The sequence below is a fragment of the Malaya genurostris genome, chromosome 3 (genome assembly GCF_030247185.1).
Source record: "Malaya genurostris strain Urasoe2022 chromosome 3, Malgen_1.1, whole genome shotgun sequence".
NCBI lineage: Eukaryota > Metazoa > Arthropoda > Insecta > Diptera > Culicidae > Malaya > Malaya genurostris.
Window position 1 is genome coordinate 10,031,594 of NC_080572.1, and position 125,996 is coordinate 10,157,589.

The 125,996-nt window shown below is 37.3% G+C and overlaps 1 protein-coding gene across 16 annotated transcripts; it reads left to right on the forward strand.

Annotated features, from left to right (window-relative positions):
- The first annotated feature begins 760 nt into the window (after positions 1 to 760).
- On the forward strand, positions 761 to 119,024 carry LOC131434049 (plasma membrane calcium-transporting ATPase 1). 16 transcript variants are annotated; one of them, XM_058600684.1, is made up of 6 exons: positions 906 to 1,044; positions 1,111 to 1,154; positions 2,327 to 3,050; positions 47,057 to 47,100; positions 78,491 to 82,882; positions 109,094 to 119,024. In XM_058600684.1, exons 5-6 carry the CDS (start codon positions 79,318 to 79,320, stop codon positions 109,129 to 109,131), a joined length of 3,603 nt encoding a protein of 1,200 aa, XP_058456667.1. In that variant the 5' UTR covers positions 906 to 1,044; positions 1,111 to 1,154; positions 2,327 to 3,050; positions 47,057 to 47,100; positions 78,491 to 79,317; the 3' UTR covers positions 109,132 to 119,024. The 16 variants fall into 16 exon arrangements, with proteins under 16 accessions (XP_058456670.1, XP_058456676.1, XP_058456669.1 ...); XM_058600689.1 differs by having other exon boundaries at positions 2,542 to 3,050; XM_058600692.1 differs by having other exon boundaries at positions 2,748 to 3,050.
- Positions 119,025 to 125,996: the final 6,972 nt, after the last annotated feature.

Here is a 125,996-nt window from a genome sequence, read left to right on the forward strand (position 1 = left end):
TTTCGGCCCACTTTAGGATTGATTTTATTTTGGCCCACTTTGTAAAATTATCCACCAAATGTTGCAATATCTTTGAAAAACCCTTCCGCAATAGGTAGTTTAATGTGATTACCTTCAAATTGATGCAGCATGAGTTACTTAACATCGATTAAATCCATAAAGTTTATAAGGTGGGCCAAAATGTATGAAGTGGCCAAAATACCTCTGTTACCTTATGTCTGGAAATTCGTTTGTGGCATATATGTATTCCTGTATCGAGTCCAAAAATCGGTATAAATACCGAGAATTCGGTATAGTTGGCAGCGCTGCGTGGGATGGTCGAATTGTATGCAGATGACAATCGTGCCACCGGGGTGATTACCACCATTCGAAGCTGTGGTGCTAGATATATTAATAAAACGAGCCATCGTTCGGACCTTGTGTCGAATTGTTTTGAAGTCTTAAAAGTTTTTCTTCCTCGGTGCCGATGGTATGGAGAAGAATTTATGTAGCTGCATGCACATGTAAAATGGTTTATATTTTAAATAAATCTGTTTAAATGGCATCTCTGTCGTTGACAGCAGCACAGTGAAACGCTGGCTGACGACCATCGATGATAGTTCCACTCACGTCACGAGTCACAACTATCTTTTCATTCGGGAAAGTGAAGTGTTTTTGATCGATTTCTCCTTCTTTGTTGAGTTCCGAGTTCATGCAGTACCCAGGTATTAAATCGGAAAATTCCATCTAAAAAACATCGGTTGCCACGATTGATGTCATTGTATTTTGTTCATTCGACCTGGTGTGGCGTATGTGGGAATTGTATGTACTTATTGACAATAGTAAGTGCATTAAAAACGTATCAAACGAGTTTGTGATAAAAGTTCAATAGCCAAGTTTGCGGATTATGGTGAGCCTCATGTTACTTATATCCATGTGAATTATTTCGAGTTGTTCCCTGTGCTAAATTTTTGTTAGCAGTACTGGCATGCTATGTGTGTATGTGAATAGTTCTGTTCAATAGTGAGTAGTATTTTGTGGCACGGTTTCGTGATTCACGCTTCGGTAAGTTTTTTTTCCAGTACTTGGTACGAATTGAGTGTCGCAATCATTTTTGTGATTATTTTACAGGTGTGTTCGAGCCACATGAACGTTTAGCGACAATCCGTGAAAAGGTGCGATTGAATTACTATTCAGGATTATGGTACATTTAAAGAAACACATTGAAAATCGCAATCTTTTCCTTTGAGTTGTAGCTGACCATGCAAACGATGCTAAACGTGCGTGAATAAGGTGGAGAGGCCACGAAGTGCGTTGTGTTTCCGTCTCGTTTTCACTCATAGATATGACGAAAACAAAGGACTCACACTTAAGCAGAATCTGAGTGATGCTCTCTTTGCATCAGTAACAGATTATGCCGGAGTGAGCGAAGATCATGCGCTGACCGTGCGCCACACTCGGACAGTTTTTGACAGAATTGCTGTCATTTTTGAAGTTGCTGGTGCTCGATATATGTAAACAAAAAAAGGGCAATGGGAACCTTCTATACAGAGGAAAAATAGGACGAGATGATTTTTTTTCCTTTCTGAACTATCAAGAGAGTTTTCATGGGGCAGTGAGAACAACCGAGAACTGGGAAAATTGCGAGAGTCGTTGAGAAAGTTTTTCATCAGCCGTTGAGTATGGGAAATGGGAAAAATCTTTCGCAGTCGAGTTCTGTCCATTGGCTTTGAATGTACGGGAAGGAAAGTTTTTCACCTTTCTCCACTTTGTGGTGCTGACTAATTTTCCAAGAAGAAAAGTGTTGAAAAGTGCTATTCCAAGCGTATTTAAGGTTATCGAGACTGCCTCAGGACATTACGACTAGTCTGATGCGTGAATATCCAGCACAGTTGATGCTAAAATCGAGCAATTTTGTGTGCTAATCCTGCTTTTTAGCTCGATAGAAATTCTCGGGTTTATGTGTATGCAATTTTCCAGTGATCAATAACTGAGTTAATAATTCTCAGATAGTGAAAATTATGGTTGAAAAGCTGGTAGGTCTCACGCTATGGTTAGTGCTGGTGTGTGATATAATGTAATTTTTCTCCTATTTTCTGTTCAAGAGTGGGTCGCGAATTAGGATTGTACTTGGAATTCGAAAGTCGAGCAAAAAGGAGGAGAAAAAGATCGATTGGCTCTGGTTGATGGCCAGTATGTAAGCTTTTCACCGTCAAATGAAAAAAAGTAATAATGACGAACTGCTTGAAAAAAGTAGCTATAAGTGCGATTTTCGACCTAAGGGAAATATAACATGCTTTATGCGCCTTTCCACCTGCACACGTCGGTATTCATCGTGCACAAATAGGGTCTTGCTTTATGAAGAGAGCATACTGTGGTAACCGAATTACTGTGTTAATGGATAGAATTGTTCGACCAAACGAGAAACATCAGGGAAAACTTGCTGTATAGGAGAAGATAGCGAAAAACGTGAAAAACCACAGTGTCTGTGTCAGTGCTAGGAATTCGAAGAAAATTATGTAATAAGTTGGTATATTTTCACTCTCCCATCGTCCTCTACAGAGCGGATTTTCCCTCACAAGTTTAACTTCGGTTGCGCTCCGGATCGAACACATTAACCTCTGAAAAGGTGTATGAAGCCTGTGTTTCTAAAGTTGTAGTTGCTGCAAAAATGGTTAACAATTGACAGTAGATGAATTGTCATTTTTGTGCATTTTGGTAATCAATGAAGCTACTTCTAATGGTAACCACATTGACTTGGACTGCAGCTAACCACCAACAGCATCAACAACGGAAGGAAAAACGGAAAAGTTGATGATTCAACCAAAAAGAAGAAGAAATCACACAGAAAGAGAGTATTGCCCCACCAGAAGAGAATACGAGAGCCTAAAAGTGGAAGTAGTGAGAGCCACTGGTGCTGGTGGAAAAACATGCTTTTTCCCACAACAAGAAGTCAGTGAGCTATGAGCAGAAAAATCGACTGAGTTAAAATAGAACAAAAATCTCTAGTGGATTAGAACACAGTAACAAGTTTACCGAATTTACAAAACTCCGGTTCAGCAGATGTCAAGGTAAGTACTCGATAAAAGATGTTTGTAGGACTTCGAACCCCGTTTTCCTGCAATCATGACGATTGTTCATTGAAGGCCAAGAATCTGTTTTTCAAGTGTTTCAATCCAGCCGTTGTGATATTCTCCAGCGTCTCACTCATCAGCAGGCCTCCTATCAACTGTTCTCTTGCACTCTCACTCAAATAGCCACCCACCCATCAGCAGCAGCAGCGGTACACAATGTGCAGATTTTACATAATTATTGAAAAATCGATTTTCTCCGCACGTTCTCTGTCGCCACACAATAGTAGGGTTTTCTCCGACCCCTCGCTTCTCGGACAAGCAGTCGCCGGGAGTAACAACGTTCCACATCGTTACCATCAGCATGTCTGTTGTGTGCTTCGGATTCGCGCTTCTGACACAATCCGGATTTCTTTAGTCCTACACTGCTTTTTTCCGATGTGCATCTGCATTAACCTACCACTAGCTGCGCAAGGCATTCGACCTCTGCAAGCATTTCGAATCTGCTCGTCGACATCACAAAATGTCTGTTCTGTTTATCTGGGCCTGATTTGCGGTTTCTTAATTTCAGGACGATAAATTTTGCGGTGTGCCCTTATATTTCTTAGATCTTGTTAGTTGCTGACGAAACGAAACGACATGAGCTATCCGCGGTCCCCAACAGTAGTAGCAAAAGACTAAAAAATGACTGGCATTCGTTTCTTTTGTAAAATTTCTTTTTTAACAGACTTCGCAGCCGATTTTCCGATACGATACTACTGACACTAAGAAACCTTCCAGGTCAGGACTCGAACGTACGACAACTTGTTCTTTCAGGATCAGGATCTTTAGGGCTATCTTATATATCTAATGTATAAATGAAATCACAACAGTATTTTTTCGCTATGGGTCTCTTCGGCACCCTTTTCCTTGGGGGAGAGGCAGTCTCTTTACTGTAATATTCTCCCTTTCCACTTTTATCCAACCACCCGTTCGCGGCCTTCACTCAATATTCTATTCTCGTCATCCAGCACTCGTCCAAACAACCTCGCACGGTAACCCAATCATACTCAAACTCATTGTGGCTAGCACATAATTCAGTATACCACATTTACCTTCCAACGAGGCTATAGGTTCACTAAAAGCGGCTACGTCTATTGTTTCGTCGTCACTGCGACTGCTATTGTTGTTGTTGTTGGAAACGTCGTTATAATTAATTTTTAAATTATTTTCGATATTAATTTATTTTTGGTTTTGTTGTCAGCCATGGTAGATGTTCCTTGTTGTAGTATTTTATTGTTGTCAGTTCTTGTCACAGTTTATGGCGTTCCTCACTGAGAATATCTATTACGTACCTTGTCGTCAAGATGTTCGAATCCTCAGGGAGGAAGGCCCCCTTTTATACTAACGAAGTCCCAGGTAAAGACCTAAAACGTTGGATCTCATCCGAGCTCAGATCAACATTGGCCACCGACTGGTGGAATAACAGAACCCTTTCATACGGAAAATCAAAAACGATGTCGAGCGTTGGGAAGACGTCGGTGACAAAAAGCAACAAAAAATCTTATACCGCTTACGAACAGAACACTGTAGAGCATAACACAACATGGGGACTGAGGGTCATTTCCGGAAATCATGCATCGTGTGTAATCAGCATAACTCAGTAGAACACTTTATATGTTACTGTCCACAATATCAAGGAGCCCGAACGCAATGGAACATTTCAGAAAACATCCGAGAAGCTCTGAGTAATGATCCTGCTTCCTTAGCCGCACTTATAAACTTCCTCAAGGATACAAATTTATTCGAACAGATTTGAATTAAGCAGTGACATACTACATTTACTATACACTTCGAATTGTTTATACCACCTAGCTTCTAAGCAGAGAAGAACCAGCCACTGGCTGAAAGTCTCTTTAATAAAAAAAAACTAACTAACTAAGATGTTCGAAGTTTATGCTCGTTTTCTTCGTATTCGGGAAAAAAATCAACAAAAACCTATCAGACAAAAATTTAAGTCTGAGTTCGGAAAAATCATTTTAACAATGTTGCCTGGGTTGGTGGTTCAATGCATAGGGCACTGATCTTACAAGTCAGTTGTCGTATGTTCGAATCCCGACCTGGAAGGATTCTTAGTGTCAGTTAGGGATCAATCGTAGCACCATCCATGTACTGATTCTGTACGCTATAAATCGGCTGCGAAGTCTGTTGAAACAGAATATCAAATTTCACAAAAGGGGAATGTAAAATATTAAGGCTTTTGTTTTGGTTTGGTGTTGATGGTGCCTGTATTATTAACATTTCAAGAGAAATCCATGTAAGTTTCATGTTGAAAATTTTCACAATCTGTTACCAGAACAGGAACCCAAAGACCGTGTGATAGTCGTACACCCAAACCTCCATTTACGAACCTTATATATGTATGTATGTATATTTACACACTCACTCGTTTGCGTATATGTGTATATATTTATACATATAAATGATCGCGTTTACTTCACCAACATTTATATGTATTAGGAAATACAAATATTTGCACACATGCGTACGTATAATAATACATATATACATATATAAGTTACGTAAATGGAGGTTTGGGTGTAGTATGTTTTTTGGCCGTGATATAGACACAGACTAACAGACAGGACACTCAAATTAGATTCTTCAATCATTTTAACTGTCATTTCGAATATTCCTTTATTTGGGACAGTACTCACATGTGTCATGATGGCGCCACGTTACCCTATCAAAAACATCCTGTCTGTCATCTAGACTGTGTTTATTTTTTTCATTTACCAACAGAGTTGCCATTCATACAGAATTACCTGTAATGTATTGATATGTATTTGCATTTGTATGCGAATTTCATGAAGGATACAGATTTAATACATATTGCCAAAACTATATACAAAATTGTGCCTACCTCTCATCCTTCAACGCAATACAAAATCGAACCCGTTTAGTGGCAATATTTACTTGCTTCTGATCTGCCGCCACTTAATTTCGGGTGAAAATTACCAACACAATAAAAAATAGTCTAGATGAACAATGTTGAGAAAAATAAATGGTTACCTTCCAACATCGCTAAAAAGTTTAATATATTATTAACGTAATATAATAATTTACTGTGACGATTCATTTCCAAATATTATGATGAAATCAGGCATCCCTGCAAGCAGCTGATCGGTGTTGACAAACGAGGGGGAACCAACTAGTAAATTAACTTTTACATAACACAAGGGGTGTACCGATAAAAAATAGTTCGCGCAGTACAATATAGGTGGAACTAGTGCACCCCGAAAAATTATTTTTATAAGAATTTACTCATACTGTCATGTCTGTTAGTCTGTGATATAGACATTTTTAATTTTCATCGCCCTGTATTTTCGGAACAGTAAGTAGACTCCGGATAAAATTAAGATATCTATTTGAATCGAGGCTCGATCTGCAAAAATGAATTTGTTTGGCTGTAAACTAATGCGACTTGCATGCTAGAAGAATTTACTATTGTCAAGAAATTTGTTCCATTGTCGATGCCAACATAAGGCTTGCATGCTGACATGCTTTGTTATTGGATTTTTATTACTGCTATTACTATCGTTCTAATTATTTGCTATCACAGCATGTATTATTTTCTGTTTTTAACAATATTACTACACAACCAGCTGTAATATAAATCACGAAGCATGGAATTCCAATGCATGTCTTTTGCAAAACTGTTCAATTCATTTAATTTTTTCTGTCACACTTCCCGAAAAGTGGCTATGATTTTACTCAACACTGTGTTTAACCAAAACCAAACACCAAGATCAAACTTTTGTGTCTGCTCCACAGTTCTAGTTTGTTCAACAAAGTAGCTCCGGAACCGGAAATCAAATCCTGATGGAATTCAGTAGCAACTAGGGATGTCGGAAATTTTGAATTACTCGATTATTCAATAATCGAGTATAATTTTGAAACTAATCGATTGAAATTTATTCGATTATCTGAGTAATTAATCGATTACTCGATTATTCATTCGATTATTACTATGGGATTTTTTTTATTATTCGATTAGCTCAATAATCGAATATTAGTTTTAAGCTATTCGATTAAATATTACTCGATTATCTGGGTTATTAATCGATTACTCGATTAATCGATCGATATTACGACATCCCTAGTAGCAACCTATGGGTCTATAAGACCCTTCATTTGGTTCTAAGTTTGTGTAATTCGGTTCAGCCATCTCTGAGAAAAGTGAAAGCATATCTTTACAATTTATTAGTACATATCAATCTGTAATTCCGGAATCGGAATTCGGATGAGAATGAAGTTCGAGAGCAGGCTATGGGATCATAAGACCTTTCGTTTGAATCTACGTTTGGAAAATTCGATCCAGCCTTCTTCCCTCCCGTGTTTGGTGGGCTTGACGGTATTGCAAACATCATCAGATACAATCATTTAGAACTAGAATTTAATATAGATATATGTTACAGCTTTAGCTTAATTATTCATTTTAATGAATGAAATACGGAACGACTTGAATAAGATGTTGATTGCATTACGCTCCAAACATCCGGGGTTTGGAGAGGCCGCTAGGGCTTAACTGAGCTCTGTTTTATGTTTCACTTTTATACTACCGGCCCTTATTGCCAGTGTGAAGTGGAAATTAAGTGAAGTGAACGTATCCCAATTGGGATTCACACGATGACATCAAACAAACGGTAAATCTAGTCCATCTTTGACGTTTATTGGTGGTTTGTGTATCATGGAGTACTGTGGAATGAGATGGAATATTGTGGAATAGAATAAAATAATACAGTCTGAACAAATGAGCAAACCTCTGATAGCTGTCAATCGATGTTCATCCAGTTCATTTTGTGAGGTTGTGTCGTTTTCAGGTGAGACCTGATGAGTGAGATGATCTGTGAGTGAAGTGTAAGAGGAAATGTATGCAAGAACGGTAATAAAGGCCACCGTTTCAGCTCAGTACTAACGATCGACCAATAGTAGAGTTAAAAGTAGGGTAACGGTACCCTCATTTATTTCAGCTCCATTAGTCATCTCACATACGGAAACCGTTACTTAGAGTGAGATCTGTTGTCTCTGTTCGATACATTGACTTCAAAAGTAAGATGAAATAATGTGCATTCGCTTCAAGTTTTCACGTCGCTATAACAACAGTATTGAATAATTTTCGAACTACTTTTTCTGTGGTAGTGCTTCACAAATCCGAAGCAAAGATATTATATTCGATTTGATCACAATGCATTAAGCGCTATTCACACCAGGTCGTGACGTATCCGGAACAGGACTGAAACGTGCCGGGATTTATTAGTAAAATATTCTCATCATACCGTGCACTTTCCGTGTCGCTGCCGTTGCTATTAGTAACATACACAGTCGTTGCATTTGATGTTTTTCTGTTCCTTACAAGAATGTCACATTTTTTCAACGACAAATTGGCCGTAATTGCAATTGCTCTGAATGGCGAAGATAATCAGCAGTTTAAAAACAAAAAAGAAAGAAGATTTAGATGCACGAACTTTTGCGAAAAAGAGCGGTTGAAGGTGAATTCACCAACTTATATAAGCAGCTTGTTAACGACGAGATCAAGGTATATTTCCGGATGTCAGCACACGGAACGACCGAAATTAGCTCTGCGCCTAATTCGTATTACTGTTTTTGAATTAGTTGATTCTAACAACAAAATTTCCAAAATAACTATAAAATTAGTTAAAATGTAGAATTTACTGTGCTGAAAAAAACTCTTATTTTTAGAGAATGTGTTTAGTTGGCGAATATTCTGGACACAAACCAGCAATATTTCAATCCAACACGAAATTCTCATTGACAACTAATTTCGTTATTAAAATCAGAAACTTTGATTCTATTTATCTATCACCGTCATTACTGAAGGACAGCAGTGTCAAAGCAAAACAATCCATTAAAAAGCTAAAAGGGACAGTCTTGTTGAAACTGCTCGCAAATTGTTTAGATGTTTTTCGCATGTGTTACGTAAACTGTTAGTGGAAAGTGTATTTATTCAGAATTTGTGCGCACTTGAAGCGATTGTGCGTAATAATGTTTTTACGCGGAACAGTGATGTGAATTTCGAATGTTTCACTCTAATTGTGATGAAGGTTTTTTGTATCTTCAAACCTTCCGAGCTGCGCCGTCCGGTGTACTATTTGTATTCGGTTTTTGTTTTCCGAGTGCTCAAAGTTTTCAGTGAGAATGAAGAAACAGTGATTTAGAAGAAAAAAAATTCAAAAAGATGTTTACGTTTCGTTTATGTCTTTTTCTCCAACACAACATCGTATTTATACCTGCCAATATAGAAAAGACAACCGCGTCTGAATTTTTTTCGGCAGTAGTGTGCCATCTAGTGGCTAGTAGTCATTAAGGTGTTACCGTTTCGGTGACAGGGCGCCATATAGCTGCAGATTGCAGAAGCCAATTCAACCATTCATATTGGTTGAAAACAACATTATATTTCTTTAATTCAACTAAAAAATTAGTTGACTGGATATGAAGTGTGCCTTAGCTAAGAAATGACAGTACGTTTAATTTGTGAATTCAACTAAAAAAAATAGTCATTTCAACAAATATTTTATTATTATTAAGGGAATGAGAATAAAAAATCTAAATCAGCAAAAGTAAGATTTTTTTAGTTGTCTCAAAAAATAACTAACTAAAATCAGCAAATCAACTAAATTTTTCGCGAAAATGCTGATTTCGGTCGTTCCGTGCAGCCTGTTTCAACTCACTGTTGAGTAAAATTCATCCGTGTCTTAAAAAGCATGATACTACATTCCGATTAGCAGTGACTCCTCGAGAGAGGCTGGCAGTTTGTTTAAAAGATATTTTCATTGATTTCTTAACAAGATTTACCGAAGAATTAATCGACGATGCAATTCCGAAACCAACAGAAGATATGTGGAAGAAGATTGCTAACGATTTTTGTGGAGTTTTCCACTGTGTCTTGGAGCCTTGGATGGAAAGCATGTGACAATTCAAGTACCTGCCAATAGTAACTTTGATTCAACGCACGCTTTGACCGTGCTTCGGACGTGTACAGAAACGGGTACGACACGGTCTAGGGAGAATATTCATATGGAGCTGCATTAAACAAAAATTTGAAGCGTAACCCGGATGGGATCTGGTCCAGTCCTTTCCGGATACGTCACGGCCTAGTGTGAATAGCGCTTTAATTGAAAGTCGAGTAATCGCCAAAATAACATAGTGGCTATACAAACGAGATGATTATTGGTACATTAAATAGATCAATGTTACGATGTTTGCTTGTGGAGTACATGTATGTATGTATGTATGTATGTATGTATGTATGTGTAAATTGCATGTGTAAATAATTACTAACTTAACATTTCTATTCCATATGAATTGAATTCGCACTGAGAAAACTGGAAAATCGAAGTAAGAGAAGTTCTTAAACTTGGAAAAGAAGAATTATGCAGAATACCAGAAATATAAAAAAAGAAACGAATGAATAACGGAGATGTATAGCAAATAAGATAAGTATGCAAAAAAAACATCAAGTATCCAACAGCAGGGTGGCAAGTGACCGGGAAAATCGGGAAAACCGGGAAAAAGTCGGGAATTTTAGTGCAAATCCAGGAAAAAAATTACTAGTCCTAATCTTAGTAAAGATTTTCAGCATCATGATTTTCCTGATTAAAGAAATGAAAAGTTGAAGACAATACTCCATTTTGTGTTTGAGTGAGAAGTTCAATAAAAGTTTTGAAACATCGTATTGTCCCACACAGGTTTTATGGTACACAACTCATTGGAGATGAGGCCAAAATCCCATGTTTCGTTCAACAATTTTTGTAAGGGTTTGGCAGCAATTTTTAATGGATCAGAAAGCATTAGAGCTTTCTTAGTTGTTATCAACAACAGCACATCGAACGGATGCTTTTGCTGGATTTCTATTAAATTTCAGAATAAGTTTACATAATATGATTGCAAAGGAAATATCAGGTAATGATTGTCCTAATTTCATCATAATTTGTCTCAGTAATGTCATCTTGAGACAATACTTGTGTTGTAATCTTGATATTGATTTCAATAGGATTCACAAAATTAAAAAAGTTGTCGACTTTGACCTTGTCCACCGTTTGCAATGAGTATTTGGTTCGATTCTTTGAAAGCTGAAATTGGTTCCTGAGAGTTTGTGAAAAACTTTAGAAAGGTTTAGAAGATGGTTTGATTTGTTCAGTGAGTGTTTAATTTATATTAAAGATGGATTTCATAGTAGGATCACAAGAATGCGGGTGTTGATGTCGACGAAGAATCAAACTTAGATCATCTCAGTCACTAGAGGCATAGACTGTTGTTGGTTTTCCAAAGCGACAAGAGTCCATTTCAAGAATTTTAGAAGGACTTTGTTCTGTTTCGTCAAAACTCAATTTTGAAAGAATATCGCATATGTTGTTAGATGGAATCGGGAGGAGAATTGTTTCTTGTTCATTTTCAACCTTAGGTTTTCTTTTTTTAGACTATACTAGACTAATATAGTATTGGAATACACTAGAGATGGGCAATCCGTTCACGAACAGTTCAACGAGTTATATCTCCTCGAAAAGTGAGTGAATTGGAGTTCTTTATTTAAGAATAATAGCTCTCTATATAGAAATGAAAGTAATCGAATTCTTTGAGGATGTATACAAGTTAGTTGCGTTTTTAGGAATGTTTTCTGATCCGAGAAATCTGGTAGAAGTTACACACATTCGTGACCTTTGATAACGTATGAAAAGAGAATGATTGTTGGTAGAAATACATGCAAAAAGTACTCCGGTCAAAATTGCGGTAAAATTTTATTTTCAATCGAATATAATATAAGATGAAAATGAAATTTATGGCCCCTGACCTGTCAGCATATTCCTACTAATGCATTTTGCTGCCACTTTCAAGTAAAGCTAACAGAATTAATCGTCAGCTGAATAATCGCACCTAGTCATTTGAAGTTTTCCTGGTCAGTGCCAAGTAGTCTAGCTGCTTCATTGTCTTCGCTGTTGGTAGTGAGCAAGTGCGAATGAATAGAATTATAAATGGAGTAATGCATTAAAAATGAAAACTAAGAGAGGAAACTATTAATTTATGTGTATGCTGCAATTGATATTTCAGCTATCTAATTTGTCTTTCATCTATTCTGCCTATACTTTCATATCCCATATGAAAAATCGGCATGTCGAGAAAAAGACGATTAAAATTTTATTTTCGAATTTTTTGATTTATTGTTATACCTAATGCTAAATTATGGTATTATTACATGAAATATCGGTAATATACCTTTGCTATTCCAATATTGCAACAAATGAAATTATTGAAATTTACACTGAATGGGACTGATACGCGGGTACTTCACATATGGGACAGACATGAGTTGATATTTTTTTCACATTTTACTGAACAAACCCTCAACTTTTATTGCAATTCCTGAGAAAATATTGAGGATAGTTTGCATTCCTCAAGCTAACTAAATATTGGCGAAAATCGTTATGGGACTGATATGCGAGTATGGGCAGTATTGTCTTGAACCAATTCGAATGTTTACATAAACCTCATTTGAAGGCAGCTCTTACACTATTGAAAGAGATATTTTGTTACTTCGAGAGATCAACTGACGGTGGTGAAACTGATTGGAAGTGTGAAGAGTGAAGAACTGAATGCTGCTCGTTAGGTACGCCAAGGAACGTTGTGTGTGTTAGAGTGTGAAGTTTACTGCAGTAGGGTGATCGTCAATGTGTTCCACATTCAGTTTCAATTGAATTGAATTAATTTTTACTGCACTGCTCACTATTATTGAATCTTGAATCTGTATCTCTCATATTATTTTCGAAGAAACATACAAAGTTTCAGAAGAACGAAAACAAAAAGGTTAAAACCGGGATAAAATGAATGATATATAAAAAAGAAAAACGAAAGAATGGTTCAACAGAACTAATTTTTTCGGTAGAACTATCAAGTTTTGAGCGATTCTTTGTAATGAAGGGTTTTGCCCATCTCTAGAATACACTCCTAGTTTAAATCCTAAGAGTCTTAAGAACTACTGATTTTCTAGATAGCCTATTTAAGACTTATTTAGTAGTAGTCTTACAAAAGACTGAATAGTTCGGAAAATCGATTCAGCCTTCTCTGAGAAAATTGATCGCTAAAAAACGTTACATAGATACATACACAATTTCAGATCTTGACGAACTGATTCGAATGGTATATGACACTCAGCCCTCCGGGCCTTGGTTCCAAAATCGGTTTTCACAGTGATTGCATAACTTATCTATATGAGAAAGCCAATAAAGACTTCTTGCCATTGTTATGTGCACTTGGCATAATGAATATTTTCTATTTCTAAATCGAGATACCCAAAAAATACTTTATTTCTCAACTCTCGATTTTCTTTTGGATATGGGATTTCTAAAAATATTAAAAAATATACTGAACATAGGCGATTTGAGGCTGTTAAAAAAACCGGGAATTTTTTGTCTCGCGCACCTTGAAAATTGGGAAATTGAAATCGATAATTCACTTACCACCCTGCAACAGGTAAACCCATTTAGATGATTATTATTGTTGTTATTACTATTACCATTGTTACATTATTACATTACTATTACAATTATTACCGTTACATTCCATACAGACCATTACAAAAACCACATTTGACATTATCACAAAACCAGATCTACGACCATTGTCATTACAAAAACAACAACTAAACTATAAAACACAACCACACATTATAAGGACAATTTTATACAATCTATAGTGACCAAGTGGGCACCATAGCCTAGGAAAGTAGTGTGTTGATTTAAAATAGAAGCTCATAGAAGCAAATCTTAACAAGGGTCCAGTGTAGAACTCTGTTGCTACCGTGAGTTCTTGCAAAAAAAATCCGATCCAGCCATCTCCGAAAAAAGTGAGTGTTTATTTTTTGTTACATATACACACACGCACAGACATTCAACATAAACTGCTAATGCATTGACGATTCGAAGATGAAGAGTAAAAATTAAAAAACTCAAAAAGCTAGTGAAAGAAGATGTTATTATTGGGAAGTCAGAATATGCTAGAGCTGGAATTCAAACTACACAGACAGAATTCAAATAACGTTGATTAAATTTGATTTTTGAAAAAAAAATCATGCGTCTTAGTTTTAAATATCACGCAGAATTCACACGTTTTTTATCTTAAATTTCGCACGTTGCGATAACGATTTGTTTTTCGTGAAAACCTTGGAATTATCTACCGACAGTGAGCTGTCGCGACATAAACATTTTGAACCCTTTATACTCAGTGGCGTATTTTGGGTTGAGAGGGGACACGCAACGTTTTTAGGGAAGCGACAAACCAATCTTTGGAACCTTTTGTTTTGCTCGTCCAAGCAAATTTCTCCGGAGATGGAGTTCAGCCTTTTTTTGATCACTATACCAACGATGGGGGCAAAGCAAAGTCTTGGCATTGCATTCCTTTTGTGGAATTTGGCCTTTCTGTTTCAACAGACTTCGCAGCCGATTCTTAGTGTACAGAATCATTGCATGGCTAGTACTATGGATCCTACTGACGCTAAGAATCCTTCCAGGTCGGGGCTCGAACATACGACAACGATGGGGGCGGTAAATCTTATTTTGCCCCGGACACCAGATTTCCTCGGTACGCCACTGTTTATACTATTAATCGTACTGGGTTGACCTTGATGTTCAACTCGAGAGTGACAGTACATTGTTTCCATTTCTCCGCTATTTGTAAAATGGATCCGTTCCTCGTGCGATATAACACCTAGGTGCGGAATTTCTTCGTTGCTTGCTAAGGGTGGAAAGTTTTCCCAACTTGACCTGAATTATCACACCTTTTGTCGTGATCCTATCAGATAAGAATCATCAACTGGTGAATGCATTCTGGTTCGGACTGGATATTAAAAGTGTTTCATCACGCAAGTCCCAATCCTAAAGCAGCTAAGGTAAACATATTTGTGTGTGTGTGTGTACCAGACGAACGCTTCTTCGAGTAATATTTAGTAGTATTTTTAGTTAACAAATGCCACTATCCCCACGCTCCATTTTGTTCAACGTTTGACATCGCTTCCAAGCAAGTGTCCGTTGGGAACACCTGTTCTTCCTACACTCACGACGTAGAGACAAAATATTCTTATGGGTAACGACCTCGTGAAACTTGACCTTCGTCAATGTAATGTTGTTTTACTTGAATGCTAGCTTTTCGTTTAAAAAATGGGTAATCACTTACTTAACAACAAAACAAATATGATTTGTCGCCTTTCTGTAAGAGCTTGTTCTTTAAATTGTTTATCGAATCGGAACAAATCGAATCAATTTGCAGACGAGCTACGTTAAAGATTTCCATTATAGAAATTTGGACTATACGCCGAACCTTGAATGAAAAAAATGTTATTATGCAATTAACTAAGAACAACGAAATTGGCAAATTCACAACTATTCTGTTCATTCCAACCACCAGGGTGGTCTAGAGTTAACTAAAAACTGGAAGAAATTATTTGTATTCTCGAAAAAAACACTAGAACTAGCATTCCATTCACATGATTCACCAGAATTTGGAGAATCGTTCACACGTGGTTATTCCTACCTAGTAGTATATACGTAGGCAGTTTCACATGAAATAGCGATTGTTGTAGCGTGACGGCAACCAGAGCATTAAATGAAATGTAAATTGATTGAAACCAGCTGATCGTAGAGCATTCACGTTCATCTTTTAATGCTCTTCAGACGAAAAGCTATTTTTCGATTTTTCATTCTTCTGCTAGCCTACAGGCAAATAAACGAACGACTCTTGCTCATGCTTTCGAAACATTCGCGAATATGCCATCACAGATAAACAGAGGTCAATTTTGGTGATAATGCTTCTGTTGAGGTCATATAGAAATTGTTTTGCAAATCATTATATTTTTTTTATTTTGACGGATGACACTTTTATTTTTCATATTTAACAAAATCGATTAAAAGTCACTTTTAGGAGAAAGAAAATGTAAATCCACTTCTATGCAATGTTTTCAGATTAATTGATAGCTTACAGCTCGTCCACAAATTATCGAATTTAAAGCGGCCAAAATTATGAATAACAGTTTTATGTTCGTTTGCTTGTTTGTGATATGACTCATGTTTTATGTGCTAATGCAATGCAACTCTCGTGTGAGTTTTCGTTCCTGATTCCAACTGTCATGTCTCGTGCGTATTGAATTGATATTCAATCGGTGGGATGATGTTGAACATGAAATAGAGATACTTGGTGAGGGCTAAAAAGCTTAACCCAAACCGAAAAATTTTCGTCTGCAAATACTTGCACATGTTTTTGCTTTTTCTACAGAAATCATAATTTTTGCAGCAATATTGATCAGTTCGAATTGATTGTGGGAATTTTGCATTTCCTGAACATTCGAATTTGACAGGATAATTATTCGATCGCGCACGAATAGACGATTGATTGGACATACTTGAACATAGCATAAATGTTTATCAGAAAGAGCGAAGAAAGAACGATAGAAAAACGTTCCATCAATCTGAGATCAAAAACTGATAAAAGAGTAATGTATAAATGAGTACTTAATTTTGGGACATATAATATTACAATCAGGAAAAAAATCATGCATTGGGAATACTAGGTGTGCAATTCTTGGGTGAAATGATTCATGAGATTTACAACACTTCATAAATAACATTTCAATTTGCAACTCATATTCTCTTTATAAGTGAAATCTTTGCATGAGTCACGATTACAGTTCATAAGGTATTAATATTCTTTGAGCGAGCATGGTCAGTTCAGGAGGATTCATTTCAGATTCATCCCAACCGTAGCAAGTTATTTTGAATTGGCAACTAATCCCTTGCATTAGACGGCTGACTTGAAATCACTCAACGACTAATCGTCTATTTTAAGTGGCGCCAGGCCAATGCAACCCACGATCGGTTCGGTATGTATGACGAATTTTATCTTAGCATCAAGTCAAATGCAGTCTGTTGTTGAATCATAGTCCGAATTAAGTCAGAAATTACAGCGAATCACGAATGACAACAAGGTGTGCGATTTTGTGGTTTGCGGCTCTCATCGACAACATATTTCAATTTGATATCAGTTTGAAATTCGCCAATCCGTTTTCTGGCGACAATAAATGAAATTTTGTTTTGAAGGAGATGGCTTGTTCAATAGTTTAGTAGAAATTCTCTAACAGGATATCATCATACAATCAGTAACGTAGAAAAGAGATGATTTGACTAGTAACTCGATCATCATAATAGAGACCTAAGACAATTCTATCTCTTTTTGATACTTGCTAACAGTTTTAGTTGTTTTAATCATTGACGAGATCTGACTCAAATAATTTATCACAAAAATTACTCTCAATAAACTTGTTTTTATCATACTTACTGATCGTGATTCCTTCTATAGATCAGATCAGCGAAATTTTCTATCTGTCATGTTTAAATTGACATGGAACGTGCATATTTGATAGAATACTCAGAATTAGAAACGTGTACATTGTGTTGTGTGTTGTGTATTTTCTATATCTTTTTGTTAAACTCCATAATATAAGGATATAAGGTGTTTAGAGTGTGGATCAAAAAAGGTTGATTCCAACTGCGGGCATCCGACATAAATTCGAGACTCTTTCATAAAAGGTATCTTTTTATCAGTTATATTAAAATTTTCTCAGTGTTATTTCTTCGATTCGTCCGTGCACAGTAGTTTAAATTAAACAGTCTTAGTAGTTCAATTTGAAGTATTATAAACTATTGGAAACGAAGCACAAAGAAATGTTCAAAATTGTCGTAATCCTTTTTACAAAAATAACTGACACTCAACAGTAATTTGTACATGTTCAGAGAATTGTAGTTACATAAATGTATGAAAAAGAAACTATGAAACGTTGGAACGCGATAAACGTTCAACACATGACTAAATGCTGAAAATATTAATATACCATGTCTATTGCAGATACTAATTGTGAATGACAAGGCGAAAATAACGGAATTCGTAAATTTTTATTCGTAAACAACCGTGTATCATTTCCTGTCGATTGCGAAGATCAAGCAACTTCGCTTGTATGAGAAGTTTTCTCAGCTAACTAATTAAAGTTCCTATTTATAAACAGAGTTCGGAGCTACAGTTTGGTCTGAAATGTGTTTCTTCCAAATAATTATTTATCATTAGAATAAGTATCGTTCTGATGTGCACCAACATTGTTGTTTTTCTCGATGCAGATTTGTGTTTCGATATATGAACATTAGGGTGCAAATATTTTGAAGTCATCTCTAATTTCGTAAAGCGGTAGTGCTCAAAAGTTGAAGCACCTCAAAATAAAATGCCCTATAGAAATTTGAACAAAATGGCATATGGGTAAGTCCGACGGTAAAAGTTTGAAAATTATCGGTCTTAGAATTGCATGAAAGGTCGAAATCTAGTGTCATCTCAAATTTTTGTTTTTAATCGTCTCTCTGGGACTTTCCTAAAACGAAATATTTTTTGTGGTGATTTTTCAAGATCGATGTAAATAGTATGTTTTTCCTAAAGAGACAGTGAACTTTTTTAAAACATGATTATATATGTTTTTTTACAAGTGTTTCACTACTATCTTTTCCCGTTTTTCTAGCAATTGGTAGATTTCGGCAAAAACGGCATCGATTGATGTTCTTCGATAACTGACAGTCGGATGGCACCATGTATGAACTAGAAGACGGACAAGATATTCTTCTACTATTACTCAAATAGTTTTTGACTGGAGTCACAACATGTGACCGATCGTTGCAGTGATGAAAAATTACGAACTCGTGTCAGCTCACATATCATGCTTCCTATCTGTGTTCGACTTACCTGTTTTTTCCGACGTAACTTATTTTTCGAGAAATATATAAAATAATTAACCATTATAATAGTATTGAAAGAATTATCTTTGTTGAAGAAAATCTTCAATGTCCGCTTCAAATGACAGGTTGTCGATATTTGAAAAATATACCTGAAAATCACGGAATTTTATTAAACTTGTTCTCAAACTTTTAAATTTGTAGCAGCTTGACTATTTAAAAAAAAATTCTTCTCTAGTTGAATTTTGGATTTGATGAATAGGGTAACAAATTTATTCGATGTTAGGTAACCCATGCTGCATCAATTTGAAGCTAATAACATTAAATTACCTATTGCGGAAGGGGTTTTCAAAGATATTACAACGTTTGGTGGATATTTTTACAAAGTGGGCCAAATCCTAAAGTGGGCCGAAACACCTATGTTACCCTAATAGAGATAACTTCTAGATTATTACCGACAGACACATTCGATGAGTAAGTGAATGTTTGTAGTTCAAAGCTAGTGTCACCTGAAATTTAAAATAATACCAAAGCTTTGAATATGTTGTACGGAGTTATAGAACCGAAACGTCTTCTAACGAAGTTATGTGATTTCTAGGATTTGGTTCAATATGAAATCACCTGTTAGGGATCGACAAATGGCAAATTATCAATATCGACACATTTTGAACAAACGCTATGTTTTGTTCCAAACGAGAGGAGATGGTTTTTAATATACCCAACACGATCACTTATGAAGAAAGTTGCTTGCATACGAATACACAGAGTAACTAATGGCGTTTTTCATTGAAAAACACTGGTGACGTGGAGTGCTCTGGTTTTGCACTTTCGAGCAGAAATGGCAATGAAACACCGTCAGAATATTGCATTTCTGCTTGAAAGTGCAAAACCAGAGCAATCCACGCCACCAGTGTTTTTCAATGAAAGACGGCATAAAAGTGATAGACAACACACCGCGTGGTACCACTAACATCTAGCTAACATGCTAAAGTATTACTTATGAAGAATTGAAATCGCCGTAAGAAAGCTGCAGAATTAGGCGCTGTTCAAGTGTCAAATAAACGACGAAGAAAAGCTATGACAAATAAGATGGAACTTGAGCTGAAATTGCACAAACTTAGATTTAAACAAAAGGTCTGAAAGTCTCATACAAAGTTCCTAAATTTTATCTGGATTCGAATTCCGATTCTGGAATTGCAGAGTGCTATGCACTAAAAATACGAAAATAATAGCATACTGAACCGATTTCAACAAATTTAGACCCAAATGAAAGCTATTATAGTCCCTTTACAATGTTCCTAAATTTCATCTGGATCCATGGATGATTCCGGAATTACGAGGTGATGTGTGTTAAAAATTGAATTTTATGTCATTCAGTTCTCTCGAAGATGACTCAACCGGTTTACACCATCTCAGATTTATCAGAAAGATCTGAAGATGCCATAAGAAATTCCCGATTTTTATTCAGACCCAACTTCATGTTCCGGAGATAAAGGATGCTTAGTATAACAATGTCAATTTCAAGAGCAATTCCAGGAATGAGTAGACGAAAAAGTGACAAAATCAGAATCGACCTTCTCCGATTTGGATGAAACTTTGCACATGGCTTCAGTATGGCAAACCATAAGTTTTGAACCGATGGAGAGGTCAATCCGACTCACGACTGATTTTTAAAAAGGGGGTATGTATTTTTGCATTTCACAAAAATTGCCTTTTTCAAATTGTTGTAACTCGGAAACCGTTAATTGTACAAAAATGGCGTTCAGGAAGAAGTTGTAGGGAATCGATTGGGCACTCTAAAAAAATATACACTGAAAATTTTTTTGATTTTTTTCTCAATATAACAAAATAATCCGAAAAAGGTTAATTTAAAAAAATCTGGGTTTCATTTTTTTTTTATAACTTTTATGTTGAAGCTGTTATTCAAACCTACAGATTGATGGCTATCCCATCCGTGCCTTATAAAAAATGAAGAAGTTACATCTAAAACAGTTGTAATTCGGAAACCGTTCGGCGTACAAAAATGGCGTCTAGGAAGGAGTTGTAGGACATCAATATGGCACTCTAAATATATATATATATATATATATATATATATATATATATATATATATATATATATATATATATATATATATATATATATATATATATATATATATATATATATATATATATATATATATATATATATATATATACACTGAAAAAAAATTTGATTTTTGTTCTCAATAATTTCAAAATGAACCAAAAAAATTAAATTAAAAAAAAATCAGGGTTTTGATTTTTTTTGATAATTTTTTTTAAAGCTCTTATTAAAACCTACAGATTGATGGTTATCCCATCCGTGCCTTTTGAAAAATGAAGAATTTACAGCTAAAACAATTTACAGATATATTCGGAATTTCAATTTCTCGTTGAAAGATAATCACTTAAACAGTAGAACATACATATATATACATACTTTCGAATACATACCAACATTTTCAAACTGTATAGCTAATTCAACATAGAAAGCTTCTTGTTTCACGACTGACTTCACCATTTTGTATCTCCCAAGCCATCAAGTACAACTCCAGCGGGGAGCTCTATATGCCTTCTTGAGCTCAAAATGAAGGGTATATTTAGTTTTTCTCGTTTCCTTAAGTAATTTTACGGATTTTTTCGTCATCTTTAACAACATCGGATACGGCTACCTGTAGACTATGAGCAGCACATCTCACCATACTCTTAATACATCCGAAAAATCTTTCATTAATGCAAATATATCATCTGGCTGTTCTCTGTCGTCATGTGAAAACTATCCGTACAAGATAACTCATTTTTAAGTAACTTAATAGCCGCGATCATGTTTTCTCCATTGTCAGTCGTTGTAGCAAAAACTTGGTTTGATATCAATATTGTACATCTCAAGAATTTGTAATATTTTGTTTTTAAGAAAACTGCCTGTTTGACTCTCTTTCACTTACAACATACCTGTATTGAAAATATCGCACAAATATGTCAATACAGTATAGCATAAAAATCGAGCTAGTGTATAGTACAGACTCTCATACGGACCGACGGATAGTTCTTAGGAAGCCAAACGAACCGTCAAATTCCTATATAGCGTTTGGCTCCCTAAGAAGTATTCGCCGGTCTGTTATTATGGGAGGCTGTGGTGTATAGTTAACTTACCTAGTGTGCGATCAAAACCTCGTTATCTTTTACCAGCTGAATATTGATTCCCAAAATATGTCGGTAATGTATCGATGCAGAATCAAGCTTTAGTGATATCAGCTTACCGTGAGTTTCATTTTGAATTGCTAGACGTACTCGCTCAGCTGCTTAACATAGATGCAACTTTATATTCGTCCGATTAATAGTTGTATGCAAAGATTCGGAAATTGGATCAAGTAACAGTTTGAGTCCCTCCCACTCAAAGCAGTTTAATGGTAGGTTATGAATAGTTACTAATTTCAAGCATGCTTCCAACAAAAGCTGTTCACTCATAGCCACCGGCTGTTTAGCGATCACTTTTGGTTTTTTGATGCAGACCTCTGTAGAACGCATTGAATCGTTTTTTAAAGCGGCTTCCGGGTGTTGTGTGCGAAAATTTCCAGCGTCCCAGGTTTTCTCAAGTTGAGAGTATCGACAACCGCTCATGGAATCAATCGAACAAAATACCCACGGGCTATTTTTGCAAATGATGTATTTCGTTTTGCCGTACTAGCTTTCTTCATTTTATAATCCTTTCTTTTATGTACGCAAACACTGAAAAAAGTTTTCATAGACATACAATTAATATGAACGATATTGACAACTTGTTGAAATCGAGAGTGAACACAAAACGAATATCAGTGTTTTAAAAAGGGGCGAAACTCGCATAAGTAAACAACCTGAACTTTTGTAATTATTGAAAAAAGAATTCAAAGAATGAAATTTTAGTACAAATATCCGGGTTCTTTGAAATTTTTGATTTTTGCGAAACGAAAATATTTATTTTCCTAACCAAGCAGAGCGACAATTCAATCACCATGGAAACAGACCGAATCTTAATTTCGTGAAATTCACGAGGGCGAATCATTATAATTCATCCATGTAGGATTTCATTAAACAAACCGAAAAATGAGAAAATCTTAATTTTGTCGAAACATGCGATTGAAATCGAAGTGAGTTTATAACAATTGCATAATTTGTAAACAGGGTTTAAAATCAAATTTAAAACTTCTGGTGAAGTTTTTCTTTATATAATATTGATAAAAGTTGGTGACTTGCTGAACATATCGTTGTTGCTTCACGGATATAAGAATGCTCTTTACTTTTTTTTCATTTCATCAGGGAATAGAAGAATGAGAGAGAGAGAACAAAATGCGTCACCTGTCTTTGACTAAGTATACTTCCACTTGGTCATAGAACTTGCGAGTATCTCATTTGACAGACACTTTGACCGTGCCGATTACAGTTGACGATGATTCTAGTCAGTCTGTCAAGGTCATTTAACATGACTGACAATTTGCAACTCTGGTCCAAACCATTAAAACGAAACTCACTGAATTTTCCCAAAAATGATTGAGTGGAGATATTATGCAAAAGAGATCTTCAAAATTAAAACCAACTGAAATATGTCGGAGATAATGAATAATATGAGAAAGGCATCATTACACCACTAGGTCGATTGAAACATTTTTTTAATGACATTATTTAGTTTTCGAAATAATCGCTTTTTGAAATATTCGAATTACTCATTACTCAAGCACAGTGATATTGTTTGGATAAAATTATTCTATTCTGTATCCGATAAGTCATACTTCATGAACATTCCCTAGAACCACCACCTCCCTTCCGCATGTTACACACAAAGCACGACTCCATCGCGTGAACCGTTGGCATTTTTTGTTCGAATACAGTACCTGAAACCGAGAGATACGATCTTTCTTTTTTGTTAATTTGAAGCGTTTTATTTTAGAACGAAATTGCTATAAGAATTTATCGACAGTGAAAACAGTGGAAAGAAATTCAAAATGCCCTTGTTTACAAATAATTTCCCGCTTTACTGGCGTTTAGTACACACTCGTGGCAGTGCTCTCCCACTAGCTCGTGTAAGTGCAGATGCACAGCACATCTTTTGACCGGTTAATTTACATACTATTCGAACTCTCTGCTTGTCATTTGATTAAAGTATTGAATAAGAAGTCTCAGGTAAAACAAGTTTACCGTGACCTGTAGAGAAGGATCGTTAGAGTTGTATCACGACATTTGAAACACAAACCAGTTGTTTCAGGGAAAAAGTGACGTTCAAATTAGGCATCCAAACAAGTCACAAGCTACATATGAGATAAACATTTCTCACAACAGCATTCTTTACTCATATGGTTGTTTGTCCAACAACCCCTAAAAATGGATATATTAGTAAAACGATAATATCTATCAACGAATATCTATAAATCACCATTTCAATTCTACGTGAATTATTCTACGAATCTTCTCTGGTGCTAAGCTCTTTTTTCACGTATCGACATCAGTTCGACTCTGGAAATCCTCTGCTTAAAATGCACTCAAGACGTTTATGGCGCTTCCAATCCCGCATTTATCTTCACTGCTTGGAGTAGAGAAAAAATTGAAATGTTGTGCCATATTTTGGAATAAACAATTATTAATCTGTTAGGAGAAACAGTATACATATCATTTATTTATTTATTGGCATCAAAAGTGATTCCGGTCGAAGGATGAAGTAGAATTGGCAATTATTTTTATGTTCCTGTTTTGCCTTTCTCATATAGAAAGGCTATGCAATCACTGTGGAAACCGACTTTACAACCGAGGCCCGGAGGGCTGAGTGTCATATACCATTCGACTCAGTTCGTCGAGATCACGAAATATCTCTCTATCTCTCCATCTCTCTCTCTCTCTCTCTCTCTCTCTCTCTCTCTCTCTCTCTCTCTTGGGACTACTAGTCCCCGGCCGGTTATTACAAGATCACGATAACTAGATTTAGATTAAAACTAATTCGATTTGTAGGCTATATTAGTTACTTACTAAACGAACCGACTTCGGTTATACTGGTTCCTAGTTCCCGGTTCCAGAAGTACCGGAAATAGTGGTCAAAAGTTTAAAACGAAACTCACTCAATGTTCTTAGAGATGATTTGATCGATTTTCTGCTGGTTGCTGTTTAATTTCATCCGGGTCCGACTTTCGGTTCCCGAGCTATAGGATAAAGTGTGTTTAATCATTTATTACGACGATGCAAAATAAAGAAAAAAATCTTATTAACTTGCCATAACTGTTTACAAATTGTGAAGGTTATGTTAGTTTATACCCAAAGAAAGTTTCTTATTTGATTCAAGGTTGAAAAAAAATTGTTCACAGAATCTAGTGATATTTTTAAAAATATAAGTAATATGAGAAAGGCATCATTATACCACTAGATGGATAAAAAAAGGTTTTTTATATGTTTTTACTAGACGCATTAATTTCTTATTAAGCAACCGCGTGCGACTGTTAATAGATATAGGAATTATTATTTCAACCTTTTATTGAGCTGCTTTATGAGCATTTTTGCTTTGAGGAGAAAATATAAACATGAACTCAGTGTTAACATATGATAGCATTCCACTGTTTGCCGACCTCCCATTAATAATCAGTTGAGCTTACGTCATACAGGCACCTTAAAACAGAAATAAAAACTTGCTAAACAGGTCCGCTAAAACAATTCACTCTTCCTACTTGAAACGTCCCCGAACCGCTCTCTGGAATGACACTCCATATCCAATGACGTCTATAAATGACTAAATTTCACACCAGTCAGCTTTTTCCTACAGATGCTATGTGCGCTACAAATTGTGAGTAAGCACTTTAATATTCGCTTGGTTGCACCACGGCCAGAGTGGGAAAGGAACTTGTCTTACGGATAATGACGACAGTGGCAACAATCAGTAGTAAAGCCTTTAGCTGTGATCGTTTTGCGTCATCATATCATAATGCAATGTACTGATTCTGTGTCGGAGTCTGCCATCAGAGCAGAAGTTGATAATGAGTTTCCTTCTGTACATTTTCTCGGCACTTCATTCCGCATCCTCTGTGACTAACTTTGGCGCAATTCGTCCGACGTCGTCTCGCTTGTGATCTTTTTTTTATGCTAAAGCCGTCGTGTTTCGTGATGCTTGAACAATATCTTTGAAATGGCATCTGGATGTTATTTTTTGCTCGTTCTGGTGCTTCTTACCCTACCAACGGTGGTGATCATCTGCGCTATTAATAAAAACATTCCCATGCTACTGTGCCGATTGTGACGTAATCTTCTACGATCACTTCGTTTCACTCTAATCATTTTTTTTCATCTATTCCTTACTGATTGGCATTGTTTTGATTCACTCAATTGAATGGGTAGTTTACGTTATTGCTCGGTCAATAGGTTCCGATAAAAATGATTCATAATTGTATTAAGCCATTGTCAATGACATTTTCAGCATGTAATGTGAAAAAATCAAATTGCTTTAGTAGTAAACCTGTCGATTTCGGTTGTTCGTTTATCTTCATAGGCGTTTCAACTCAATTAATGGAAATGAGTTTGTCATAAACTGACGTTACACTGAATAAAAATAAGAAAAAAAACACACATATATATATATATATATATATATATATATATATATATATATATATATATATATATATATATATATATATATATATATATATATATATATATATATATAATACTGTGGTATACTATTCAAAATATTTCTCTTCGATTTTTGAAAGAAACCAAGGGATTGTTTTTGCGTTAACTAGTATAACATACAGAATGAAAAAGTGCTTTGCTCGCGTAGGTCATCTTTAAGAAAACGAAGTGAGTTCACTATTATATGTACTTATTATGTTATTATATCATATGTACCGGAACCCGAGAACCGGTACAATCAAAGTCGGTTCGTACGGCCACCAACTAACATGACGTACAAGCTCTACTAGTTTTTATTCAAATTTCGAAAATTTTAAAAGATTTTGCCATTGTACTCTACACAACGGTTTACATTTTCGTTGAATCCGAAAATATGCAGTATTTTTTGGTAGGACCATAAGACCGTTCATTTGACCATAAGATTGAAGATCTCGGTGCAAACTCTGAGAAAAGTAAGCGAGATCCATTTTTAAGCATATGACTATTTTCTTCTGTCGTTAATCGAAATCCGGAAACCAGGATAGTCTGAATCGGTTTGTTTAGCTGCCTACTGATAATGGCTATCGATTTGTGTAGTTTTGAGCCCAGTATCGTATTTTGTTTCGCCGGTTTAAGCAAGAGTGTACAATATTCAACACACTTTGCTCTATAACTCCGGAACCGGAAGTCGTATCCGGATAAGATTCAGGAATTCTGTATGGCACCGTGAGAATTTATTTGAATGGCACCGTGAGAATTTTATTTGAATGTATGTTTGTCAAAATCGGTTCAGCCATCTCCGAGAAAAACTAGTAAGATTTCTTGACACATACACACACGCTCGATAAGCTGAGTCGCATGGTATATGACACAAGGCCCTCGAGACCAATTTTTACTAGTCGATTTTTCAAGAGATTGCATAACCTTTCTATATGAGATACGCAAAACACGTCCCTGAAAATAAAATTTTTATACCTATCAGTCTGTAATATCCGGATGAAATTTGGTAGGATTACATGGGGTTATAAGACCTTTCAATTGAAGTTTGTAAAAATTGGATGTGCGGTCTCTGAGAAAATCTATTGCACGTTTTTAGTTCATTTTCCACATTTTACCCCATAACCCCCGAACCGCAAGTGGGATCCAGATGAAATTCTATAGCAAACTATGAGATTACAATTCCTTTAATTCAAATCTTAGTTGAAGAAAATCGGATGAGTGGTCTCTGAGAAAATCGAATGCACTTTTTATTCATTTATTTCACATTTTACCCCGTTATTCCCGAACCGGAAGTCCAATCCGGGAAAAATTCAATATCACCCTATGGGAGTAAGAGACCTTTCATTTGAATCTAAGTTTGTGAAAATCGGTCCAGTCATCTCCAAGAAAATCGAGTACACATTTTTGTTACATATAGACACACACGCCCGCGCCGACATTAGCTCAGTTCGTCGAGCTGAGACGAATTTTGCATAACGACCTTGGTAAGACACCGTACAAAGTTCAATTGGTTCAGAAGTTGGAGCCACGAGACCATCTGATGCGTTATCGCTTCGCCAACTGGGCTTGCGATCAGCTTGAAGAAGACGCCGATTTTTGCCAAAAAATCATCTAATAAAGATACAAAAATTCGTCTAATACTAGATACAAAATAAATAATATCTAATAAATAATAAATAATCTAATAATTTTACTCGGGTCGGACTTCCGGTTCGTGAGTAACGGAGTAAAATGTGCAAAATGAATTAAAAACGTGCAATCGATTTTTTTAGAAACCGCTCATTCAGTTTTTATAAACTTAGATTCAAATGAAAGGTCTCACGGTGCCATACGGAATTCCTTCGGAGTTATAGGGTAAAGTGAGTTAAATATTGCACACCGTCACTTAAACCGGCGAAACAAAAACCACAAAAAAAAATCTAAAATCGACAGCCATTATCAGTAAGCAACTAAACAAACCGATTACGACTATCCTGGTTCCTGGTCTCCGGTTCCGGAAGCACCGAAAATAAAGGTCATATATTCCAAAGTGGATCTTACTCACTTTTCTCATCGATGGTTTGACCCATTTCCACAAACTTAGATTCAAATGAAAGGTCTCACGGTGCCATATGACAATCCTGAATTTCATGCGGATCCGATTTCAGAGTTATAGGGTAAAGAGTGTTAAATATTGTACACCGTCACTTAAACCGGCGAAACAAAAACCGCAAATTTTTTTCTAAACTGGACTCAAAACTCCTCAAATCGATAGCCATTATCAGTAGGTAGGTAAACAAACCGATTCGGGCTTTCCTGGTTTCCGGTTTTCGATTAACGGCGGGAGAAAATAGTCATTTGCTCAAAAGTGGATCTCACTCACTTTTCTAAGAGTTTGCAGAAAAGGTTGTAACTATAAAAACTTCAAAATTTGAATAAAAACTACTAACTAGAGTTTGTACGCCATTTCAAACTCTAGTAGTTTTTATCAACAATAGTACACCACAATATTCGGTTTGTGGCTGCCGCTCTCCATCCTCAATCACGCCCAATGCTCGCCAGATCACGTTCTATCTGGTCCACCCATCTTGCCCTGCCTTCTTGTTCCAAACGGATTTGTGGCAAACACCAGTTTAGCAGGGTTGCTGTCCGGTATTCTTGCAACATGCCCTGCCCACCGTATTCTTCCGGCTTTGGCCATCTTCTGAATGCTGGTATCGCTGTAGAGTGCAGCGAGCTCGTGGTTCATACTTCGCCGCCACACGCCGTTATCCTGTACACCACCGAAGATCGTCCTTAGCACGCGTCGCTCGAAAACTCCAAGTGCTTGCAGGTCCTCCTCGAGCATGATCCATGCTTCGTGTCCGTAGAGGATCATCGGTCTTATAAGCTTTTTGTACAAGGCAGATTCTTTTAGAGCCCGTAGTAGGCACGACTTCCACTGATGATGCGTCTTCGTATTTCACGACGCACATTGTAGTCAGCCAAATTCTTTCACTACCTCGAAGGTATCCTCATCTATCGTGATAATAGTTCCTAGACGAATCCTGTCGTGCTCGGTTCCGCCTACTAGCATGTACTTTGTTTTCGACGCATTCACCATTAGTCCAACCTTTGCTGCCACCGTTCCAAAATTTCTCGCGATAATGTCTATGTCATGCGCAAAGCACACAAATTGACTGGTTTTCGTGAAAACCGTACCCCGGTTGTTAAGCCCGGCTCGTCGCATTACTCCTTCTAAGGCGATGTTGAATAGTAGACATGAGAGTCCGTCACCTTGTCGCAGTCCCCGGCTAGATCCGAATGAACTGGATAGTTCACCCGAGACCCTTACGCAGTTTTGCACTCCGTCTATCGTCGCTTTGATCATTCTAGTCAGCTTCCCAGAGAAGATGTTCTCGTCCATAATTTTCCATAGCTCTATGCGGTCGATACTATCGTATGCCGCCTTGAAGTCGATGAACAGGTGATGCGTTGGGACCTAGTATTCCCGACATTTTTAGAGGATTTGCCGCACGGTGAAGGTCTGGTCCGTTGTCGATCGGCCATCGATGAAGCCGGCTTGATAACTTCCCACGAACTCATTTGTTTTAGGTGACAGACGACGGAAGATGATCTGGGATAGCACTTTGTAGGCGGCATTCAGAATTGTGATCACTCGGAAGTTCTCGCACTCCAAATGGTCGCCTTTCTTGTGAATGAGGCAAATTACCCCTTCCTTCCACTCCTCCGGTAGCTGTTCGGTTTCCCAGATGCTGACTATTAATCGGTGCAAACACGTGGCCAACTTTTCTGGTGCCATCTTGATGAGTTTAGCTGCGATGTCATCCTTACCAGCTGCTTTGTTGGTTTTGAGCTGGTGCATGGCACCCTTAACTTCCCTCAGTGTGGGAGCTGGATCATTTCTGTCTTCGGCTGCACTGACGTAGTCGTTTCCTGCGTTATCTTGAACCCCCATGCTTACGTTTTCCGCGCCGTTTAGGTGCTCATCGAAGTGCTGCTTCCACCTTTTAAACACCTCACGTCCATGTGTTAAGAGGCGTCCTTATCCCTGCACATTTCGGTTCACGACACAGAGCCTCATTTTTTTAAGTTATCAACCATACGCTATGAGAAATCCAGGTATTGTCGTATAAAAGAAACAGTTTTTTAAGTTTTTCTACATAACTGTTCATCTTCTAAAGTAAATCACAAATAGTGGTTAAATACGTATCTGTTAAAGAACATTGTGACTAGTGTCGTGTAAAGCTTGCTTCATTTAGAATTGGAACAAACTTTTGCTCATATTGTGGCGCTCCTGGTGGACGGATTTGGAAATTCTTGGCGCTCACGTGTCGGGAATTTTGTCAGCTTCACGTATGATTTTTGACATTCCGAAAATCGACTGTACTTTGTAAACAATCAACATGGAAGCCGGAAGAAGGGAAAAAATTGTGCACAGTTATTTGGAAAATCCATTGTGGTCTGCATCTAGGTTAGGTAACCAGCTGAAATTGCCCAGAAATACCGTATGGCGCGTTATCAAACGGTATAAGGAAACATTGACGACGATTCGGAAGCCTCAAGCTAATCGTCGGAGTGCAACTGTCGACCGGAAACTACGTGGTAAGATTTTGAAGACGATTAAGAGGAATCCTAATCTGTCGAACCGTGATTTGGTCAGAAAATTCGGTGCTGCCCATAGTATCGTGAGGACAACTCGACTCCGGGAAGGAATCAAGTCGTATTGAGCTAGTAAACAGCCAAATCGGACCATAAAACAGAGTAGTGTGGTCAAAATTCGTGCTCGGAAACTATATAACCAGGTGCTGACCAAGTTCGACGGGTGTCTTCTGATGGACGATGAAACCTTTGTCAAGTCTGACAAATGCGATGGCAGAACCATAAGGAAAACCTACTGTGAGCGAATGAAAATCTTCTGAAAGCTCTCCAATTTAAACTGTGATTAACGATTTGTTTGTGGTGGTGTATGTGGGACTGACGATTATGGTAGAGATAGATGGTAATTTTAGGGCAGCATTTCAATATTCGAAAACATAAACCTAACCGACTGAAATAAACAATCGTGCATACCACACCGGAATAAACAAGTTATATTGGAAATTTGCACACTTCGTGCTCTGCTCATTACGTTACCCGATTAGCGCACGGTACTACATACGCCTTGAAAAATTACTGCAAGCGACAAACGGTTGGTTTTAGTGATCCAAGCAGGATTGGTTTGCCAGAAAATTCATCAGCCGAAACCTGGACTTGCCGGAATGTCAGCAGTTTATAGCGATGGGTGAGACAATGTTTATTCGAATAACCATATTTCACTGTCGATTTCACGACACATTGAGCTGATTCTGACAAATGCTCGGATAGCCTCGACTGTTTCCTCGATCAGCGGATTTCTAATTTAAACAATTAGTCACATAACCTAAACATTGGCACCTCAATCCTTGCGGTTGTTATTTCTTTCCATTATTGTGATTCGCCAGCGCTATGTTTGCACCCACCAATCGGTCAAGGTAATCTTGGCTTGCCAATTTGTGGCGTTGCCTAGTCGCTGCATACTCGGACAGGGTGTCACGTGGCTTGAAACCCTCATAGATTTCAATCGACCGCAGATGGAGCGGCGTGCAGAATATACGCACAGATCTAAAAGTGCCACATAGAGACGAGTTGTGCAGGTGTCCTAGCGGCTGTTGTAGAGAGCGTCTACAGTGACCAAAAGCCAAACCGAAGGAAAATGAATATTGCAAAAAAAAGAACCCGATAAACTTGATTTATCCAATGGTTCACTACTTTGCTGGATTGGCTTCGGGGACTATATGCAACACGTTCTTCTCGCGTGCCTCGCTTATTACTGTTCGACGCCTTGTTCAGTCACCTTTTGGGTGTCCCTCAATGCCGCAAATAAGGACAAACTCATTGACTTCCAACCAGCCGAATACTACCGGCTGTCATCCAGCAAAGGCATCGGGACAAAACATGTCTCACGGAGCGGAGCAGGTTTCAGAAAAACATTTGCTTGCTCATCATTATTTATAATTCAACGCTCGCTCCTTGTCGTGTTGGAGCAATATTTTATCCGTTCCTCTGACCGTAGGGTGGTTTTGTTTCACTTTGGCTCACGTGTTTTGGCAGAAATACACAACCACATTGTCATGCATTTACCAACCGAGTAGACCATCGCACCACCGAGAAGTGCTTGAAAAATATTTTTCAAGTCGTCTAATTCCAATACCGAGGGTAGGGTAGCGGAAGCGAGGAAATACCATGCGATCTAGAGGCAGGTTGAGTGATTTTTCATTGAAAACATACATCCATATTCCAGTCTAAATACCGCGTTCCAATGAAAGAATATATGACTACAACTAAGATAGGAATGGTACCCCTAGGGTAAGAACCAATATTTTCATCATGGTTTATTAAAATCTGATTTGGCCTTGGATTGGGACTGGACTAGGTCAACTAATTAGGTTTGCAGCTCTGTAGGTATGTGTATGTAGTTCTATTACGCCTCTTTGCTTATGACGAAGATGCACTTGACACTGCTAATTTCATGCAATTGGCAGCGTATGGGTTTCTACGTTCTGAAGCTTTCTTGAAATAATTTACATGCATGTGCCAATAATAAACCTTAATTGATTATTTCATCCGAGAAGAGTAGGTACTTCTGTTCGCATGAATAGATATTTTAAGTTCTCTGCACCATTACATTATATACCAGTTTAAAATTTCCAACACTTTTCGCACATAATTCAGGCACCGGAAGTCGGGTTCTAATAAAAATTCGTAACAACCTATGAGACTATATGACCTTTCATTTGAGCCTAAGCTTCTGAAAAATGGTTTAACTGTCCCCGGTAAATCGAGTTGAGTTCCGTTTGTTCTCGAAATTTTAATCTTCTACTTCTGGTACTTCTGGAACCGGAAAACCGAAAAGCGATGAAACAAAAACCAATTTGTTTGTCCATTAGGTAACAAGATCTATAATTTGAAATAGTTTTGGGCACAGTTTCGCAGAAGTTTTACAATCTTTGTATAGTCACTCAAATGATGGTTGAAAATTTTGAATATATTTAAATGTATAATTCTGAAACCGGAGGTCGGATCCGAATAAAATTTCAAATCAACCTGTGGGATCATCTTCTATTTGTATGGTCACATAAAAAATACTTGAAATTCTAAAAGTTGGTAAAAGTCGGTCCAGCCATCTCCAAGAAAAAATAGTGTACATATTCTCATTTTCTTTGCACTAATTATCCTCTATATCTGGAACGGGAAGTCGGAGCCGGGTATAATTCAGGAGCTCTGTATGGGACCACAAGACCTTTCATTTGTAACTAAGATCGTTTATATGGGCCACGCCATCTCCGATGAAAGTGGGAGCGCAATAATGTTACATACACACATACATTTTGCGTTTTCGACGAACTGGTTTGAAAGGTATGTAATAGTCGGCCTTGGTTCAAAATTTGGTATTAACAGTGATTGCATTACTTTTCTATATGAGAAAGGCAAAAAGAGATATAGTAGCTTTCTAGCTCCACTGTTAAGGCTATTCAATATATCCTTCACCTCAGGAACCTTTTCTAATATTGGGATGAAATCGCACATCTTTGAAGTATGATAAAAATGAAACAAATTCATCAATAGTGGAATAGCTGCCTTATGCACAGTGTTCAAATTACTATTCTGCAACAGCCACAATTGTATGATATTGTATGGATCTGCTATATGGTCGTGTAAATGTCTAAGTTATATAGTGTTACAATCACGTATCGATTGTGGCGAACTTCTGCATTTTGATCAATCTCGTAGTATGCGTTCTCATTCCTTTTCAAGATTACCTTGTGTCAGAACTGACTCTGGTTATAATAAACCGTTTATCAGTATGTGCCATTTAATAATTTAGCTTATAGGTCAGAATTCATGGAATTGCCTAGAAAAAACGTGCCTTATCCACCAAGCAGTGAGATGATATCTTTTTTTTATATCAATTAACATATGTTTTTCGCGTGAATATTCTACGTTGTGTTTAATTTTCATGAAATTATTTTATTAACCGTCGTTTTAAATGAGTTGTAATTAAAATTTTGGCACTGCAAGTCGAATCCAAGATAGAAATTGTATAAACCTTGAAATTATTCTTTTCAATCTAAACGTGTGACAATCGATTAAGCATTCCATGAGTTGTAAAAGTGGGTTCCTTTTTAAAGTTTTTGTCATTATTTATGGTACTTCAGAAAGGTATTCAGAGACCAGCATAACCAAAAATAGTCCGTATGTCCATGAATTAGTATGATGAATAAATTGAAATAGTTTTGAGCCCAACTTTGAAGATTTTTTAGTATCGTCATCTTCTATGACGGTTTGAATTTTAAAAACTATTAACCCTATAATTTCAAAATTGAAAGTCGGAACCGGATCAACTTCACCAATTTTGTATGGGACAATAAGTTTATTTAAATTTAAAACTTTCTTCATTAAATTCGTTCTGGCATTCTTTTAGAGGGGCTGGGGTCCACTAGGAGATTGATAGTACCTATTAGCCCTCTCCGGACAGAACCAGCCTAGATGCCGTGTGGAATCCGGCGGAATGAACCAAGAATAGATCCACTGGGTTCCTGCTTCCATGTCTTAAAAGGCGGCAATTGCAGGAGTTTCCTTTTCCTTTCAGGTAGCAGATATTTTCAATGTTTCACTTCTGATTACACTATTTTACTAAATTTCCTCTTCATTCAACCTATCAATTTCCGTCTAGCGCCGGAGAAAAGTTTTATTTGGAACGTTTTCTTCTTCCATGTTATTGATTGTCTTTCAAGATTATGAATTGAATGATTTTGTCTAGATCCTATTCACTCGTTTATTTTGTAGCAGGTAATTCCATTTAAAAAATTGGCAAGTTTATATTCTTTACGCTGAGCTTAGAGCTGTGAATCAAGACTTCCCGGGACTTCAATATAGGATATTGTTGAAACGTTCACTCGAGAAGTCAGTGAGTTTAGTGGTGCATCCGAGCATCTTGAAACCGGAACATACTGAGTCGCGCGCGAATAATACCAATACTGAAATTTTTACTAACAAATATCATTCTCCCGTGACACTTGTGGAGTGCGCAGTAGTATACACGGCCTCTAGTAACAACAAGTGTTAGACTAACATCCCTTCCCATTCCTTAGACGATCTACGTTCGGGCCTGGCCGGCGCCAGTACTGAATCAATGAATTCTGGGGTTACCAGAAGATGTACATTGGAGGATGAGTTACCAGTCCCAGGTCGGATCATCTAGAAACTCCCTGTACAATTTCAGCTAATCCCGATCAGTAACGGAGTAGCAACCAGGGGTGGTCGCTCAAGCTCAAGCTCAAGCTAAATTCGTTATGGCATTCTTTTAGCTTCTCTATTCCAGATACATTCGGAAACGGAAGTTGGAAATCTAGTAGAAATGTAGTTTTGAAACCAGTTTAGAAAATTTCTTACTTTTTTTTGTTTCGCCGGTTTAAGTGACGATGACAGTAATGAACACACTTTACCCTATAACTCCGGAACCGAAAGTCGGATCCGGATGAAATACAGGAATTCCGTATGGGACCGTGAGACCTTTCATTTGAATCTAAGTTTGTGGAAATCGGTCGTACCATGCTTGAGAAAAGTCAGTGAGATCCATTTTGGTATATATGACCACTATTTCCGGTGCTTCCGGAACTGGATACCTGGAACCAGGATAGCCGGAATCGGTTTGTTTAGTTGCCTACTAATAATGACTATCGATTTGTGTAGTTTTGAGTCCAGTTTAGAGAAAAAATTTCGGTTTTTTTTCACCGGTTCAAGTGACGGTGTACAATATTTAACACTCTTTACCCTATAACTCCGAAACCGGAAGTCGGATCCGGATGAAAAGGAATGCCGTATGGGACCGGAACACCTTTCATTTGAATCTAAGTTTGTGGAAATGGGTCAAACCATCGATGAGAAAAGTGAGCAAGATCCACTTTGGAATATATGACCACTGTTTTCGTTTTTTCCGGAACCGGATACCGGGAGCCAGGATAGCCGGAATCGGTTTGTTTAGTTGCTTACTTATAATGACAATCGATATCTGTAGTTTTGAGTCCAGTTTAGAATTTTTTTTACGTTTTTTTGTTTTGCCGGTTTAAGTGACGGTGTACAATATTGAACACACTTTACCCTATCCGGAACCGGATGAAATTCAGGAATTCCGTATGGGACCATGAGACCTTTCATTTGAATCTAAGTTTGTCAAAATCGGTTCAGCCATCTCCGAGAAAACCTAGTGAGATTATTCGACACATACACACACACACACACGCACTCGGCGAGCGTGTCATCATCGATCGTACGATACGCAGCTCCAGCGTGGCATTGACAACAGCAAGGAACCGAGCCCAGTTGAACCGCACTTTCAGACTGATGGCTATGCGCGTGACATGCGCTGTGCACATGATAGCCAGAATGATCCCCATCTGTCTGCTACTGGAAGAGGATAGCTTATGCTACAGGGATCGAGGCACAGGACGAGCCCGGAACAGAGAGAGAGAGCCAACACGCTCACTAAATGGCAACAGCAGTGGGACAACGCGGAGAAGCGAAGGTGGACGCATCGATTAATTCCTAACCTGTCGGTTTGGACAACTCGAGTGGAACGCGGTGAACCGGACAGTTGTTCAGATTATGTCCACACTGCAGAAGAGTTGGCGAGAAGAGCAGCGTCAAATGACCTAGGTCCAAAGACGAAGAATGCCGGACTGTTTTCGGCACCCTAAGAAGACGGACGAAGCGTGTGGAATGCTGCTCGGGTTTCGAGAGAACTTCCAGCGTCGGGGAACTCTCTGTCGCGGTAGGCTAGACCCTTCGGCGGGGACTAGTCGAGTAGCCACCACAACACCGACTTGTGTCGTCGGGGCGCCAGCGAACCAGAAACTATGCTTCAACTAGAATCGCCGGACCGACCTCGGCACTCTCGTGTGTCCCGTGTGGTGCAACAGGGGACTCGGTGTCGGGAGAGCCTCTTTCGCCGGAGAACTCTCCGTCGGTGTAGTCTAGATCTTTCATCGGGGATTAGACGAGTAGATCGTGGCGTAGCACCGTTAAGATAGTCGGGGCACCAGTGAACCGAAAACCATCCTCCAACCGGCATCATTGGATCGACCCAGGCATCCTTACGGTCGGGCCGTGGACGGGTATCGACAACGTCGGTTTCGGGAGAACTTCCATCGTCGGGGAACTCTCTGTCGGTGTAGGCTAGATCCATCACCGGGGACTAGTCGAGTAGACGCCACAACACCGATTCGAGTCGTCGGGGCATCAGCGAACCGGAAGCCATGCTCCAACCGGAATCGCAGAGCAGACCTCGGCACTCCTTCGGGTGTCCCGCGTGGCGTAAAAGGGGAAACTCTCAGTCGGTGTAGGCAGATCCATCGTCGGGGATCAGTCGAGTAGTGTGGCGTGACGTAGCGGCATTGGGTCGTCGAGGCGCTAAAGGTGGATCGAGATGGATAAAGAGAGAAACTCAGTAGCTCATTTTCTCCCAAACGAAGAAGTGCATGAGCACAGCCAAGATGGATAAAGAGAGCAGGAGCTCATTTTCTCCCAAACGAAGAAGTGCATGAGCACAACCTCCCTCGAAGTATTGAGCTAAGCTTAGTTCCGGGGGGATCGAGGCAAGATGTCCAAGGTGTTTTAGTGGGTAAGGTTCAGCCAGTCCCACTCGCTGGTTCACAATAGCGATAGCTTGACAACTACCGAGCGCGTGAGCTGGGAAAGTTCATAAGGTATTTCACCTAGTAAAAAAAAAATCACACACACACTCACGCACACTCACACAAACACACACACACACTCACACACACACACTCACACACACACACACACACACACACACACACACACACACACACACACACACACACACACACACACACACACACACACACACACACACACTCGTTGTCATCCTTTTTCTAGGGGGAGAGGAGCTTCCATTCCCCTCCTGCGAGGATTGAGGGGCAGTTTGTTCGTGGTTCGTCTCGTCATCCATTGCCGTGGTATTGTTGTTGATTTCGTTGCTAGTTGCTGTAGATGCGCCTTGTTATTGTACATTATTTGCAGTTGCTGGTTGGTTGGATGGTAAGCTGTTAACTGCAGCTGGTGTACTTTGTTCTATAGGGGTTACGTTGGATGGTTTCGTTGAAGGGGATACTTGTATTCTTTCGTGTCGGCGGTAGCTTTTGTTCGTTTGGTTCACTTATTTCGTTTTATCGACTGACTTGGATGAGATGTGAAAGCGAACTGAAACATCGATTCATCATCAAGTGCGTCAAAATCCTACTACGTGAATAAGGCGAAAGTCGCTTACACAAAAATAACGATATCTCCGTTAAAAATGGACGGATTTTGAAAATCTATGGCTTGTTGGACAGCTAATACCGTGCAGAATCTAATTCTGAAAATATATTGTTTTCAAGGTCAAGTGTGACAGATACCTTAAAAAGAAAATTTTGACATAAAACTTCGTATAACTCAAAAAGTAAACATCCGATCTCAAAACCATTCAATAGCGTTTAGGGTGACGGGGAGACCATTCATTTGCGACTAATTTGATCAAAATCACACAGTTTGGTAATAAAAAAAGGTACAAATGGGTTGAAAAAGTTTGACCCTTTTCAATAGACAGTCTCGATACATTTTGGAAAAACAACAAAATATGCAAAGTGGCATTTTGTGACAAATTCTTCATGTCCAGAAATTTTCATTCAAATCTGGAAGGGTGTTGCCAACATTTGTTCCATTTGGTGCGAAATTCGTCATTAAGACCAGATTTTTGTGCAAAATAAAGAATAAACAGCGGTTAATATAATCATGTCTTTTTCTCGATCGCATTCCAATATCCAAATAATCGGCCATCGATTTTATGTTATGCACATTGTAAAGTCTAAATTATATTATCTTGTAGCCTTCGTTTATTATCTTTTTGGGTTAGGTGACGCTTTATATGTGTACAATATAGAGTACAAATCCTATTGAACTACACATTTATAGTTTCATTCTATGTCGATATGTGCGTTGCCTCATCATTATGTTAGCATTCATTGAAAAACTTGAGCAGTTTACACCAGTCATATGCGCGGTATAGCAAGCGTTATTCATCGACAGTATTTTACAATCGAATCGAGTGTGGAACTTAAAATTCCACACTCAACCGATGACGTCAGACAACAAACATCGTCATGTGGGAAAAGTAATAGCTCGCGAAACGGTCTGACGAACACTGTCAATGAATGGGGTCGCGTTTTGATTCGTGACGCTGCAAGCAATCGCCGTAGACCGAAAGTAGACGCGAGTGTTCTGATAAGAAGCGATTCATTTTTCGAAATGTTGTGTTTGCTTCTCACGAAGCGAAAATTGACCGGCTTGGTGAGTTTCCCTTTCGGTGCTTTTCTCGTTCATCCAACATCGCTTCACTTAGGAAAGTAATAACGCCTGATAAGCATTGGGTGTCCCTCACGTGCCTGCCCATTTATCGAACGAGCGCCGACCTAGAAACCAAGCGAGAGAGAGCTCAAGTCACCATTCCATTCTCCATCAAACCGTTCCTCCCAGTTTATGAAAATAGTGTTCTGCTTCAGCAAAGGTCCCGAACCTTGCAATGCTGAGTCAGTGGCGATTGGTTTGTTATTATGTGTGTCATCCAATGTTTTTATAAGCTGTTATTGTATCTATGTATAGGTGGACTTATTATGCTCTTTATGTCCCCCAAATGGCACATATCAATCACCGTCGCCAGGCCACAACTTTGCGGACAGGTGAACAGCAACCGAACGGCTAGGTGTGGTCAGACTCGTCGTTGTTCGCGAGTCTACTTCTACGAATGTACAGTTCGAAGTGTGCTTTGCAGAGTCAAGCAAAAAAAAACAATCTAATATGAACACTAATGAGGATTGCTCGATTCGTAACTTGATGGTGAATGTGATTGTGATTTGTACTCAGTGTTACAGTCTATAATGTTGATGAGCTGAAAATGCAATCGAATACCGAGCTACCAACCGAAGTTCCAATGTTGTTGAATAGTGTATAAGCTCTTCTATTATGTATTAGAATTGTGAAGCGTAAATTGGCCCTCATTAGTAACGCCATCTGGTAAACTCACAGCACTAACGTCAATGAAAAATCCGTGCGGTAATGTTTCGTCGTAAGGAATGTGTGTTGAATGTTACTCGATTTTAATGAACATGAACAACTTTGGTGAGAAAAATGAGAGAAATATTTTTTTGAGAAATGTTCCAAACCAATTTGAATAGTTTTGGTACAATAATTTGTCGACAATAACCACTGTCATGCATCTATAAAAGTTCGTCGAACAAAGTATATTTCAGTGAACAAAAGAAAAAAAGTTAACCGAAAGACTGCCAAGATATCTCACTTAAGTTAAAATATATTCTAGTGTTTTAAAGTCGTGATATAATCGAAATGCAGAAGTTGGGGTGGTGAGCTAAATTCGTCCGCGTCCCTTGTCGCCCTTTTTGTTTTCAAGTAGCGATTCGTCAGCAATGGCATCGTTTTCCATCAGCTCATATCTCATTGGAAACTTAAATTGTGTTGTAATCTTATCATCAACTGGTTATTTTATGTCGTATATACGCGAGAGTGATGGCATTGCTAGAGAACACGTATCCACCGGATGACGCCAATCGAGCTCACCCAATGTCTTACTAAACAGGATGTTTAGATGCTTGGTTTAGTGTTTATATGTCCAACTATGGATCATTTCAATGGAATGGAAATGGGAAATGGGGGGACGAATTTTCTATTTGTCTGAGCAGGATATGTGTTCTCTGGTGGGTCGAGAAAGAAAAAAATTTTCACAGGTCGGTTTTTCAAGTGATTGCATAACCTTTCTATATGAGAAAGGCAAAACCTTAATTTCAATAATGATTTTCAAATGATTTCGCTTGATTCAGAGAATTATGTAAGAAGATTCAACGCAGTTTCATACTTCGTACTGCCTCAATTGCATGGATTTCTCTTATTAATTTCGATTACCAGATACTTGTATTGTTTCAATTTTGGTTGTTTTTTTTTTTTACAAAACTATCCTTTCGTGTTCAACATACATATCTAAAAATAAATATCCTTAATTTTCCAAGAGAACTCTTTCCTGTCTATTACTTTTAGTTTCTAAAAATAGTTTTATCTGACTAAATTCGTTTCCTTTTGCCTTTCTCTATAGAAAGGTATTAGAATTGCTGGAAAAACCGACTATCGAACGGAGCCTCGGAGACGCGTAGTGTTATATACCAATCGACTTAGCTTGATGAATTCGAAAAATACCTGTGTGTGCATGAATGTACGTGTGTATGTATGTGCACTTTTTAACGCGCAATTTTCTCACAGATGGCTGAAACCGATTTCAATTAGCTTAGGCTCGTCTGAAAGTAATGAGTAATGAGTTATTGATCAAGTTCTAAGATCAAATGGCTGTGACTTTTGGTTCCAGAGATACGATACTAAAAGTGACGTAACCGACAAAACGCGTTGTTGTTTTTACACGGATGTATCCCTCCTTGATCACAAATGATGTAAGGTGGAATTGCTTTACGTAGATGCATACGTACCACTCGCACGCCATTCCGGATACCCGGGAAAAATTCCGCCATACTGCCCTTTCGTTGGAAAGAACTTCACCGTACTGCGACATACTTTCCCGAACGAACTTATCGCTGGTCTGCGGGGGAAGGTCATGCACGCGTACTTCTATGGCATCGTCCACCATGTAAACAAGGATTTTATATTTCACATTGTCATGATCAACACTGTGCACCTCGTTATTAACCAAAGCGAATGCAATTGCATCTCTTTTACGTTTGAACATAATGTACACACAGCTAGACGCCTTGTTGAATTGAATCTCATTTACATCATTAACGTCTAGATGCATTTGTTCCTTAAGCAAGATTTCAATTTCGGTCGTTGCTGGTCTAACTTTGCAGCACTCGAAATCAATACAAATTGAATTTGGTCTTGTAGGTCAAGTTTCAGGCTTTTTTTCAAAGATATTTTTATTCAGACTTATTGCATTGCGTACAAGCTTTACGTGTCCGATTGAGCCGATTTTTTAAATAATTTTTTTTGAGTTTGATCTCGTTGTCACCCTTTTTCTAGGGGAAGAGGAGCTTCCATTTCCCTCCTGCGAGGATTGAGGGGCACTTCGTTCGTGGTTCGTCTCGTCATCCATTGCCGCATCGATGGTATTATTTACGATTTCCAACTTTTCGTTGCTAGTTGCTGTAGATCCACCTTGTTATACATTGGTTGCAGTTGCTGGTTGGTTGAAAGGTAAGTTGTTAACTGCAGCTGGTGTACTTTGTTCTACAGGGGATGATGATGGATTCGTTGAAGGGGATGCTTCATTGTTGTTGGAGGCTGTCACAGGTGTACTGGGGTTGCTTGGGGTTGGTGTGAAGGAAGCACCGTTGTCCTTTGGTGTAGTTGTCTCCTTGTCCAGTTTATCACATGGCTTACCGTAGTGAACAGATTTTTGGCAATATTGAGATGTGGCCATCTGATTGTCATAGACTCATAGGTAACAAGTGATTTGCACGGAATTCTTGTATCTTGACCGAACATCACATAAGAAGGTATAGCCTTCTTCAAGTGTATGCGTAATAAACGTGCGCCATTTAGAATACCGGGGAAAAAATTCTTTCACTTTTCTTTTTCGATAGAGAGAATCTCTCCGTATTGGGACATAGTTTTGCGAATATAAGGATCGATGACGCTTGAGGGAAGATCATGCACACGCACTTCTATAGCACTATCTTCCATATATACTGGAATGTTGTAATTCATGTTCTCGTGCTCCACATAGTGCACATTGTTATTGTCTTTTGCGAATTAAATTGCATTAACCTCTTTATAAAACTGGATGTAAATTACATTATTTGTCATTATTTTATTATTATTGAAGTAAATGCACACGTTTAATGTCAAGATGCATTTGCTCCTTAAGCAAACCTTCAAGTTCTCGTATCGAAGGTCGAATTTTGCACTGCCTGAAGTAAGCAACAATTGTATTCTTTCGTGGCGGCGGTAGCTTTTGTTTGTTTGGTTCACTCATTTAGAGGTCGTTCTATTGTTCACTACACAATACTATAGTTGGTTTCTTCTGTCCCGAACGTAAGCGGTTTTGTTTTATCGACTGGCTTGGATGAGATGTGAAAGCGAACTGGAGTTTCAAGCTTTGTTAAATCGTATTTACCCATTTCGTACACTCTATTGTTCACTACACTGTATTGTCTTTGTTTCTATCGTCTCGACCGTAAGCAATTTTCGACTGTGTCGTGATTTAGTGTCATCTAGAAAAAATTTTTGTTGAAAAAATCGACTAAGTGGACTAAGAAGGGTTTTTAGATTAGCATCACTCTTCTCATTGATGTCGACTATGTGACCTAAACACTGATGCTTGCTTTTGTAAACTACTTGAATCAATCTGAATCAATTGGTGTCAAAAATGAGCCCAAGTGTCAGAAGTTATTAAATAAAAAGATAAAACATATTTTCATGAGACTATTTTGAAGAAAGAGAAAGGCAATATCACACCACTAGGTGGATTAAGAAGGATTTTTATATTATTTCTAATGTTTAGAACTACAATTTGAGTACATCTCACTCTTGATAACCGAGAGTAGATCTTGTTAGATTACACATCACACTTCAAACTATTACAAGAAAAACCAATAAAATTTCCCGGTTTCCCTGATAAATCTAATCTATTAAAATAGTTTTTTATAAAGGTGTTTATTTATACCCGGTTATAACTTTCCATGGTCTTTCACTATAGTTTCAAAATAGTTTTTTTTTTCAAATAGCACTTGACGTTCATTTTTTGCTCTAAAATAGTTCAATCGGTCGATGTATTATGAATTTCTTGTTCCTCGTGAAGACAAAATGGAAACAATAACTAATGAACACGAACAGAATTCCGATTCAGCATATTAGCAAAATGTGTCATGATTTCAGAAAAAGAGTGTATTTTCATGTTATGATTATGCACCATGATCAAAAGTTCTCGGATCATACACTCTCTGATCATTGTTGGCTAAAATCGAAGCGTAACGCACATTACATTTGTGGATATAACTTCAGGGGCATTGATGTTATTATGATTTTTCTTGCAGTATACATTTAGACGTCATGTCCAAAAATAAGAAATTGAAAATGAACGACTGGTTTTGAACATCCAAACAGCGAGTCTCTTCAAAAGATTAATTTCAATGTATATATGTGGAATCATTTTTAATATTGAAGTATTAAAATATTGTGGTTTTGAATAACGACACAAAAACAGTGTGTTCTCTGAACAGTTAGCTGTTTATTACTCCGGATACGTTTTCATACTTTTTTGCACATATATTTGGGAATCCAGTGAAATGTCACCAGTCAAACATATTTCATATTAAAATCATGTAAATATTTCTGTTGGAAACCGCGGCTGAGCCTATTTTTCGTATAAACCGTTCGTATACTATACCTTTCAAATAAAATTAAATTTAGATGTTCACATATTGCGTACAATCAATACAGTCTGTGATATTTCTTTGAACAACTTAACAGTTAGGCGAGGACATTTTTATGTATTTTCTTAAATGATGTTCTGTTTTAGATAGCTATCAAAATGTTATTCTACCAGTAACAAAAATATCAAAAATGCAAAAATCCTTTCATTTGTAATTATTAAAAATGTTACATGTTTGTCAAATAAAAGATGCAACCGTACTTTAACACCTTAAGGTCATTCGCCTCTTCGGATCAGAAAAATTTTACTGCGGGGTTTGCTGTCAGTCGAATTAACTTGGGTAAAAACCAAGTTGAAATTAGTGCTTTTTTTAATTTTCAAAAAGTGTCCGGCTTGACCCCGGTCTCCCCTATGATTTTACTTTACTGAACAAAACATTGCTACCGAGAATCTCGAATACCCTGGAAGTAGCATTAAGTGAAGTAATTCCGGATAATTTGCTACATATTGCTTAGTTCCTTTCTTGAACATGGAAAGCATGTATGATTTTTACAGTATTGTGGAAATATTCCTTGCGACAGAGACTGATTGAAAATTACTTTCTAAGGAGTATACAATACACTCTCGCATCATTTGAGTATGGTGGCAAGAATATTATCTGGGTCAACTGATGTAAAAGACGGAATAGTTTCGTCAACTGTGCCTTTAAAATAGCACCAATATCGAAATCAATGTGAACATTTAGGGTAAAGTGTTATAATATGCCCCCCTTAAGAAAACATTGAGATATTTCCAAGTGTATTAATATATTTTCCTCGATAATGTAAATATTTCATTGCAATACGGATGAGGAACATAATTTTCAATGACTCCAATAGAAAAGATGAGAATTGATTGATATAAACACATTTTCCAAAACGGCCACATTCTTAGTTTTTTTCGCACGCCTCAGACATAATGCCCCAGCAGCCGTGAAATATGTCTCACAACAAATCAGTGGCATGACACACAACAAAAGACATTTTATCCCACAACAATGATGCATTATGCTTCTTGAAATGTCCATAAAGTTACTGTTTTGAGATAATTAGTATGTCAAAGAAATGGCGGATAAAACATCTATTTAGTCGAAGCAAAACTTTACATCGAAAAGCTGCCAAATGATGTTTTTAGTTTTTTCATACTTTCCTGCAAACAACAACCACCAAACTTGCATAGCAGAAAGATCCTACGAAAAGATAGTGTTAGTGATAAAATTTTGGTCAGAAAAGTCTTCAATGCTTAAGAAAAGAAAGGGGGCATTTTGGCTATCAGGGGCGCTTTATAAGACTTTCCCCTAGGGGTTTTTGGTTTGTACAAAAAGTACATATTTCGATTTTTTCGCGTTTCGCCTTAGACTCATCAACGCTTAAAGCAGCAGTTCAAGCAGTTCACCATCTCCGCCTAACAGTTCAATTTGAACCGCTCAGCAGACTCAAAGTTCATACAATTTATATGACCCTTTAAGGACGTCAGATAGGATATGGCACCTGATGAAATATCCTTAAAGGGTCATATAAATTGTATGAACTTTGCGTCTGCTTAGCTGTTCAAATTGAACTGTTAGGCGGAGATGGCGATTCAATTTAAACTGCTTTAAGCACTGATGAGCCAAAGGCGAAACGCGAAGAAATTGATTCCAAAGTGTTCTGGATGTTCACATAAATAGCCTCTAAACAGTTTCTATACATAATGTATAGTTTGAGATATTTTTCAACATGGATTTACTTAACTTTCAGAACTCACTTATGAAAAGAAATTTAATTTGAAATTGTTTTGCGATTTTCGAATGTATTCAGGTGATGCCGATTTTGCTTAGAATTATTTATGCATTAAAAGTATGTAATGAAGGTAATTTGCGTTTCAAAAAGCTGCTACAGAAAAAAAAATGTTCGACTCGCTCCAAACTTCTTGAATAACTTTATGAATGCTTTAAATATGTACTTCTCAGCATTACCTATGAACTTATCGAATGTATCTAACTTTATTTTCTCTTTCATTTCCAGGTTGTGCATTCCAGCAGCCTTCGATTGAATCATCGATTACTTTTGTGAGTTGTATTTTCCTTCTTTTTACAAATTTTTATCTACGATATTGATTACTTATCGACACCGGCCGTCTCCAAATGCCGATCTAATAGGGAAAGAAAGAAATCCCCAAATAAAACATATTGTTTTTGTATTGTATTTTTCAACTCTTCCCAACTACTCTCAACTGCAATCTTACAAACATTCTTTGCTTTTCCAATTATATAATATTGTTACTGTTGTGTGATTGAAAAACCGCACTTTGCTTGTGCGATGTGCAACTAGATTTTTTTATCTGAGTACGTTACTTATAACAAGGGGCTGGACTACACTAGGATATCGGTAGTACCTATTAACTTTCTCTGGACAGTACTAGTCTAGATGCAATGTGAAATCCGGCGGAAAAAACCTTCACCAAGAATATTTCCACATGGTTTCTATTTCCATGTCGTAAATGGCGACAATTGCAAGAGTTTCTTTTTCCTTTCAGTTATCAGATTTTTTCAACGTTTCACAGCTGATTACTCTATTTTATATCTCTCTGCATCCAATTTCATTCAACTTATCAGTTTCCGGATAGCTTCGGAGAAAAGTTTAATTTGATATTTTTTCTTCTTTTATGTTATTGCTTGCCTTTCAAGATTATAAATTGAATGGTGAAATTCAACTATTGCGCAGATCCGTTAATATTACAGTGTTAATAACAGAGATAATATATCGGTATATTGAATTAATATTAGGAAAATACTTGTTTGTTTGATAAATTAATATTTTTTCTCGGTTGCCGGCTGCCCAGATCAACCAATATAAACAAATAATCACTCGAGAAGTCTGTAAGTTTAGTGGTGCATCCGAGCATCTTTACTATTACTGAAATTTTTACTAACAAATATTCTTCTCCCGAGACACTTGTGGAGTGTGCAGTAGTATGTACGGCCTTTAGTAACAATAAGTGTTGGACTAACATCCCTTCCCAGTCCTTAGACGATCTACGTTCGGGCCTAGCCGGCGCCAGTACTGAATCAATGAATTCTGGGGTTACCAGAAGATGTACATTGGAGGATGAGTTACCAGTCCCAAATCTGATCATCTAGGAATTCTCTGTACAATTTCAGCTAATCCCGATCAGTAATGGAGCTCTGAGTACGTTACTGATAACAACTGTGCAACTTTTCGAAGATCATGGGTAGTTTTTCTCTCAGTTATATTTGTAGTGTGAAAATTAGATGTGATACTACTCGAATGAACATATTGCACAGTCAGTTAGAGAAACCGATTTGAAACATAAGCCATTCAGGTTTTTAGATAGGTCACACAAATCTGTAATATGAACTTCTATGAAATAGTAAGTTCCAACAATCTTGTGCGACTGTGGAACATTCGTTACAATCACATGTGAAATTATCTCTATAATTTATCTGGTGAAATTAACCGTTCAGTAACAATTGTGATACAAATTCATTATTTAAATAGTTCTATAATGAATTCAAATATAAGAGAAGGTTTGTATCTTGAGTCAGAAAAACCGTCTTATTCTTCGTGCGAGGTTTGAAATTAAGGCAACGGCTAATAATCCTAACAATTACGCTATTATGCTTAGATTACAACTAGGAAGCCTCGGGCAACCCAATAACTTTTGACAGAGTTGTCAGATCGACTAATGACATATCGCGTTGGAAGCGTCATTCCAAGACAATTTTACCATGGAACAGTACACGCCAAAAGAACGCGCTAATGTTAAATCTATACACAGCCTCTATACGACAAAAAAGTTACAGTATGGTATGCGGTTTGTGGTGATTGGCCCCTATTTTTTTTTAAAACGATGATGGAGCAACGAAAACTGTTCATGACGATCATTATCGAGCCATAAAAAATGATTTTGTGACGCGTATTGTTCGTGAAAATTATTTGAATGGCTACTGGTATCAACAGGACGGTGCAACATGCCATACAACTCGACTAACAATCGATTGGAAGATTTTTAACATTAAGTTCTATGAACCATAGATATAACCGTATTATATAAGAGAGAACTTCACTTGATAATTCATACTCCGTTCTCAGAATTTATTTTACAGTTTCAATATTGTGGATGACGCACTTTTCTATCAATTTGTTGCGCCTTCTCCACCTTTGGAACCCTTACCTCCCTTGAACCTTCTCCCCCTTTTGAAACCCCTCCTTGTATGACTCCTGCGCACGGGCCTGCTAAAAATAGTGATCAATGTGAAGAAAGGTCTACTGTTGTTCGACTAATAAATTAATTTAATTTCTCCCTATCGTTCGCCCGATAGAGACATTGTTGAGAAATTGTGTGTTTATGTCTTTCTCATATAGAAAAGATATGGAATCATTGTGAAAATCGAACTTTTAACCAAGGTCGAGTGTCATGAACCATTCGAATTAGTTCGTCTTGATCGTAAAATGACTGTGTGTATGTGCTAAACCATGCACTTGATTTTTTCGGCGATGGCTGACCTAATTTTTACAAGTTTAGATTCGTATGAGAGGGCTTACTTTCTCATTGAACGCCATTGAATTTTATCCGGGTTCGACTTCCGGTTCCGGAATTACAGAGTGATATATGCAAAATATTGCGAAAATATTCACTCAATTTCCTCAGAGAATTTGTCTGAACCGTTTTTAACAAAACCACATTCAATTGAAAGGTCTTACTATAAGTGATAAGTAAAAAATGCATTTCGCAAGTATTTTCCTACACATGGCTACGGAAAAACTAATAAAGTACTTTGAATTAACCATATAATTCTCATGCTGTATGTGTATTGTTTGTTGATGACCAAACACTTCGAATTCCAATATGTCGATTTCAATTTCATGGTTCCGGAAGTACCGGAAGTAATGATAAAACACTCTAAAACGGAGCTCACTTCATTATCTCACAGTCACCAGAAACGATTTTCACAAACTTAGGCTCAAATAAAAGGCCTTACGATTGCTTTTGAATTTCATCCGGATCCGACTTTCGGTTCCGGAATCACAGTTATTAAAAATGTATGCTGTAGACAGTTGATTTTAAATATAATTATCTGAACGTACGTAAAAAACGTTATCTGTGATAATTTTGAGAAAAGATAAATCTTTCAATCTGAATAATTTGAACGATAGAGAATTTAGTCAATAATTTACAACTGAGATAAACTCTTGTGCCGCTCCACGCAATCGATGCCACTGCCGAAATATACAATCGACTTGGCGGCGTCTCCAATGCCGCCGTTGTTGGTCGAAAATCATCTTTACGCCATCATCGATCAGGAATATATCGTCGTGCTGAGGCCCAATGTTCATATGCATTTCATGTATGCAAAGTAAATATTGAATATTTATAGAATATTCAATTTATCGATGAATCTCGATCGCTACAAACCAGTTCGGTTTCCGTTAGCGTGCCTTATTTGCAAAGTTAGAATTATTCATCCCGCACGTTCAAGACAGCGATGAAACTCAGTTGCTAATCGATAATACGAAGGTACTGTACTAGATGCTTCACGATCACTTTTACGGTTGTAGTGAGTTACCGTTCGTAAAACCTAATTTGTATGCACTGTGCGCAGTTTTACAAGAAAATGCAGCGTGGGTAGGTCTGTTCGCGATCGTGTATGAAGGTTTCTGCTGCAGCAAGCATACGAATCGGTATTGAAGCATTCGCGCAATCGCATTGGGAGTAATGCTATTTATCGCCGGTCAATGTTTTAAAATAATTGCAAAAATATGTTTTCTTTTATTTCGAAACATTTACTCCGTGAACCTTACGCAATTAAAATGTTGTAGGAAACCTTAGTGTTTTAACATATTCAACAATTACTAGTTTGTGGTTTGGTGTCCGAATATCGAGTTGATGGACTTAATGACCTGAAAATATTAGTAAATGATAAAAGTCCAATACTTATATTGGACTCACCAATCAAACAGCACAGACTATCTATCCGGGAGTTTTCCAATGTTCATGCATGGTGAACTCATTTTGCGGCAATAAATTTGCCCAACCTCCAACCCCATGCCAAACGGAAGCTCGGATTCGTCGGTACAATCAGTTTCTATGCCAACTTCTTGACGCATTCGCTAAAGGCTAGTGGTACAAAACCAAAACGGAAACGGAACACCAATGAAGCGAACGACGACGGACCATCGTAGGGTGGACTAACATGCGAAAGGGAAAATCATCGTCACTCCTTAATGTCTCTGCTAGTCCCAGTTGGAAATGGCAACAGCATAGAATAGGGATTTTTTACACGTTTCTCAAACCAACGGAAACCGGATCACGTTGGCTGGCGACGGTGAGGTCAAAAAGACGTAAGAACGGTATCGCAGATTCATACGTTCTATTTTTAAAACCTGCCGAGTTCATATTGGTCAAACGCGAGAATTTTTCGTGTACGATGACGTAGATGACTGCTGATGACGATGGCGACTAACTAACTAATGGGGAATTCTGATAGAATTGTTAACTGTCGACTGAGAGGGTGGTTGGGTGGCTGTGGATGGAAATCGCTAGCAAAATACGTTGCAAGAATAATGAAAATTGTGAACCAAAGCAGGGCTGGTAGAGATTCACTGACAGGCAATGAACTTCTACAGTTAGATACAGGATTTTCTTTTCACGAGCATGGCTTATATGCATACAAAAGCCAGTTTGAATGTGAAAAAGAAGGACACAACGTAATTTTATTCTTTCGCTTTCTTGTTATTGTCATCTATTTTGCTTTCTTTTTTTTTGTTTGAAGCGAATCGCGGTTCAATGTGGTCTAAGTCGGTTCAGTTTTTGTCAGCACTACTATCTCCCTTGCTCTGGTCTGGTCCGGTCCGATCAGGTTGGATGGTCTTCTGCGTCTACGGGAGAACTCTTCTCACTGACATTTTTTTCGTTCAATAATTTGGCCACAGCGCAACAAGCATTACCGAAAATATATACACATGGAGATATAAACAGGCCGAACAGCACAAACACGACTTGATTTATACTGCACAGCGGTGTTGTTTGACTGGCCGACTTAAGGAATAACTAGCGGACGATCTTAGCTCAGGAGTGCAAAGTTAGGTGACGGTGTCCTTCATAAAATATCACCACATCTTTCAACAATTGGGGTATGAAAAAAACAATTTGGAATGAGCCTGCTCATATCGAGTAAGATCCAATGCCAGTTGCATTATTTCAAAGAAACTGCAGATTCCCCTAAACGAATGAAACGATGAATCGATACATACCATTACATCACAACATGCAGTTATCGGCTTCACTAAAGTCGCTATTTCAAACATACCAATTTAAATTATGATTGCCAGTTTTGAAATTATTTCTCATTGTTTAAACTGATCTAACTAGTCATTACTATTTATTATTCATTCTCTCTGTGACGTGCGAATAGAGTGCACGTATTTGGAGCACCAAATCGAACTTGAAATACAGTTTTATAATTGAAAGTGGAAATGCATTCGAATTTGGTGGTGATTTTCTGTCTAATTTAGGATTTTAGTGATGCTTATTCCACAGTAACATTAATTAACATATCGAGTAAATTTCGTTTGCTATGTATATACTTCTTTCAACTCCCTAATATTTCCTAATACATACCGAGCACTCAAAAATCCGCAGCAGAAAGTAACAACGACTTATATAGAGCGAGTTTTGAACGTATATGCAAATTGCATGATTTCGGTTGACTGCGGAGTCCGTTAAAAGTCCTATCGGTAACCGAAACCCGTCTTTTGTCGTGAATACGACTTACTAAATTGAACTTTATCGCGAATATCTCTTGTTGTATTTAACACAACAAAATTTTTTTCTCCTAATAACTCAAAATTGAAGTTATCTGGTTATTGTTAACAGATGGATGGTTATTTTTCGCAACTGAAAAAAAATCTTTCAAAGAAAATTCTAATATCAGTTCTTTGGTTAAAATTATTTCCAGTGCAAAATAACTTCCCATCTGTCAAACTTTGAAATGGGCCGTAGTTTTAGTTAGATTTAATTATTCGACACTCAAGTGTCAGATTTCTACCAAAAGTTAAAATTAACCGCGAAATGGTTCACAGCCTTAGTCATTCAATTTATAACCAAAATGCTCTTATAATTGATTTTCTCGCCAATTGTGAAATTGTTCATTTTTCGTTACAGATCAAAATCTTTGACATGATGATAATACTTTACCTTGCTGATTCCAACAAGAACTGAATAATAATCAAACAAGTTCTGTTTCATATGGAATTGCAACTGGCTTGTAAAATGTTCACTAAAAATATCTAGTTTGTAAAGAGCATATCCTAACAGTATATAAGTGAATAATATTTTACCATTTTTCATGAATTTTTGAAGGAATTATATATACTTTCTGTCTACGCTTGGAGACTGGATATCAATAATTTATATTTTAGGATTATTTAAGTCGGTTTGTGTATATTCTTTCCAATCGCTATACAATTTATATTTTCGAGACGGGTTTGTAAAAAAAATTTATTGAAATGAATGTCATTTCAATTCCTAATTTAAATTTTGAAATCCTAGATGGCTGAGAACGATATGTTGTGAATTTTTCAATTTATGAATGAATTTTGATTCAATCGGTTGCCAAACGGAAACGCAAATGTGTTTCTGACAGATTTATGTGTGTGTGGCGTGCTTTAACTATCCCTGACCCAACTGTCTGGCAACGGTTTAACGAAAAAAAGGTTTCCATGTGTTCGGTGTTATACAAACAACTAGCTTTAATCCAGGGAGGTGTTAACTCAATCGAATTTCAATAACCCATTTCGTATACAGACCAAGGTCCCCGGTCAATCGACCAGCCCCACCCAATTCCAATGTTTGCATCAAGTGGATTCAAACATCATAGAAAGATTTTCGGTCTCATGCAATTGACAAGCAATAATTTAAATTTACACACATTTTTCCTATAGACTGGCCTACTTAAAACACTAATAATAAGAATAGATTATCTATACGCAAACAGCTATTCATACGGTTTTTGTTTTTGTATTATACGTCGATTTTTTCAAGGACGAGATTGAAAAGGCGAATGTATGAATAATGCAAGGAATGTTACTGACGGTTTTCTATGAAAAGTCAGTCTGGATAATTTAAAGTTAATCTAAACACAATTTAGTAAACCGAAATACTTGACCTATTTGATTGATTCTGCAACTAACGCAGATGGCAATAGTACCTAGACGACGCCGTTCTATTGACTAAATCTCATCGTAGACACACGGGGAGGCATGAGTTAGGAACCTGTGAGCACTTACTTATCTCACCTTTTGACGAACTGTTTCTGATAGATCCATGAACCGATTTTAAGAAACTCTAGTATTCTCTAATCAATGCTACTGCTTAAAACTTAGCTTCCGTGTTTCAGTAGGCTATAGAGTATAATTCAGTGTAATAATTCATAATAATTCAGTGTTTGTAAGTTTGTACTAGGAAAAACGCCTTAACAAGCTTGAAACTTTTATAATTGAAATAAATTACTAAGTTTCAATCATAAGAGAGTGGTAAAGTTGGGCTTAGCACAATGTAAAAAGTATTGCGAATGTATTTTAATACCCGAAATCAAACACCTTCCAATTGAAATTTATTCAATAGGATATACAATCGAACACTTGATTCTAGGAGAACAAATCACTAATAATAATAAATTATCATTATAATACCATGTATCAAATAACATTAGGTGTATTCGCGAATGATATTTTTAGAATGCAAGTAGAATAGTGGTACATCCCCCTTACAGGGGTAGATCACGGTTGTTTGATGTCTTAATACATATTCTATATCTCACTTGTGCACCTTCTGCGATCGTACAGTGCTGTTAGTGCCGTCGTCTCACGAATATGATAGGTAGTAGTAATTAGTAAGCGTTCTCGTGATGATCAATTAGATGCTGCGAATTGTCTCGTTTCTTATGACAACAAAATTCACATTGTTTGTTCGTTTCTGATTGTACAAAACTGAAACCGAATTTTCTCGATTGTGGGACCAGGCCGCAACACGAAAGGTCATCGGAATAAAATTTCTAATTTTAATTCGAACAAAAAAATATATGTCGCCGATTGAGCTAAATCGAGTGAAAACAAGATACATCTGATCTCATTAACCATGTGTTTACTCATTTACGTTTTCACTATGACGTTTGTATTTTAAACACTTGTACTCGCAAGGGTTGTTAAGCGAGCAGAGAAGCGTAAGTAGTCCTAGTGAAAAGTTTAAAAAATGTATCGATAACAATTTCGAAGAGTTGTATAAAACCGGGAACATTCAATTTCAATTCGAGTTCAAATATGTTTGACATAGATTTTGTTTCTTGAAATGATCAATGCAAATGTGAAATGTGTGCTTAAATCATAGTGTGAAAGTTTCTGTAGTGTTGAATTGTGGCACGAAAAGAAGTAAAACAAGTGCAGTGAATTTACCCAATCGAGATCTTTGAATCGAATGTAATATATAAAAAATCAAACATGAATTAACTAGATATTACATCAACAAAATATACTCGCAGTACCTGTTTAGTGCACTTAAAGTTCGCGTTGATAGTAACAATCTACCAAATATTTAATGTGTCTGTGTTTGTTTGCGACGGAAGAAGAAACAACACGAGCAGAAAATATGCTCTTTACAGCTCCCACTGAAAAAAACACGATACGCTCGTAGGCTCACTATTTCGCGGTAGGGGTGAGGATCAGAAGGCTTCTAGTTTAGTAAGAAAAAAGACTTCAGTATATATATATATATATATATATATATATATATATATATATATATATATATATATATATATATATATATATATATATATATATATATATATATATATATATATATATATATATATATATATATATATATATATATATATATATAAATCTTTCAATCGTCACTAACATTCCATCCTTCATTCGCTAACATCAATAATAATACTGAAAACCTCCTTCTAATCCACCTAGTGGTGTGATAATTCTTTCCTCTTGCCATTGAAATGCTCTTATGACAACATGTTTTTCATTGAGCTATTGACAAATAGCAAATAGCAGAAACTTTAAATCTGCTTAGCAATTCATGCTGATATGTCAGCTGTTATAAACTGTTATGAACTGACGAGTCGATGACAAAACGTAAGAAAATTAAAACAGGTTATGTACCCTGTGCTCAAAATTAAACCAACCACTAAATGAGTAATAGTAGCTTTCAAACGTATCTAAGATTTTCGAAATCGGCTTGGATATTTTCGAGAAAACTCAGCGTATTGTAAAAAATCCGATTTGTTGGTTATGTTACCTACACACCTAAAACCAATTCTCGAGCTCGGTAAAGTAGAAGGCCGAGACAGATCGACTACACACAATTTTGCTGATTGCTCAGTAATCAATATTATGTTTTCCGAGATTCGTTTAGTAGATTTACTGAGTTTTCGGCAAAGTGCCTCTTTCGGCCGAGAAGTGGCAACATCTTGTGCTGAACTGATTCATGGATTAACAATTATCACGAAATCAGCAAATGCGTTCACCGATATTTCGAAATATGCGTTAACTTTTACCTGAGTTCGGCTAGACAACTGTCATTTATGTTTTACTTTTTTAAATTGCCGAGTCTCCACAATTTTATCTTTTGCTGAGATAATTACCGAGCACTCGGTGGTGCTCGGTTCAGTGAAAAAAATGTGTTCTATAAGATTACATTCTGCGGAACCGAAAAGCTTAGGTTAGTAGTTTTCTAATAAACATACATTTTTTGAAATTCGTTACGCAGTATACGAGAAAATTGAGCGAAGAGAAAAAGTGCGGTTTGTCGGTTACGTCACTTATACCATTATATCTCCTGAAACAATTTTATATTCTTTCTATAGAGAAAGGCTATAAGTATATAATAATAGTGGAAAAATGTATACGGAAGTTTTTCGTTTTTTTCTTTCGTTAGTTGTCATGGGTTTCCATGCTTCTACCTCCTGATGGTTTGGTAAATTGTAAATGCTGATGGTGTTAGCTCGTAATCACCTAACCAGAATCGCGCTTACCACAGATTCCACGTTCCACCGCTGGTGTCTAGTACTTTTTTCCGATTATGGCCTAGTCTGATGGATGTTTTGTTTTGTTTGTTAATCGTGCCTGAAGAAAACACCTGGCTGGTATGGAATCTTCATCCGGTTTTGATCGGCTTTCGGAAATACTCTGGAAAGATTAAAATATCAAGTATTCACCAGGAATGCCTCAGGCAATCGGATGAAGTGTGTATGTTGAAGTATAGCTGAGCTTCCGAGAATGGAATCAGATCAATCTGTCGGAAGCGCTTTCCGTCAATGTTATTAAAATTCCGTGAATCGTAATGCTATTTTCAATTAGACTTATTATTAAAGACCTGTGACAAAATAATATGTGTTAGTCAAAAGGTGAAACAATTGAATGTTGAATCGTTAACTAATTCTGTTCTACATTGTTTATATTATTCTCAAAGGAAAAGTGTTCAAGGATATAAAAATCACAGACAAAATGATAGATTAGAAATAAAAAGAAGCTTCTGTGACAAAAGTATATATTCTGGATTGGGATGTGCTGATGAAGGTAGTGTTGCCAATTAAACAGGTGTTCAATTCCTTGGGACGATGTGTTCAATCACGGTTAAGTTACATTGCAAGGCGAGAACACAGTCGAATGACTCAGTTCAATATACCGTACGGTCGGTCACGAAACCCGTTTACAGCAACTTGCTCTAGGACTGATTTCGCTTCTTCGTTTGCTCGGTTTTATGATATCATCCACGTCGATTATTTGGCTTGGCTGTTTTTAATGGGAAACACATAGACTGGATTGTTTTGTGCTTGACTATGCACCGTCGATATTAGCGGCTACCATCAGTCAGTGGTTGTGTCGTTTTCAGATTGTGTGGGCGTAAACGTAAAAAAATATACGCTCTATCCGTTTTGGACCGCGTGTTAGAAGCGGTTACCGGAGCGTTGTTGACGGTAGTAACGACACCAGCGATGATGATGATGATGATGGAAATTGCAATGATGATGTCATTATTGTTGTTGTGTGAAGAACTACAGTGTAACCAGGAAATCATCACATCCAAAGCGCGTATTTATTTTGTACAAGCAAAAATGAATGCTGTTAGCAGAAAATAATGGAAATGTTGTATCGCTTACACGTTCATTCGCAAACAACAAGGAAGGAAATGATGACAAGAGTAGTTTGGATTGTTTCATCCAACTCATTTATTTCTATGAGAATGAAAAGTATTCGTCGAGAGGGCTTTCGGTGAAATAACCTTGACTAGATGTGCATTTCTCAATCAATTAAACTGAAATAGGGCTATGGCATCCAAAGATGGCATTTCACTAGAGTGATACACCATGAAGTAAGTTTCATTTCAACACTGGGGAGACCTCTAAACGAACATCGCACAAAAAGGAAATCACACTTCTTCTCAGTGTCGAATAGACAGAATTTGAGTGTGTGCTTGTGGTTAAAGCAGCCTGCGCGAGTGAAACACATTCTCTTTGCACGAATCGCTCTCACGCGTTCTCGCCTAAATACACCCAAGTAACCACTGGTGGTAGCGATGGCCTTGCTACGACAATTTTTTTCGCAGCAAGAAAAAAACTAAATTTTAACAACAAATTGCTTTTGTGGAATATGCGTGCCAAGGAAAGCTAAATTATTGTTGGGTGTCTACTGACAATGACTACCGATTGGAATGTTTTTGAGGCAAGTTTAACAATTATTTTACTTTTTTCCGGTGCTTCCGGAATCAGAAAACGAGAACCAGCATAGCCGGAATCGGGTTGTTTGGTTGTCTATTGACAATGGCTACCGATTGGAATAGTTACGAGGTAAGTTAAGAAAAATGTTTCACTTCAAGTTACGGTATCCAATTTTTAACACACTTCACCATATAATTCCGAAACCGGGAGTCGGATCCGGAAGAAATTTGGAAGTTTTATATGGGACCATAAGACCTTTCATTTGAATCTAACCGATTTGTTGAAATCGGTCACGCAATTTTTGAGAAAAGTAAGGAAGTAGGTTGAAATAAGAATTTGTAACTCCGGAACCAGAAGTCGGATCAAAATAAAATTCAGGAACTTTGTATAGGACAATTGTACCTCTCATTTTGTGAGAATCGGTTCCGCCGTCTCTGGGAAAAGTAAGTGCACTAATTTTCATTTTCTTGCACATATTACCCTGTAACTCCGGAATGCGAAGTCGGATTCGAATAAAATTCAGGAACTTTGTGTCGGGTTACAAGACCTTTCATTTAAATCTAAGTTCATGAAAATCGGTTCAGCCATCTCCGAGAAAAGTGAGTGCAAAAAAATGTTACATACAGACATTTTGCGTACACGACGAACTGAGTCGAATGGTATATGACACTCGGCCCTCCGGCCTCTGTTCAAAAGTCGGTTTTCACAGTGATTACATAACCTTTATGTATGAGGAAGGCAAAAAGCAACTTTCTAACAAATGCGGATACAAGTCTGGTCTCGTTAGTTTATTCTAACAAGTATCAAAAAGATAAACAGTTCACGGAAAGAAATCCGTTACTGCTGTTATGATTAGAAAATCATGAAATCAATCATTTTAACTTATCATGAAATCATGAGCAATAACTCTTCTCCCACGAAAATTCATGGTTCATGGTTCGAAAATGCGTTACTTAAAGAATGCACATGCACATAACGCCTGAATTTATGTTGCAAAAATTACCATCGTAGCAGAAACACGCCTGAAGTTATACCCAACAACTTCAAGTGTTACGTTTAAATTTCATCGAAATCAGTCCGAATGGATCATGATCCGAGAAATTTTAGTCATGGTGTATTAACACATGGATCAATAAGTCCCGAGACTAACAATGGAAACAACATTTTTTTTTGCAAATTTTTTTATTATTCATCAACATAATCACCTTTTAGGGTGATACAATGATTCAAACGTTTTTACAATTTTTCAATACCACGTTTATAAAAAAATTTATTTTTCGCTTCAAAATAATCTTCAGTTTCAGCGATGACCTCCTTATTTGAGCCAAATCTTTTTCCCTGGAGCATTTTTTAAGATCAGCAAAGAGCCAGTAGTCACTGGGGGCTAAATCTGGCGAGTATGGGGGGTGGGGAAGCAGATCAAAGCCCAATTCGTTCAATTTCGCCATCGTTTTCATCGACTTGTGGCAGGCTGTTTTTGTTTCATCGAAAGCAATCGCGGCACCCACTTGGAAAAAACCCTTTTCATGCTCAATTTTTCATGAAGGATAGTAAATACACTTCCATATGCTATCTGTGTCATCTCAGCAATCTCACGGAGCTTCACTTTACGATCTTTCATTATAATTTTTGTCACTTCACTCACATTTTCCGGTGTAACGGCTTCCACAGGTCTTCCCGAGCGTTCCGCGTCATTTGTGTCGGTACGACCACGTTTAAACTCGGCGAACCACCGACAAATCGTTGCTTTTGATGAACAAGAGTCCGGATAACATTTTTCAATCCATTGTTTCGCTTGCACGGTGTTTTTACCCATTAAAAAACAATGTTTTATCAAAACACGAAACTCGGTTTTTTTCCATTTTTTAAACAAACTACAAAACGACTTTACTCCAACCTCGATAACTCAGCTGTTTCTGGTCGGATCGACTTAAAATTTTAACCCGTTTCAAGCAAAGGTTAGTACTCTAGAAAGACGTGGCTACTGGTTTACTACGAGCGCCATATCTGCTTTAGTCTCGGGACTTATTGATCCATGTGTTATCATAACATGAAAATATATTATTTTCTCCAAATCATGACTCGTTTTGCTCATTTCTAGAATCGGAATTTTGCCCGAAGTTCAATTTGTAACGAATTAACTCTTTTTGTAACGAGTTAAACGAATCCAAACACAAGTACAAATCCCTACAGATTATAAGTGGTAACCAATTTTTGCAGCAGTATGATAGAATTTTTATGAAGTTTTCGTTCGATGAAGGTTGGTTATGCGGCAAATATGCCGAACAATAGACATATTTCCGTTCTAAATCAATTCCTCCAATAGTATTTCTAACTGTAACAAGCTCATATATGATAGATACATCCATAGCACTATTTGTGCAAGTATGCATGCTCGAGGCATTTCTCGTGGATTAGTCATACCATTTTTGTTGAAAGCAACGAATAATAATGAGTTTAATAACCCACTGACGAATGAGCTTTCCTTTTGCAGAAGTCTGTATAGATTCATAGTTGTATGTTCATACTGGAGATTGATTATTGAACCATTATCGATCAGAGTAATGTACACTTCATCATCAGTACTATGACTGCTATCAGCTCCTATTCGAGCACCCGAAGCCCGACCCTGGCCCGATTCCAACGGGTATTTATCATCGGGTACGAGTTGGGTACGGGTGACGAATTGTATGGGATATTTCGGAATGGAATACATCCGACTCGGTGGTTCTGAGTATAAGGCACTGGTCATACAAGCGTGCGTATGTTCAAGTCTCAATTTGGAAGGATTGTTTGTGTCACTACAATCGTAGTACTAGCCATGCAATTGCCCTGTACACTTACGAGTCGGCTTCGAAGTCGGTTGAAACCGAAGGCTAAATTCCACATCGGAATGCAATGCCCTGATTTTACTTTTGGAATATCATAGCCCTCGTGCATTAAAAAAAAACCAATTCACATCTGTAACGGAAAAAGATACTCCTTGAATTCTAATTGAAGCATTAGCAATTTTATAGTTGACTTGTTTTGTGCTTGGTGATTTCATTTGATTTGATTCCTGGTTACCATCGACCATCGGCGGCTGTGAAATGTTTGATAATCTACAATTAAAAAATAGTAATTGGATACATTATCTATATTATTAATAAATCAATACAGTAAGGTATAACAAATTCCCGATTGAGCATTGCATTACTCAAAATGTGTTATTTATGTCTTTGAACTGTTTGTAGTTCAAATAAAAAAATCGATATTTCACGGTACATGATTTCACGTTCTTCTCTACTAATTAAGTGTGTACAATCCAGAGTGTCGTTGAATACACGATAAGATTCTGATACCCTGTACAGTGGCGGGGATTGCCCGAGATTAATTGGGTATTGATTGTAGAAGCGTGTTCAAATTTGTCAGCCGGTGGTTGATTTTATTAGCGTTTAGTGGTGGTGAAACGATGACTCGTTTTGCACCGGCTTTGCCATTTTGGTGATCGTACGCAGATACTGCGCCTCAATGCGTTGCAGTTAACACTACTTGGAAGGCATTACTTTGCGAGTTGTTTGCTCGATCGTTTGAAATATGGATTCTAGTCCTCTGTGCGATGGTCGCTCGACTATTTACGAAGTGTTGTTTAAATACTATAGCTCTTCTGTGAATTCCGAGCAGTGAAAATTGCTGACAATCAATCATCATGTGGTAAGCATAGGCTTAGGATATTACCTTCTGGCTCTGTTTTTACAAATCGCTGCAGTCTATTGTTAGTGTACAGGAGAGTTGAATGACTACAAACGGGTGAGTTTTATTCTACAATCTAAAAGGATTGATAAATAACATAATTGCTTTTTTTCGTAAATTCAAGTCACTTGATGTTCAACAGATTTATGATCTAATACAGTGAATGAGTGATTGAATTATTGAACCAAGAAATAATGAACTCAATTCTGAAATGATTATTACCGGTCAACCATCACGAATCCAAGGTTAATGATAAAAATGGTTTTAAAACTCTAAAGTGAGTCGTTTTTCAGCCCCCGACACTAAAAATTGGAAGAAAGAAAAAGAAATAATAAACTTTCCACTCACATGGTGTCTGTTGTCAAGTTCAGCTTTGATTTTGCACCTGCAGTCAACCAACCAGTGTGAGCGTCCGATGTTCGTTCACTCGAGCTAGCGTTACTAATTGATAGATTTTTCATCTAAAAGAAACACAATTGACGCGCATACAAACGAAGGAACCCCAAAATTACCCCGAACTGATGTCACTGTCGCAAAACGTAATTTTGCCGCTTTGGGCTGGTCTAACTCATTCGCACCAGACGATAACAACTTGATTGAAAAACAAACACTTTACTCGTCTGATTCTTTTCGACAGTCGTGTTGTAGTTTTTGTCTCATCCGCAGCTAGAACGATGGACGTAGGTTGTTTCACTTCTTACCGACCAGTGGTCAGCTGCTAGTCTCGAAAGTACAACGCACTGGTGATGGACTTTTTTTCTATATCGAGGACACTGTAGGCTGGGGTGGATTTGAGAAGATCTGCATCAATCGTCTCTCTATAATTGGCAAAAGTAGAATGAGTTTGCTAGGAAAAAAATTTAGAAAAATCATTCATTAGAAACACATTAGAGACAATAATCTCGGCTCTCTATCTGTGCGCTGTATGCAACATACAACGGACCTACTATAGACTTCAGTTTCATAGCACTGAAATGTTCAATACATACAACGACAACAAATTTGTATCTTCGAATAATGAACCAAGAAAATATCTGTTAGTATCGTGAAAAATTAGTTGATTTTTTTCTGAATGAGGACCGATTCCGGTAGAAGTAATAAATCAAACGAAGCTATTTCACGGAATTAAACTTGAACTTCACCATTTTTTCAGTTTCATAGATAATAAGCATTCCCGCGCACCAACTTTTATGATCTCTGAACCGATTCCATTTTTCATAATCCATTGAAACCCATTGACCAAGAACATAGACACCCAACTACAATTTCGGCAATAAATACAATAGTTACACAATACAATAGTTAGTAGTGTTCCATATCCAACATCTTGAACAAAAATTTATAACAAAAAACTTTTTGCACTGCTTCACATATTAAACTTTTAGTGAAGTTTGTCAATACTTACTTTGAATCGCGTACATCCTCCAGGATAAAAACATTTCCACATATGAAATATTCACAAAATCGAATGACCACCAGGGGACGGTATTTGACATCACTAGACACTAACTTTGTTCTCTGGGGGGTGAGGTTACTTGTATTTTTAAACTTCCATTCAGTTGAAAGTAATAATGAAAATGTATTTTCGAGTTAAAAAACAGACTGGAATGTTTGTATCAATGGTAGCAACCTTCAACGTAAACTTTGGTTGCATAATCAAAGCAACTTATCGGACCCTTGTGGCTATCGTAGCGATAGCTCGTTGTGTCAGTTGCCATCAGAAACCTATTCCACCCAACCAGCATTAGGCATAGGCATCTGTCGTTGATCGTTCCACTGCCTTCGGTCTCTGAAGTTAATCTCTATCATAGTCGACTGTTTGGCGTCGCACGTCTTCACTTATCTCGATGCTTTAGTGCTCTTCAGTATGGCAACAGAAGAACTGATATTGTGGTTATCACTGACCATCGGTACTCTCTTTATAAGCCCCCATATAGCTTTGAAGTTTTACTCGTTGAAGCACATTTCGATTCGTCGATATTCGAATAGTGAATTACGTTAAATTTCAGCATCTGTAACATCAGTTCCTTGCGGTAACTTCAGAATACGTCGTCTAATCTTTCGTGTTAAAGTGGTAAGCACGAAATCTTGCTGTTGGCGCATTGCGGCGATTGGAGAGTAAATGAACAACACTACTAAGCTGTTTATCATGATTATTTCTTTTCGTCATTTCGTCTGCATAATTGTAAAGATAATGATGACTAGCAGGCGTTACGACTGTTGACCAATCTAATATCTTAGATCAGACCGGTATTTGCTGAGCATGAAGCAGTTTGTCAACATTTTTATTGTGTGCCGGCTCAGAAAACTCTACGCCTTAGTATGTTTCGCACGACATTGCGCACGTAAGAGTGCAGTAAATTTTCAATGCTCAGTTAGTTGTAGCTACAGTGTCGTTCAAAATTATGCATTCGATGCCGATGATAGTTTTGTAATTCTCGGCTTCTAGATCGTCCATACTTCGTTTTACAAATATTGTATGTCTTTAGAATTTTTTTCAATTTTTTTAATCCGAAATTCGATTGATTTTGTTTTCTGTACCATTCTACTCATTTCCAGAGATCACTTAACCGAGTATTGCAATCTTAGGTTCGAATGTGGTTCCATAACCTGCTACTGAACTTTATTCGGATCTGAAAAAAATAATTAAAAAAAGTTATTTTCAAATGTCCGTAAGAAGCAGATTCTTTAAAATTAGTCAGGATTTTTTCTAGCATACAGGTCTTACTAGTTTATAACCAAACGAGCCCACGCTGGCTATACCTGGCTCCCAATTTCTGGTTTTTCTATGGAAGTAGCAGTCAAAAGTCATCAGAATGGAACTTCCATAGATTTCTCTGAGATGGCTGAACTAATTTTCACGAATTTCTATTCAAATAAGAAGTCTAATGATCCCATCGAATGTTATTGAACTGTATTCAATGCTCTCGATATCTTAGAGTTTAAGCAGTGTGCTTTTGAACTTATATCTATTCTATCTACATATATAAAAATGCAGAGATCATTCTTTGTAATCGCATCACGTAAGAACGGATGGACGGATCTACAAGATTCTTTTTTTGTTTGATCAGTTTTTACCCCCACCGGGTTCGTACATCAAAAAAATTAGGAAAACTTGCCGGAAAAGTGGGAAAAATCCATATTGTTGATTTGCATGGACAATGAAATTTTCCGTTGAAAAAGTTGTCAATAATTGCTAGATCTACGATTGATGTTTGGCGCGCAAATGATTGTTTGTGCGTTAACTAGTATAACATACAGAATGAAAAACTGCTTTGCTCGCGTAGGTCATCTTTAAGAAAACGAAGTGAGTTCACTATTATATGTACTTCCAGCACCGGAACCCAAGAACCGGTAATTTCAAAGTCGGTTCGTACGGCCACCAACTAACATGACGTACAAAATCTACTAGTTTTTATTCAAATTTTGAAGACTTTATACGATTTAGCCATCGTACTCTAAACGACGGTTTAAATTTTTGTTGTATCCGAAAACATGCAGTAATTCGTCGTAGTGGAAATATCGGTTTTGAGTCCAGTTTAAAAATTTGTTTACCGTTTTTTCTTCGTCAGTTTTAGTGACGGTGTGCAATATTTAACACACTTTACCCTACAACTTTTGAACCAGAAGTCAGATCCGGACGAAATTCAGGAATTCTGTATGAGACCATGAGACCTTTCATTTGAATCTAAGTTCGTGGGAATCTGTCAAACCATCACTGATAAAAATGAGTGAGATCCATTTTGGAATATATGACCACTATTTCCGGTGTTTCCGGAACCGGAGATCAGGAACCAGGATAGCCGGAATCGGTTTGTTTAGTTGCCTACTGATAATGACTATCGATTTGTGTAGTTTTGAGACCGGTTTAGAAAATTTTTAACAGTTTTTGTTTCACCAGTTTTATTAACGGTGTACAATATTTAACACCCTATAACTCCGGAACCGGAAGTCGGATCCGAATGAAGTCGGAATTCCGTATGGGACCATGAGACCTTTCATTTGAATCTAGGTTTGTCAAAATCGGTTCAGCCATCTCCTAGAAAACCTAGTGAGATTATTTGGCACATACACACACACACAGACATTGCTCAGCTTGATGAACTGAGTCGAGTGGTATATGACACTTGTCCCTCCCTCTGGTTTCCATATGAGAAAAGCAAAAATGTATTGAAATCCGACGTCCGGTTCCTAAAGTCTAAAGTGAAGAATATTTCACAGTCAATAATCCACACCAAACATTGACTTTTTTAGGATTCATTGGGTGCTCTTGCAATGCTTCTGATTGGTCTTCACTCCAGATACGGCAACTTGGCTTTTTTTTCATAAATACGTTTATTTCATAGGCAATATACATAAGTTTTTCTTCGCCATGGCATCCACAATACATAGTACTTTAAACCTAATACATTTCGAATATCATATTAGTATGTTGGTATTCATTAGTTAATCTAAACACAGTTTTTATCAAGCGAGTTACTATTATAAATTACATTAATTGAAATACATTTATTTTGTACATGATCTTCTAACTATTTCTGGTTTGTTTGTATCAGTTCATCACTTTTATTTAATATAAGATAGCTGGCTATTGGTTGAATTCATGGAAGAGAAAACAGTCTAACATAAAATAAAATTCAAATTGGAACTCCAATGGACTTAATGAAATAATAAAGAAGTTTCATGTAAGGAACGTCACGACAAGCAAGAATGTCGCGAATTTGGATAGTCTACCTTGGGTACGCAAGGAATTTATTAGTTGAGATCTGACATCACGATACTCCACGCATGTCCAAACAACATGGTCAATATCGCGGTAACCTTCGCCACAAGCACAATGATTAGTTTCGGAAAGTCCAATTCGAAGGAGATGTGCATCTAACGTGTAGTGATTGGACATGAGTCTGGACATCACACGAATGAAATCTCTACTCACATCTAGTCCCCTGAACCATGCCTTTGTCGATACTTTAGGAATAATTGAGTGCATCCACCGACCCAGATCATCTTTATCCCAAGAAGCTTGCCAGCTGGCAAGTGTTCTTAGGCGAGACGCGCTATAGAATTCGTTTAAAGCAATCGGTCTCTCATAAATTTCACCCTCAATAGCACCACGTTTGGCTAAAATATCGGCTCTTTCATTCCCTGGAATGGAGTAATGAGCCGGGACCCAAACTATTGTGATTTGATAATTATTGTTCAATATGTCGTTCAGGAATAGTTTTATTTTGCTTAACAAAAACGGTTCAAGTATGGATTTATATGGATCAATTATTCATCAAGCGGATATGGGCATTTTTGGTTTAGTTGGTTAGCTGACGTGCTTTGTGTTTCTAGGTTCAAGTCGGGCTGTTGCTATCGATCTTTTGTTTTTTTATTTCATTTGATTTCAAACTCCTGCAATTTTTCAATCACGATGAAATACGATGCTCCATTTATGTGCATCTTAAAAGATGTAAAATCACAACTGCACTGCACAGATAAAAATATTTTGTGAATTTACATTTATTTTCATGCACATATTTGGAGTAGGCAATTGAATGGAAAGTTACAGTACAAAACTAAGCGGTTTGTAAATACACAGTCTTATTCAATGAAAAACTTAATGTTATTTTACATCAATCATGGTTTTAAATTAGATTTTTGTTTCAACTGATACCTATTTCATAGTACTACCGGTTTACATGCCGTGTAAGTTTCGTCTTTTCTTTCTGTGTGTGTAGCTGTTAAAGTTAACGTAAACAAACTTGTACAAGAGTTTGTTATAAAAATTTATGTCTGTTATAAATTTGTTATTACTTGCTTGCAAGGATACATATCTATTGTCGATACCATGATTAAGAAATCATGAAAATCATGAACTATTACTTCTCATGAGACCAGCAATATAAATTTTCTATGATGATTTCATGAGAAAAAACGTGTTTAATCCACCTAGCAGTGAGATGATACCTTTTTTTACCAATCTGCATGTGTTTTTTTGCATGAATATTCTTCGGTGTTTAAGTTTTCATGACATTATTTTAATGACCGTCGTTTTAAGCGACAGTTTGAGATTTTAATCACTCATTACTCTGTAATGTCGAAACTGCAAATCGGATCGAATTTAAATCTAGAAGTGTGATAATCGATTAAAGATGCCATGATATGTAAGTTCCACTTTAGAGTTTACGGTAATTTAAGGTACTTCCAGAGCCGGTATTCAGGAACCAGCATAACCCAAACCGATTCGTATGGCCATATGACGAATAAATTACAACAGTTTTGAGTCCAACTTTGAAGCTCAATCCCATCTTCTATATCGGTTTGAATTTTAAAAATCATGTAATTCGAGAACCGGAAGTCATAATTGGATAAAATTAATTAATTTTTGTATGTATGTATAAAATTAATTTATTTTGTATATAAGTTTATTTTAATTTGAATTTTTGTTTCTGATATTTGATTAGGTTTTTTTTGAGAAAACGATTGAGCTTTGAGAAACGATTTTATACTGGAACCGGAATTCTAAAATCGGTATGGCCGAAGTCAGATAAATTCACCTGAATAGCTGTATAGTTTACATTTGTTTCAAAATATTTGAAAATCAGTGAAGACATCTTTGAGAAATCATAGCACGAATTAAATTTTTAGGTGCCTTCTGAATCGACAAAAAGTTAATTTTTTTTATCGGCTATCCAAATTTGCTAACCCGATAAACCTGATTAATTTATGTGGAATAGACATTTTTATACCAATCACCCTGTATCCCCGAAACCGGATGTTGGATCTGGCTGAAGAGAACAATGTTTTATAAATCTTGAAACTTTTCATTTGAATCTTAGATGATTCTTAGAATTCATTTGAATCTTAGATCGGTTCAGCCATCTACGAGTAGAATGAGTTACACAATTTTAATTTCGTTTCACATATCATCCTGTAGTTCCGGAACCAGAGGTCGGAACCAAACATAATTCAGGAACTTTGTTTGGGAGCATACGAATTTTCGTATGAATCTGAATTTGTAGAAAAGAAATTTTCCGAGAAAATTGAGTGAAATTATTTGTCACACACGCATTTGCTGATCCCGTCGAACTTATTCGAATGGTATATGGATGTCATGTTCTTTCAGCATTTATTGCTGTAAGTAGTTTGAAACAATATAATTAAAAAAAAAACTGGTTTATATATGTCATATTCGAACGATTATGTTGCCAAAAACGAGCCGTGCTAAAATCGGTCCGAGGCAAATTGTCATAAAAAAGGATGCTGTACACAGTCTTTTTGGTACTTAGAAACAATTGTATGTAACAGAATAAAAAATCGTGTTTTCCGTTGCTCCCAAGCATTGCTTTGTCATACAGCGCTCAAAACTCCTACTGCTGGAATAGGGGGAAAAGTCGTTTACACAAAAATTTCGATATCTCCGTTAAAAATGGACGGATTTTAACAATCTATGGCTTGTTGGATAGGTATTATCGTGCGAAATCTAAATCTGAAAACATATTCTGTTTTCAAGGTCAATTGTGACAGATACTGTCAAAAAACTGAAAATTTTGACATAAAACTTCGCATAACTCAAAAAGTAAACATCCGATCTCAAAACCATTCAATAGCGTTTTGGGTGACGGGGAGACCTTTCATTTGAGACTAGTTTGATCAAAATCGGCCCAGCCATCTCTGAGATCTCGACCTCTTAGTTGACAACACACATACAGACACACACACATACACACACACATACACACAGACATTTGCTCAGTTCGTCGAGCTGAATCGATTGGTATATGACATTCGGCCCTCCGGGCCTCGGAAAATTTTTCGAAAGTTTGAGCGAATTCTATACCTATTTTTTATATATATAAAAAAAGGTAAAACGTTTCATGATTTTCATAATTTCTTAATCATGGTGCCGGCAATGAATTTTTATCCGTGAAGAACTGTAAAGTAACTCTATATTCAATTCTCTGCTTTAAATTCACAAAATATTAATATTCTGTGTACTCTCAAGAGGTGCAAGTTAAAGATTTAGTGTAATTACTTACAAGGCATGTTCACCGTTTTCCATTTGTGCAGGATTACTTAATTCGATCAAGCATCGTCAAATGATTAGGATGCATTGTTTTAATAAGCTATCCCGAAACCGCCAATCTTCGCTGCACGCTTTCTTCGGATACTGGTGGGTACACAGACACGCACCTGAGTTTTCGCACCAGATGAGACACTGCTGCAAATATCTTTATTTCCGTGTAATGACTGACTGACGAAGTAGATGACTAGTATACTATTCTCTCCGGTGTGTTGTGTTCCGACCAGAATATGGCGGTTAAAAATGAGATCGTATATCTTGTATGGCTGTGTGTGTGCTCGTTTTAGTGTTGCACTATTGCGGTTGTCGGCAATGCCGAGTCGGCAGGCAGGAGTGCGATAAGGACTTTTCGATAACACTATCAGCAACCATGGTAATGGAAAGCCAACTGTAATATAGGGTGTACTGTTATATGGCCCTTACGAAACACGATGCAGTACTCTCGCTCCGGTTTATACTACTCCCGGTTTGTAGAGGTTGGGAAAATTGGTGGATAGGGAAAGGAGCTTGTGCTCACTAGCGACGCTGCTTGACATTATAAATAGAACCGGATGAAGATTTTTAGCTTTCATACTAGTGTTTCACAGTTGTGATAAGCAAGTTGTAGGTCGGACAGCTAACGTTTCGTGACGGTATTCCGGTCGATTCTTAGTGGTGACCCCTTCGGCTACCAGCTGTCTATCCAGGGGCGAGCGATAGGTAATTCGAATCAATTCGATAATTTTGTGCTAATTTTGGTTCGATAGGCATGTGCGTATTTGTGTTTGTTCGAGCTGGAAACTATTATTACTAAGTCGAGTGACCGGTGAAAGCTACGGACCAGATGCAGAAATTGGTTGTATTGGTGATTCTCGATCTCCATTGGCGCTGATGTGTTGTGTTTAGCGTTTTTTGTTCGGCATTCGAAGTTTATTAGCTGACTGTCGAAGCTAACATGTGCTGGGAATACTTACTGTATCTCACGGATCACCGTGAATGTTAGAAGTGATGGGTGGTTGCCAGGTGGGAGGTAAAGCCAGTATGTTCAACGCTTGGAAAGAGAGTGAACGACTGTTGGATATTGCAGTGGGCGGTTTTGCGGAGCCCTTCTAGCGTTGCTGGGATTGGGATTGGAAATTCGGAGAATGTTTCCCAGGTGGATGTATTTTAAGATCAAAGGCAGACATACAGAGGCGTCGGGTACGGAAAAAAATAGAAGTTCTCGTTTTCTGTGCGGCAGTGGTTGTTTTGCAGTGAGACGATCGAAATATCAGCAAACATAGAGCAGGAATATAAAACCGTCCACCCACTATGAATGTGTAGTGTAACAAATTGGAAGAATCCAACGAGCCGATTTACGAAGGCAAATAAGTTCATGTGGTTTTTTTTTTCGGATAATGAAATTTGTTCCATTTGAATATTTCAGCACATGTTGTGCAGGGAAAACTGATTCTGTAAATTTCATTAAGCCATTTAATTTAGGATGTTGATCAGCTTGGTAGAATATGACATCCAATGTCATGCTCAGTTCATGACTGGGATTGTAGCCAAGTCGTGATGGTTGACAATTTCCAGCAGAAATTTTGTGCATACATTAAACGACATTTGTAAAATATTTGCATGCTGTCAGCCGGATTTAATTAGAAATATATTAAAACACATTTTCCTCGTTATCTTCTCAAACTAGATTGTGACTAAAGGAACCTTGTTTGTAGCTGAATGAAACACGAAAAAAGGCCACTGGAGTTTAAATTTATTTGGTCTCTATCTTTAACAGGCATAAAACCTTGTCTAGATATCTTACATATTCACTTAGCTAATGCTGATTCCTAAGCTATTATGACGCAATCGATTATTGGAATGGAATGTTCGACACATACTGGAACACGATTTATTATGCCCATAATTTGTTCTTGCAATAGGAAATCTCAAAAAATGATGAAAACGTAGATAACCAATTACAGCTGTTCGGGATAAATGTGATTGTGGTAATTGTAATAAACCAGCAATTAAAATGGCTTTGGAGACATTACTACCAACTGATAGCAGATCCAGGTCCATAAGTGAATGTGTCATCTTTGTCGTAAATAACACTATTGCTTTACACAGTTTTCTTGGTTCTGTGTAGTCAGATGTAGGTTCTCCACCACAAACAACTCGTTTCAGTGGATAATTTGGTGCTGAATTTCCTTGGAACATGATAGAATACATTTCAAAAGAGAACAGATGGAACATTTCTTCTCTTCGACTGCATTTGCCATCTATATGTTGATGGTTTGGGTATCTTCCTCAAAGTTTTGTTTGAACTGCTTACATCTCTTCCTTTGATGGTCTCCTATGTGTCAAAAATTTCAAGCATATGTGGCTTTTCAACCGCTCAGACCTAGACTCGATTGCACTACACCGAAACCTCTATTTACGAATCATACTTTGGCAACTGGAATAAATATTAGAAAATTTGCTACAAATATCTTATGATATAACACTTTTTTCTGTTATCGTTATCTGTAATTCATCATATTTCTTAACTAAGTTACAAAAATTTTTGAACTGATTTACTACAATGTGAAATCTGTTATACTTTACTACTTTCGAATATTGGTTATTACTGGAATAGTACGAATATTTGTGACTTTTATTGGTTGTTTTGTATTTGCTCTAACCGCTCCTTTTCCTTTATAAAAATGCTTAGTATATTGAAAAGTTCAATGATCTGTTGTAATAATTTTTTGTGCCTCCTCCCCCAATATTTCATGGAACTTGCCGCCCCTGAAACCGCGCATCATATGGCTATTTTCGGAACGGATGTGAATAGTAAGTGCAAAAAAATGATGTTTGGACTCGTTCCAAAATCCAAGATGGCGGCTTCCAATTTATTGATATTGCTTAAAATCCCTAACAATATGGGTATCTTCGGAACGGAATTGATGAGTAGCTTTCGGAAAACGATGTTTGAGGTGGTTCTGAAATTTAAGATGGCGACTTCCGGTTTCTGGATATTCCTTGAAAACCCTTACAATATGGGTACTTTCGGAATGGGATTAATGGGTAGATGTCAGAAAACGATGTTTGAGGTGGTTCTGAAATCCAAGATTGCGATTTCCGGTTTGTTGATATTCCTTGAAAACCCTTACAATATGGGTACTTTCGGAACGAGATTGAAAAGTAGATGTTGGAAAACGATATTTGAGATGGTTCCGAAATTCAAAACAGTGACTTCCGGTTTATTAGTATTACTTAAAAATTTTTGCCGTGTTCCTTGAACTTGGCATTTCTTGAAAACACTACACCGGAAGTCACCTCACTGAATTTTGAAACGAGCTCAAACATTGTTTATTGGTATCCAATCTGTTCCAGAAATTTCTTTGTTTGGAGTGTTTTTAAAGCATATCGAAAAACCGGAGGATGTTATATTGGAATTCGAGACTACACCAAACATAGTTTTGCGGTATCTGCTTATTGAATAAAAATACCCATATTGTAAAGGTTTTCGCCATCTTGGAAAGTCGCCATGTTGGATTTCAGAACCACCTCAAACATCGTTTTCCGACATCTACTCATGAATTCGGTTACTAAGATACCCATTTTTAGGGGTTTTCAAGGAATATCAAAAAACCGGAAGTTGCCATCTTGGATTTTAGAACCACCTCAAACATCGTTTTCCGACATCTACTCATCAATCCCGTTCCAAAAATACCCATATTGTAGGAGTTTTCTTGGAATATCAATCAACCGAAAGTCGCCATTTTGGATTTCCAAGATACCTCAAACATCATTTTCCCGGAATCTACTCTTTAAACCCGTTCCAAAAATACCCATATTGTAGTAGTTTCCATGGAATATAAATGAGTCGGAAATCTCTTTCGATGTATTCCAAAACCTCTTTTTACGAAGCAGGTTCGTAAAAAAAGTTTACCGTTTTTGGGATTTGGTTCGTAAAAACAGTTACGTAAAAAGAGGTAACGTATAAAAAGTGTTCGTAAACGGAGGTTTGGGTGTATCAGTCGGATTTCCCCCGCATGCATCGTATCAAACGAGTAATATCTCTCAGGTCTGTCACTTTTGTTGAGCGATTGCCAATCGATTCAAAAGCGGATTTGTTTTCATTAAAAATAGCAAAAAGTACTTCGAGTAAGCATTTAATTTTTATCAAAAACTCGTATTTAAATTAGATTTTTTGAACTTTCAACTTCAAATTCATCGACTTCGAAGATAATCCTGTAATTATAAAAAATAATTGCTATGTTTTGAACGTTCGTTCTGAGAATTACACCATCTTGGTATCATATGCTAAATTTGCAGAATCCAAAATGATATTTTGAACGGTGGTGTACAAATTTTCACGATAACTTTGTATTGTATTCAAATATTCAAATTGTATGCTCGTTCAACTTCTTAAGCGTACGAGATATTAATACCGCTTTTCATTGAAAAACACTGGTGGCGTGGATTGCTCTGGTTTTGCACTTTCGAGCAGAAGGGCAATTTTTCGATGGTGTTTTATTGTCATTTCTGCTCGAAAGTGCAAAACCAAAGCCATCAATGAAAACAGCCAGAAGTAATAACCAGTGCTGTTTGTACTTTCCAAATGATTACAACATTTTCGAACACATATTGCTCCCTAAACAATCTGTACCGTATAAATTTCGATCTTTTCTACTGTCTGTAATGCTCATACTAACAGTCTCATATCGGTTTTCACTGTTCTTGGGTTAGCTTGACGAATTTAGTTTATTCTCTACTTATTCTCAGAAATTTTAATAACACTTGTTGGTTTGTTCAGTAAAATGTAAAACAAAATGTAAATTTGCAACTCTTGTCTGTTCTCATTTGTAAAGCTCATGTACTCCAGTACTATGCAGTCCGCTGCATACATGCAGGGGGGCATATGTTGTGGATGGTAGTGCATTCCCGTCACATTGATGTACGACAATGTTCATGATAAAACTATCGTCTAGTGTGTTTTTACAACAGCTCTATGCAAGTTGCTCGCCTGAAATTTTCTTTGTTCTTTCGGCATGGCCATTTCCACCACATCATAGAACACAGACATTTAACCAATTATCGGAATTTCTTGAAATTATCTGAGAATGAAAAACTACTAATGAAGCTATGATTTACAAAACTTTTTTTTGTTTCATTTTGTCTTCCATATCGTATGGCCGCACTTTTCTTCTCGCGCTATCCATCAAATCTTTTACTGCAGATTTTCCCAGTGTTGTTGTTGCTTTTATCCTAATATTCTTCAACTCCAGTTCAATAGCTTCGAGATGTTCTGTCTTTCAAATTGCTCAGGGCAAAGCTCCGGTGAACTTTAGGCAAATTTTAATTTTAAATTTTATGACGAAATTTTAGCCAAAGCCAATCGTCAACTCGGTTTCATCATGAAGATTGCCTCAGAGTTTCGGGATCCGTTGTGTTTGAGATCTTTGTATTGCTCACTTGTACGCTCTATACTCGAGTCAAACGCTGTGGTGTGGTGTCCTTACCATGCTCTCTGGAAAACTAGGATTGAAGCTGTTCAACGAAAATTTGTGCGATACGCTCTGCGACTGCTACCGTGGCGTGACCCCATGAATTTACCGCCCTATACTGATCGATGTCGTCTATTGAATCTTGAGCCATTGGAAACACGACGAATCATTGCTCAAGCTACATTTGCTGCTAAACTGCTTTTGGGGGATATTGACTGCCCACCTTTGCTAATGCGGTTAAATCTCTACGCACCGGAAAGATCACTTCGTCAACGCAACTTTCTGCTCCTGGAATCAAGGAATACGGTTTATGGACAGCACGAACCTTTTCGCTCTGTCTGTACGAGATTCAACGAGTTTTTCCAGTATTTCGATTTTAATGTGTCGTCCCGTGTGTTTCATCAACGTCTACTTGACCTTTTTCATATTGTGTATCGTGAAAATTAAATTTAGTGTACTTAGTTCATTAATTTTTATTCATTAAGACAAACTATGTCAGATGAATCATAAGAAACAAACAAATAAACAAACAAATAAACAAAACATTGACTCCGTTGGCTCGGTTTAGAGTGCTAATTAAGGCAATCTTCCATGTAAATCGTACCGTTGATTGTTCAGGAAGTGATGAAGGGATTCTTTCACCACATTCGCAGATCGCCTGCTAAAATTCGATAGTTTCTTCTTTCGAACATCCTCCGAAACATCGCAGTTACACTTGGCAACGAAATATACTAGGGCGGGGATTTAGCGGAAGTAGGACTTGGTGTAAGTCTCGTCATCCATCAAGATGCAACACGATTTGGAGTGCAGCTTCGTAAAAAAGTTTCCAGCACGCTACATAGGAAGATGAATTGACTAACTATCCACTCTTGCGGGCTCTTTTCTCTGATGAATAATAAAAACTTAAAAAACGAGCTGTTAATATTTCACGTGAATCGGACATCAGTGACGAATTTTCGTCACGTGCGAGAAAAGCAAAGCATGTTTGGATGGGACGTCCTGCGAGTGTCTTTGCGTTCGTCGATAAAATTATTCCCATACTATCCTGCTCAAAAATTTCCCGGAATCACTACCGTGTGGCGCTCTCAGTCACCCGAATAGGTCCCGAATTTTTAGGTTGCCATATCTGTCGTTGATATTCTATCAAATTTTCAGCTTGATACCTGTACGATTGTCAAAGCTACACTGGGTTGAGTACATCTGCGATTGAGTGTGTCCACGATTTTGTACAATTTTCAAAATGGAATTGAATTTGTAACAACGAGTTTGCATTAAATTTTACGTTAAAAACGGTTTCAATGGTGCAACGACATTGCAAATGTTAGAAGAGTGTTTCGGCAACGATACTCGGAAGAAAACAGTCGTTTAACAGTGGCACAAACGTTTCAAAAGTGGCCGTCGTTTTCAGTCGAAAAAGAAGGCGATGCTCACAGTTTTCATTGATTACAAGGGTGTTGTGTATCATGAATTCCTTCCACAAGGCCAGACAGTCAACAAGGATTATTTGGGCGTTATTCGATGTTTACGTGAAGCAATTCGCCGAAAAAGACCAGATTTGTGGGCAAACAACTCCGGATCGCACCGTCACACAATGCGATCGTAATCCGTGAACATTTGGCTAAAAACGAAACGAATACCATTCAGCCATCACTGAATTCACCAGACTTTTTCCTATTCGGTCGACTCAAGAACGCATTTCAGCACCCAAGATGAGATTATGGAAAATTCGCAGATGGCTCTGATGGCCATATCGAAAACTGAATATAATATAATGTTTCGAGGATTGGATCAATCGCTGGTATAAGTGTGTTGCCGTCGATGAGGAGTACCTTGAAGGGGACAATATCGATGTTGGTGATTAATCTAGTATTTTTAATTTGCTGAATTAATTCCGGGGACTTGTAGGGAAAGGTAGTGTTGGTCTCATATAGTTTCGTAACAAATTCTAAATGCACGGATAATGGAAACTTTCCGTTGAATGTCATGTAGAACGATATGTTCATCATGAAATCATCGGCACTTGTCAGCATGATGATTTTTCAATTTGCAAGGAGCTGTTAAGCCTACTGAATTGAAGATGAAAATGAATGGATAAAATTCAACCATTGAATGAATATAATATGTATGAAAACTTTAAATGAATAGATGCGGTTATTCAGCTGACGATGAATTCTGGAAGCTTTACTCGAGTATGGCAACAAAAGTCTAAAGGATAATAGATATACTGACAGTGAATGGCCATAAATTTCACCTTCATCAAATCATTTTCATTTAAAAATGAAATTTTACCAAATTGCTCAAATTTTTTGAGATCATCTCGGGATACAGCTCTACAAAGATCAAAGAAATGTTTATGACCTCTTCCGTTGTTTTTAAATTCTTCTGACCTGAATTCATTGATCGAATATTCTCTCATGTATTTCTTTTTTTTCTATCTATTCAATTACAGATAAAAACCGAATGATCCATGTTTTATCTGTGAAGCTATGCAACCGAATTACAATTGAGGCACACCTCGAATCTCGACGGTGATTCAACGCGGGATAAATCGGAATACCAACCGCTGCCATCCGCGTGACGACGACTAACAAACGAAACCGAGAAGAAGCTGAACGTGAAATGTTGTTATAGTGTTCCCTAAAGACTCGGGTGTTTTTGGCTCTGTGAGGGGCTTGTTTTGTATCGTTAGAATTCGGTAGCGGAACAATCGCACAGAACAATGGCAGTTAGTTAAAAGTTAGCGGGTTTTTGGTGAGTTAAACCCAAGTAGCAGCAGTAGCAGCAGCAGCAGCAGCAGCAGCAGAGGAAAACCAACGAGATCGGTTACTTTATGCCCTATTGCTGGTGTGCGTGTTCGTGAGTGCGTATCTGCGCGTGTGTGTGTGGGTCAGGAACTACCCACCACTTCAAAGGAAAATTTGCTCCTTTGTCACCAAAGGATCTCTCATCGGCAGACAAGAAGCTAAATTTACACTTCACACTCACTGAGATATATTTTCACTACAACTGTTACTACTAAATCTACTATTACTACTACTGAATACGTTAAAACGAGAAGAGGAAGAGAAAAAACTGTTTAGAAATTCGTAAACAAAAAAAAAAGATCTACTAACATCCCCCACGCTTTAAACAAACAAAAAACAAAATCTATACATATATATAATTAAATAGAAAACGCGGAAAAGTTCTTAAGCAACATAATATAAGTAAGTTAAATCGAAGTTAGTAAATCAAATTAAATTCGTAAACGACACAACCAAACATAAAATAAGCAAAATGGCGACGATAGATGGACGACCAGCGCAGTATCAGATCTCGCTGAAGAATCTGCGCGAGATCATGGAGCACCGGGGCCGAGAGGGTGTGGCCATCGTAAATGAGTATGGCGGCGTGCACGAGATCTGTCGAAAGTTGTACACGTCTCCGAATGAGGGTCTGAGCGGTTCGAAGGCGGACATCGAGCACCGGCGGGAGACGTTCGGGTCAAATATTATTCCTCCGAAGCCACCGAAATCTTTCCTAACACTGGTGTGGGAAGCACTGCAGGATGTGACTCTTATTATTTTGGAAATTGCAGCCATTATCTCGTTGCTGCTATCGTTCTACCAGCCAGCGGACGATGACGAGCCGGTGATCGAGGAAGAAGAAGAGCATTATTCATGGATCGAAGGTTTAGCAATCCTGATATCGGTGTTTGTGGTAGTAATTGTAACGGCCTTCAATGATTACTCGAAGGAAAAACAATTTCGAGGCTTACAATCGAAGATCGAAGGTGAGCATGTGTTTGCGGTTATCCGAGGTGGAGATGCGATACAAATTAACATCGGTGACATCGTGGTAGGTGATATATGTCAAATCAAGTACGGTGATCTGCTGCCAGCAGACGGTATCCTGATTCAGAGCAATGACCTTAAGATTGATGAATCATCGCTGACGGGCGAATCGGATCACGTGAAGAAGAGTGAATCAACAGATCCGATGGTCTTATCCGGAACGCACGTGATGGAAGGCAGTGGGAAGATGGTAGTCACTGCAGTTGGTGTTAATTCACAGGCTGGTATCATTTTCACTCTACTGGGAGCAGCTGTGGATGAACATGAAGCTGCTGCGAAAAAAAAGAAAAAGGATGCTAAGAAAACGAAGAAACTAAAGGATGGCGACGAGATTACGAACAACAGTCATCATCCGTCGTTGAAACCTCAGACTACTGTTGACTCGATCACTTCCGATGATGGAGGAGAAGCCAAGGGAAGTAGTGGTGGAGGTGGAGGCCATGGTGGCAAAGAAAAGTCTGTACTTCAAGCAAAGCTGACCAAATTGGCTATTCAGATTGGTTACGCCGGTTCCACAATTGCTGTACTGACGGTTATCATTCTGATCGTTCAGTTTTGCATTCAAACCTTTGTTATCGAGCAAAAGCCCTGGCGAAATTCGTACGCTAACAATCTTGTAAAACATTTCATCATCGGTGTGACAGTGCTGGTTGTTGCTGTACCCGAAGGTCTCCCATTAGCTGTCACCCTATCCCTTGCATATTCCGTGAAGAAAATGATGAAAGATAACAACTTGGTACGGCATTTGGATGCCTGTGAAACAATGGGAAATGCCACTGCCATTTGTTCGGATAAAACAGGAACATTGACTACCAATCGGATGACCGTGGTTCAGTCCTATATCTGTGAGAAGCTATGCAAAGTAACGCCTAAGTTTAACGACATTCCACGGATAGTCGGAGAATCGATTGCTGAAGGTATTTCGCTCAATTCAGCTTTTACGACATGTCTAATGCCAGGATTGAACCCGGGAGATCCGCTACAACAGGTAGGAAATAAAACCGAATGTGCACTGCTTGGTTTCGTGCAAGGCTTGGGAAAGAGCTATCAAAGTATTCGCGATGCTCACCCGGAGGATTCCTTCACACGAGTATACACTTTCAATTCGGTCCGAAAGTCGATGAGTACGGTTATTCCGAAACCCGGTGGGGGCTACCGTGTATACAGTAAGGGGGCTTCGGAGATGATTCTGAAAAAGAGCGCCTTCATTTATGGACAGGATGGTGTGCTGGAGAAGTTTACACGAGATATGCAGGAGCGTTTACTGCACCAGGTGATTGAACCAATGGCATGCGATGGCCTACGCACGATTTGTATTGCATTCCGAGATTTTGTTCCCGGCAAACCAGAAATTAATCAGGTCCACTACGAAGGAGAACCGAATTGGGACGACGAAGAGAACATTGTGTGCAATTTGACATGTCTCTGTGTGGTTGGAATCGAGGATCCTGTGCGACCGGAAGTTCCTGATGCTATTCGAAAATGTCAGCGGGCCGGAATCACTGTCCGAATGGTAACAGGAGACAATATTAATACGGCTCGATCAATCGCTACAAAGTGTGGCATTATACGGCCTCAAGATGACTTCCTGATTCTCGAGGGAAAGGAGTTCAATCGACGAATCCGGGATAGCAACGGCGATATTCAGCAGCATCTGTTGGATAAAGTCTGGCCCAAACTACGGGTGTTGGCACGATCGTCTCCGACGGATAAGTATAATTTGGTGAAGGGAATCATCGACAGTAAAGTATCGGACAATCGGGAAGTGGTTGCCGTTACCGGCGACGGAACAAACGATGGACCGGCACTGAAGAAAGCAGATGTTGGATTTGCAATGGGAATTGCCGGAACGGATGTCGCCAAGGAAGCCTCCGATATCATATTGACCGATGACAATTTCAGTAGTATCGTTAAGGCCGTCATGTGGGGTCGCAACGTATATGATTCGATAGCCAAATTTTTGCAGTTCCAGTTGACAGTGAATGTTGTGGCGGTTATTGTGGCATTTATCGGTGCTTGTGCGGTTCAGGATTCTCCTCTGAAAGCTGTTCAAATGTTGTGGATGAACTTGATCATGGACACGCTGGCATCGTTGGCACTGGCTACAGAAATGCCAACGACAGAACTACTACTGCGCAAACCGTACGGCCGAACGAAACCACTTATCTCACGTACAATGATGAAGAATATACTTGGACAAGCCGTGTACCAGCTGGTGATTGTTTTCGGTCTCCTGTTTGTTGGCGATAGAATTCTGGACATCGAATCTGGTCGTGGACAGCCACTGAATTCCGAAGCCACTCAGCATTTCACTATTATTTTCAACGTTTTTGTTTTTATGACCCTTTTCAACGAGTTGAATGCACGCAAGATTCACGGGCAACGGAACATTTTTCAGGGTTTATTCACGAATCCAATCTTCTACAGCATCTGGATCATCACGCTAGTATCTCAGGTCTTCATCATCCAGTTCGGAAAGGTTGCCTTCTCGACCAAGGCACTCAACGTGGAACAGTGGCTGTGGAGCGTGTTCCTCGGTTTTGGTACACTGATTTGGGCCCAGCTCGTCACGTCGATCCCGACCCGCAAGATGCCAAAGAAGATGGCGTGGGGACGCGGTGAAGGTGCTGAGTATGCCGAAGCGATTCGGCTTGGCGAGGAGCGCTACGACTCACTGGAAAATGACAAGAAACCCCGTGCAGGTCAGATATTATGGATCCGTGGCCTTACTAGGCTGCAGACCCAGCTTCGTGTTGTACGTGCATTTCGATCCACATTAGAAGATTTAGAAGAACGTCGTTCCATTCATAGCTTGCATAGTCTTAGAAGTTCACGCAGTCATCCCGGAGGCATGAGCACGAGTGGTACAATGACTAGTCAAGGTCTCTCAAATCTCTTATATCCACCAGGTTCCAACATCCCAACCGGCCGGCTAATAGGTACTAATGTTGGCGATCTAAAGTATATTGATGAAGATCAAAGACTTCATAATAATCAGCATATTATAGGTATTAAAAACAAAGTAGAATACAGTATATAAATTTGATTTATATATCTTACCACACACGCATATGTATTCTATTCTATATATATTTGAAACATCGTTTTCGAATCCAAAACCAAACAAACTAAAAAAAAAACAATATAGGAACTTCAAACTTATTACAAAAATGAAAGTTTTGCATACAATCGCAAAGCAACAAGAAAGCAAGCAAAATTTACCAAGTGCATATTACTTTGATTGATTAAAATACATCTATATTTATCGTATATTAATCGATTGAATTCTTTCACACTTCTTTCTCTGTATTTATTTCGTTGTGTAATAATTAGTTCATATTGCTCCTACTAGCTACTTTGGTTATATTGCTGTACAGTTAAACTTTTCCATTACTACTCCCACTACTAGGATTATTATTATTATAGTGATTATTGTTTTTCTCCGTTTAGTTTGTTAACAGCCATCCGTTTGTTTACTACCATTAACAATCATTAATTACTATTTTGATTGATTGTGTGTGAGCGTTTAGTAAGTAAAATAAAAGTTCATTTTTAACCAAGCAAGCCTTTCCCCCCGCCAATGCCGAGAATTATGAATAAAAGAACAAAACGCTTATCTAAGCAGACGTTTGGGTTTAGTCCCAAAAATTGTTGTTTTTTTTTATTAACAATGTTTTATGTTCTCATACAGCAGATAATCTTAGGTAGTGTAACCAAGAATTTCATGATCTAGGGCTAGAACGCGCGAAATAACAACACAAACACAAAAGACTTGCACTCATCATAAACGAACTGACGTCATCGAACAACATGAAACAACAGCGCGAACCGGATCTAGTTAGCAGACAAGTGCGAAAATCATCGCCAGAGAGTATGATAAACATTTTGTTGTAATTGTTAATCTCTATTCAAACTCACAATCGTACCACGTTTCTCAATTGTCTGAGTATTTCCATGCAAATATAGCAGAGCGTGGTGGCACAGTTTCAGATATCAAAATAAAAACAGGAACCGATTCACTTCGTTTTGTAGTACGTGATTCAACAGCACCAACCATTCTCGTTTAGATGGTTCGTTGCATTTGATCACAGCACAGTTATGCATTCAATATTACATCGATATTTCAAAAGATTTTTTTTCCACGAATCATTGTGCAGTGACAGATTGATTCGTACAAGTCTTTCAAGTTGAATTGAGGAATAATTTAAATTCTTATGAACAAAGAGACATTGTTGACATGTTTTTGATATATTAATCGAGAAATCTGATTTTACGTTTTTAACAATGGCTGTTGTCCTAAAATTGTATATTTCACTTCAAGCTAGTTATCTTCCCCATAATTCTTCGTATTGGAGTAATCGAGCATTCGCTTATCAATGATTTTTAACTCAAAATTTCTGTACATTTATATTAAGTTGGCATTCCACCGAAGATAATCAATCGAAATTTTCACTTATTCGAGCAAGACTTTTGTCGATTTACGTAAGGCCATAAGGACGGAAGCGCATGGTGACTGTGAGGTTACTGTTCGATCCGGACGCTGATAAAACACTTGTTCTAAAGCCACAACAGAATTGAAATCTTGAAGCATATAATTTTGCTTGATTTGTCCATATCATCGGTTTGTTGGTATTCAAATTGGTACTACTAACGAAATGAAAACGGATCTTGATATAAGTTACTACCGGGTTTCTGTTCATTTACCCATCTGTTTACGTTAACCACCTAGTTATAGAGCCTAAGTAGATAAGATAGCCAACCGACCTTGTCAAGAGTGATAGGTGCAAACCCCAAACGACGTCAGGAGAAGTACCAACTTAGATCTGGTAGAAGTGCAGTTCGTAAATGATAGTTGGGTTAAACCGATCGTTAACAGATAACACATAGGCCACGATGTAATTCATTTAGATAACAACACGCAATGTAGTTATGATGTATGTAGGAAATAACATGCGACTTTGACCAACTTAATTAGTGTTAAGACGTTGAAAATTAAGTTTTTTTGCTTTGTAAGTTTAAGAACAGATGATCAGTTTTTTTATCAAGCTAACATATTTACATTTAGTGTTAACTGAAAATTTCTTAGCGTAGATTAAACAAAAAAAGCAGAGTATAAAGACAGATGATTTATTGTTGTTTTTATTTATTTGTACGATTTTACAATTTTTGCCACTAAGTAATTAACGTTTAATAAACTGAGTTAGTAGAGTAACTTTCGTACTTACTACTGCTACAACAATGAACCAATCCCGTTTGATTTGTTTTAACAATTTAGTCGTAAGAACTCCAACCACTTACTTGCGAACCTTACCCAGCATCATTGTGTTGTTTGTGTAGTTTTTTTTTCAGTTTCCCCTGGATACCATGCAATGGTAACATTCCTTTCATATTTTGTTCTCTAACGTTTGATTGTAATACTATAACGGAAAAATGAGCGAGAAAGTGCAAGAAAGAGAATTATGTTTTGTTCCATCATCTTCACAACTGCGTACTCTCACTGTTTATGTTGCCTGTCGACTGATTTGAGATTACGTTTCAAAGTCTTTTCTAAAACTATCACTATTCAAAACATAAGTTTAATTCTTTCGTTGAAAATCTATCTACAAACCAGACACAAAGTGAAAAAAATGTAGTATCTATAGAATGAAACGAGAGAGATTTTAAAGAGAACCGGCCCGGCTAGAGTGTATAAAAGATAGAACATAAAGAACCAATCTTAAAGTGACCACCTGTGTGACCAACAAGTCCGACGATGATTACGATGAAGCTATCTTTGCAATCGAAAGCTAGGATGTATTGCATGCGTATAATGTTTCCCCGACCACCTCTCCTTGTTGAGCTAACTAGTATATCTATAACAACATGATCATTTTCGCAAATTACATTAATTACACACCACAGCTCGTCTAATTGTGACCGGAGTCCCGAACAAGGATTGTATCAGAGAACAGGAAACTGTTGCATTTACACACTCGTAGCTACAGAAAAGGCAGTTTCTCACTGAACTGTCCCAATCGTCTCAATTGTTGCTTTTGTGAACATTGTGCCTCATACAACAACAAATACTTAGCATGGGACAAAGACGGAATTCGATGTTTACCCCATCATCCACAAAACCGACTGATTATGAGTAAACAAGTAACCCTTTCCTCACTTATCAAGACCCAGACGGGTTTCCCTCGGTTGCATTTTGCTTTCTTTGCAAGAGAAAATCGAAGCGCATCAAAATTCAGCCAAATGTTAAAACTTGCATGAAGAGCTACAAGTCTTCGTTTCCTTGGTAAGACAGGTAGGTGTTCCAGGAATGGTGGAACCAAGCACGAGCGTAATAAAGATTCATTTTGGGTGCCTTCTCATGTTCGAGCAAACGTTTCAAACTTTCGTATGCTACATTTGATATGAGGTAACTGCAAACAGTTGCTGTGAAACTTTTTCTTTCCTATCAATGGAGACGCTCGATTATGTTGTTCTGACTGAAGGCTGATACAATTCATATATCAACAATGTCGAAGAGAATCCGAATGATTAGCGACCGTTGTAAGAGACAATATTATCAAAGATAAACTCAAGATTACAATGCCCCATACGATTCATTGGAAAATGTTGGGTCAGTAATCGTGAACCGGTTGGTTCAGTAATAATGTACTTCTACTGACCCTCCGTTAACAAGCGTCGACTAGTTCCAACAAAATGCCATGGAAACAATACAAGTTAGAAAAAAAGCAAACATATGTTTACATTCAGCAAATAATGATTTCTTGCTAAAATTGCCTTTAATGCTTCAACCCATGATGACATGGCAATAACCAACTAAATAAATTCAAGACAATAGTTCCAAGTAGTTTTTACTTATTGTAAGAATCATTGGATATAAGGCAAAATTACCCAATATCGTTCATACTATTGCCCCGTTTACACTTCTGCTGGCTGCCAGCATGCTGGTGTCAGTGTACTGCCCTCTTAGGAAAAAACGTTCAACTGTGGTCCAATGATCCAAAGTATTAGACCAACGAAGGACCACCGTTGAACGTTTTTTTCCTAAGAGGGCAGTACACTGACACCAGCATGCTGGCAGCCAGCAGAAGTGTAAACGGGGCATATAACTTGATATTTTTTCAAACATAAACAATCATTGTTTTCTTCTTCTTCACTTCTGGTGTCGTCATCTCACTTGAGATGACACCGATTGATGACACAGCGACTTAGCTATATTGCCAGTTAATTTTCGTTTATAGTCCAATGGCTTTTCTTTTCTCTGGACTACAAGTGAAAATCTCACTGTGTGGCATATGTTCACCGAAAGTGAACAATCATTGTCATAGTTACGACGCATCTAGTGAAGTTGTTTTGCTTCAAAAGACTGAAACTGACCACTCAAAATAATAATCATGTTATTGTTTCGTGGAAAATTTTGTGAATATTCGTTTTTGTTGTCACTGCCATCCAATCGAATCCGAAGTCGAGATCTAGGAATTCCCACATTACCTATGCAGGTTGAGGTCGCATTACATGGGTCCAGTGTCTAGCTTCATACCGATTTTGAAATCGTTTTTCGGTGGACCAAACAATCGGCAGGAGCAGGCACACTTCCGGACTCACGCAGGCACTCGGTCCAGTCGAAATGGAAACTTTCATACGAATGGAAACTTTCATACTGGAATGGTCCGGTCGATGTAGTAAAAAATTGTAATTAAATAACATTTCTCGCAAATATTTACACCACTTACAGTTTGAGGGCAACTGTTCGCCTTTTTCAAAATCGAATGTGAATTTTTATTTGAGCGACAGTGAACCGAGCTCATCAAGGGGTCCTATTCAAATGATACATAATTCAGATAATTATTTTCACTCAGTTTTTCCATGCAAATTGAAAACTTTTTGGTGCTCATCTGTGATTACTTTCAGAAATCTGTGAAAATCTGTGCAAAAAATTGAAAATATGTGAACCTGGCATTCCTGGCGGACACAAGTCTCGGTTGATTTTTCAAACACGAAGTACACTGATAAAAATTTGTACGATCGATTCATATGTAAACAGCAATTAATGTGCTATTTCATTTCAATACATAACCAAAGCGATTTGTTTTAAAATTTCATGTGCAAATTCACTAAGATGCAAGATGAGATTTTTTCACTTAGCTTTGATGTGTTTTTCGTTTGGATGTGATGTGTTTTGCTATTGAAACGAACTACATGTGTTAAACACTTACTTTTCAAGCGGAAATGAGTACAGCACAAATGTATGTGCAAAACACTTGATTCGATCAACTGTGTTTCAATTGAAATCTATATGAAAAAGTACAAGTGCGTAATGTCAGAGGGGAGCGGGTAATTTCGTCGAATTCCATTTCGCCGAAAGTCATTTCGTCGAATAGGTCATTTCGCCGACAGTCGTTTCGCCGAAAGGGTCATTTCGCCGAAAAGGACATTTGTCCGAAAGGGTATTCTCGAAACAATCATATAATTTTTTTTGTACCATTATGTCTCCTGTATAACCGAAGCCGCCGAGGCGACGCTGGTTGATTTGGCCGCCGACCCGCCGTCTATTTGGGTAGAAAATTATGGTTCTAAATGGCACCTTAGAGAATTTTGATGTCGATTAGTTCATTTCGGATTTCAATGTTTCAGTAAAAGAAGCTATCAAAATGTTGTACGGGATTAATTTCTGGCAACCCAGAAGGGCCAAATTGTATAATTCTCTAAGATATTAAACACTTGCAAATTAAGCACTGTGAAAATTGCAAAACAACTAATCTAATTATCTTAGTTTTGCACTACACTGCTAATTTTAATTTTCGATTTACAAAGAAGCAATATTTATAGCTCTTTAGGTAACATTTAGAGCCATTAGAAAGGCTGAAACTAGCTTTGCGTACAAACCGCAACACATCCGCTCGTAGTGCCAAATGATGCCAAACTGAATCAATTTTTTTCAAGAGGTTTCTTTTTACGTGATTTCGTTTGTAGCTTTTTCACAAATGGGCGGTTCCACACATATTTCATCGCAAGAAACTAATCAAGATGCTGTACAGGATTTATTTCTGCCTTTTAAAAGGACCAAATAGTGAAATTCTTTACGATATTTAGCACAGTTCTCGAACGATTTTCACACAGCGAAAAGTGCACGAAGCAAATCAAATTATTTTGGGTTTTTACTAAACTGACGATTTATACCTTCGATTTGCAAAGAAGTAATCTTAATAGTACTTTAGATAACATCCAAAAAGTAATCTTAATAGTTCTTTAGATAAGATCCACTTGCTGTTTTCTTTCTCTCCAATGCAAACGACCAGAAGCTCTGTTGTATGATGCAATCGCTTTTTTTAGTTAGAACTAGCTTTGCGTACAAACCGCAACACATCCGCTCCCAGTGCCAACTGATGGGGAACTGGTTTAATGCATCTTCTCGCCTTGACGACCGGAAGGCAAATGAGAGCTACGACCTGAGTGTTTGAGGTTTTGAACCACGCAGAAGGTGCGCTCTCCGATGCCGCTGTCTGAATGCGTCTTCTCGCCCCGACGTCTGCTTCCATCCAACGCACAAGAAGAAATGATATATTTTCGACCACGGTTCCCCTTTTTTAACGTTCAGTTGAAGATATGTGCCTGACTACCTCAAAATCGTCGTTCTTGCGCGAAAAACCCAAGCGAAGGTAAAGAGTATCAAATCTTGAGAAAACTAAATTTTTGAGTAGTTTGGTGTTATCTCACACTGTTCAAAATATTATCCCAATTCATATGAAATTCATATAGAATCTAGAGGTAACGATATATCTTATCATTTTGATGTGCATTTCAGATAAATGTAACATGATTTCTTTCATCAAAATACAAGAAGTTGTACCGAACCTGATAGATCTGACTGTGAATCAGTTGTTTCCCAAGTAGCAAACATAGTTCTTGTATTGTATTTTCTAACTCTTCTTTTAACTACTGTTCTTATCTAACACATACACCAAATATAACAGTTCTGTACTCGTTGTCAAGCATACAAATTTGAAAAAGCTACAGTTGCTACTTGGGTTTAATAGTATGTATAGCTCATATAGCAATGAAAACAAAATTTTCACGTTTTTTGCTATATGGAATCCATGAAGAATGCAGTCTGCTTTCCAAAATCAATCGATGATTTTTTACGTTTATCACATAGACCAGATTCTTTGAGTATCAGGAATGCCATTCTTTCTTTCACCATTCGTGCTACATATGCAGCTCTTCACATTTGGTCCTTGTTTTATTAGCCTGTCGATGACACACATGTCTCGTTTTGGACACTGTTACTATTTTTTTGTTTGAAACTGATGGAACTGCATTTTTTGTTGAGCTACATCTTCTATTTCAAACAGATTTTGCAACCGATTCGTAAGTGTATTGATGGTTGCATGACTTATGTTACGGTTCAACTGACACAGTAAACATGTGACAACTGGCGCATTCAAAATGAAGTTTTTTGTTATTTCTGCTCTTATTATGCGCTAAATTTTACTTACAACCTTACTGCTTGATAACGCGCAATACAGCAGATGGCCTCGCAGTTGTTCCTGTTAGGTGTTGCTGCTTATGAGTATGTGATCACGGTGCAGAACCCCGGATTATTTTCTTCTGCAGACTTACAAACTTTGGATTGTCCCAGAAGTCTACCATCTTTCTTATTTGCTTATTTAAATTACGCGAATATTTGAATTGTTTAACAAAAAACATTTTTACGATCATTGAAATATAGAATGTATCAGCCTTTATTGAAATAACAATAAGTCCCTCATTTTTCGCAACATGTGAAATAAACATGAATACTAATATTAATTACAACCTATTGAAACCTGTATTGAACCACATACACTGACACGCAATATTATACAGTATCATCATTGACATATCGTTAGTAACACTATCAACTCAATTTTACAGTTTTTAATGTTGAAGCAAGAATGGAAGCTTATACTAACCGGTATCCATAGATAAGGAGCACAAGCAAACGTAGAACATTTATAACATCATGACCGATATCTTCAATATCAAACGAATTGTCACAAATCAGGCGATCGGATTACGTTTATCAACCAATCAGTATTTTTACAAACGTACAGTTTAATTTATCTATCACTCATGATTTTCTGTTATTATTGTCTGATTTCTAGTGTTTTCAGTTGTATTATAATGATTGATAACCCGATTTCAGTTTTTTTTTTATATTCAAAGTGTTTTGTAGAGAAAAGTCAAACAAGTAATATGAACCATTGTTAGTAAAAAGTTCACATGCTACGAATGTGTGTGTGTTTTTTAGTTAACATGTAACTGAGCGATCTGCGAGGATCATTCAGCGCATCTAGGAGATTGACTCGCATTCGTTATTTAGTGATAATTACAATAGCAGCCAAGTTGATCTGAGCACACATTGAGTAATATTAGAGTTCATTTTCTCTATAGAGTAAAAACATAGATCACCATATATATGTCACTTTAATACCTAGAAGTTTGCGCCATACCCAGAATTCTAAATCGAAATCAAGTACAACATGCTGAGAGTATCTATTGAATACCACCCTTGTCTCACACCGCCCGCTGAAAAGCTGCCGCCACCACCATCGTTTGTGTGACCATCCATCAAGACTGCTAAACTAGTCCAATCATTCATTCTCCCCATCATCATTCTCATCGTCATCGTCATCATCATCATCATTATCATCAATTATCCTCTCGTGTGGTTCACTAGTCACTAGTATGTGTGTGGTGTGTGTTCTTTTCTATTTAGTATCCTGTGTCTATCGATCCTTGCACCACCCACACGTGATGTTATAGTGCCACTTCACATGATACTGGCTAGCTAGTGATACTTTCAAACTCGACCTTCATTTGGGCCACTTTAGTTATAGTTTTCCCACGATTATCCTTGACGTACTTCGTCGTCTTGTTTTACATTCATTGTGCAGGTCCTCGACGAAGTTTCATCTAGCGCACATTAATTGCATTTTTGCATCGATTAGTGTTTGGAATAGTGGCAATCCTATTTATAGCTGGCTTGAATAGTGTAAGAGCTGTTATAGACGTTGAGTCCCCTAAGGACGCTATTGTATTTTTTCGCCGTAGTCGATTCCTAGGAACATCCTCTTCCAGTACACATACACGCACACAAAAGTCCACTATTGCCCTTGTTTCAAATAGATACTAATGATGAAACCAACTCTTTTCCCCTAGGAAACACTTTTCTGATCGTTTTTCATCATAAGCAACGCATTAGATCACACTTAAGGGCAATGTACTTGTGGTCCAGTTCCAAATCATAGCAGTTTCATTTTAAATCAGGCACACGCACACACAAACTGAGCGACATACAGTAAATAACCTGGTCTCAGTCATGAACCAAAACAGTATGGCCTCCTTTGGTTTGTTTATTTGGCCGCAGCAATCGAACTCTTCTTCTTTTTTAAACTAGAGCTAAAAGTAATCCACCCCGTATTCACAGACCAACAAGAAACATACACATAATTGTTTTTCCCGGAAAACCACAATTCCCATTACTTGTTTTAATCGATTTTGCATATAACTGTAATTATCAAAATATTTATATATATATATATATATATATATATATATATATATATATATATATATATATATATATATATATATATATATATATATATATATATATATATATATATATATATATATATATATATATATATATATATATATATATATATATATATATATATATATATATATATATATATATACATGTGCTTGTTACCTCTTTTTACCCCGAAACGAATGATGCTGTTTAATTGTTATTACACTACTATATAGTTAACATACCATTCGCAGTTTTTTGTTTTGTGTCATATATTTGTTCTGTAAATTTATATTACACGTGTTTTTTTCCCATTGGCGCTAGCATTCATATATAGTACCTTATGTATAGCCGTAGGCATTAGGCGTTCTCTCATCGTTTCGTGTCAAATTAGCTGGCCCGGAGCACAATCGTTTTAGTTGTTGAATAACCCACGTTAGCAAATGAACCAATTGAATTAGTAACAGGATTGCAGAATTCGTAGCAACAATTAGTCACTAACTGAGTGAATTTCGTTTGTCCAATAACCAACCAACCGTGACCAGACCTAAAATGTACCGCCATTTAACATAGTCTGTTGTTGATTTTGTTTATACATTTCCGCCTGTACCTTCTTCCTTCATGTATTTACCCTAAATTTGACAACAACTCTCTGTGTGTGTAACTGTGTCTACTACGTTTTCCAGCTCACTCTGGTTTATTTTGTTTGTTTCCCAACGGAAGTTCGAAATCGGTGTTAGTAATCTTTGTATATTACCATTTTGTAAAAACAAAACAAATCGTTAAAGAGAGTGTCAACCTAAGGCAGATGCGAAACTGTTACCAAATGAAAGCAATCAAAATCATAACGGAGTAAAATCAATTCGAACACAGAAATTTGAAGTTTCCTGATATTGTATTGTTGTGCAGCACAATTTTTAGTTACGCCTGGCAATTTTTGTTAAGAAATTTGTTTATTATCAAACCGTAAAACTATTCTTCCGTTTGTTTGCTATTAGTTTTGATTTGAAACATTTTATGTACAGTACTTTGCACTACGCACAGTTCGGTTTTGTGTTTTTAATTTTGGATTCCGTTGCAATGTTGTGAATATTTTAGCACCAGAACGCCTAGCTCTTATTTTTCCTGCGTTGCATTGAAGTAAATATTAGAATAGAATAATTATGATATGATTATTAATATATGTGGTGATTTGCTGGATTTTTTGTTTATTTTTGCCCTGCACCGGAAAGATTACTGTTGTTAACATGTAAACATAATAATAAACATTATAACAATTTATTTCAAGTCTAGTATGAAAATGAACAATGTTGAGAGAAATATTATTTAATAGAGTCGAAAATGTATATGAACCTTGTGGTTTGTGCGTGTTTGTGTAAGAGGTTTTCTGAACAACAACAACAACAACAATGCAGCCGTTTTAACAGCCCCATCAGAAATAATATATAGGCGTACAGTTTGCAACGTATGTCCTCGTATTCGAGTTCATTCAAAACGACATTCAATCAAGTTACGTAAAAATCCCCACTGATTATACCAAAGATAAACTTTAGTTTACATAGTCTCATACCATGGCTATTCGTAGAAAAAAAAACGGTTATGTTCTCGGTTAGTTTTCAATCCGTCGCAAAAACAGTTTAATAATTATGTTCCAAAACGGGAAAAATCTTGAAACAAGTGCAAGTTATAGTCTTGTGCAATTTCTTTCGATACTATCGATCAAAGAAAATACCCCAATAAAAATGTTTATACATTGTCAAACATAATCATCCTCATTCTTGCTTACGTCCGTATCGACCATACGACGAACGGATACTTTCGAACAAATACTAATAAACCATTCTTGTTTTTTTTTTGTTTCAATTAAAGAGGCTTTAACATTAATGTCATTCACCTCTTCGGGCCAGAAAAACTTTCTGACCCTATGTGCGGGGTTGGGAATCGAACCCAGTCGCGCTGCGTGCAAAGCATCGACTTACCATCACGCTATACCCGTCCCCTAACCATTCTTGTTGTCACTCGAATGAATTCGAACGCGAGTCGTTTGCTACAAAATATAGAAATATCAGTAAACTTCCAAGCCATGATGAAATCGCTCCAATTCTTGTGATTAACCACCATATGCGAAACGTTAGAATGTATCGCCCTTATTCTGAATAACGTCGTATCGGTTTTTCCCTCGTATTTCATTTGTATTCCCCATAACGCTAGCAAAATCAAAGGTAGCTATGATTCGATCCAACCACATTCGATCGAAAAATCAATACGTCGTTATTCAGAATAAGGGCGTATGTCAGTTTAGCTTCGAATGATACGTGTATTCGAACATCATTCGTACGAATGAAAAGTCTCATTCTCGCTTACGGACAAATAGACGAAATTCCGTGGTTTGGATTCATCAGTTTAACAATCAACCGTTCGAATACATTGAAAACAGTTTAGCCGCTTTCCAACAAATTTCTTTTCGAATGTAAAGGTTATTTGCAATCAATATTAATTTGGTTTAAAGACTGTCTCAGAAAATATGGACGCACATTGATTTCGCTGTAAATAATTCACAAGTGTTAGATATTCAAATTTTATTCGATATACTGATAATATTAGACTACAACAACAGAATATTATTCTCAACATTTGCTACTTAACCAGACTTCTTGGCGACAAGTTTTGACACTTTTATCCAATCCTTTTCGAACTGTTGAATGGTTTCGGCTGCCGAGACATGTTTCCTAAGATGTGCCTTCGTTAAAGCCCAAAATTCCTCAATTGTTCGAAGTTGTGGGCAATTTGGTGGATTCATGTCTTTTGGGACGAAAGTGACATTTTTGGTAGTATACCATTCTACCGTTGATTTCGAGTAGTGGCAAGAAGCAAGATCTGGCCAGCAGACAACAGGATCCTTGTGGATGCGAATCATGGGTAGAAGTCGTTTTTGTAAACATTCCTTGATGTATATTTCGCTGTTAATTGAAACAGTGGTGATGAAGGGTTTCGAAATCTTACCGCAGCTACAAATTGCTTGCCAGACCATAGCTTTCTTACCAAATTTTTCGATTTCAATCGATGTCTCGGACTGGTTTAACACTTGCCCTTCTCGCATCGTATAATATTGTGGTCCCGGCAAGGATTTGTAATCGAGTTCCACGTAGGTTTCGTCGCCCATGATTATGCAGTTCAAATTTCCAGCATGAATCGTATTGTACAGCTTTCGAACCCTCGGCCTAATCGATGCTTCTGGGTTCGGACTACATTTTGGTTGTTTCTGCTTCTTGTAGGTTCGAAGATTCAAACGTTTTTCAGCACGAAGAACATTTGAGTTCGAAGTGCCCACTTTTTTGGCCACATCCCGAACTGAAACCTCCTTCTTTTGCTCGAATGCCTTCAGTATACGTTTATCCAACTGATGGTTAGCAGGACCTTTTTTTCGACCCGTTTTCGGTTTATCCTCAAAGGTTATCCTAATCGAACTTCCTGATGCTATCTTTCTCAGTGACAGTCCGCGTTCTGTGCACCATTTGTACACAATTTTTTGACGTTGTTCTGCTGAAAGGCCACGCATTTCGAAACAAAGTAATGAAAACGAATAAACAACTGCACAAGTGGCTAGAGAAGAGTGTAAACAACAGGACGCAGCCAAATTGACAGATTCTGAACCATTGCGAAATGGCAGCGGTTTTAGGTTGCGTTCATACTTTCTGGGACAGTCTTTAGTAACGAGAACACCTCTCTTTCTTAAGAAAGAAAATCAATGGAATTCGGTAAAATGCATTGAAAAATAATTCGGTTAAAATTCCAAATTTGTATAGTTTGAAAAACTTTTAGTCGTCCTAAGTGAATGAGAGAAAAAAATGAAATTAGATGCGAAAATGTTACAAATGTTATAAACAACCACATACCGAACCAAGCTAGATACTTCAAAATATAAACCGATGATCATTATCAGCGAGTAGAAGACTTGCGAATATCATAAAAGATGGCAAATGTAGACAACTACGAGCAGAATCTACCAGTTCAGCACCACCTTCGCATGGTATCACATAAGTGAGAGTGTGAGATAGAAGTGCTGTTACTATCACATGCAAAGCATGTCGCTTATATTTTGTTCGTGAAATCTGAGAGCTAAATATCTTGGTAAAAAATATCGTCTTTCCTCACGAGCTAGTGTGACGTGATCGCTGAAAAGAAGTAATACAACAAGTACTTGAAATGGTGATATACTAGATACCGGGATATCAAAACCACGATTAATAAAATAAACTGTTTAGTTTAATTACCAGTCTTGAAAAGCCTTGAGGCAATAGTGGAAAAATACATCCGACAGAAAGTCAAGCAAATTGACTTGGCTATAATTGCATGTAGGACAACCAAGGATGGCTTTTATCGTATCAAAGAACGTTCACTGGCAACTCTTCACACGATTGAATCAGTGCCATCAAAGAGATACGGATATCATCGCAACAACAAAATCCCGGCATGGCTCATTTAACATAGAATAGACACCAGTGCGAGAGCGAATTTCTCTCGATGACATTTCTGAGAATCAAAGGTTAGCACGCTGATGTGGGGATCCTCTCTGAAACAACAAACGGTCGCTTATTCTCGTTTCGCGATCCGATTCTATACAGGCAGTTGATAATTGCGATAGAATCATTTTACTATTGCCGCTGAAAATGTCTGTGAACAGGCCCGTACCCAGGATTTCGTTTCGGGAGGGGCCCAAAAATCAAAAAATAATAATGTTACTGAAGATTGCTTATGTACCTAATTTTCGGTGTGGCTTTTACGGGTGTTTTTAAGAAACACTTTAAACTCTTCCACTGGAACTGTTGTTGTATTACATTTCTCTTCGTTTAATGTCTTGTTATTTCTGTAGCACATATCTGAGATCTTCTAAATAATAATATATCTGTTTTTGATTTCGGGAGGGGCCAGGGCCCCTTGGGCCCCTCCTCTGGGTACGTGACTGTCTGTGAATGCTCCACACATGGGTTTTGAAATATTGCAACCAAGTACGAGAATCATCAAGTTGAATCATCGATTCGATTTTCTGCGATAATTGTCAACTTGCGATTCTCTCTTGGGAAATTCCACACAGCAACGATCATTATCAGACTGTAAATTTTTTAAGGGCGTGAAGTACTCAGAGTATGAAGTGGAGCGAAGAAATGTAGCAAAATTCTCTCACGGTTCATGCATTGACATACTTGTAGCATCTTCTACCGGATTGAAAATGTTGTATACAATATAGATAGCTTCTGTCAAATTTTCGACAATACCAACACTGAGGACAACATATATGAAAAAAAGCGTTTCTGACCCCGAATATCAGATAAACATCGACTATATCGAGTGTAGTGCACCAGTTTGTATATATGGGCATGACGTGCCCGCACAGAATGTCAGAAGTGCATTTTAGCAGGGAATTGCATTCACTTTGATCTTCAAAAAATCTCTTTGTTGGAAAAAACTACATTCCATTGCACTCTACTCAAACTGGTTTCCTCAACGTCGTCCTCAAAATCTGGACTATGCAGACAGAACACCAACGCGCCTTTGTAGTTTTCAGAAACATAGCGAAACATCAACGGCGAATTATAGATGTAAGCCGGAACATGCGAACGGTGAATGTAGTGCGAATCAAAACCATCAATCAAATGTCGCTCGGCCATGGTGTGGTGCACATTTCATCGGAATATCAATCTACTCGCCAAGTGGCGCAGTTCCGTGTCGCAAAGGTTGACTTCGAACGAGTCATGAAACAAGTGTAATGAACCCGATTTATTAATTCAGGGTTGTGAACTGACCAAGTCTGTTCCATTTTATATTTGACTGGCACGTAACGACCGTTTTCCCAAGAGCAAAATACATAAAATGAACACAAAAGGTTCGTTTGTACGAATAAAACTGACACGATTTTTTTATACATTCGAATTAGAATTGATAGTTGATCGATTGTGTGAATTGTGAAACTTTCCCCCTTTTCACTACTAGAATTTTAAACGATGCACCTAGACCAAAGTACAGATTAAACATTCTGAGACACAATTAAATATTATGAAATAACCAGTATAGTTCTTTATAATAAAATATTGCAGGCTCTGAATATAACCTTTCATGAAAGCGTTCGTGATGGAGAGTAACGAGTTGAGTTCGAATTCCGATGGAAACCGTGTACAGGATTCATTTCCTTTTAGACTTAACTAGCTTTGCGAACAAACCGCAACACATCCGCTCGCAGTGCCAAATGATGCGAAACTGGTTTAATGCGTCTTCCCGCCTTGACGACCGGAAGGCAAACGAGAACTACGACCTGAGCGTTTGAGGTTTTTAACCAGGCAGAAGGTGCGCTCTCCGATGCCGCTGTTTTAATTAGAGATGGGCAATACGCTCCTGAGCTGTTCCAGTGAATCGAATCTTCAAAATGAGCTGGCAGCTCACAGCTCTTTTAAAAGAATCGCAACTCACCAGCTCACTGCACTGATAAGGTGGAAATTATTGGCTTTGTCAATAAGAAATCTTATCTTTCACTCAGTAGGCTAAGGTACATTCAGGGATGCCACTTTTGCAGATATTCTACAAATGTGACATAATGATTCGCAGACAAATTAGTTCACATAGCATTGTTCTTTGTGCATCAATGATTTCGATCAAGCATATGAAAGAAAAACAGAGTAAGAAAAACGGTGCTCAATACTAACCTTCAGCTCAATCTAAATGAGCTGATACATTGAATCGATTCACTTTAGTGAGCTTATCGGTTTGGAGCTGCTCACGGGTATGAGCTGTTTTACACATCTCTAGTTTGAATGCGTCTGCTCGCCCCGACGTCTGCTTCCATTCAATGCATAAGAAGAAATGATCGATTTTCGACCACGGTTCAGCGATGCCAGATAGCAGTAGTGTCATTTCCATAGATTGGCATTTTTCTCGGAAGCTTTTTTTTTTTGCTCGCCAGAAAAAAACTAGTTTCCGTAGTTCTCCGTTGATAAATTTAAATTTCCGTAGAAAAAATCCATTTTCCGTAGACACAACCTACGGATCCGTAGGACCGTAGAAAATGTTCGAATCCGTAGATCTACGGAGATTTCCGTAGAACTGACATCGCTGCCACGGTTCCCCTTTTATAACGTTTAGTTGAAGATACATGACTACCTCAAAATCGACGTCCTTGCGCGAAAAACCCAAGCGGAAGTAAAGAGTTTTCCGTGTTGTTTTCAAAGTTTGAGAAAACTTAGTTTTTGAGTTGTTTGTGGTTATCTCACTCTGTTCAAAATAGTATCCTAAATTCCTGATTCCTTTTGATGAAATAGTAAAAGAATTATGTTACTGCCGTTAACACAAGTCGACATATTCACGATTAAGTCGACGACACGACCTGCCACTCGTCTATCGAAACTGTATCGCAAATTTAACTACCCCTCAGTAACTGGTAATGTCAAAACGAAAATGCCTGAAAAACTATTGAAACTGGCAACACAAGTTAATAGATTATTGATTTTAAATAACAGTTACCATAACCTTGGTTACTGCATATTGGAGACTTGGGAAATGTAAACAAAACAAACTGCCTCGAGTGGAATTATTATTTATTTCAATCGGATAGAGGTCTTCGTTAAGGCTAGCTGGTGCTCGAACATATTAAAAATGACTTCCAGACAATTCAATATTCATGGATGTTTGTTAAATAGTTCAACGTAACCATACTTAGATCTATAATGACTATCTGCTATGTAAATGAGTTTTTAAATGGTGTTAAGTTTTGCAGTCATTCAATCCGTCATTGCGAAACTTTTTATCAGTCCTATCATCAGAATTTGGTATTGAAAGCATATTTGTTATTTTCTAGTGATTTGAGCTCTTCGTAAAGTGCGTGTATACTTTGATGAATATGAAAGGAACTTGAACAGCACGGGAATCTAATTTCTCAATATATTAGATCTGATCGAAATTATAGGTTTTGAAGTGCACATCGAAAGCCAACAGTGCAAACAGGTCTCCTTCAAATAATTTGATTATTTGTGTCTCAAACAGAAACCAGATTGTAACTACGGTCTACCGTAAGGCTCCTGGAACTTGTCGAAGTAGTCGAATGTAAAGAGTGTCGGATAGAATTTAACATTTCGAGAAGACTGGTACTAACTTCCGGGTTGGTTGACAGTATGTTAAGCAAAAGTGATGAGTTCCGGAAACTCGACTGGTTATTTCTAAAAAGAAAGACCATCATCATGGATGAGTTAGATGACTACACTGAAGATAGAGCTAATGGGTAGTTGTGGATGATAAAGGATGACACATCTCTGTCGCAACACTACTTCTAGTACCAGATTTAGTTATTGTACTATTGTGGTCGGTGTAAATCTAAAGGGTGATTTTTTAAGAGTTTGAGAACTTTTTTAAACAATAAAACGCATAAAATTTGCAAAATCTCATCGGTTCTTTATTTTAAACGTTAGATTGGTACATGACATTTACTTTTTGAAGATAATTTCATTTAAATGTTGACCGCGGCTGCGTCTTAGGTGGTCCATTCGGAAAGTCCAATTTTGGGCAACTTTTTCGAGCATTTCGGCCGGAATAGCCCGAATTTCTTCGGAAATGTTGTCTTCCAAAGCTGGAATAGTTACTGGCTTATTTCTGTAGACTTTAGACTTGACGTAGCCCCACAAAAAATAGTCTAAAGGCGTCAAATCGCATGATCTTGGTGGCCAACTTACCGGTCCATTTCTTGAGATGAATTGTTCTCCGAAGTTTTCCCTCAAAATGGCCATAGAATCGCGAGCTGTGTGGCATGTAGCGCCATCTTGTTGAAACCACATGTCAACCAAGTTCAGTTCTTCCATTTTTGGCAACAAAAAGTTTGTTAGCATCGAACGATAGCGATCGCCATTCACTGTAACGTTGCGTCCAACAGCATCTTTGAAAAAATACGGTCCAATGATTCCACCAGCGTACAAACCACACCAAACAGTGCATTTTTCGGGATGCATGGGCAGTTCTTGAACGGCTTCTGGTTGCTCTTCACTCCAAATGCGGCAATTTTGCTTATTTACGTAGCCATTCAACCAGAAATGAGCCTCATCGCTGAACAAAATTTGTCGATAAAAAAGCGGATTTTCCGAATGGACCACCTAAGACGCAGCCGCGGTCAACATTTAAATGAAATTATCTTCAAAAAGTAAATGTCATGTACCAATCTAACGTTTAAAATAAAGAACCGATGAGATTTTGCAAATTTTATGCGTTTTATTGTTTAAAAAAGTTCTCAAGCTCTTAAAAAATCACCCTTTACAAAGAACGTTGAAACAAAATTTAAATTTATATAAACGTTTCACAACTTTCTCAAATGATTTGTTTATTTATAATAGCGCTCCTTGGTAACTAGTTCATAGCAACTTTAACAGTGTTTGCTCAAGAAGTTTATTTTCATGATTATCGAGGGGTCGCTATATTTATGGTAACTGGCGGTAAATCACTCACGAACACTTTTTGTTCAGATTTTTCTTCGGAGTGCCTGGTCGTGTCGTCGATTAAGTTCTGCTCATTCTTCCATATGGCTAATTTTGAAAGGTGCCCCATAGTAAAGTAAGTCGTATTCACGATAAAAACTACTTGTCAGTATTCCGGATGATATATCATTTATTTGCCTCATTTCAAGATCCTGAATGCTATGCATCGTATTATTAACAAAATCAAAAAAAATTAGAACTCTCATTTACCCCATTCATCTCAGCTCCAGTAATCATTTCATATACAAAATCCATTAGCTAGAGTGAGATCTGTTGTCTCTGTTCGATACATTCATTTCAAGAGTAAAATGAAATTAGAAGCATTCGCTCCGAGTTTACGCGAAACTATAATAGCAGTATTGAACAATTCTTGAACTATTTTTTTCTGCGATATTGCTTCTTAGAGACGAAGTAGAGATATTCACCCTTATTCTTGTTTACGTCCGTATCGACCATACGACGAACGGATACTTTCGAACGAATACGTATAAACCATTCTTGTTTCACTCGTATGATTTCGAAAGCGACTCGTTTGCCACAAAACATTTAAATATCAGTATACTTCTTCAAATAAATGCTAAGCCATGATGAAATCACTTCAATTCTTGTGACTAACCATATGAAAAACGCTAAAATTTAAGCTAGTTTAGTTTCGAACGATACTTATGTTCGAACATCATTCGAACGAACAGATACATACAGACGAATAGACGAAATGCCCCAATTCATTGATTGAAAGTCGAGTAATCGAAAAAATAATGTTACGACTCAACTGATGAGATGACTTTTATTGCAATAGCTCGTATGATTTTTTTGGTGAAGCTTATTTATACATACCATTTATTTACCATTTTCCGAATATTACGTTGTAGGACTTTCGAACTGGTGTTATTTGTAGCAGATTTGTACAAAGATGGTAAATGGTGATTTCGTCGATGAGGACTATATTTTATTCTAGGTTTTCGTTTTATTATTGCCGATTGTTGTCTCAAAAGTACAGGAGTTTCAGGAATCAGGAATCATTTGGCTCAAATGGCACGTTTCCCTTGATATTTGGAGATTTGTGCCTTGTCATCAATTTGTTTTTAGCATCATTTTCCCGATATATAAGAGGGAAGGATTAAAAAAAATAGTAAGGGTTGGACTAGGAGGATGGGAAAAATTGACGACACAAAAAAGCAGAAGTAAATTCTGCACCCCTAAGGGATGCTGAACAATCTGCTGGGGATCACATTTAGTAGAAGCAGAAGTAAATTCTGAACCTCTACGAGGACCCGAACAGTCTGCTGTAAAACCTATTTAGGTTTGTTACTATGTGCGTTCCTTCTGATGAACGATGTACAGTTTATAAAACCTCCAACCCCCGGGAGGATTTAGAGATTTTACAAAAGCGACACCATTCTGCACTCCCGGAAGAATGCAGAACGATTCGTAGTATGTACGAGCAGAAGTAATTTCGGTACCCCATAAAGGATGCCAAACAATCTGCTGAACCCTATTTCAGGTGAATACAGAAAGGATTCATTCACTCCAGGAAGAACGATGAACCCTTCTGACTATAGCTCCTTACCACGTTGGGTGAGAAGCGAGACAATATCCTTTAATTGTAGCTCCGCATACACAGACTCAACCATGTATGGAGAACCAAAAACCCAGATACGTAGTTGCGTCAATGCGGGACAGTTACATATCATATGATATGAAATACCATAATCGCATTCACACAAATCACACGAATAATACTCAGCACGTTGAATAGTAGCCATGTGATAATTAAGTTTGCAATGTCCAGTCAGAGCACTGACCAGAACACTGCAATGATGCTTGGAAAAATGCAGTAGACACTTTGACATTTTCAGATTTAAATCTCGTAGAAATGCTTTTGTCTGAGCGCAAGTTTGCAAGCTGCGCCAGTAGCTGGCATGTTTGGATGCAGCCCAAGAACGAATCTTGCGCTTTATCCAACTAGTTGAAAGTGGTAAAGCTGGTTCAGGACCAACGAAATCATTCGTTGCACCAGCTCTAGTCAACTCATCAGCCCATTCGTTTCCAGTAATACCAGAATGGCCGGGTACCCATAAGAAGTAAAAAGCATTTGAAATGCTGAAGTCTTCAATTTGAGTTCGACATGCGATCACTAGATTCGACCGTGAATCATTCGAACTGAGTGCTTTTAAGGCTGCCTGACTGTCGGAACAAAAATAAATTCGTTTACAACAGATCCTCTGCTGAAGTGCCGATTGTATTCCACACAGAATCGCGTAGATTTCTGCTTGGAACACAGTACAGCATCTACCAAGTGAATGACACTGCTCTAGCCTCATTTCACGACAGTAGCCACCAGCACGACCATTCAACAGAGAACCGTCCGTATAAGGTTTTTTACCGTCACTGCTAACCTCAATCGGATGAACACATTTTGACAGTTCAGCAGTACTGTTTGTAAACAGAAATTTCTTTTGTTTATTTATTGACAAATTGGATCAGACCATTTACGGTCCGTATCGCCTAAATAAAGTTTTAAAACATTTGTTCACGATTGAATACGGTTCGTTTTTGATATTTATCAAATAAAAGTGACTAGTTGCAAAGTGTAAAGATGATTTTTTCAGATGTGCTCTTCGATTTTTGTTTAAGCTTGTTTGTAAACAGTACCGCTGAACTGTCAAAATGTGTTCATCCGATTGAGGTTAGCAGTGACGGTAAATAACCTTATACGGACGGTTCTCTGTTGAATGGTCGTGCTGGTGGCTACTGTCGTGAAAAGAGGCTAGAGCAGTGTCATTCACTTGGTAGATGCTGTACTGTGTTCCAAGCAGAAATCTACGCGATTCTGTGTAGAATACAATCGGCACTTCAGCAGAGGATCTGTTGTGTGGATGAATACTTGTTCATTTGTGTCGTCACGATAAAAAACCTAATAACAAACTATGTGTTCATCAAGTTGTCGTTCCAGACAACCAGACAACCATTCCTCACGAAGAGGATAGCTCACATTGAATGTTTTGAAAGGAAAAGGTATGCTTGATTTTCAGAGTCTATTTGGCGACACCTCAAGAGAAATCGTTTGGTAAAAGTCAGTTTTCTCTTACTAAATCTCATACACACTTAGAATCGCGTACTCGAAAGCTTTCACTCGTATGCGTTCATTGATGCGGGATAATTAACTTCGTAATTTTTCTCCATGCAACCTTATCCCACTGTAAAGAGTATATTTGGAATACTTCCCGCAATGGGAATGAGTAATGAGTGATCCGAATGTTTATGCATGAAAGGGAATGATTTGGTCCGTTTTTCAAGTATTTATTCAAATTCGAAAGCTCAGGCAACGCAACTGAACTGAACTTCTTAGCAGCTTTTAGAATACATTGTTTCGCTGGTGATTTGTAGTAGTGAGAAATTTCGTTTGAAATTTGTTCTACACTTTCAAGTTGCGCAAAAGTTTCGCCTGTACCTTTACGCATTGTTAAAGTTCATGTGCAATTAAGCTAAACTTTTTTTTGAGCTGTTTTATCATATACACCCAAATTTTTATTTATTCGAAAGATACGTACATCATAATTTCGAAAATTCGCATTAAAAAATACCACATTTCTTAGAAAATTCGCATTAAAAACCGTATACCTTGGATAATTTGTACTAAAAGAACAACATAATTTTGAAAATTCGCACAAAAAGTTGCATGAAAAATGCATACAAAGAGACTTGAGTTTTGAAAATAAAAATTTTCTGTTGAAAGGTAATTTCTCAAGTGATCATGAAATGGATCTCGAAACATGCTGAAATTCTGTCTTGTCTTTTCTTCATAACTCCAAAAAGGAATGTCCAATTTTTGGACATAAATATGAACGTTTGAATGCGTTTCCTTCAATTGGCTGTAAAATCATTCTTTGGATTCTACAGAAAATTAAGACAGCTACCCGGTGAACGACCAAAATGGTTAAAGCCGGGGTAAAATAAATGATATAAAAAAAGACAGTTTTACATAGAATGATTATGAATGAACCAAACACAGCGCATGGTAATTTCTTGTAAAGTGGAATCTTCCTACCTCAGTCTGTAGGAGAGAACAGAAAGAAATTCAAGTGGGCGGTTGATCGCTATTAACCCATTAAATTCCAGCAGTTTTATTATTCTTAGTCTTTCGAAATATGCAATAAAAGTGGAATTGGAATATTGGCATTATCCCATTCGATAGATTGATGGTGTGATATGATACGTAATTTATATTAATTAAGAACTAGGGTAACATCTCCAGTAGTCATCGCATATACGAAATCCATTAGTTAGACCTGCTGTTTCTGTTGGATAGGTTTACCTTAAGGGTAAGCTGAAAATAGGTTCGAGTTTTCGCGTCGTTATAACAGCAGTATTGAACAATTTTCGAACTATTTTTTCTACGATATTGCTTCCGAGAAGCGAAGCAAAGATATTGTAACCGATTTTTTCGCAACTCGGTGATTGAAAGTCGAATAATCAGCAAAATAATGCAATTCTACGAATTAGGTCATTACTGGTACAATAGCCCTATTTACGTTTACCGTTCCTTTAATCACCTCAGCTCCACCTTTTATCATATAACACATGGATCAATAAGTCCCGAGACTAACAATGGAAACAACATTTTTTTTGCAAATATTTTTTTTCATCAACATAATCACCTTTTAGGGTGATACAATGGTTCCAACGTTTTTCCAATTTTTCAATACCATGTTTATAAAAAAATTATCTTTCGCTTCGTAATAAGCTTTAGTTTCAGCGATGACCTCCTCATTTGAGCCAAATCTTTTTCCCTGGAGCATTTTTTTAAGATCAGCAAAGAGCCAGTAGTCACTGGGGGCTAAATCTGGCGAGTATGGGGGTGGGGAAGCAGATCAAAGCCCAATTCGTTCAACTTCGCCATTGTTTTCATCGACTTGTGGCAGGGTGCATTGTCTTGATGAAAAAGGATTTTTTTCTCTGCATGTGCGGTCGTTTTTTGCGATTTCCTCCTTCAAACGCACCACTAAGTCAATATAATAATCACTGTTGATCGATTTACCTTTTTCGAGGTAGTCAATGAAAATCACGCCATGCGTATCCCAAAAAACTGACGCCATGACTTGGTCAGCTGACTGCTGCGTTTTCGGACGCTTCGGACGGCTTTCGCCAGCTGTGCGCCACTCAGATGACTGCCGCTTCGAGTCTGGAGTGTAGTGATGTATCCATGTTTCGTCCATGGTCACGTAATGACGCAAGAAATCTTTTTTGTTGCGAGTAAATAGCGATAAACTGCTTTCTGAATCATCGACTCTTTGCTGTTTTTGTACCATCGAAAGCAATCGCGGCACCCACTTGGAAAATATCTTTTTCATGCTCAATTTTTCATGAAGGATAGTAAATACACTTCCATATGATATCTGTGTCATCTCAGCAATCGCACGGAGCTTCACTTTACGATCTTTCATTATAATTTTTGTCACTTCACTCACATTTTTCAGTGTAACGGCTTCCACAGGTCTTCCCGAGCGTTCCGCGTCATTTGTGTCGGTACGACCACGTTTAAACTCGGCGACCCACCGACAAATCGTTGCTTTTGATGGACAAGAGTCCGGATAACATTTTTCAATCCATTGTTTCGCTTGCATGGTGTTTTTACCCATTAAAAAACAATGTTTTATCAAAACACGAAACTCGGTTTTTTCCATTTTTTAAACAAACTACAAAACGACTTTACTCCAACCTCGATAACTCAGCTGTTTCTAGTCGGATCGACTTAAAATTTTGACCCGTTTCAAGCAAAGGTTAGTACTCTAGAAATACATGGTTACTGGTTTACTACGAGCGCCATCTCTGCTTTAGTCTTGGGACTTATTGATCCATGTGTTATATTAAAACCAATTGTTACAGTGGGACTTTTTTATCTCTTTTCAGATCATTGGTTTGAAAAATAAGATGGATATCGGTATAATCATTTCCAAGTCGAAGCAAAGATGTTCGCTAGGCGTTAGTTATCTTTCAAAAATTGGATGCAAGAATAATAAGAATTTCCTCTTCACTATTCATCTTGAACAACTGTCGCTAAAAATTCGATCTGCGCTGTTGTTTGAGGGAAAATAGTGCCCTACGAACGCAAAAGTGCGTATACAATGTATTAGAAGCGATTAATCAGTAAATTGTTGACGTAGACATCCACTCCAAATGCAACGAGATTTGTGGATTATACAAGCTGTTAAATAATTCCGTAATATGAAAGACGAATGTTAATTTTCAATGGATTCGATATTTTTTTTCGATTATTCGTTTATCAAAACAGCATTACATGGGCATTCGTCTAATCAAATCATCTTCAGGATGAATGCAGTCTACCTAACTCTAACTTCCCACACTGAACACTTATTGTTGTGATATTTTGAATTGTTTCTTGACACTCGAAGTAACAGAAAAGAATCACTAATTTCTGGTTTCGTGTTGGTAGAATAATATATAAAACTTAAAATATTAGCATTTACTAAAATGGCTGTTGTGACGGACAAACAAAACGGTTGTCAATGACAAAAATTCGAGTTTTCCTTTGAAATTGACACCGCAAGGCTGCTGTCGTCATATCGGTATATTTTTACACACGGGTTTCCTGAATGCTAAAGCTAAAGCGATTCTCAAGTGGTTCATATTTCCACTAGCGGTATAACTGAAATTGGTTGGACCGGTTCAGGATTTGCAGCTCCTATCAGCGAATCGGATTCGATTGGTTTTTCTACGACGTTAACATTTACTATCTTTATCTTTCTTTACTTATGTTTGGAAAGTAATACAGGGAACTCAAAAGCAAACTCAGATTAGTTTCGATTTTATACGGCTGGTGCTGAAGTGTCTCTACTACAAACAAATATTGTCTAGATGTGTGGGTGTGTGATTTTTTGTTCCAAACGTCGTGACAACTCTCAACATTGTTAACAATTTTAGTGCATATGTAAATAGTAAAGTGATACGCTAGTGAGCGAAAATTATTTTCGTTGGAAAAAAATTGCATGCTATTTTTGTAAAGTAAATGAATTACCAGTTGTGTTTTATACTTTTTTTTTACTTTTCTTAAATTCAAATCTGATATCTTTAACTCATATTCTAAAAGTCTTATATTTACTTTCTTTGATTTCTTACAGAGAAATTTGCGGTTTGGACAAAATCGACAACAGTATAAATTCCTTTGATATACGAATGAAGAAGGAAAGATCTCGCGCGGTTTATTACTTTCTTTCTAATGTGGTTTAGAAAGCAATACTTCTAGCTAAAATAGACACTGTCAGGTAGAACGTGAGGGAGAGAGAGAGAGAGTAAAAGAAAAATTATTCAAGCGCAATCGACGTCCGGGACATGGAAAAGCCTACGCAACCGATAAAAATGAGGCACGAACAGCATGCATTTCGTTCGATAGAATAATCTTTGAAGCTGTATGAATATATTGTAGGGCTTTTCTAAAAACAAAGTAGGCCAACTAGATGCAAAACAGAACCAAGTGACAAACCAATTTTCCAGTGAGAAATGAGAGAAATTGAGAGATAGGTCGCAATCGGACAGGATATTGAATAGACAGACAAGACAGAAGGATACCAAATCGTTCACACCTTGCTGTGGTTTTCTCTGGAAAAGTGGATTTATGTATGTGAGAGGAAATTAAAACAAAATACCCTTAATCGAGTTAAATGGTTTAGCGATAGTATTTAAACTAGTACGACACGCGAAAAATAAGTATTATGTTTGACGAACAAACCAAACAAGCTATTGGTATAGTAAGAGTTTAATAGTTTACTTATGAGAAGCCACACTCGCCCCACTTCCACAAACAAGATGACAAAACAACCACGAGAATATATACTTTCATACATTGCGTTTGAAATGATTCACCATTCACACCAAAAATAATCGTGCCCATCACTCATGTGGAACTTTTCCCTGAAAGAAGGACCCGCAAGAAACAAGCTCTCAAACAGATCGTAGAAAAAAAAAATGATACATAGATAAAACCGATAATGAACTTTGCAATCGTAATTCGGAAAGTTTCAGGGTACTGTTTGTTTTTTAGTTTGTAACTTAAAAAACTACTACAATTGAGACAACATGGTAATAGTTCAATCATAGTTTAAGAAATAGGGTTTAAAATTTAATTTTCTCATAGCATTGCGATGAGAACAAGATACTACAAGTTCGATTATCAAACAGATTGCAAAGGTAGTTATGACATTATTTATTTTCCGTCAATAGTTTTAGTTAGCTTGCCAGTTCAAAACTGATGTGAATAGTTCTACGTGATTTATCTAACATAAGCCCTATTGATTTCACTTCCAATCTTTTTTGATAAAATCATCAAATAATCGTGAATAGTGTCAAGAAAAAATAAAGCACTGTTTTTCTGCCTTATAGTTAAGAATGATTGAAAAGCGACAAAGATCCTGAATCGACCTAGTAGAGGTGAAGCACCTTGCATCCAAACAAACGAACCAGAAATTCATAATAAGAAGAATTTATAAGAGCAATTAGAATATCTCAAAAGACAGCTTACACACAACGTGAGCGTGAACCTTCATTTTCACGTCACGACAAAATCACGTACATAACCTAAACACCAAACGCCGTTGAGCAACTGGATTGTGTTGACTGGGATCAAAACGCATCCACAATTCACAACCTATGATGCACAAGTATGTGGGAGGTAGACGGGAAAATATGAATCCTTGTCCGGTGATGTTTTCGGAAGAGAATATTAGAACCCGGTGGGAACGGTGGAAGTTTTTTTTTTCTGAAGACAATTGCTGTTGTAGCAAAGGATTGAATCCAAATCTCGATCAAAGCGGTGTACTACTGTGTCTGAAAAATATCTGGAATGTGGTAATAAAATGTATATCAGTATTTATTCTTCTAAATCAATTTCATCCTCTTCAAAGTAATCCCCTCCCAAAATGATGCACCAATGCCATACGTTTTTTTCCAACATCCTTGAAGTATGCCAAATAGTCCTTCTCTGGCATGGCCTTCAGCATCTTTTTCGATACGATTCTTCAATCGGTTCAATCGGATCGAAACGCGTTCCCTGAAGTGGTCGTTTTGAGTTTGAAGCACAGCCAGAAGTCATACGGGGCAAAATCAGGCGAAAACGATGGTTGTTGAACGATATTAGTTGACTTTTTTTGGTGGAAAACTAACGGAGAATCAGTACAGTGTGAGAACAATATCAATACCAATTTGATACCAATCGAGATTTGACGCGTTTGGTGCCCGAAATATCTTTCCAAATGGTATTTGATATCAGTAATGTCTCTTATTGTGAATCGACAGTTTTCAAGTACCATTTCATCGATTTTTTGAAGTGTTATTCGTCCGTTGATGTGGATGGTCTCACAAAAACATGCGTATCTCGTACATTAATGACTGTTTTGGTTTGAAACTTGAAATGGAAATTTGAAAACTGTGTTGCTACTTAAAAAAATATGAACCAATTAGTATAAATAACCCGCGCAAGTTAAATTTTAATGATTCCAGGAATTTCTCGGACACCGTATTCCTGAAAAGAGACAAGAATACCAGACGAATTTATCAAATTTTGAATGATTTCAAAACGTTCACAGATTTATTCTTTGAAATGTGACCATACAATTATGTATTTTCTGCGGAGATACAAAACTCACTGAGAAAATATCGATTTGTTTTAACTACTGAATCCGGATCGCGAAAATTTCACTTTGTTTCACCTAACTACAGACCAATTAGAAAAATGTGCATTCAAACAGGATGTGGCAATTTAAAGCACCTTAAAACTTCACATTTATATACAGCCGTTCTATGCATTATTATCCTATACTGTAAGTGAATTTTTATGTATATGGACAATTATACTTGGAACGGCAGTCTATATCTACACAAAAAGATTCATCATTAAAAAAAATGAATATTTTATATTTCATCTCATTATCGGTCTATAGCACATTGTTCACCCTTTTTTTCTGATTTTATGACTTTAAACAATGAATTTTGAAAGCAAACGTTCTTATATTCAGCTCCACAAAATTTTGGTCTCTATTTCTTCTTTATTATGGGAACACTACAGAGTAATAAATTTAATTGCAGCTCTCCAATCTGTATTGACACGACAAATGACAAAGAAACGAAACAAACGTGTACTGGAAGGACAACAAAAAATTATGGAAGGAATATTACATTAAATATTATTGCATTTCGTTTGTTTGCTTTCTGAGCGCGACAAAACTACAATAATTTTACTATTGTTTTTTGCTGTGACAAAGTTCATGAGAATATTTTCGAAAAATGTTAACCACTTTTGAAAAATCGTTTGGGTGCGTTTTATCTCACTCTTGTTACTTGTTGTTTCCCGATATTTGAACATTTTATTAAAACCTCGGTCTCTTTAGTACATATCAGGTATATAAGTTAAGAATGAGCAATAAAAAAACAAACGCTTATTTTAGAAGGAAAATGAAAAGTTCGTTTATTAATAGTACTGACCATTACTAACAACAATATTCCTCGCCTTTCTGATAATTTGTGAATTCGTCGCTGAAAATAACCGCATCTTTTGATTCAAGGAAAGAATCGACCCGTTTTTTTCACTTTTTCGAAGTCCGTGAAGTCCGCGAGTGCGTGTTGCATCAACGCAAATAGGTGGTAATCTGAAGGGGCGAAGTTTGGTGAGCAAGCTTCACACAATAACACTTCCAATTCGAACTTCTTTATCTGCTTCCGAGCTGGTTTCGAAATGTGAGACGAAACATTATCATGAAGGAGTGTCACTTTTCTTAGCTCGGTTCAAATCAATCATTTGTTGTTTGTAGTGTTGAGTACTAGCCGTTTCACTTGGTTCCAGTAGCTCATAATTGATATCACTACACTGATGATTCGACCAAACGTTGATGATTGTCTTCCTGCCGATTCGATTTGGGTTTTCAGTAGATGATGATCCCTTACCAGAGCTAACCTAGAGTATTTGCAATTGTAAATGCTCATTTGAACCCTATGTAAACCTTTATTCTTGAAAAGAGACCATCAATGTGGAAACATGTCAACCAGTTTAACCCATCATAACCCGGGGGTTTTAAAATTTGAATCAACTGAACTGATAACATCATATCATGTGTTGAAGATTATGGCAAACGCAAAACCACTGTTAAAAATCTTTTCTAAACGAAATTAAATAAATTATGCCACCGTATGATATATCATACACACAAATGTTAGCTTCAAATTTTACATTATTTTAGACATTATTTGGGATTTTTTTCATAGATATAACCTTTCCAGAGCCTCTGCTAATGTTTTGTCACAAGATATACGTATTAGCGCATAATTTGACCAAAAAAATCAAAGCAATATATAACTTACTCTTGCACTACCATTTCTAGTCGTTAGTAGGTCAAAGGTCAAGGATCAAAATACAATTAAATTTTGAAAAACAAACAGCAGATTTAACACCCAAAGAAGTTGCGTAGTGTAGTTTATCTGTTTTTGTTATCGTGAAGCTGTTAGGTAGTGCAGTTCCACAGTAAACATTTTTTGAAAAATAAATATTTCTGCGTATGATATATCATACGCTAGGACATAATGGGTTTAAAAAAATGCTACTTGTGCATGTGAAATTATGCTGATTGATTGCTTAATCTCATTCAAAGAGTTCCCAATGAGTTCTGTATTCAAAAAGATAAACTATGTGAGGTATTCCTGTCGTTCCCAAAGATAAGAGTGCGCTACATTAGTTTTAAAAAGAAGAAAATCGTATCCAAGCGCCCGTCGGCTTTTTGGCTACCTGGGCAGTCATGGACACCAGATGGCTACCAAAATTGATTCAGTGACGGCTGTCAAATCAAATTTGGCAAAAAATAGTCGCCTGTATCTTAGTTAGCCGAGCGTTTTCATCTTTTCACCTTCCCTGAAAATGTCAAAAATTTCGATGTGGAAAAATCCTGGTGGATACGGTTGTATCGTTTGAGTTGCATGTCTGGCAGCGGTGAGGCAGTCGGTCACCAGAATGTCTGTCAGCCATATTTTTCCCGCTGGCAGCGTTTAGTCAGCCATCTGGCAGCCATGCCCCTGCGAGCGTTCACTGATTGCAAAATGTTTCTGTGTTTCTTCCGATTGACTACCTTAAGTTGCGAATATAATTTCAAATTATACTCTCAAACATTCAAGGATATCATCGTTCTGTCACCGAATGAAACTTCATTTCAATTACTTACACATAACAAATATGCTGTGAAGATTTTTTTTATGAGCTGATCAATTGGTTTCATATTAAGCATCGCTTTAATCGTCCTTTCTATCCCTAATTCTAAAATTAATTGTTTACTTTCCATTGGGTTGCATAAACTCGAATGGAGTTGTCTTTAAAAGAAACATTTGGAGAAACTGTCCCCACTGCATGGTGAAACCCGTCAATACTGACAGATTGTGCGAGGCTACAATGTTCCCTGTTTCTGGGATAATCACCAAATGTTCAGCGGTTACTGTGATTAGTCATTGAGCTACACATCTAGGGCGCTGTTCAATCGAATGCTTCGCGGATTACTGCACCATCTTCCAAGGCGAGTTAGTGAACAAAGACGTGCATCTGGATCGTTATGTAATGTGGATCGTTATGCAACAATTCGAACACTGAGGTCTGAATTTCACTAGCGTGAAATAGTGTTGTAAATCACTGGCCCATAAAAACGTGAAGTGAAGTATGTTGGAAAAAAAAAACTGTAGCTAAGTGATCAAGATAATCTATGAGAAACAGAAAAAATCATTGTATAATTATTATTTCTATTTAAGCTCGATCTGCAGAATCTATGTTGAAATGTTCTTAAACGACATAAACCAAAATCGTTCAATGTGTTTCAAAACACAAGCCGGAGAGTTCAAAATTTTAAATTGCATACATTCTGTCAAGATACTTACCATCGGTTACGCGAAATACAGTATCTAAAAGATGCCTTTGAAATTCCGGCTTGAGTCTGTGGAAGGACTGACTGGATAATTTCCATGCATACCTAAAAGGATAAGAATACACGACAAATTTAACTGCAGTCTAGTGTTTTCCGTGGAGCCATTGGCATAAAGGTGCTCTGTTATATATTACCCCACAGAACTAAGCAAATACGTTTCCCACAATCCAAGATCACTCGCATACCGTATCTGTTTGCTATTGTCAAAATAGTACGGAGTGTTAAGATTACTCTTAAAATAATTATACTTGACAAAATAGGATCGAGCAAATGAAAATGAAAAAAAAGAAACAAAAGTTCTTAATGCATGTGTGAACTTACAAGGATAGAAATAATCTGCAAATATGACCAAATACTAAAGCAAACCAGTAGCACACAAAGTAGCAGATGGTGCTGCAAAAGCGATTTCTTGTAATATAATAAAACTTAAAAACGGTATAACTAATTAAAATCAACTAAAACTAATCACGATGGTCGAGATAATTACGCAATAAAAACACATTTTTACATCAAGGGGAACTAAAAATTAATGCAAGGTATTTTTACTGTTAACACAATTATCAGAAGAAGGAAGCATTAATTTTTCGAGAGAGAAAGAGAAATTCGATGATGTGAACAAATTTCTTCAAGGTACTGTAAAGAAAATGAAACTTAAGAGGTGAAATAAACCCAATGACAAACCAAATCTACAACAACAAAAACGTAATAAAAGCTAAAATTTAGAGATTAAATTAGGCGTTCGCTGAAAAATCGCCGGAGAAAACTAATGTCAGTTTTACGTTGATAAAATGTAATAAGAGAAATATTGTTGAATTAAGCGCAAAATAAATACCGCGAAAAAAAAATAATAAACCGTTGAAACTAGTTTAATAAAGTCAGTAAAATAAATCAATAATCAAGGTCACGGAAAATAAGAGGAACGAAGGACGGATGAACAGGAAGTGTATAGAGAAGGTGATATGATATGATAAAAATTGAATCCTTAGAAGGAACTATAATAACTAGTGATGAGAACTGTTTCAAAAGAATAGCAAACAGCGGTAGATGATGAGAATAGTCACTCGTGCATTTCATTTTCGTATTATTACATCCCAAACTCTCTGTTTCCTACTCCCCATTTGTGACTTGTTGAGAATCTTGCGACTAGAAGGGCGCTGAGGATCATCGAAAGTCGCAGAGTATTTATTAGTTACTATTTTCAATTTTAAAATGAAAAAAGATTACTATACAAATCTGTGATAGGGATGCTCTCTTTTTCTCGTTTCCGCCACCGTGGAAGGAAATGCTTATATCGCCTTCAGACAGATACCCTTAATGTGCGTTGGCCGATAATACAACAACAATGCAGATAATCTTTCTGTATTTTGGATTGAAAAAACCAAAATGCATTCATGTTTGTTTATTATAAAAATGGACCTAGCTTGCTGAGAAAGTCGAGTGCAAAACAATTTATGGTTCGCTACGACATACGGGACTGCACAGCCCCATTCGTGTGGGAAAACAATCCATCACAGTCACAGTCCAGTGAGCCTTAACTAGTTGTCACGGGTTGCTTTGTTGTTCTCTTCAGCCAGTAATGCTTCGTGATTATGGTCTGTAGTTCAGTTATTCCGGTTTAAAAAACCGATCAAACCAGTGTAGTTTCGTAAAAAAAGTCTTTTGTTGTGCAAAAAATCTACTGTAAGTGTTAGAAATTAGCCAACTCATCATTTGGCTGATAACATAACTAAATAAATAAACAGTTTTAAACAAAACATCATTAATAGGAGACGTTGAGCGTTCTAAAGAAAAAGAGCAAAATCACACGAAAATCACATTCTATTGTGCACATGCATTTGAAAATGAAAAATACGAAGAAACACCAAAAAAATCTCCCACAAATAAGAGATAAACAACTTGACACCGTTCGTACACATTTATGGACATTTATATTTCTATAGGAAGCAAACAAAAAATCGAAAATTTCTTCAAAATATGTGTGTGTTATACTTACGTCATCTAAGATGGAATAACTCGATAAAGAAACTAATTCATATAAAAATGACACTTCGAACTCATAAAAACACACATCAGTTTGTTAGCGATTGTTCACAGACTAGATAAGAGAAATTATAAAACAAACTAGCATCTACACAGGAAATTTGCCTCTTTAAAAAATTAGCTTCTATCGAAACTTTAGTGATTTACTTTAAATTTAAAATCCACAAAACTTAATTTTTTGCTTTGAATTTGAACGTTTTACACAATACTAGCCAAAAGAAAAAACGTACGATTGTTAGGAAAAATAAAATTCGCGGGTAAACCAAGCAAGCAAACAGTAGGAAATTGAATATACCGTGTAGTTGTTTTTACTATGAAATGATCAAGTGCACAGACTTGAAAATATACACAATATATATGCAACCGAACTGAGATCAGATCAGGTGCTGCAGTTCCCTTTTTGTGGTTTGTTTTCTGTTGCAACTATTTTTCAGCACCTCATTCTAGATATTCAAGTAGGTCAGACAAAGACCATCGACCATCGACCATCGAGTGGTCGCGAGTAATACGATGCAGGCGAGATGTGATAATAAAGCACGGATATCGAAGCTACGATTTCAGAGTATTGCAGTTGAGTAGTTTATTCGAGCCTCAAATTGGAAAGATTATTGACATCAGTAGAATCTTATCACATACGATTGTTCTGTACACTTAGAATTGGCTGCAAAGTCGGTTGAAATGCATGGAATGACGTTCAATCTCAACTTTACTTATCCTCTAGAAATCGTGTAGTTTCTTCGATTCTACTGTTAAATCTTTGCGTTGATTGGTTGTAAGCAGATTTCTCGCAAACCACACTCTAGGTCCTGCGCCCATTTTGACATTGGCCTATGAATGGGTGGCAGCAGACTGTTTTTTCTGTCTGCTGATGAGGAATGAGTTTTACAATCACATCAGACCCGAACTAATTCAAGGCTAATCTGATAATTGTTACGACTAGTCTTGCTTGCATTTATTGTAATCCTTTCCTATCCTTTCAAAATTGCAAACTACATAAGTGTCCGGTTTTCTCGAGAAAAAAAAACCCGATACCAAATCCCTTTAGATTCTTATTTTATATGACAGCGAGGTTGTCATCGAGACAAGAGAATAAAAATAAATATTCTAGCGAAACGATTAGCCGTTATGAAATACGTTGCCGTTTATTGTTTTCATTGATATTTAATAGTATGAGATTTATACTACATACCATGTTTACATTTCAATTTTTTTAATAAGTTTGCGCCGGTGGGTTTCTAGATTCTGAAGAAAACAAACACCATGCGAAGCACTCAAATATAGTATTTGATGTATAGAAGCAGATTAAATGAGATTAAAGTGAGGAAAACAACAGCTTCTGTCCTTTTGTACTGTGTATTATACAAACTGTTATAATTACGCACAAGGAAAGGGATATAGGCTTCTTGGAATTTTACCACAACATCAAAACAACACGATTTCAATCACTGCAAAACCATATATGTGTTCAGAAAGTTACTCCTCCACAAATCATGAACAGGGAGAAAGAGAACGCGATAACAAACCAAATGCATGCAAAAATGAAGCAGGTACCAAACAGCTGCGTGGATATGAGATCACCCTTTCGACTTCTCCATCCTTTCCCTCACATATGCATACACACTAGTTGCAGAAGGATACTTCCCAGCAGAAAGTAAGCCCACCGTTTGCGCGCAACAACACTAAACTATATTGTATGTATGTATAAATAAAGCATCACCACGAAAACCAAAACGCCTACTTAGTTCCTTTTTAACTCTTTGAAATGTGCATCAGGATATGGTACTGATGATCGAATTTCACATTGTTTCGAACCGCAACATAGCGCCAAAAACGTCAAACTGATCTCCATTTTGCTCCACTCTTCTGTCCACGACCATTTTCCTTACTCATTTGAATGTAAAAGCACTTCTGTCTGGAAGACAAAAAACCCAAATGAACAAAAAACAAACAAAAGAATTCGTTGAATTAGGTTCCAGTTAATACTTAAAAATAGTGACCTACCTTAGTCTGTATAAAGAAAAGAAGGCAAATGTTATTTATTTTAAATAGTTGTTACAAAAAACAAGAAATGAAAACAAAATATGCTTTATTTTTCATTGATCGTTTACTTGGTTCTCATCATAAGGTTTAATATTTCACAAAATGAAAAATCAAATGCAAAACAAAGATTACAGAACTAGTGAGCGAAAGGATAACAACACTGAGAAAGAGTATTATCTTTTAGTTTAAAATAAAAATATGAAAAAATAATGAAGAAAAACCTAAAATAATGAAGTAACTAAAAGCCTTGAAATTCATTCTTGCAATGTTATTTCAGTGAAAAAGAAGAAAATGAAATATGATTCGAAACGCGATATGAGAATTACACTGTATAGAACGTAGTCATAAACCATAAGAGTTGAAAATTGAACATAAAAAAATGAACGAATATGAAAAGAAAACAAAACGCCGCACCGCTCGAGCTTCGATCGAAAGTGCAGTATAGCAGCAAGACGGCGAAATTTCTCTCGGAGAATAAGTAAATAAAACAAGGTGAACCACTGAAAAGAACTTGTTTTCGAACAATTTCATTTCCTTTTAAATTAAATAAACTAACTGGGCGAAGAATACAACTCTTCGAAGGCATATAAAGCAGAAGAGGGATAAATCGAACTAGGAAAAGAATTTTGATTTTATTGTACATTGTTATTAATTATTGAATTAAATCATAGATATATTACATAAAAAAGAGAAAAAAGAAAAAATACAAAAAAATCAAAAAATAAAGCGGGTCTATCTGTGGAGTTATTTTATTGCGTTGTAACTTTATTGTTGCTCGGTTACTGTAGGCTATTGACTTGATAACGGCCAAAGGTTTTGAAGAATTTTTTGTAATCCATACGGTTCTGTTTCAACCATGAATTTCAACATGCCGTCAAATCGATTAGTTCCAGCTACCCCCATAAAATTGTTTTCGAATTTCCCCAACAACAAAATCGGTTTGGGTTGACTGAATCATTTGACTTCAGATCCGACGAATTTATAAATTTTTGCGCTGGCTCTTATGACAGTTTTGAACAAGGTTTTGATGTTATCCACGGCTTTAAGGTCTTAGGACACAGGGCCACGTGTTGAGTTTTAAATCGACCACGTGGCTCGCTCAATTCCCTTCGCGCATCGTATTTCTCTTGTACTTTCTCGTATATGAGCAAACTGTACCGGGCTGCCATCATACATTTTATTATTTTGATGAGAAGTTTTATCACATTAATCTATCGCATGGGTTGGACATTACATGGATTCCAATGAACAATGAAAAAAATATTCAACTTTCACAAAGATTGAATCTGTGTGTTTGGCAGCCTTGTCAAGCACATTTTATTTCTCTCTCCTTTTTCAGAATGCTATCAGGAAACCAAAGCGAAAAAAATGGTGGATGCATTGAAACTAACTTTGTTTCACAGAAAAATACAAGACTTTATTTTTATCGCGATAACATATATGTTTTTATATACTAATCGCATCTAAACTAAATTATCTAGACTTTGTCACGGTAGATTTATGATACAAGCCTTCAAAGCCGAGATATTCGATGAACAAGTAGAGGTATGCATTTCCGAGCGTTCCAATTTTCAGCAGTTCTCCAGTCAGAGAAAGATACAACACGACCGCTAAACTCAATGAATCATTCTGAAAATTTCACAGAATATTCTCAACTATATTTCGAAGACATTGTCAGGTGGATTTTTTCTATATTCTGCACCGTTTCCAAGAAAATTTAATTTGAATCGGGAAAATAGCAAAAAAAAACTAACACTTTACGGTACTGTCCTTAGCCCTTAATATAGTGATTTTTCATTGAACATCAGTATTGTGAGCTCTGGGAATCCCATACGAATTCTCTATGAAGTTGAGCTCCGGTTTTTGTAAAGGTCAGTATCGGTTTGATGTGACAAGATCTGATGGGAGATTTCTTGGAAGTTTCGAATCGGTGATCTGTTAAAATACTAATTTAGAAATTTTTTCATCAACAGTTAGAATTTGAAAAAATATGCACTTATTAGTGAAACACTAACGTTACTAATATATCATTGTCAATTGCATTTAATAATTATATATTCTATTTGTAGAGATATCTGTTCGCGACCAGCGCAATCGCAACCTAATCTAATATTCATCGAGAAATCATCTAATTCCATATTCAAATCACCTAGTTAGAAGCGTTTAAAATCACGGTGAGTTTACTCTAAAAGTAAAGTGTTTCCTGCAACCCATAGGAATACTACATGCACAGGCTACATACATGGGATATTTCAAAAGAGCCGGTAACCACGCTGATTCGATTCTTCAATAGTTGGATGATATAAAAGATACTTAAGCGAACACGGTGTGCCGCAAACAGCAAGAAATTGCACCAACACACAATGCAAAAGCGACAATCCAGCAAGCGAATACAATATACAACCCAGTCATCACCTCACTGAACGAGTTACTTGTTTCATTCACAGGCAAGCATCAACTAGGCAAAGAAATGTTTTGCAGCATATATTTATAGATTTCTCTTCATACTACGCAGGACGATGTGGTGTTTTTATGCATGACGCAAAGCCTCCTATGCCGAACAAGAAAATGACATCATTTTTTACAACTGGGATTAATGGATGAGAACATAGGTCGATTCTAACTATTTTTTCAATAGTATGCTATTGGAATACTGAAACGACGTTGCCATACATGTTTAAGTTAAAAGCTTCCGAATCGATTGGTTGATAAATTATATCAATCCATCAACAAATGACTGAGTTATTGACGTTCAAAATTATGACAGAAAAAGGTTACGCAACTATTTTTGAAACTTTTAATTGACACCCGACCCCTTATAATGAAGAGCTCCTGCCAGGCGATTCTCTATTGATTTGAACAGTTTCAGTTTCAGGAGCATTTCCCAACAGTCCGGTTCGACTAACCGTTCATATCATGAACTATCAATTTTCAGATACAGATTTTGCTTCATAACATGAACTGTTTTACAAGGAAGACCGAAACTTACAACGACAGCCAAAGGAGAAAAACCATCGATGAATGTTTCGACTGTGATTTTAATTCCTATTTAGAGATTATCGAAAATTCACAAATCAATTTTTGATAACCCGATGAACTGTTGGTTTATCTTTAAAAAGTAAGCCATTTTGTCCCTCTTTTCCTCTATATCCACTGAATAAATCAACATAAAACGAGTTTCGCCCTTTTCGATTTGTTTACTTCTATGCTCCCTGTGTGAATAATAAATTTTCGCCCCCGCACATTTTTCGTGAAATTGGCTGGTTTCCGCGACTAAAAACAATCTGCGGGTAATTTTATCATCTCATTCACTATTCCTAGTAATAAAAAGTTCGGAAACCTTAAAAAAATAAAACAAATAGTTTCACCCTTCCTGGCCAGCAATTGAAGTATCGCCGGGGGGCGAAACTTACGTAAACAAATTAAATGACAGTTTCACTTTTTATAGTTCTTCTTGTTAAGATTGAGATTTTTGTAGAATCCGAATTTCAAGGCAAAATTGTAGGATTATAAAACATTTATTCGTAGGACAGAGAAACTCGGTTTGTTTATTTTTGTGAGATTCGCCCTTGTTTGAAAACTACCTCATAAGTCAAAACATCAAAACATAAACAATCGAAGGGTCTTTCAAAAGAAAACTTATCGGAAATAAATCGATTTTTACAGTGAGAGTTTTATCACTGTGACAATCGACTTTTGTTTTCATAAATCGTGATTGTTTACGAAAATATTCAGTGAAATTGGTTGGCCGAGTTGTAAATTTAGCGTAGAGCAAAGTGCACTTCGAAACTCACGAAATGCTAACATTTTTTGTAAACGAAATAGGATATTATGCTACCATTGATGATTATAAATAAAAATAGTCTTGAGTAATAACATTTAATCGATATAATTATGAAATAGAAACAGAAGATAATGCTCATTAAAAGTTGGAAATTGTTAATAAAGAAAACGATTCCAATCAGCGCCTATTTTACGTTTTGATGGACGTTATAATAGTCTTCCGTTAATTCAAATTTCCGTAGAAAAAATCCAATATCCGCAGATTTTGTCTACGGATCCATAGGTTTGTAGAAAATCTTCGGATCCGTAGGTCCGTAAAAAATCTTCTGATCCCTAGATCCGAAGAAAATCCGGATCCGTAGATATACGGAGATTCTCCTAGCATCTGAGTTATTAATCGATTTTGATATTTAAAAGATATTTTCATTCAGGCCTATTTGCGTACAAGCTTTACGTGGCCGATTGAGTCAATTTTTCCAAAATTTTTTTTTTTGAGTTGGTTCACGTTGTCACCCTTTTTCTAGGGGGAGAGGAGCTTCCATTTCCCTCCTGCGAGGATTGAGGGGAACTTCGTTCGTGGTTCGTCTCGTCATCCATTGCCGCATCGATGGTATTGTTGTCGATTTCCGTAATCTTTTCGTTGCTGGTTGCTGTAGATGCACCTTGTTGTACATTGTTTGCAGTTGCTGGTTGGTTGGATGGTAAGCTTTTAACTGCAGCTGGTGTACTTTGTTCTATAAGGGTTACGTTGGATGGTTTCGTTGAAGGTGATGCTTCACTGTTGTTAGTGGCTGTCACAGGTGTACTGGGGTTGCTTGGGGTTGGTGTGAAGGAAGCACCGTTGTCCTTTGGTGTAGTTGTCTCCTTGTCCGGTTTATCACATGGCTTACCGTAGTGAACAGCTTTTTGGCAATATTGACATATGGCCATCTGATTGTCATAGGTAACAAGTGATTTGAACGGAATTCTTGTATCTTGACCGAAAATCACATAAGAAGGTATAGCCTTCTTCAAGTGTATGCGTAATGAACGTACGCCATTTAGAATACCGGGGAAAAAATTCTTCCATTTTTCTTTTTCGATAGAAAGAATCTCACCATATTGGGGCAGTTTTGCGAATATATGAATCGGTGACGCTTGAGGGAACATCATACACACGCACTTCTATAGCACTATCTTCCATATATACTGGAATGTTGTACTTAATGTTCTCGTGCTCCACATAGTGCACATTATTATTATCTTTTGCGAATTGAATTTCATCCAACTCTTTATAAAACTGGATGTAAACAACATTATTTGTCTTATTGCATTGAAGTAAATGCACACGTTTAATATCAAGATGCATTTGCTCCTTAAGCAAACCTTCAAGTTCTCGTATCGAAGGTCGAATTTTGCACTGCCTGAAGTCAACAACAATTGTATTCTTTTGTGTCGGTGGTAGCTTTTGTTCGTTTGGTTCACTCATTTCGAGGTCGTTCTATTGTTCACTACACAATACTGTACTTGGTTTCTTCCGTCCCGAACGTAAGCGGTTTTGTTTTATCGACTGACTTGGATGAGATGTGAAAGCGAACTGATATTAATCGATTATTCGATTAATCGATCGATATTACGACATCCCTTTCCACGAACTATTTTGAAGAAGTATCATGGTTGTAAATGCCGATTGGAAGCAGACGTAAGCATAGCAAGCAGCGAGTGTTGTGAAAAAGATCATTAAAGTATCCGAAACTTCGTCCTGAATAATTCGAAAGATCATTAAGTGAGGAGTGAAGTTTTTTTACAAGCCTACTGTTTTCACCAATAAACGTTTCCGTTGATGCATTTGATGTGTTTCGCATATTTAACCAAACTAGAGCTTGGGAATTTGACGGTTCGTTTGTCTTCCTATGAAGTATTCCCCAGTAACATATGTTACTATGAGAGTCTGTAGGCTAATCTACCTCAGTCCTGGGGTGTCTGCATTGTTAACTTTTTTCAGATTTTTTCATCAATGAACATATATGCTCAAGGATTGTATCATCATGACAGCGCAATACCCGGTCTCCTCTATAACATTCGCGCGAGATGGAGCGCCACTAACAAAGTCCGGATGGCATAACCTGAGCAATGCACAAAGCAGTTGTTGCGCTCCTCACTAGAGATGGTCGGGTAAGCAATTTCTTAAACCCGAACCCGTATCCGATCGGAAATAAAAAAAAACTACCCGTACCAGACCCGAGTCCGACAATAAATTTTATTCCAAACCCGACTCTTTCCCGATACATAAAAAAACATTTACCGGTATTTGGTGCGGGTTCAGGTCGGGTTCCGGGTATAAATCTCTATTTTTTACTAACTCATGCTGGTGTAAAAGTGACATAGGCCCTAGGCTGTCGACTCTCCCCAACTCGACGAGTTTGAATTTGAAGTTTGAAAAGTCTTCAGTTTGCTATTTGGAAGGCTGATAAAACATTACAAATTTCACTAGGGCTATCATTAACACCGGAAAAGAAAATCACTTTCTACATGCTTAGTAGAGGATCAGAAAGAGAACGTCTAAGGCGAGATAGATCTCGCACTCGATGGATATTTGCATTCACAGAGGATTGCACAATATCTAGAATCCCATAAAACTGCTATTCGCCTGTTATTGATGCCAGATTTCTCTAGGAGATGTCTCTGCAAACACTTGTAGCGGTAGCGACTTGTGAGCGTTTCCAAAGTGGAAATTTTAGTGTAAAAGACAACGCACAGATCAACCCAAAAAATTGAAGATAGTGAATTGAAGGATTTCTTGGCATCAAGCAAAGGGTTTTCTTCGCCGGTTTGTGACGAGCGATGCGGAATGGATTTATTTTGAGAACCCCAAGCCTAGAAACTATCGATATCACTGAGCTTCGGAAAGAAAACGATATTGGCCATTCGGTGGGATCGAGAAGATGTCTTCAATTACGAGCTCCTCAAACCAGGGGAAACTATAAAAACTAATCGCTATCGAAAAAAAGGAAAATCTTGACATTAACATTCCTTTTTGTGAAATTTAGTTTTATCATTTCAACAAACTTCGCAGCCGATTTATAATATCGTACAGAATAATTGCATGGCTAGTTCTACGGATCCTATTGACACTATCCTATGGAATCCTTCCAGGTCGGGGCTCGAACATACGACAACTGGCTCATAAGACCCAATAAGACCAGCGCCCCATAAATTCAACCGCCAACACGCT

Bases quoted from the DNA above. Each gene is read 5' to 3' on its own strand.
- LOC131434049 (XM_058600687.1), top strand. From the start codon at position 79,318: ATGGCGACGATAGATGGACGACCAGCGCAGTATCAGATCTCGCTGAAG. The intron at 82,883-109,093 runs GTATTAAAAACA...GATTTCTTACAG, and splicing joins TAATAATCAGCATATTATAG to AGAAATTTGCGGTTTGGACA.